At 43.8% G+C, this 144,179-nt stretch overlaps 6 protein-coding genes across 6 annotated transcripts in view; 1 reads left to right on the top strand and 5 right to left on the bottom strand.

The window, feature by feature from the left end:
* Nucleotides 1-18,440: 18,440 nt before the first annotated feature.
* On the bottom strand, nucleotides 18,441-20,402 carry LOC131272453 (galactosylgalactosylxylosylprotein 3-beta-glucuronosyltransferase I). The gene is made up of 3 exons (XM_058274183.1): nucleotides 19,846-20,402; nucleotides 19,303-19,666; nucleotides 18,441-19,224 (listed from the first exon to the last, which is right to left on the bottom strand). The coding sequence occupies exons 1-3, from the start codon at nucleotides 20,091-20,093 to the stop codon at nucleotides 18,850-18,852; spliced, it is 987 nt and encodes a 328-aa protein (XP_058130166.1). The 5' UTR covers nucleotides 20,094-20,402; the 3' UTR covers nucleotides 18,441-18,849.
* A 155-nt stretch (nucleotides 20,403-20,557) lies between these two features.
* LOC131272348 (molybdenum cofactor synthesis protein cinnamon) lies at nucleotides 20,558-23,187 on the bottom strand. Its single transcript, XM_058274055.1, has 5 exons — nucleotides 23,052-23,187; nucleotides 22,754-22,884; nucleotides 21,554-22,668; nucleotides 21,110-21,449; nucleotides 20,558-21,035 (listed from the first exon to the last, which is right to left on the bottom strand). The coding sequence occupies exons 1-5, from the start codon at nucleotides 23,068-23,070 to the stop codon at nucleotides 20,790-20,792; spliced, it is 1,851 nt and encodes a 616-aa protein (XP_058130038.1). The 5' UTR covers nucleotides 23,071-23,187; the 3' UTR covers nucleotides 20,558-20,789.
* Nucleotides 23,188-25,613: 2,426 nt separating this feature from the next.
* Nucleotides 25,614-29,287, top strand: LOC131258949 (uncharacterized). Its single transcript, XM_058260357.1, has 5 exons — nucleotides 25,614-25,826; nucleotides 25,892-26,836; nucleotides 27,879-28,181; nucleotides 28,255-28,409; nucleotides 28,495-29,287. The coding sequence occupies exons 1-5, from the start codon at nucleotides 25,614-25,616 to the stop codon at nucleotides 29,285-29,287; spliced, it is 2,409 nt and encodes an 802-aa protein (XP_058116340.1).
* Nucleotides 28,500-30,486, bottom strand: LOC131259986 (uncharacterized). The gene is made up of 3 exons (XM_058261606.1): nucleotides 30,348-30,486; nucleotides 30,102-30,158; nucleotides 28,500-30,028 (listed from the first exon to the last, which is right to left on the bottom strand). The coding sequence occupies exons 1-3, from the start codon at nucleotides 30,419-30,421 to the stop codon at nucleotides 29,374-29,376; spliced, it is 786 nt and encodes a 261-aa protein (XP_058117589.1). The 5' UTR covers nucleotides 30,422-30,486; the 3' UTR covers nucleotides 28,500-29,373.
* A 6,039-nt stretch (nucleotides 30,487-36,525) lies between these two features.
* LOC131258939 (protein slit) lies at nucleotides 36,526-137,515 on the bottom strand. Its single transcript, XM_058260346.1, has 20 exons — nucleotides 137,361-137,515; nucleotides 50,531-50,602; nucleotides 48,133-48,204; nucleotides 46,105-46,176; nucleotides 45,122-45,265; nucleotides 44,725-44,960; nucleotides 41,762-41,903; nucleotides 41,531-41,674; nucleotides 41,008-41,223; nucleotides 40,630-40,787; nucleotides 40,381-40,534; nucleotides 40,063-40,281; nucleotides 39,928-39,999; nucleotides 39,496-39,864; nucleotides 39,341-39,412; nucleotides 39,124-39,267; nucleotides 37,532-39,050; nucleotides 37,290-37,461; nucleotides 36,680-36,822; nucleotides 36,526-36,612 (listed from the first exon to the last, which is right to left on the bottom strand). Exons 1-20 carry the CDS (start codon nucleotides 137,513-137,515, stop codon nucleotides 36,526-36,528), a joined length of 4,362 nt encoding a protein of 1,453 aa, XP_058116329.1.
* Nucleotides 137,516-139,059: 1,544 nt separating this feature from the next.
* Nucleotides 139,060-144,179, bottom strand: part of LOC131258930 (protein slit-like) — an 18,800-nt gene continuing 13,680 nt past the window's right edge. The window contains exon 2 of the mRNA XM_058260334.1: nucleotides 139,060-139,063. Within this exon, the coding sequence (XP_058116317.1) occupies nucleotides 139,060-139,063 (4 nt within the window). The remainder of the gene's footprint in view (nucleotides 139,064-144,179) is intronic.

Raw genomic sequence — 144,179 nt, 5'->3', positions numbered from 1 at the left:
TATTTCGTGTCTTGATTAAATCTTCCCCTAAATGAAGAGCGGGTGAAGTAATGGTACAAGAATCAGCGAGTGATAGGAAGAAAGCTTTAGCAAACATGGCTTGAAAATTGAACAAGAGCAACAAGAGTATGTGTAGAAGAAAATAACATTTTAAAGAAATGAAACAAAATAAATAAATATATCTTCAAGTCAACATAAAAATGCGTGAATAACGCCATATACCTGTTTCTGTTTCTTTATATGATTCTATGCAAAATAACAACTTTCTATGGAGTAAGAGCTCCTTAAAGTAAAGGAGAGGAAACCTCATCATCGACCTTTTTTTGCTTATTTTTCCCATCAACACTGCCTCCATTTTACCGCCTGTTGTCACAATTTACTTCCAACGACAAGTAAATGCACTCGCCACCTATATTCCGACGGCATGACACGAGGGAAGAGGGAACAAACCCGACCAAGACACTCTTGTTGACATACCATGAAAAATTGTTACTCCCTAAAAATTTTACTCAAAAAAAAAACAACCCAGACGTGAATTCATGTTTACTACGTACACATGCTGAGCAGTCAACCGGGGCGAAAGCAAAATTTATGGTTTTAGATTTAAATTCATCACATGCGCTCCTTCCGGTTCCGGTGGTTTCGGGTGGGCCTGTTTTCACCACGGGCTATATTTGGACTGAATTTCACACATCGAAGCTTGCTGCTGGTGATGGTGGTGTTTTTCACCCACCAGAGAGCGGGGGCAATGTATGACAGACGCATTTTTCTCCTATTGGCGAGCGGATCTAGTTGAGCGATGAGTAGATCCAGCGCCACCGGGACTATCGAGCCCGCAACACAAACAGGGCCCGTTGTGCCTTTGAACCGTTTGTTAACTGACAATGAATAATACATATCCTCCTACAAACAACGGCGACTACGCGAATTTTACCCGGCCCCACGGCCGCATGTCGGCCCCGTTTCGGGGAGTCTGCCAAAACATGCGTGCAAAATAGACGGCTTAAATTATGGTTAAGCATCGGGAGGGGAAGGAAAGAGCTGTCGGAAGGTGAGGGATTTTGCGAAAGGGAGGATGAATTTTAAAATACTTTCATGTTATTGTTCCAATGATGGATGGTTTCGACATTATAAGGACTTTTCCAGGAACCATTGAATATGTAAAAATAGTTATAGCTTTTATAAGAAGCATTCCAATGGGTTCACAAAAAGCCATGTAAAATAAAAGTCAATATTACTTCTGTAAAATTTTAATTACAAACTCGGAAAGAACAACAGTTGTATTTACCTACCTTCACCTGCTCCAGTCATCCTCCCCGATATGACCGTGGGGCATTCATTTGCGCTTGAAGTGTGATGGAAAACTGGAAAATAAATTATTTTTCACATCCACCGAGCCCATAGAACCATATGGCCGGCACCTACGCTTGAAGTGAAACCCGCCCAAAGAGTAAACCATCAAAAAAAAGGCATCATGCCAGAACTGAACGCCCGTGGCAAATGTGGTTCTCAAATTGATCGGTAAACATGGCCGGTGCACAAGCCCGTTTCAAGGTAAACTCACAGTGTAAACGGTTTAATCTTTCCGAGCACTACACTGAAAAAAGACGGAAAGGATCTGCTGGAACCCGTGGGCAGTTGAGAAACAAAAACCAGTTGACGGAACAATCAGAAACTGGTGTGCATATCAATTTTATTGGAAATGAAAACAGTAACTCAATAATGTAGTACGTAATGAATAAAAGCCATTTACAATTATGCTTGTAGCTTGTGGCGTAAGGTACGAACGTCAATCAATACAATACTCTTTATTTTTATTGTGCAAAGATGAAATATAATATTCTGATTGTGGCAACACATTTAATCAATTTTAATGAGCACAAATATCAAATGAATGTGTTAACACACAACTGAATGCAATTGAAAACAATTCCAAAATGAACAAAACGGAAAACAAATTACAGCTGTATAAAGACACAGCATATTGAAATTAAATCATCTTTACATCAATCAAATCAATGCCCATGTTATCCTATCGCAAAAGATTATAGTATTTCGAAAATAAATGACTTCAAACCGCACGCTTCAGCTTCGGTGTGATGTGACGCCCACCCACGAGTCATCCTGAACAAAACCGATGACTCCTGCTGTCGAACACTAATTAGGCTCAGGTGTCCCATTAGCAAAAAAGGGTTTTTCACTTCCCCCCCACACTAACGCTGGTGAAAGTGTGAGTCAATACATTAGGACTTTTTCGGGGCCGAACCGAAACGAACGAACGAAGGGAAGGGTCACAATCACCGGGCATCAACCGAGCCGGAGGCATCATACTTCCGGACCGGCAGCCACAACAAATGGCCACATTAAGCCCGGCCTGCAGATGTGCATCGTGGAAGCCTCGCGGTCTGTCAAGATCGATCGCTGTTCATCTATTTCGCTCGGAATTAATGCAAGTAATGGCGAGGCGTCGTGTCGGATTCTGGCCGTTGTATTTTCCCCGAAAGGGGTGAATATAAATGAGATTTTAATGATTTGCCCTTGGGTTGAGCGTGTGGGCTTTAGTTTTCAATGGCTGGTGGACTTTCCAGTCGTATGTACAAGTCAATTTTAATTTCGGTCCATCAAACGAAGAACATGTCTTTCGCATTGTTGCTTCCGGTAATTGATTTTCAACGTGGCGTGAAAGGTAAATTCTGCAGAAATATTATATTAAACTCGATAAATTTTTTATTTAATAAAATTTATTTCTACATTCCCAGGATTTCTTTATTGCAGACTCTTTTTCTTGATTATAAATTGTTTAAAAACATGTTTCTGAGATTTATTCAAATGCTGTTTTCGATGTTGACTCTTCATCCTTAAAGAAATCTAAACGAAAATAAAATATACTTGCACACTACATCACGCCGTTCAAAACACTTCGAATGCTTTCCTCGAATTGCAAACACCTCCTGAAGCAAGCCTCCTCGACGGAAACGATGCATTGTGTGTAGCCCGATATCCTAATCCTCAAACGACGGATCGACTGCCACTCACGGTTAAGACGAATCGAGCCGCATAAATCACGTTTTTCTATTATCGTGTCATGTTTGCCTTCCGGCTTCCGCTCGATTGCATTTAAAATCACCTGTCACATCGGGAAAGGTTTTCGCCCGGAAGCAGGCGAACGCAGGGATCAATATTCGTTTGCATCTGGGAAATCGGGCATGGAAATAAAAACTAGGCCTATCTTTAATGGAGAAAAAAAAGGAGGCAAATGCTTCCGACTGGGAAGCCTCCGGGGAATTGAATCGCAGGCTTCGGTGATGCATTAACGTGACATTTTCGGGAAGCGTCTTTGTCCACAAAGGGCTCGAAGTTTCGTTGGCCTATGCAGTAATTTTTTTCCACCCACCCGAGATCGAGTGTCGAACCCGATTTTCCGGTGACAAAAGATTCCCGTTTCGACTGTTTGTTTGTTTTCCCGAGTTTCCCTGTTCCCTCAATTTAAAGTCAACAAGATGCAAATGTTAATTTAATATGTAAACGACAGAATGATGATGGATTAGGAAAGTCTTGGGCATAAATCCGCTTTGCTGCGTGAAGGATATCACAAACAAAACCAAAACAAAATGAAATCATCCAAGAAGGACGTTGATGTTCAACAACTGGAAGAAAGCGGACGAGCCTTGTTGTAAGTTGGATTAAATGCTCGAAAGGAAAACACACTAAACGCCTTGTACCGCTCTAGTGCGAGCTCGCTCTGGGAAAGTCTGGGGAGCGTTCAGTCATTTGGAAGGGCAGTTCCATGCGACCGGCAGCTGAAGCCGGAGCCCACAACTAGAACAAGATAACGAGCAACGCATAACGTCGTAACCGCAACCAGTGCCAGGAGAATGGTCGAAATGGCCGGCCGAGCATCGGAAGGAAATCCGATAAACGACAGCGAATCTTATTAAAGTTTTCACTAGATAGAACACGCCCGGAACCAGAGAGGACGGGGGGCTGCGGGGTTCTAGCTCTGGATGTATAAATTCAACCACGACGCGTGCGGGAAGGCCGACACGAGGTTGGCTAAAACAAATGAGGTTGCATAAATATTTTGCTTCTTCGGTTGGCTTCCGGTGTTGTGGTTTCGCAAAGACGGGGAGTAAAGGAAACGAAGATGCTTGCGAAGTCCTTCTCACCACAAAAGGGAAAACCGAACCACCAACAAAAAACGGAAGACAAGTAGAACAAAAAAAAGACTCTTGTTACAAACGACCACCACGACTCTCCCCGCCAGTCGGTCACACCAATTTCCGGTTTCGTGTCGAAGGAATTCATTGGCATGAGATAGCTAAGATGGTTGCGGGAATTTAATTACACGCCAGAGTGCCGGGAAACCGCATTCCTATCGCATCATCAAAATGGAGTTTTTGGTCACCGAAAGAGAAAAACGGAGTCGAACGGAAAACGGGAAACTGGGACAGCCGACAGAGGGCTACAAAAGTGAACAAAGTTTAAGGTGGAATATCTCATCTCATTAAATAAAAATCTTACGGTTCAAAGGCACGCCGCAATGGCGAGTGTCAGTGTCAATGATGCGGAATTTCCCAAAAGCATAACGGACGGCGGCATAATAAAGCGATTTATAGGACATCTTGTTTTAACAGTGATATTTACATTTACTTTTTTTGAATCTGTCTGTTTGTTTCACACGACTGAAAAGGCTCGAGAGTTTTGTAACGGATGTTCGAAATAATTAAGTTTTCTTTGAGTAACTTAATGCAAACAGCGGAAATTTACCATTTAAAATTGTTTATTTATATTCTACTCGGCCAGGCTTTGCTAGGGCCAGCAGATGGCACCATTATACTTTCAAAATAAATCGAGAAATCGTGACAAATATTGCATATTTTTGCTCGCCAGCTTTCCTTCACTGGAAATTAAACGAAGAGTACGTTAATACATGAGTTCACTTGGAGATGGGAAAATGTGTCACCCTTTGAAACGCGGCCACGTGACAAGTGACCGTATTTTCCTTCGCAGCACCGAGAGGACGAAACAAGATTCAAAATTCGAACAAAAATGCAATGCCAAAGACACGATTGAAAAGCGATTTGTCATTTCCACGAAAACAATCCAAATAATGCAAAACTTCTGCCGAAAGGTCGCCTGATCCCGTTTCACCGTTTCGTTCATCCCGGGCACGTCAAACCGGGCGTAATTCATTTAAAATTAAATTTAAAATTCTTTCAATAATCAAATCCTGCACCCGTTCCTCAAGGCGCTCAAGCGATTCCTCCAGCACAGGAACGGAGACAACAAGACAAAGGAAAACACACACACAATACGCGCAGCATCCGATAATATTTCCGGCACGAGCGACCGACCCAGCGCTTTCGGGACGAAAATTTTCCGGGGACAATTTCTTTTCAACTCGTTCCGGGGGGCACGGGGCCAGCGGAGATGCGGCGCTCGAAGGTTTCTGGTTCGGGCAGCGTTGAATTGGACATCAAATCGACGTTTAATTGAATCTCTCCACTTGGCGCCTTCCCACTGTTGCGTGGACGAGTGGAATTGTAGAAGAAGCCAGTTTTAATACCAGTTTTTAAAATTCACAACAAATTAATTGTGCCTTCTGTTTGGTTTTCCGGCTCCTTTCGGGGCTTCTCCAACCCCCTCCCATGGGCTGACTGAACGGATCCGTTAGCTTTCACGCTGTGTTGGAGTTAGAAATAATAAAGGACAACGACGGAGTGGAGTGAGTGAACCGATGCCGATGCTTGCCAAGATAAAGAGGAGGGCGACTGAAAGGAGAATGTTTGTTCCATCCAGAGATTATGAGGTGAATACTAATTTTTAGCAATGACAGGCACGTAATTAACCTACTTTACTGCCTTCTTTACTGTGTTGCCGCCATTAAAGAGCGTACCCCGGACGGAAGGACCATTCGCCATCCGCCGAGAGCTGCTCCGGCAGTTCTGGAGTAATGTTTTTCAATTGAAAGCACGTGCCGCTCCAGCAGCTGGTCTGGGGAGGAGTTTTCTTTGCCATTGCACGTCGTACTCGTTGTCGTCGGCAAGCATTACCAATGAGGTTGTTACTCCATTTTAGTTCGCGGAGGTTGAGTTGGGATTTCCATGGAGGAGGAAAATATTATTTTAAGCAGCGTGGAAGCAGTTGATCTTTATTTACCTGCAGTAAGTCATTCTCGTTATTTAGAAAGGAAAATTTCAAAGCATATGTTCTAAAAACATAAGTTCCCATTGAAGTTACATTTTGGCTTTAAGATGCATAACAAACTGAATTGATTTTTTGCGAGAAGATTATTCATTTTGTAACATATGAAACAAGTTCATGGTTTTCATTTCGAATATTTTAAACAATTTACTACTCGACAGCAAGACCTGGTACCTTGACAATAAATCAATTTGTGGCACGTGTTTGCTTTTTTGATCACTTCCTCCTGACGACACCATTTATGCTCACCGGAGCACAGCATTTGTTTATTCCAAACCCTGCAATCGAACCCGAGTGCAGCAAAATAGTAACATCAGCAAGCACTCTGCACGCTGATTGCAACCAATTGAGCGTAATCAAGCATTACAGCTGTGTAATAAAAGTGTTTAGGATTTGATTTGCATACCACCGGCACGCTACGACACTGACTGTATGTTTTCCCCAATTGAAAAACCTCCCATTCGAAGGGCGAGGATGAAAAGTCAGCTCAAAATTTGCGAGTGCAACGTTTTCCGTCCAATCGATTGGCAAATGGTAGAGTTCGTATTGTTCGAAAATGGGCGAAATGGAAGGGGGTTCGCCGGGGGAACCATTTCACGGTTGGAATAAATCATACAAATGGTGCACTAAAGCGCGTCCGTGGGAATTACGCTTATTACTATGATTATGTACACCGTAACAGCACGCTCGGAGGTGGTATAATTTTGCAGCATTTCATCATTGCGGTTTAATTTATTGGCCGCCAACTTGTGAATCAATTTGCGACACGCCAGTTTGTTGTTAGAGCGCACCGGTTGGACATTTGTTTGCTCTAAAGTCTCTAATAAAAAGCGGAGTATTTATTTGTCAAATATACGATTCCCTTTGTGCCCGTTTTATTCTCTCTCGGGTTGGGTGAAGATGACGTTTGGTCTTGAGTGAATTATTTTGAGTGTATTTTCCATCATAATCTAAAGGAAGGTTACCCGGAAACGTCAAGATGTCATCGTTCGCGGGGTTTTCCTACGCTGGGAAATACCGACCGTGCCATTGCTGACGGTCGGAGCGTGTCGGACAAGATTATTTACTCGGCGACCTCTCTCCGGTGGGTTCCGGTGGGTTACCGTTCTGCAGATGATGTTTACAGATCTAATCAACCACGCGGCGGAACGGCGAATCTATGGAGAGAATTTTCCCCGGTAGGGCTTCAATTCAAGAATTTGGCCTCGCCTTAGCCCCATCCCATCTCTATCATCCAGTCTTAACAGGAATGATCTGGTTCGGAAAGCCTGAAAAGGACCTGATTCAACCCCTGGCGAAAAATCTCACACCCAATACGACGAGGTTCACTAATTAGAACGTCCGGTAGGGAAATTTGTCACCCCAGCGTGTTTTCGCGACCATCACGTGCATGACGAAGGGTGCCGGGTTAATTTCCAACGTATTTTTGGACTCGTCAAAAGCAACACGATACCCACATCCATTCTAGCACACACCTACAGCATCGAACAGGCGGTATGTAAATATATCTCTACACTTTCCAGCGAAAACTCTTTCCATCCGGGAAGGGAGAAAACCCGCACCCGGAACGGATTTCATTCGATTTGTTTACACTGAACCGCGTTTTCAAAAGTTTGCGTCGCAGAGATTATAGGGTTTTTGTTTGTTCTGTGACTCGGGGACGGCAGCAGACGACGAACCGCTCCCCAACTCCTACGTTTTGCAGGTGAATAAGATTGCAGGGGACAATTATCGTTGCCTTAGAATGGAACTCACTCGCGGGTGCTTAGTTTTCGGGTTGGTTGTGGAAATGACTGATTCCGGGCACGTACGTCACAGGGTTGAGGTGAAGGAAAATCCCAATTGCGGGATGCGGGATGGTTTTTGGTATGCAAAATTCGTACATTGCAATGATGATCACAATGATGAGAAAATGAGATCGTTACCTGCAAGCAAATAATGCTAATGATTAGATTTATACCCCCTCCGGTTGGGAGCTATTCCATATTTCAACATGTTTTGGTAAAATTAACGAATTAACCAAAGTTTATCCTTGCGAAAATTACGGTATTGCTCGGGACTGGGTTTGGCAAGACGAAACAGGAATTGTTTCACGATTTGTCAACGATTCCTGCATCTCATTCGAGAACCACCAGTTCTAATATGTTTCCTAAGCGTCTTATCTGTACTCCCTTTTTGACGTGATTTATCTCAAGCTGTATTTTGTTTTCTAGCACATTATAAAATAATGGCTCCTTCAGCCGAAAGCTATTGTACGATGTCGCAAATTTTGCTTCCACATTTGTTTCTCATTCGATAAGCATTTATCTCTCCGCGGGGTAATTTGTGTTCGCAAAGGCAATTTAAATGCACCCTCTCCGTTACCTTCCTTCTAGTACTTCCCTGGACCCATGGACAGGTGTTGAAAGCGGTGACGTCGTTGCAAGGATGGTGCAGTATTAGATACTTTCGATAATGATACTTCACTCGGTGTGCGTTCCTATTTGTTGTCCTATCAGCGATCAAAATTATGATAATTGCATTATTATCCTTCCGCCAGCTACCGTTGGACCGTTCACAAAAGGACGTCCTGTAAGCCACCCTTTTTCCATTCTTCCATTGTAGACATTGGAACGGGCGACCGGGGAGAACGAAACTGCCTCCCCTTCAAAACTTTGGCACTTGATTGATTCCAGCAGAAGCGCATCTGACACTCTTTGTTTCGCTTTCACGCAAAATGTTCCACGGTACAAGACATAAAATTTAATTACCTTAAAGCAGCTCGATAGATTCATCCTACCCGGTACGAAACCACTTTCGATTAACTTTTGAGCTTGTGTTCCGTGAACCAAAAAGGTACAAGCGGCCCGAGTGAGTGGAGCAAACTTTTCCGGTCCATAAAACATGGACGTTTAATGGTGCGTCAAATTTTAGGATCTTCTCCGGGGCCAAATGGGAACAATACGCCGAACACGGCAGCCTCCGGAAAAGCATTGGACGCTGCTGGAAGCGGACAATACGCTCTGCGATAGAGGCATCAATATCATGAGGACATCAGGTGCGTTCACTGCACGGTCGCCACAAATGGCAGACACACACACCCACCCGGGCCCGGCCTGTGAATCGATTTCCGGGCCTAAAATTCTCCAGATTCAATGGATCGTCCTTTGGAATGGTTTTAAATGCGCCCGCTTTTCCCGGTCCTAGCGGGAGTTTGATGGGGATCAGTTGCGTTTTGCTGAGTAGATGGTGAGCTCATCAAATAAAATCGGTTTTACGGTAAACTCGACGATAGAGTGCCTTCAATTAATAAGCCATCAAAAAACGATCCCACCGATGACCAATTAGCTGTTTGAACCCAACACTCTGGGTTGGAAATTATGTTACGTGCGCTAATTCTTCATTATGGCCTATCAAGCAGGCCAATCAACTAATCAGCCAGCTCGTGTAACAATCCACCACGTCACATGCGCTTATGAGTCCCTTTTCCCCAACGCTAATTAACTCGATTTACTCGGAAGCTTCGGTGGAACATGGTAATTGTAGTTTGGCGGCGAAAAAATAATTCTCATTACGGACAAATGTTACCGCACCGGAAATGGAGATCAGCATATACCGACCGGTCGGGCAGATGTGCTTTTGGGTTGTAAACCCATTTTTTTACGGTGGCGAGATTGAGGTTAATGCCGTTGACCGGGAGTGCATCGTTGCACCGGAAGCGTGGGCTGGTAACGAAATTGGATATTTTTCGACAGTTTTGCTGTCATATCCGGCAGCATTTTCCGGATCGTTTGCCACCGTTTTGACGATAACGATCGGTGGCATTTGCAAGTGAGAGATTTTGCTGGAAAAACAGAATGGAAAATTTCCTATGGATTTATTCTTCTTTTGTTTCTATTATCTATTGTGCTTTTATCAAACCGAATATGATAGAACTATTTTTGTTACATCATCGAATTACAGCTTGAAATAGGAATCTTTTTGAATAAAATCCGTATGGATCTATTCTCCTTTTGTTTCCATTTTCTATTGTGCTTTTATCAAACCGAATGTGATAGAATTATTTTTGTAATATCATCGAATTACAGCTTCAAATAGGAATCGGTTTGAAATAAAATCCTTAAACAGAAAACAATAGGAATTATATCGATTGACTTCATAAAAACATTCTGAGTAGATTGTTTAAATGTTGGGCATTCAAGTTGTTCCTCTCACTTTTAAAATCCTTCTAAGTAACATGTTCAACCGTGCTCAATCCGACAAAGTAGTAGAAAATGTACCATCGAAACGGGAAAGGATCATCGCAGTCAATTGAAACCGAGTTGCAACAGTTTTGCTCCGTCGAGCTGTGGGGCAAACATTTATCACGTCCACTGGGTTTTCGTCCCGGCTTTTTCCCTGCCTCAACCACACCCACACACACCCGCCCCATGCAGAAGCCACTGATAAACATCCCCACAGCTGGCAAAGTGGTTGATTGTTTTCGGTTGCAAACTCCTTTTCTGGGTCGGGACACAAAGATAGCAAGCGAGATGTCCACCGGGACGATAGACGTTCGCTGTCGACGGCGCTGTGTGACAATTTCCCCAGCACACAAACATCCACCGACTAGCAGGAAAAGTCATTGCACAATCGAACCGATTCGAGCACGAGCTTTCGAACGAACGACGGGAAAGTCAAGGATAAAATAAAAGCGACACATCCACTGGCAGGCCGTCGAAGCGAATTTCGCAAACCACCGTGGGCAATAAGTCAAGTGAATTTATGTGCAATTGCAGCCGCACTGTCGGTGCAACCACCCACGCACACACACACACATACACGCTATCCCGTTATACACCGCGCAAGGTGTCATGTTGCGTTCTCTGCGCTGGGAGGCTTCTGTTTTGGTGCGGTCGCTCGATTTGCCGGCTTCCGGGTTACCAATTTTCCTCCCGCTGGGCGGTTTTCCGTGGTCCGGCGTGGTGGTGGCCGGTGGGGAGTACATTGATTGTGTGTGACCGAGCGTTGACAGTGGTGTACGTGCCTGAAAACGGCCGGCCCGAACAATGTTGGAACTGTCGTAAGGATTTCTGTGCACCTCATCTTGTTTCATTTTTTTTATTTCGTGCTCTAAAATGGATCGAACGGCGAACAGGATGGAGAGTTCGTTTTCTTACGCCGTCGGCCGGAGTTGAGTTTTATGATCGTTCCAATTTCGTATTCGCCGAACGACAGCTTAAAGCTGTCTCGCCTCGCAGACGGAAGTAGAATGAACGAGTCGTTCCAACGTTGAATATAGCTTGGCGTACAGGACCTATTTATATCCACCCAAAAAAAAACACTTCAAACCACTGCCCCCGTATGTGTTTCACTGGAACGTGGTAAATCGAGCAAGAAACCTTTTTATTTACTTTACCAAGACCCACCTCCTGCCAGGTCTGCTCTCAACTTTTGATGCCGAATGGGATAAAAATCAACAGAAAAGTCTGGCTAAAGAGAAAATTTTGGAAAGCATACATACAGAACAATGAACGTCAAGGGCTTCGGGGAAGTGAGTACAAATATGTACCGTTCAGCTTTACCAATAAATCATCTCATCGACACAGGACGGCCAAGTTGCTCATGGGGGGATATATTTCAAACGCTATAAATTTGTTGGTTTGAAGCTCGTATCAGCTTTAAGGTATGAATAAAAACGGGAAAAAAATTTTGAAACTGATTTTTTGGCTGAAATTAATTTTTTGTTTCAAATACAAAAACTACGCACGTGGTTTATTATGAAACACCAGGCGACTCCATCACATTAGCGAAAAACTGTACAACTGGGTAAATGCATATCTTTAAATTTGTTTTGGTTTGACATTTTTATCTTCATAGTGTTTGCTGAGTTTAGATATCCTCTGTAGTAAGTTACGAACATTCCCAAAAAGTCATATGAAATTAAACAGTTAATTCACATTGCGCCCTTGACAATTTTACATTCAACACATTTCTCTTGGCAAGTGTTTGTTTTGCTACTTAAAGCTGCTTGCAATATACAATGGATCACCGAACTGGAAACTGAAAAAAAATCCGTTTGAGATTTTGAAGACTGTGTTGAGTTCAAAAAAATGTACGCAGTGTATAAAATTACATTTTTATGACTGATATACTAAAAGTGTGCTAAATAATGAATGTATTAACTCAGAGTTGGTATAGAGTTTTTGAAAAATCTATTGTTTACGTGAATCTATTTCTTTCTCTTGGCCACGGTTGACCCTCATTGTAACTGGTTTCCACAAAGGTACTCACAAACCCCTACGTACCTGCTTCCTTTCCCACGTTGGCAGTGGTTTGAGGAGAAGTTTTAGTGCCCGGTAAAATTAATAGTACCTTGCGGTCTTTGCTAAGTGTCCCCCGTAAATACATGTAGATCTGCAGCGGAGGAAGAATAGCGTGCACACAACGGCGTACCCATATATTGTAGCGAACGTGTGGGCAAAGTTGCTACTCTGTAGTATCTCTATTAAAGTACGCTCTCACGTTGTAGCACGTACCGCAAACATATGCATCGTAATGGTATGCATAGTTCCAGCGTTTGTATGACACTTTTCCTACGTTTCCAACTTGCCTCCGAGCGGTCGAAGGTTTCGCGAAAGTTGTTTGCACCGCCGTTAAGGAAAATGGCATTTTCCCCATGACTGTGACCGGAAGATTGCTCGGTTCACGGTGGAAGGATACGATGTAGACGGTGCCAACTTTCGCATTAACATTGTTGACCGACCCCCTCAGGAGACGGAAAGCTCTCCAGGAAGGGTTGAGATTAAGTAAAATGATAATGCATTACGTATATAAACAATCCAAAAAGTAGGGTTCGAATTACTTCCCCACGCTCAACTTTAAATAAACTGTTACTAGTGCATCAGACAATTGTATTTAAACTGTATAATCGCTATTTTCCATCTACAAAACCACAATCTAATTTTGCAAATGTATAATGGAGTAAAGTTACGGCAAAATTGCAACTAAATCGGTAATATTGACAAATTTAATGAAAAATAAATTTCTTGTACATTTTCTCGAGTTTGTTTTACAAAATGAATAACTTTAAAAGCAAGAATGTTGTACGTGATATTTACACAATTATAATTTGTTATTTATATTAATTTTCAACAAGTGGCAAGAATGAAATTAAAATTTAATTCATGAAACCATGCCACGATTGCAATGAACCAGTGAATGCCAGCTCTGCTCGTGACGCATCGTAATGACCAAACCAAAAAGTTATGATGAGTATTTGAAGTAAGGAAACACAACTCATAAAATCCCCTGTCAAGACGGATTACCAACAAAGCGACGCATCATGTCCGGAACGACCAGGTATAGACACTGATAAAAAACGAAATAAATTCTCTAAACATCGTTTAGATGACAACTCAACTTTTTTTTTCCTTTGCTCTTTACCCAGCTCATGATGGCACCCTACTCAAGAAAAACTCACCACGGGCCGCCAAAACGCATCGGGCAAAGAGGATTCAGTTCGCTGTTGGGAAAAAGTGAGGGAAAATTTAATTACCTATTGTCGGAAGCGACATGTGTCATGAAGCCAGAAATGGGATAAATTTTTTGACCAGACGAGTGCTTTCAGTCAACATACATTTTTTTTTGCTTTTCCTGCAATTTATGAATATTCATTTAACTGGAAATTGAATTCTCTTTTCCTTTTATGAAGTACGGCTTCATTCGCATCCGTTTGAACGTATGATGAAAGTGCACATTTTGCATCAAACATGCTCTCCGTTTCGGTGGAAATCATGACCACGACATTTTCCCAGAAACGAACCTCTATGTGGGTCTATCTCCCTCCTGAACCGGATCCTAAAGGAGATATTCGTCCACAGAGACACGTGCGAAGGCGATCTTCAAAATCTAATAAATATCGTCACCTTCCTGCGCTTACCGCTCCAAAATGGACCGGAACATCCCTGCCAACCACACGGGCACAATGTTTACGACTTCAATTATGTGCAGCGCCATCGGAGTGTGAAAATGATTATCTTTGTACCGCTTTTGCCTTTGTGAGGACGTGAGTTTGTTGGAAACGAATATTTTTAATATACATTTTGGCCTCTTGTGCTGTTCTTAGATCAGTTTTAATTTAAATATAATAAAAACAATTCCAAGAATCAATTAACTTACAAATTTGTGTTTCATCTATGTAGTTGTAAACGCAAGTAAGTAAAAAAGTAGAACAAATCTTAACGTGTAAAAAGTTTAATTAGAAATAATTTATTCCTTAAATTCTCACTCCTGACATATCTTTTCTCGGATCCTTCGGTAGACGCTACGTTGAAACAACAACAAGAAAGCCAAGCCCTCGAAGAAAGTGTCGCATTCTGTGGGCATTGCGTCTAATCATTCTAATTAAATGGTGCTCAAACTTTGGTCAAACTGCCCGGACGCTCCTCCTCTGCAGTTGTTTTTACCCGCTGTCGCAACTGTCTTCCCGCGGGACGTGTTTTTCCTATCCTATTTGTAGAAAGTTCTGTTTAGCACGGCCCGGAAACCAGTCGATTTCCGTTTGCCTCCATCGTAGGAACGGGATTCTAGCATCTCATGTTTCTTACAACAACAACGCTGGGGACGACGCAGAACGAACCAAAAAAAAAGTCTAGCAAACAGACTACTGTTTACGCGAACCAGAGCCACCCCAAGAGCAGTCGGGGAGACGGTGAAATCGTCTGGATGGGGACTGGAAAAATGAAGCACCAAGATGTCACCTTCCTTCCCGAACGTTTCCGCACAATCCAGCACGACGCAGGCTAAACTTTTCGTCTGGATCGAATCCGCCAGCCCCGGAAAAGCCGGAAAACGTTCAACAAGACACAACAAGCACCTCATGTCCGATGGGATTGAAACAACAAACGGATATGGATGCGCTGACTAAATTTTCCACCGTGCGGATCCACTTCACGAAAACATTCGAAACCCAAAGGAAGCGTGTTGGCATGTTTCTCCCGTTTCTGCTTTTCTCCATGTTTTTTTTTCTTTTCCACCCCCGGCTCGGATTCGTCTTCTTTCGATTCGATTTGGTGGCGTGAAGAGCCGAGTCTCTGTTTTCCCTTTTTTTTGTTTTCCCTCTCCGCTCGGCACCCGCGCGGTTTCGGAAGGGGTAACGAGATTACTCAGTCAGTCTTTTTGTTCGGGTAATGGAGAGGAAGTTTTATCCCTAATTGGATTTCTTATTCAATGTGCAGTCACCCTGTGTGCGTCGCATGCCCTGGGACGCCAAGGCCCGGCCACTGCAAGCACTGGGTGGTGAGAGTGCGGTTTGAGTCTCAACTTCCAGCACGGGCCCCCTGGGGAATGGAAGGAAGTCAGCAAGACAAGCAACGAATGCGTCGCAGTGTAGAGTGTCCTAGTGAAGGGATACGCTTAGATGGATGGCTTCAACTGAATTCCTTGCTGCGTCGGGAAGCTCCCGATGGAATGGGAAGCTCTTTGCAAAGCCTACCCTGCACTCTGCGACACTTCGTTGCTAACGAAGTAGGCCATGTTAACTACTCGTACTCGTTTCTTTCAATAATGAACCCGTTTGAAGTGAACGTTTCGAGCAAAGCCGAATCCGAAAGTTTAACGATGCCTGTGTGATCGTTTCTTCTTCCAACGATATCCGGAAGCTTTTGGAAACTTTACCAATAACGGCTTTTTGCCAAAACAAATCCTCTGATTGGAAATGGGTTGAGAGACGTATCACAAAAATCATAAACTTTTAAACCACCTTCGTGCTGGGGAGATTTTGAACCCGCGACATTTCGAACCTACGAACCTGTTCAGATGATCACTAGTAGCTGAATCAATCTAGACAGTATTCGGACAGGATTAGGTACGTCCAGATCAAGCCCTGTCCTGACGGAACGCTGCCGAATCGCCTGTTAGTCTTCGTTTGTACCGAATCAGGCTTTCCAGTCACGTCCACCGGGAGCTGCAGCGTTACGCACCGGGATAAACCGGTCCAACTTCGGGGCAGGATGGACTGGTTGGCCCTTCCTTGTCCGGTCCGGCCAGACTAGCGAAACAACCCGTGTGTATCATTTTCAACGCAGCCCTTAAAGCAAGAACCGGACACATTTTTCACCCATCGGGTGGGCTGTATTATTCCTGGGGATGGAATAAATGAATACAAATGACAATTTTATTTCCATCCATCAGGAACCTTCTCCAGAGGTAAAAAAGATAAATCAGATTTTGGGGTAATGTTGCGTACAAGATGATTTAAAGAAAATACCAAAATACCAAGCCACATGGTAGAAGTAATAGTATGTTCTAGGCCACAGTTGGGTCATGTTGTGGGCGAAAATAAAAAATATCCTCTATGCTCGGAAACACGTTTGTTTTCCAAAATTTCATCCGTGTCATCGTGTGCTTATTAAAAGTTCTTTTAAATCTCTATTCTTCCGTTGGTCACGGGTGTCCGATGCGGAAAAACTTTGATTTTTAAGTGCGATTTTACACGCACCATCGAGGGAGGGCGTGATTAGAAAATGTTTCGCCCAATCACGGAGATGACATTCTCGAAATACTTTCACACTCCCAAGCAAAAACCTTGTCACCGTCGACGATCTGACGACCCCTCGATCAACTTTCCAGCGGAGGCAGGAAGAAAATCGATAAACCCATCTCCAGCTCCAAAACTTCGAACTCCCCAAAAACCAATCCGGCAGAAATGTAATTAAGACAATGACTTTTCCATGGCGGGGGGCAGACGTTCCAGCAGAAGGCTCATCACCCAATTTTGGCATCGGATCGGATGCTACAAAACAAATCACGTAGGCAGCACACAACACATTTCGCCACTGTTGTTGGCCGTGTCGATAATGAAACAATTTTCTTCCGGCGAAACTTCGTCGGCCCGCGCGGGGACCGTTCTTCGCGGCAACGAGGGAGGGCTATTACAATAAACACACCAGAACAAATGCGGTCAGGGGGCGCCAGAATCCCCAACGAGCATGGAACACAATCTTTTGCAGGAAGGAGCACGATTTGCGTCAGTGGACGTCATGTTATTGGTCAGCTGGGAAGTGACCAACACTTTGGGCAATATTCGACGTTCACGTGTCGCAACAGATGTGTCTCAGGGCGTGACTTAAGGCCAAGATGGGATAACAAATCCAAAATTATCCACAGTATCGTCCGGAAAATTGATGACAAAAAATTGGTTCCAGGCATGCGGTTGAAAGTAAATATAAGTTGAATCGTTTTATAACAACCTAATAAATAATGTGTGTGCATGTGGAAAACTATAGCTACAGTTTTTTTCATTTATAATTAAGTGGATGGTAAAATAAAAACCTAGTTTAACAACTCAAAAGCATCTTTTCCAGGGAAAACTTTTTCCCCAGAACAAATAATTAATTAGCCGAAAAGGAATCGGCTGGAATCAATAGATGAAAATGAACTGAATTTAACAACCGAAGGCAATGATGCATCCAAAATCAGTTCGATTGCAAATCAACAATTACTATTTATTTATGCCAGAGCTTTTTTCCCCACTTTCCGTACGGTACTCTGAGCGAAAGAAAATAAAGCCGTTAGCGAATGGAAATGGATCGGAAAAGCACAACAACAGTCATTCATATGGTGATCGAAAAGAATGAAAATTAATTCTTTCATCTGTTGTTGTGTTTGATTAACTAGCGACGCGTTGCAAAACGGGTAAGGTGCAGTATGAATATTTATGCACAGGAAAGTCGAACACATTGCCAGCTGGTGTAGAATATATGCCGCAGGCACTTGAAATCAGGTATTTTTTTTTTTTTGAATACCTTTTCGAAAAGCTCATAAACAATGTTGTTTAAGTTTTAAGGAAATTAAAAAATGTATCAGAAAGAAAAGACATAAATGGCTCACACGCCGAAACTCCAGAAGAAGCGGTTTTTTGGATGTTTAAAATAATTTTAGAAAGTTTTGCTAAATTCGTTTGACTCTTGATACCGTTTTCTTTGCGTCCTGACTCTTTAAGACAAGCTCAAAACTATCCTTCAAGGTTGAGAAAATGTACTAGCATGTATCAAATTCAAGTAACTAAAAGTAGCAATGAGGAATTTCAAATTAAAACTTGAGACAGATAGTTCACAAAATCGGTTTTATTTCGAGAAATTATTTGAAAGAGTTGAGACCTTGGGTTTGAACAAATTTTGGTTTACATTGGCGAATCCATGAAAATTATAATTTGCCATCATATAGATAACCTTCATATGAACTAAAATTTTACAAAACATCATATAATTCCTATCCAATTTAATTGTGTCATCACATAAACCCATACACTGTAACGTTTTTCGTTTTGTTTTGTATTTTTAATTATTTAAAATGCATCTCGTACGCTAAACCTTAGTCGCAATCAATATCACCGATAGCGAATGATGTAATAGGAACAGGTAATTTGGGTTTTAAAAGACGTCCGCCCGATGATTTGCGATCGAATGTAAATGTAGGATCGTTTGATGAAGATTAAATAAGATCGAAGATGATTCAACAGGTTTCCTAAACGCTAAAATGCATCCACCAACATGCGCCGTGCTCGTGGTCCACTGAGTTGTTCCTGTACAGCGAGTGTTTTCTTAGTCTAACTTAAGCACTACCATCACCGGGGCAGCTCTCAAGGTGTAGCTGCCTCTTCCGTATTCCTGCCCGCGACGGTGCTTACACCTCCATACCGTCGTTCGATTTCTTCCCACCTTTTTGCAGCAACTTTTCCGCATCGAGTTTCGGCGCTTCGGTGCGGGTGTGCCAAACCAGCACATCCTTGCACTGGTTGGCCAGCGGTTGCATATCATGTGCGATCGTTAGATGGCGTAGAATCTCGCTCTCCTGGTAGCCTCGTTCGACTTCGTAACTAAACTGCGCCTGAGGATTCTCGAGCAGCAGATCCGAGCTGATCGCAAAACCCGCCATATCGAGGGGGAACGGCCGCTCCGGTTTCCAGGCACTGTTGAACCCGAGCACCAGACCGTCCCGGTTTAGCACCGGTTTTTCTACCATCAAACCGCCCACTAGCCCGACTGGCCAAACACCAACCTGAGAAAATAAACAAATAATTGGGCCGTTAAAGTAATCAAACAAGGAATAACAAATTTCTCCCAACGGGTTACCTACCTTGCCCGGTTCAATTTTCGATATTTCATCGAACAGCTCCGTGCTGTACGTATTGTCGTCGTCCATGAAGTACACGATGGAATTGCTTGCAGTATTTCCCCCGCCGTTTGCACGTTGCTCCCGATTTAGATGGTCCCGGATCCACTTGAGCGCCGTGTTGCGCTGCTCAACTCCGCGCGGTTTCAACCAGTTCGGATCTTTGCCCTGAAGCTTAAAATTAGTCGGAGTTTTGGCAAACAGTTGCACGCTGCGGGACTGTAGGCCGCTGCGTTTTAATAGGTTCGTTACTAGCGGTGACGTCTTCGGGGCATCCTCTACTACAACCCAGAATATGTTTGGCACCAGGCGAATCACATGTGACAGACTAAAAGGGCATTAGAAAATAAAACGATTACATCGTTGATAGAGAAACATTGATTTCAAAACCATTCAAAATGCCACAGGTCAAAGAGCACCGTAATCTTTGGCATTGAACTGTGGAATTTTTCTCGCCGTTCTTCTTTACATTTACATTCGCATCTTGAGAATACGACGATGACGTACCGCGTTAATTCGGCCTTCTGCACTGGCCTGGCATAGGTCGGGGTGACGGCAAAGATGGTTGGCCCTTTTCGATTCGGCAGGAAAGCATCACGGTCACCATCCGCAGCCCACCGTCCGCTCCCAGCTTCCACCGGTGATTCCCCACCATCACAGCTCTGGCCCGAACCGAGCGAGTAAAAGAACAAAAATCCCACAATCGATACAAGCACCAGCACGTGCTTCAACCGAAGACGTATCTCCTGATTCATGGTCCACGGGGTTGGCAAGATGTCGACGTGGTTCGTGATCTAGTACTGCCGGGTGTGAATGTACTTTATATCCAACAACTTCTTCTCTCGGACGGATTCTGGAGGGGGAATTGCTCCATTAAATTGGCTGCCCCTTGGTATTATTATACTGATGTGCTACTTCATTCACTTCACGGCTCGTCAGGCACTGCGCAACGAAGACAACAACAGAAGGAAAACTATCCCCGCTTGATTATCACTCATTTTTAACCAAATTAGGTCCGTTTAAATCACAAACAGGGACAGTCAAAACCACAACGGTATGCCACACGATCGTTGTTTACTTTGGTTGTGTTTTTCCTTCTTTTTTTCTACGAGATTTGACAGATGCTAACTTCAAACATCTCCGATGCTGTCAGTAAGCTGACAGTGCTGTCGGTTTAAAAATAAAATTAATTAAATAAAAATTCGTTAACAGATTTTCAAACCATAATATAATTTGCATATTTGCGGTCATTCAAGGAAACTGATGAGAAGTAGGATAAGAACATTTTTCCCGAACTCAGAGCTTAAACACGGAAACTAATGAAACCCTAAACTTTTGAAAAGCACTTCATGGTAATGTGTAAACTACTAACGTTACAACCGTCATTGGAAGAAATGGAAAGATTACAAATGCCACCACATCTGGTTTGCTTACAACAGACCAACATAAGCTCACTCATAACTTGAAATAAAATCGAAACGCAAGATATGCGCCTTCAATATTGTTCCTGCTTTAATGCTAGGTCTATCGTCACTTCTTGCAGGTAGTTCAAGTAGAGCATCAGCTTCGATTGTACTCTTCAGTCGACTGCTGATTTGTCCACCAGTGATGCTGGCCATCAATTTTCCATTTCGAGACACGATGGATGCTCTAGCGTATTCTGGTCTAGGGTCAAGGTCGTACTTTTCATCCAAGAGCTTAAAAGAGATGAAATAGAAAATGTCGTTTAATGCATGCAGTTTTAAACATAACACAGCACATCCTTACATACCTCTACGTTAATAATGGGCAGAGTACGCTTGGCACTTTGGGTAGGTGTTTGATTGATCGTGCCCAGATACTGTCTCAACGCGGGAAGAGCAAATAAGTGGAACGTTACAAACGCTGAAACGGGGTTTCCGGGCAATCCGAAAAATTGTGTCTTACAGCTGCTCGCAAAGACACAAGGTTTGCCAGGCTTTATGTTTACCCGACCAAATACAAGCTTATAGTCGAGTTTCTGCAGGGCAGGTTTAACGAAATCTTTATCGCCCATCGAAACGCCACCCGTGCAGATGATAATATGCATCTCTCCGGTCAGTGACTGAATGACCTCCACAAGCGAATCGAAGCTGAAAATATCGAGCGGAACGGGATGAACAAAGAGAGCAAGTAATTACACAATGCTTGTTATAAAAACGCCCTTGTGGTGCAAATTAGTAGACAAACTACTTACTCATCCTTCACGACTCTCTGCTGTATTTCACACTGATCGTCCGAGAAACCGAATTTGCGAATCAGCTCCACCAACATGGTAGTGTTGGAATCGTAGATTTTCCCTTCCTGATTCGCCTGCTCTACCGTTGCATCTGTATCGTATGGATGCAGCAGCTCGTCCCCCGTTGAAAGAATGGCCACTTTCAGCTTCTCCACTGATGGCTTTTCCCCGACGGCCGCAAGAAGTGCGCGCTGAGTTGCCTCGAGTGGAAAGCGGTACTGAAACACTTCCTCCGCTATCCGCAAATCACTTCCAATCGGGCGGATATCCAGGTTCGGTGAAGGCTCGGAAAGGATTTCAACCAATTTTTCATAATCACCCTCACGTGACACAAGCTTGGTATCTTCTATCTGTACCACGGCATCGGCAAATGAAGGAAGTGGTCCACCGGTGTTGATCTTGTAGCACTCATCGATCGTGAAGTTGCTCGTGATGATGCTGTCACCAGCTGAAACGTATCCAATTACTTTTTTCACTCCCTTCCCTCCGTTTGCCTTCACCGCGTAACCGTCTTTTATCGACGCTCGGAACGGTGGAATATTGATGCGACTGAGTTGCTTTTTTGGGGGGTTTGTCGAAGCGGGAGTGTGCTGTAGAATCTTTTTCAACGCTTCGCTTGCCGCGATCATCGGGTACGGCGAGTTGCGATCGTCACCCCCCTTCCCGGTGGCATGTGGACATACGTGATGTCCCGAGGATGCACGAACTTCCCCGTCCTTTTGCACCTTCCGGTGTGTCTCACGGACCGCCTCGATTTCTCCTTCGTTAAGCAGATTAAAGACGTGCGGCAACACGTCCACGATCGATTCGAAGCATTCCGATACGGCTTTTTTGCTCCCAGGGAAGTTCACGATCAACGTCCGGTCACGAACCCCACATACGGCTCGCGAAAGGACGGCAAACTTGGTCTTCTCCAAGCTCCGCAAGGTCATGGCCAACGACAGTTGGGGTGCTTCTTTAGTCAAGACGGCTCGTGTGGCCTCGGGTGTAACATCGCGAGGTGCGAACCCCGTTCCACCGGTAGTGAAGATCGCACGAACTTTCAGCACATCGCATGCATAGATAAGTGATTTCTAGAATAAGATAAAAATAAAACACCATTGACAATCGCCTCATAGATTGGGAAAATATTGCAACCAGTTGTGTAATCTAGCCTACTTTGATTAGTTCCTCCTCGTCCGCAATCAACAGGTAGTTTACGGTTTCGGTATCAAACGCCTGTTTGATTAAAGTCGTCAGATGCGGTCCGCTAGTATCAGTTGCCGTACCAGCAGCACAAGTATCGCTAACTAAAAAAGATATTTTTTACTTCATACTCTGGCCTTCAAACAATTGCCAAGCAATTGTATGCACGAGGAAGTTATATTTCATTATCAAAAAACACACCATTTGTCTATTGGCAGAATGGTGTCCAATACGAGGAAGCAAACAATTTTAATGCAAACGTATCACTTACTTGTTATGACGGAGTACATGTTCAGTAAAGTTGCTAAATGCTGTCGAAGGTTCGAGACAACTGTGTAGAATTTCTTACTTAATTAAGCAGAGCTAAATTATCACGTAAACCCACCACAAACGCCGGTCGAGGAACGACTGGCGGTTTGTTTTGATAAAGCTTGACCAAGGTGGATGCTTATAGAGGTGAGCTCAAAAGCCTCGTCGTGGCAGCCATTGATTTTTGACAATCGTTCTTAGTTTTGTTTACCAAAAAGGCCTGGTCACAACTTTACTTGTCCTTGTTTTCTGTCCCTAATTATACCTTAAGTTTTAAAGGTAAAAGAGTAAATGAGGCCCCGGGCTAGATTCTCCTCTTCCTACTGGTTCACATTTAGCGCCTGAAGCTATGCAAAGCGCGACACATGCATTCGTTTCGAATTTTTGAACGCTAACGGTTCGCTTAAAAGACCATAACGGTTTAAACTAATCACGCAGTGGAGGTTGAATGCGGGTTAATATACTTTTACATGTTAAGTTACTAGTAAGTAAACTATACCACACATGATGGACAGCATGAAACAATGAGTTTAGCCGAAGAAATGATTTGGAAACGGCGGCGCGCCCGCAAGCGAGCGGACTGCGCTAGGTCTACCGAAAAAGAGAGTTTGTTATAGTTTTGAGAAATAAGGGGGGCCCGTGGGCCCCCCTCATACCGCACCCCTAGGTTGATTGCGTAGCCGAAATTAACGGTACACACTACGGTTCAAATACTCGTAGGTTGAATTTAACGAATTAATGTATCACCAATTGCATACATTCAGTTTAAACGTCCACAAGAGGTGTAGCCACGATCGAAAACATGGCGGCCGGGGCCTCATTTACTCTTTTACCGTTTTAAATTTCCCAATTATATAAGTATACGGTAAAATCCCAAATGAGGCCCCCGGTAAAATCCCAAATGAAGCCCCCTAGTCGCCGCATCGTCATGATTTTTTCCACGTTTGCGCCTGAAAGTTATGCAATAGGTGGCACATCAATTCAGTTTGAATATTTGAACCGTTGATTTTCCGTTAGAAGCTGTAATTATTTGAACTAATCGGTTAAACTGAGCAAGATGGACATCATAAACCAATGAGTTGGACTGAAGAAATGAGTTTGAAACGGCGGCGCGCCCGCAGCGAGCGCAGCGAGCGGACTGCGCTAGGTCTACCGAAAAAGGGAGTTTGTTATAAATTTGTGAAATAAGGGGGGCCCATGGGCCCCCCTCATACCACACCCCTAGGTTGATTGCGTAGCCGAATTTTCATCATGCAAGTAATGCATGAGGGAGTTCATGTCGTATATCCTTTCCAGTATAACCATAATCTTTCATTTAACGAGACATTCAATTCTAACGGTTCACACAACGGCATTTGTTTCGACCATTGCATACCTTTTAGGTACATCCGTTCACAAATGGTGTAGCCACGACAGCGATTTCGGCAGGGGGGGCTTCATTTGGGATTTTACCAGGCCCCCTACTCGACGCATCGTCGCCATTTTTTCCACGTTTGCGCCTGAAAGTTATGCAATAGGTGACACATCAATTCAATTTGAATATTTGAACCGTTGAATTGCCGTTAGAAGCTATATGGTTTGAACTAATCGGTTAAACTAGACAAGATGGACACCATTAGCATGGCAGAATGAAAGCATCCATCGTGAAAATAGAAGGAGTACAATTGTTTCCTTTAAATTAAAGTAATTTGGCCAAATAATTTATTACAATTAAGTAGGCCCATTGTTCAGGGAAATCGGGCCTACTGTGGGCTCCACAAATTCCTGACTCCTGGGAGATGGTTTCTCCCACGCACGAAGTGTGCCATATTATGCACGCTAATAAGACCGTGGTCTTTCTCTATGGGCCTCACTCAGTAATCTCTTTGGATGGACCAAGTGGAGCAAAGCCTACGGGACATCTGATGCGACCGGAGGTGGAGAACTGATGCCATGGCCCAAGCTACCTGAAGAAGGATTGGCACCAGGCCATGTTAGCACAACGTGCTCAACTGTGAACGGACCAGAAAAGAAAAGAAGAAGAAGAATCTATTACGATTAACATGACCAATAATTTATGATATTTACTTCAATCAAAGTAAAAAAAATCAAGCAACCAATTGATGAGCAACCATATTTACGCGGTGCATACTCAAGCAAAATTGGTTCCGATAACGATAACCCCCCGTGCAAGAGAAAAATGAACATAACCCGATAACTGGTCCATCACGCGAGGCCTTGTGGATGGAACTAGAATGCTCTACCAGACTTATTGCAGCACGGTATTCGTACGGTTTAATCCACAAAATCCATAACCCCCGCGTGGAGTCTCCGGGCCAATAAAAGTCAAAGTTCGATCGATAAGATCCTCCGCTCGTGCAGGATGATCGATATCGAATGTCGGTGGATTAATGCCGACAGTTTTGCTTGTTCGAGGCTGGTCTATAAAATCGCTCCAAGGCGAGGTCGGTGGCTTAAAAAGTATCTGACCGCCGCCCGAGGTTGGTGTTCTTCTTGTAGTGAAGCAGTGTCGGAACGGTGAGAAATGAATATAGTTGCTCTATTAGGCGTGGTGCTACTTGCCACGGTATCGTTGGCTGAGAAGAAGAATCAAAGGTGTACTGTTTCTGTGACCACTGCCAGTGGCACTAGGGCTCGAGCGGGGCCATACTGTACGGGAGAGTTGATTTTTGAGGACAACTTTAACACTCTCGACTTCGAAACGTGGGAACATGAGAATACCCTCAGCGGTGGTGGAGTAAGTACATCGTCGATATTACTACCTAGATACTCACTAATAAACAATTTGTCCATGCCTCACAGAACTGGGAGTTTCAATGGTATCTGAATCATCGATCGAACTCTTACTGTGAAAATGGTATCTTCTACATTCGTCCCACTCTGCTTTCGGACGACACTGGAGAGGCGTTCCTGAGCAGCGGCACGTTGAACATCCACGGTGGCCAACCGGCCGATCAGTGCACGAATCCTCAAAATTGGGGCTGCGAACGCACCGGTTCCCCAACGAACATCATCAATCCGATCAAGAGTGCTCGCGTTAGGACGGTCGACTCGTTCAATTTCAAGTACGGAACGATGGAAGTCCGTGCCCGCATGCCAACCGGCGACTGGCTGTGGCCTGCCGTGTGGTTGCTTCCCAAACGACAGGTCTACGGAACGTGGCCCGCTTCGGGAGAGATCGATCTGCTGGAGTCACGTGGTAATTTGGAGTACGTTTCGAACGGAGTCAATATCGGTGCGGAACAGTTCGGCTCCACGCTACACTTTGGACCATCTCCGACCCTCAACGGGTGGGAAACGACCGTGGCATACAGAAACACTCCCGCTGGGCAGGGCTGGAACACGGGATTCCACAACTACCAGATGACCTGGACACCGGACTACATTCGATTCTCGGTCGACAACCAGCTGGTGCGTCAAATCGACGCCGGAACGGGCTTCTGGAACCGTGGAAACTTCGGTAACATCTCTCCCGGCACGGAAAACCCCTGGATTCACGGTACGCGCATGGCACCGTTCGATCAGGAGTTCTACATTATCATGAATCTAGCCGTCGGTGGCACGAACGGATACTTCCCGGATGTCCCTCCGGCAAGCAACGGCCCGCGGGGAAAACCATGGACGAATAACTCACCGACGGCAGCCCGAGATTTCTGGAACGCACGCAACTCCTGGCTTCCGATCTGGCGAATGACCGAAAATCGGGGCAAGCAATCTTCACTGCAGATCGATTACGTTCGCGTCTGGGCCCTTTGATACTACACCCGAATGGCTTTATCATACTGATAACGATGGGTTGGTGGACATATCTCGTGGTGTTGATATTGATAGTACGTACCGCTTGTTATCGCTGAAATAAATATAAAATTGCACCCAAACAAATATATGCAGCCTTTCTACAAGACTTTGGACATCGGCTAAGGACATCAGATAGTGAAAGAAAGGTTTTATAAGGCGCTAGAGATATGACTCTATACAAATAGCGGTCAGTATCTTATCACTTGTCTACTAGTAAATGTTAGCTCTTTTGTCTAACACTTTCGAAATTGTTCAATTATGTTATCACCAACTTCCTGTCGTGATTTCACCACTCACAAGACGATAATTGTTATGATCTTCTAAGCATACTCTTATTTTTCGACCTGTCCTATCGTTCAAATAAGAAAAAAATATCTCAATAGAAATTTCTAGGACACGCGAGCCTCGTTAACAACCATTCAATTTCGAACGCTTAATGTCGTTTGCACCGAAATCGTGGGAATGGATGCTTTTGATAACGTGAGATCGATCACAATCGGACATTTAACTTTCCTCGTCGGCTTCGGGCAAGGGAGACTTGTAATCCACGGCGCAAGCGATTAACACACGCTAGAAAAAAACATGGGAACCGACAATAAAGCGACCCCATCGATGCATTGTTCACTTTTGGATCCCACCGTGGTGGTCCCGATGTGCAATTTCCGATTATTTGTTGTTGTACATATCGCACGCGCCTCAACCGTGACGCTAAAAACGGTAATGACCATTGACGCGTCAGATATCGGTTGGTGAAATCGGTCCCGATAAGATACGGATTATTCGGCTATCGAATTGACCACCGGGGACGATCTAGACTGGAGCAAACCGGGTATATGACCAGTAGATGTGAGCATAAAGTGATATCGATTGCCGATACAGCGTAATCGATGGCCCCGGTGACGCCAGGGGAACTGTATAAAAACTGTCCCACCCGTGGCTCAACGTTTCCAGTTACGAGTGGGCGTGATTTACGGAAGGTTCACGCAGTGAGTGGAGTGACAAAATGGGATTCTTCGATCGTAGAACGATCCCGCTGTTGCTGATCATAGTGGGACTGTCGGCGGCCCTGATTGCCGTGTGCATCGATGCGTACGCCGGGGACGACGATGAGCCAAGGCCGGCGGTTCCGGACGATGAGCGGCCGTTGGATTGTGAGCGTGCGTCGGTTACGACGGCCAGTGGGAAGCTGGTGAAGCGAAGTGCATACTGTCCCGGTGAGCTGATCTTCGAGGACAATTTCGATCGGTTGGATCTGGAGAAATGGGAACACGAGCATACGCTCGGTGGTGGCGGTGTAAGTGAACCTTGCTTGGTGAAGTGCGTAAGAATCGAGAGACTAACCTCCAGCCTTACTTTCTTTTACGTAGAACTGGGAGTTTCAATATTACCTCAACAGTCGGCGGAATTCGTTTGTCAAGGAAGGAATCTTCCACATTCGCCCAACGCTGCTCGCTGATGAAACTGGCGAAGGATTTCTTTCAAGTGGCTTGTTGAAAATTCACGGCGGAACCCCTTACGATTAGTAGGTGGAAGCTTTTCTAATTGTGTTGTTGGACAATTAGTATATTTTTCTCATTTTCCTCAATTTTTCACCCTTTCATTCTCAGCTGCACCAATCCAGCTGACTTTGGCTGCGAACGTCAGGGAAATCCGGAGAACTACATCAACCCCATCAAGAGTGCCCGCGTGCGAACGGTCAATTCGTTCAACTTCAAGTATGGCAAGGTGGAGATCCGCGCAAAACTCCCCACAGGTGACTGGCTGTGGCCGGCACTGTGGCTTATGCCGAAGCTCAATCAGTACGGCACATGGCCCGCTTCGGGAGAGATCGATCTGATGGAAAGTCGCGGCAATCTGGACTACAGCATCAACGGGGACAAGCTCGGTGTGGAGCACACCGGTTCGACGCTTCACTTCGGTCCCTACGCGGGCCTGAATGGGTACGAAATGGCTACCGCGTCGAAGGTAACACCGCCCGGGCAGGGCTACAATAAGGATTTCCATCGGTACCAGCTGGAGTGGACACCGGAGTTCCTGAAGTTCAGCGTGGACGATGAGCAGGTGCTCATGGTGAACGGTAACTTCTGGGAGCTAGGTCAGTTCCAGCAGCGCGACCCGAATGCATCGAATCCGTGGGTTTCCGGCGGAAAGATGGCACCGTTCGATCAGGAGTTTTACATCCTCATGAATCTGGCCGTCGGTGGTACGAACGGTTACTTCCCCGATACCCCGCCGGCCGTGAATGCGAACGGTAACAAACCGTGGATCAATAACTCGCCGACGGCAGCGCGTGATTTCTGGAACGCACGCTCCAACTGGTTGCCGACGTGGAAGCTGGAGGAGAACGAAAGCGTCGAGGCGTCCCTACTGGTTGACTATGTGCGTGTTTGGGCGTTGTAGGTTCGGAGGACGTGGTCATTGGATCATAGTAATGAGAAAAACGGGGGTTCGATTCGATCCGGAGGGAGAACAGCGGGCAGAGTGTTTTATTGTGAAGTTAGTTTCTTTTTCTTCTTCTTCGTCTTCATCTGCTCCTGTCGGTTGGGATTACCCTGTACCACATTAACTGTAAGCGGTATGTAGGACTTCTTGCCCGCCTTCCGATCGATCAGCTGCTGATTCGGTCGGGTTTTGGTTGGCTTACTCTTGATGGTGATGAGTTTGTCGGTATCGGAGAATGAAATAAAATCGGCCGACTTGAACGGATCCTCGCGTTTTCTTTTCCCAGCGCCATTTCCCGATACCGGTTCCAAGATGTACAGTTTGCTCACCTCTTCCTCCGTCATAGGTTCGTCGATTTTCTTTACTCTCGTTGCCGCTTCCGGCATGGAAACGTTGTGCTGTTCCTCACACCAACCTTGTTCCAGCAATAAATCCTTCAGGCGGAGTAGGAAACCATTCAGGGCGGGCGATTGTACTTCCTCGTTTGGGCAGGTCAGTGCCATCATATGGTTCGGGTGTTTAAATGTGTTTTCCCAAGACACTACTGCTACGAGGATGGATGGATTTCGTTGGCGGGCCATGCTGATGAGGATTTGTGCAAATTCCTTTGGATGGTACGTGCTGGGTATAAGAAGGGCGACAGCTTGGCTATTTTCCAAGAGCTTAACGACACTATTGGTTCCGGTTACGATGTACTTCCTGAGAACGGATTGAGAAACGGATGTCGTCGTAAACAAGGTGTAAATTCTTATCACGAACGCAGTGTGCTTACCTCTCCACCGGTTCCAGTAACGAGTACAGCTCGGCGCTTTCATCGTATAGTTTCGGTCTGGAAGGACGGAAGTAATCAACTATTTAGATAGTACCTAGACTGTTTGTAATCTATCTAGTCTAGGTTAACGTACCACTGCCTAGCGAGTGAATACAATAGGGCATTTGTAATCACCACAAACACAAAATCAGCTCGCGGCGGATAGATTATCAGCGATTGATTTCAACGCTGGGAATTAATACTTACAATTTTATTCTTAAAGGTTGAACCAGTACATTCTTTCTGGTTTTGTTGGCACTCTTTTTATCGGACGTTTTCATCGTGAACAACTTTTTCCAAAGGTTTATGATGGAATGAAATCATGTAAACATTCCGCAACCGAACCACCTCGCCGGTTTCAATGTTTTGATTAGTGTTGGCAAAATCGGGATCATTCAAAGACTCGATGGTTTCGAATCAGATCTGATTCTTTTAGGACTCGATTTGATTCGATTGCGATTTCATTTGATGAATTCAATTAAAATTATAATACCATCAAATTTGTTCCAAAACCAGACGAATCATGCAAAAATGTTTTAAATGTTAGAAAAAATTCGCACGTTCTAGGTGCAGGTTTGAAAAGATTAGGATTTGGATTCAGAAGTTCAGATCTTAGTCCGGAGTTGATTCGAAAGGTTCACATTTTCCCCCACTAGTTTTGAGTAGTCGAGACCAAGATATATACACACTTTATATATTCAGTATTTAATCATCTTGGTTGAGACGGAAATTTTTTTAAATAACCGGTAGTAATTTTAATTACATAAAAAATCTTTCGCCAGTTTAGTTAGATTTCGTCCTTCGACCCTTATGCCCTTATGATGGAGAAGGTGTTCCTCGCTTTCGGTTTCCGGAAGTTGAATAGTTACCAGATATAGAAGACTCAGTAAGAAGCTTTATTTTTTGTAGGCTTTTGTTTTTGAGGATAATAATAATATAAGGGAGGATCATTTTTTGTAATAGTTACGGGCTGGTGCAATAAATTAGCTCGGGTATTAATCACAAACCTATCGATATTTACTTCTTATTTGCTACGATCGAAGTGAATGGTTGGATAATCTGATTAGGTTTCTCCCAGCGATCTCTAAGCGTCAAGTGGTATATCCGAGCGATCCTGCACCCCTGGTATCAGCGAAGCCAGAATCAAGTAATTCGGAGTGTGTTTTGAGCACTGTGAATTGTGTGTTTTGAGCATTGGTGTTTCGCGAAAAGTCTCTTACTATCTTACCACTTGGAATCAACATTTCTTTCGTCTCTGGTATAACAAAATTTTGATCATTGATAGACAAGAAAGACACAGCTCGATTCTTTTTGTAAAAAGACAATATATTTAGCTGCTATTCCTATAATACACAATTATATACTTTTCTGTGGATTTTTTAAATAAAAGTTTAGCTTACTTCATTATAACTTTGTAACAATGCAGGTTAACATAAATTTTAATTTCCTCTCGCGTGTACCATCATAAATGCTGAATACGAAGCAGAATTTCGAGTATGGTGTTAAATGAAAAGTCAAAGATAAAAGAAAGTACCCGGACAGACGAAAGTACAGTGTATATAAGGTAATTTGGAAAAGCAATACGAAAAAAAGAAAATCCTTCGCATCTTCACGGAACTCAATACAATAAAATATGCAAGCTCGAGTCACACGAAAGATAAAGCTATTACGCGTTGCAGAAGAAGTAAAGAAAGTGTCGTCAGTAGTGTGCTGCTCACGGAACAGCTTGAAATGATCGATAATACCGGTGTCGGACACTAGTAGGGAGTATACACGGTTTGAGTACACAGGATAGATAGAGATTACACATGTCTAAGTTCTCGACCATTTCGACTACAAAAATAACCCGTACAGAATAATTTTGTGGAGGCTTTTCGCTTGTTTTGCTCCAGGTTTTTGTTTCTATGTTTAGGAGGAAGGAGACGATCGTTCCCGCGGAAAGCATCATTCGGTTCTTATCGGCTATCGTAGAAGAACGTAGAGCTTCCATTTTGCTTTCTAAAAGTGTGCGGGAAAAGGGTTCTTACGAAGAAAAACAACAAACACATTGTGTGGTAGTGAAAAAGGGTGGCAAGTTTGTAAAGGAAAAGAAATAGTTTTTAAGGGCAAAATGAGGAATTAAACAAGTTCAATCAGTTAATAAATACTCTCTGTGCCAAAACTAATCAACATTTAAATATCCTTTAGCTACACGCCGTCCGTTTAATGTTTTGTAATTGGTTTTTATAGCGATCCATGAAAGTATTATTTCGTTTGAAAATCATTAAACATTCACCATTTGGCAGGCCGGCAGCTTCCCTAGAGTATTGTATGTATCTGGCAATGGATTTGAGGGGAGGGAAAAGTCGTTTAGCTCAGAAAATTCTTATTAGCTTATTGATTTCATGGTTTTGCTGGTTTCAGCAATCCCGTTACCATTCGTTAGATTTAGCTGACATAAAAAACTGCGATCCTGATCGACATTTGCCCGTTCCCTTTTTTCTGCTGTGTGGTCGTATCCTTCCTTATCTCGCGCACCGTGCATTTATTAGTTTACTTCTTTGTTTTGTATGTTTATGTGTTTGTGTGTTTTTGTTTTTCTCGTACTAAAAAGGCATTTTCCATTTCTCCATTTTTTTCTTCTTCTCGTTTCCTTATTCCTATACCGATTTGCGTTTGCGTTTGCATTTGCGTGTTTGTTATCTTCATTCTCTCGTCTTCTTCGATGGCCATTTATGGGGGGAAAATTTCCTCGCTGAGCTTTCCAACTTCTACAACTAATTTTATTACTGTAACAATATAATGGTGCACCGATGTTGTTTTTTGTATATCCATTTCCATTGCTACTCGCAAACTAAACCAGTCAGTTTTTTTTGTCGTTTGTTTGGATACAGTTTGCGTAGTTTCCGTTTGGTTTTAAATTGTTTCTGTTTATCCTTAACCCTCCCCCCCGCGTGAGATTGCGTAACGCTATTTGTTAGTTTCGAACGAACCGATTTGCCGTTGTGTAACTTTCAGTAAAGTGTTTTTTGTAATTGCGCGACTACCCATTATTATTATCATTATTATTTTGTTCGTTTATTCCGTTCGTCTTGGAGTTCGGTGTTCTTTTCTCCGTTCCGTTTCCGTTCGCATTCCGCGGGGGTAATGGTTTGAAAAGTTTGCAAAACCTTACCGTCTATGTATAGCCTAATCAGCCTATGATCTAGGACCAAAGAGTGAGTTTTGTTTATCGTTCTGGTTTCAATGATTGATTCGTTTCCTTTTTTTTACAACTCGTCTTCTTGCCCAAAAAGCATTCCCGAAGACTTTCACCACGAATCAAAGGTTTGCCTCTGAGGTGGCGAATAAAAGAAAAGGTGTAATAGCTTCCTACGGTTATTGCATATCCGCCGTCCGTAAATGGATTCTGCTATTGTTAGTGGCCATTAAAGAGAATCAAAGAATTGCATTTTACATTCTAAGCTCAAAAAACAAAAAACATATGATACAGTTATGGCGTTGCTTCTTCCACGTGCCGTTTTAACATCGAAACGATCATACGATGACATCCTTGATACGACGACACAGTGTATGGTACTAGTTGTGATTGTTACGGCGTAGCGTCCTACCTACATCCTGACAAAACCCGACCCTTCTTTGGGTTGTGCCTTCAAGTGCACGAGAGGGAAGGGACAATGGTTGGTTTTGCTGCAATTCAGACACATTCACATCACATGAAGGGACACATCGCTACTAGGGATAACAACACTTGTGGGTTCGAGCTACTAATGTTCCGCAATCATTGGCTTACATCGTGTTACTGTACTCCAGTGCGGAGTCCTCTCTTGCTCCACCTGCATCTTCTGCTTGTGTCAGTTCTTCCAATCCTAAGCTCGTAGGTTCGTAGAAAAAAAAAAATAATGGCGTGGACTTTTAAGCGTGGCTATAAACGTTGTCATGGAGTGCGCCGAGAAGCCCCCTCCGATGGACTTCCTGGCGGCGCGGCTTGAGAAATCTTTACAGGTCAGAATAGTAACTCTCCGTATGAAGTGGCGCACTGAACTGGCGCAAGGTATTCGATCGACTCCCACCAGCTATTTGAGCCGTCCTCTCGCTCCCTCCGAGGGGGAGCGTGTTATCGTACCTCCACTATCAACTTCCGGTGTAACCGGTAGTGGTAGTTCGATCGAATACCGCACGAATCCTACCAGTACAGCACCCGAATGTGGTCAACCACGCGCGACCTAAAGTAGGTTCCGATAATACCGAAGAAGGTGGCCATTACGGCGCAGGCGACGAGGGCCTGCATGGCACAGTGTACCGCCGGCTGGCCCGGGGCCACATTGTACTGGTGCCGGTGGCGCCGATGGAAGTCCCCACCATAGCCGGATCGGATGTACTTTTCGTCGATCTCGTGCTCGAACGCCGGTATGATCGCAAGATTGACCACCTCCGGCAGGGCGTTGTCATCTTCGGGCCCGGTTACGATCGTTTCTTCTTCACTTTCCTCCTCCTTGATCACGCGAGGCGGTAAGGCCGGGGTCGTCCGTCGGTTGATGTAGAACCGCGATCGACTGAACCCGTTCACGCTGTACCCGGCACGGCGCTGTTCTTCCTCCGCATGGGCCCGATGGCCAGCGAGCCGGTCGTGTGGATGATGATTGTGGTGGTGCTGCGGTCCCCCCGCGGCCCCTTCCGTACCATTGGTGGCCGCTCCGTGGTACAGATTGTGCAGCAGCGACGACAGCAGATTGTTGTTGTTCGTGATGCGCATTTTGTTGGTCGATGTTTCGATATTTGGTATCTTGATCGTGTTCGTCTCCAAGTACTGGTTCTTCCGAATGCCCAGCACCTCCGACAGGGGACGATTGATGAGGAGAGAGTTTTCCTGCCGATCCGACGGGCCGGACACGCCACCATCCAGCGGAACTTCCCGGGCCGGGTCTTCGACGGCACCGTAGAAGTGATTGGTTGGCGTGGTACTGCTCGGCGCGGACGTTGTTGGGGTGCGTACAATACCACCACCCCTCGACATGGGTGTTGTGGAGGTCGCCCAAGGGTACGGTACCACCGTCGGAACACCACCACCACCACCACCACCAACGACCCCGATGGCGGCATTGTTCTCCCGCGAGTCATCTCCTCCCGCCTCCGGCCGGGCCGAGTCGACGATCACATTGTTCTTGATGTTTCTATTAAAACTATCGTAACTATTATCGTAATGTTTATGACTATTATAAATAGTATTATTGGTAATATTTTTAATACTGTTGTTAGTGTTACTGCCACTGCTGCCACCACCGATCGCCCCATCGGTGGTCGCGCTGCCGTTACTATTGTTATTATTGTCGATCAGTTGTAGGATGTCCTTGGCCGTAATGGGCTCGTACTTGTTGCGGAACGTGTCCCCATTGTCGGAGGCACCACGGTACAGCAGGGCCACCTTTCCGTCGGCCGTAATGACCGGGGTGATTTTGTTCTGCCTCTGCTCGACCCCTGCCGTAGCTCCCGCACCCGCCGACGTTCCCTCGCCCGTCTTCGCACCCTTGGCATCTTCGGGCGCTTTCGGTTCCACCTTGTACACGATGCCGACCTTCCCGTTCGGCGTGGAGATGATCTTGATCGAGTCGTTCTTGCGCAGCTTCCGGTTGGTGCCGCCCGCCAGCAACTCTCCCCCCTCGCCCCCGCCGTCATCGTCAAAGTCGTCGAACTTCGACTTGAACCGATGCGGTGCCGACTTGCTCTTGATGTTACTCAGGTAGTCCTGCATCACACTGTCGTCTCCTTCCGGCCGGACTGGCAGGCCTTCCCCCTGGGTCTGTTTCGCCTGCGTTCGCTTTTTCTCCTGCTCGTCCCCGTCCTGCTCGGCACTGTAATCGTCGTAGTAGTCATCATCGTCATCGTCGACGAATCCCGCCTGCCGACGTTTCTCCTCCAGCTCCTCAATGTACCGACGAATGTACTCATTCTGATTGTAGTCTTCGTCCTCGACCAGGTCGTCCTCTTCGGTCGCCTCTTCCAGCTCGTCCTCGCTGAAGAGCGGTTTCTCCTTCATCTCCTCGAGCTGACTCATCAGCTTCCGGAAGTCGTCCGCGTTGGCGGTGGTGCCGTTCAATTCCACCGCCGCCGGTCGACCACCGATCGGGACAACGGTTAGCGATGGCGCCGGGGCGGGCGCATCGTTCTGCATCATCTCGCCGTCGTCTGCGTCGTCGTATGCGATCGCAAAGTTGATCCACTTATTGCTAGGGCTACTGTTGGGAGTAGTGTTTAAATTAGTTTCACTTAACCTAGATGCTCGTAATTCTACGGGGCCACTTTGCTGGCCGTCGGTGCCACTGTTGCCCGTGGCCGTCGTTTCTGCTACTTTCTGCACAGATATTATTAATGGTGGTGTTGTTGGGTGGGTAGTCGCGTCTTGCAGTCAGTAGCATTTCTTCGTACAGTGGCACTTTCGTACAATATCGAGCTGCTTTACATACTTGTTGTTGTTGCTGCACACCATGCGTACCTGAAACAATTCGAAACCATATAAACATAAACTCCCTAGCCTAGTTCCCCTCTCACATCGCGCTTACCTTCCTTCGGCGTACGACTTTGGCTGCGCAGCACTGATTGCCGCAGCCGCCGACGCACTTGGCGTACTTGAGCGGTTGCCTCGAGCGGCAATCGTTTTCGGTGTAATACTCGCGCACCTGCTCCTTGCGGCAGGTGGAGGCGGCTAGAGGGCATGATGAAAGACACGATATAGTATGAGATATTGATGGACACGGTGTGGTTTAGAAAATTATCCGACCAAACCTACAAAAGCATGCAATTTCAAAAACCTACTCTTCCGTTGTATCGGAATTTTGAAATGTTTTAATATGGCAACCAAATAAAAACTTCAAAAAAGCATTGCCGCTTAACATGCATTATGATAAATTAAAAACTGTTTGTAAGTGTTTGTTTTTTTCTACAAAATGTGACAAAATTAAACGAAAACCAGTTTTTACGGAAAGAGTAAATTACAATTTTTTTTAAAAAACACACAATTTGTATTAAACAATAGTTTGCATTTAAAATTAACTGGTTTTCTTGTTGTTTGAAAAACAAAATAAACAAGGCACAAACATTAGTTGGTCTGATTAGTTTGCGAAGAAAAAACAAATCGATTGGTAAAAGTATATCAAAAAATTGTTGCTATACCGGAAGAGGAAGTTTTGAACGGGTCCTCGTCGATCACTAGCGATACGGATCCCTCACCTTGGTCACAGAACTTGCCCTTGGTGCCCTTCTTGCACTTGCAGGTGTAGCCACCCTTACCGTTGGGCACGCACTTGCCTCCCCGCTTGCACTGATGGTTCTCGCAAGGATTCACCTTAAAAGAGGATTGAGATTGATGTTAGCGATGCTCTACGAATTTCCAATCGTTACCAGTTCATACTTACTTCTTTTAGAATCACGGGACTCTCTCGGATAAAATCGTCATCCATTTCGCTTTCATTGTCCTGATCGAGTATGGCACAGCCGGGCGTGATCTTCTGCTGCCGGGCGGCGTTCAAAAAGTCCACCTGCTTGTGGTTGATCCAAACCTCCTTCATGCAGCCCTTGAAGCTGGTCAAGTTACGTAGGTGCCACTGCTTGTACGCCTGCTGACCCGGTTCCGCCGGCAAACCGCCCAAGTACATCGGACTCGTTAGCTTCAGATAGTCCTTCGAGCCCTCGTTGATGATCGACCGCGCGAGTCCGCGATCGACCCGAAGGGTGAAGTTTTTCTTGATGGCTAGCAGCTCCACCGAATGGTACTTGCCGTCAGCAACCATCTCGAAGCTGTACATTGTGGACACGGGATCATTACCGACGTCGTAGCTAACCCGAATGCGCCCGTTGAACAGTTCCACGGCAAGATGCTCGTTGTGTCCATCGTACATCAGTACCCCGTTCTGTTGCGTACTGCTGAACACGATCGTCACGTTCGCTTCCGGTTTGGTGCGCAGCGGTTCTAGCTCGACGAACGAATTGTTGTGCAAGAACGTAAGGCTCGTTAGATACTCGCACCGTTTGCCCGAATACCCCGGGCTACACTTGCACACATAGTCCGCACTGGATGGGTCCGGTTGGAAGCAAACGCCGAACTTACACTCGTGCTGCTGGCACGGTGAAGTTTGCGGGTACATCATGGCCACCATCGGTGCACCTTCGCAGAACTTGCCGGTAAACTCGTTCGGGCACTCGCACGTGTAATCGTTAATACCATCCACACACGTACCACCGTTCTGGCACATGTGGTTCACACAATCGTCGATATTGTCCGAACAGTTGACACCTCGGTAGCCTGGCAAACACTCGCAGCTGTAGTGCGTCGTGTGATCAACGCACTTGGCCCCATTCTGGCACGGGTTAAAGTCTTTGCCGCAGAACTCAATCTTGCTCTCGCAGTACTCCCCGGTGAAGCTCGGTGCGCACGAGCAGCTGTACGAGTTGACCCCGTCCACGCAGGTTCCATTGTTCTGGCACTTGTGGCCGGCGCAATCGTCGTTGTTCACCTCGCACCGCGAACCGGAGTATCCGCTCAGGCACTGGCAGCTGAATCGTCCCTCCTCCAGCACCGTGCAGGTTCCGTTATTGCGGCACGGGTTTCCGTAGCACGCGTCGATCATAAACTCGCAGTGCGCCCCGTGGTAGCCCGGTTTGCATTTGCATTCGTACTGCCGCTCCGGGAGCGCACTGCATACGGCATCGTTTTTGCACGGGAACGTGTAGCAAGCGTCGCACTTGGAGAGGATCTCGTTGCTGACCTTACCCGAGCACACAAACTGACTGGCGGGCGTGGAGAGGATCAGCTTATCTTTCATCGGGTCCGGTTCGGCGCAACGGGCAATACCCGGCTCGACGTAGTCCCGCTTGACCCACTCCGAGAGCCACCGCAGGGAACAGTCGCAATAGAGGGGATTACTTCCAAGGGCACTGCAACGAAAACCACAATTGCGCCATTGAATAAATGCTTTCTTTGGTAATAGCAACGTTATGCCAAGCTTACATGTGCGTGATGGACTGTAGGTCGTTGAATGTGCCCTCCGGAATCATCGAAATTTGGTTGCCGTGCAGGGAAAGGACTTTGAGATTCGTCAGCCCGGACAGGGCGTGCTGTTGAACACACTGGAGATTGTTGTAGCTTATGATCCTGCAATGCGTAAATCAAAAAGTTTGATTAAAATCCATCGTTTCTTCGTGACCCTTCCCATGAAGGTACTTACAGCGTGGAAAGTTTGCTCAAATTAGCAAAGGTGTGGTTAGAAAGGATACCAATTTTATTGTTACTCAAATCCCTGCGGAAAACAAGATATGTTTGGTTGGTTGAAATGAAACTCAGAATCCGTCAAGCAAACGTGCCGTGTATCGTTAAACTTACAGCCTGGTCAAAGCCTTCAGATGATTGATCCGATTCGAGTGTATCATTGAGATTTCGTTCGACTCCAGGTACAGTTCGGTCGTTTCGGCCGGGATGGATTTAGGGATTTCCTTCAGCTTGTTGCGGGAGCATCGTACGACCGTGCCGGTGCAGGTGCAGGACGGTGGGCAGTAGCCTTCCCCGAGGCAGCCCTGATCCATGTCCGATGAACATTTGAAATCGAAGTGTGGTAAATCTTTGATCGGAACATCGCGCACCTTTGAGGGAAATGTGCAGCGAGCCGGTGGTCCGTTCAGTTGCTTTTTGCGCAACCAATCCGAGAACCAGGCCAGATGGCAGTTACACCGGAAGGGATTCGAGGCGAGATTGCTGTAACGGAAAGGGATGTGTTCATTATTTTTCATTCCTTAAAATCATCTCCTTCCTACGTACAGCTGTGTCAGTGAGGTCAAAAAGTCAAACGATCCGGGCATCACGCAGCTAATGATGTTATCGTACAGCGATCTGAAGAGGAAAGAACAATTATAAAGCACTCCACCCCTAGACATACCAGTCCACCCAACTTACAAAGTCTTCAAGTGGTGCAGCCCCAGGAACATCTTGTTGTGCACTTCGGCGATTTTGTTCTCGCTCAGGAACAACTCCTGAATTTTCGTTGCCCCCTCGAACGCGTTCGGTTCGATGCCGGATATTTGATTCCGCCGAAGGTCCAGCTTGGCCAGGTTCGGCAACCGACCGAACAGACCGTCCGACTTAATGCGATTAAGCTCATTATCGTTCAGCAACCTGGAAGCGATGTTCGGTGATCGGTTTCGTTAGAAAAGGATTTTGGAGAAAAACGAGACGAGTAAGACAGCCTCCCGTTACGTTTGGCTTCACACTTACAGTTCCGTTGTGTAGAGTGGAATATCCCGTGGAATTTCCTTCAAACCGCGCGCCGAACAGTCCACCGTCGTCCGATCGCAATGGCAGGCCGCCGGGCACTCCTGGTCCATGCGGCACTCGCCGGCATTTTTCATCTTACTAAAGTCCTCCGTGCCTATGGGAGTGTTTTTGCAGGGAGAGATTTAAAGTATTTTAATCCGATTTAGCACTTGCAGCATTTAAGGCATACACCGTTCTAATGGAACCTACATTTAAACTTTTCATCCTTCAACGCATCGATCCGGCGCCGTTGCATCCGCTTGGGCGCATCGCACTTGGCCCCGCTGGTTTCGATCGGGTTCTTGTGCAAATAGTCGCCCAGCCAGCGGAGATTGCAATCGCAGATGAACGGGTTGCGTGCCAAGTGTCTGTAAAAAAACGAATCAATTGGGGTTAGTGCATGTTAAACGGTGCCGACTTGAGACGGTTTAATCCTTAAGCGGGGAAGCAGTAAATTAAGACGACAAACAACAATGGTCTCTTGGGTTTTGCTTTGCCGAATCCGCCGCACAAGGAACCGTACTGGCCGCACTATAGCTATTTTTTGTCGCTCGGTGCCATTACTTTTACGTGCATAAAAATACTTACAGCGTTTGGATGCTCCGCAAGTAGTCGAACGTGCCGTTGGCCAGCGTCTGAATGTTGTTATCGTACAGCGACAACAGGCTCAGACTATGCAAATCCTTAAAAGCGTCCCTTCGCACGCAGCTGATTTCGTTCGCGTTCAGCAGCAGCAGCTGGAGTGAGGTTAATCCTTTGAAAACGCTCGCCGGTAAATCCTTGATTTTATTACCATAAAGAACGCTGTAACGGCAAACCCACAAGAAAGTGCGCAATGGGTGAGTCAAACGGCTAAGATAGCGGGTTACAATTTCTTGGGAGCGACCAAAAAACGGTCCCACACTGTCATTTGCCTACGAATGGCTTTGTGCCACGGGGTTTTCTTATATATTGCGGGCAGCTTAGGCGTTGGAGCCCTTACTGCTTACTTATGATAAGAATTTTTCCAGTCCCCCTTTTTTTCGGTTCGGTCGGTTTGGGCTAAATATTTTAATACCCTCCTCCGCCGGCAAGAAATACGGTCCGAGGATAGTCCCCACAGCATACTTACAGTGACGTGAGGGACTTCAGTCCACTGAAGGCGTCGTAGGCTACCCGCGAAATGTTATTGTTCGACAAGTCGATCCGCTTAAGGCGCCGGTGGTTGGCGAACGCCTTCGGTGGAATCTCGGTGATGTAGTTCTGCTCGAGCCGGCTGTAAAAATATTTGGATTACATATTAATGTTTTTCGGGCTCTCTCGAGGCGCTCGCGCACCTCCGTGGCCGATAAAGTATACGTACAGCTCCGTGGTGTCTTCCGGCAGCATCGACGGGACGGTGGTGAGACTTTTCTCCCGGCAGTCCACGATGCCGTCGGCGCAGCGGCACGGATGCGGGCAAAGGCTGCGGCCACCGCATTCCATCGGCGCGTTTTCCGTCAGTCCTGCGGATGGGATTTGGAGGAGGAGGTAAAAACGACATTACAATAATGTTGTTACAAAAGGAGAGAGCAATTTAATGGATTGCATTATTTTTTAATGCGCCTTAAAGAAAGACAAATTTCAAGTCGCTGTAGGAGGAAAACATTCTTTGAAATAATCTTCCCGGTTTTCAAATGTGTTTGGTTGGTTGTGTGCTCTACTGGATTAAAAGAAAAGGATATTTTATATTTGACGACATTTGTTTTCTTATACATTTCCCAAATGTTTTAAATCTCTCGATTTAACTCGTTGTTGATGCTATATGTGATTGAGTAGCAACACAGATTTTTCCGTTTTCTTTTCTCGTATATTAAAATCATGAAAAAACGGCACATAAAACCAAAAGAAGCGACCGGGACATTATACATCAAGCCACATACAAATGTTATGTATTTTCCTTGGCTGGGTAAAATACCAAACGCAATAAGAATCAATATAAAAACGAATGAGCTACGTGTTCTACAAGTTGTTGAGAATAAAATTGAACGGATTGAAACCAATGATGTAAAACATGTTTCCCATAACCATCCTATCCACAAGACATACAGCCAGCTTCTTCCATGTGTAACCGACAGTATGCGTCTAGACAAGAGTGCTAGAACAAGTCGGTCGTAGCGTTCGACGGATTCGGTTGAATGGGCGATTATTTTTCCAGTAATTTGATTTTATTGATCCAAACGCACATGTATCTGTGTGAAAATAGAAATAAAAATCAAGTTCTAGTCCCACTCCAGGAACATGGCACGAACGGGGCCGCTCCTTTCATCTCTGCACGCTGCACAAAGTGTGAAAATGCAAACCCACCCACCAGAGTGTGTCGAAAATGGACGCGTTAACAAAAGTTCTGCCTCGGGACGTTGTTGGACGCCTAGGTGGCATAAATTAACATTTACATATTCATGAGTGTCACGTACGTAGGAAGTGTTTCCAATCGTGCGATGGTACGTTACCCGGCCACGTAATGCCCACCCACCTCGAACACCAGCATGGGTGAGGCTCGGAAAATGAGTCCTGCTCCGTCTGCGAGGTGTGATGGTCAGCGGGAGGTAGACGACCGGACAGTCCGCTTGAAGCCGAGATTGCGTTCCGGTGTCGGAGCCCGAAATTTCACCGGAGGGATGAAGAGACGGCCGGGAGGGATGGCCACGTTTCCGCGGTTTTTACAAGCGGCGTTGGTGTGCCGTTGATGATAGCTACCGATGGTGGTGAGCACATGAGGTTTATGAGTTTTCCTTCCGGAGGTGGGATGATGGTTTTCCCGGAAACACGTCGACGCGTACGAGGAAAATTGATGTACACCGCATCGGGTCGGACGCTCGGGAGCCTATTTTCCCGAGCCAAAAATCTACGTGTGTGACCTGCTTTTAAAGGCGCACCGTTTGAAACGTCCATTGCAGAGTGAGCCATGCCATTTTGTGGCAGATTTGATTGGGCAATCCACCGGAGGATTTTTATTTCCTTTTCCAGGTCATTTATGTCGCAAACGCGGGAGGTGAACGGTTTTTTATTCGTGCCATGTTAGTGCTACTACTTTTGAATGCAATTTTCAACTCCGTGTGACACGATGCACAAAAGCGACAGAAAAAAACAACTCGACAACTTCATTAGAATGCGGGTGCAAAATAAATTACTGTCCCAGCACGTTTGATATGGTTTTGCGCCAACTGCGGACGTGTTAGGAAAATTCGTTGCAGCACAACACGGCATTATAATTATGAGCATGCAGTGGAAAAAAACCTAGCACTTAATGAGTGCCAGATTTTGTGTCCACTCACAGTTCAAACATGGCAATTTGCCAAGAGGCGTACGGAAAATTAGCTCAGGGTATTTAAAATTGCTCACGCATCTGAAAACTGCCCTATGCTACGTGAAATTTTGTATTCATATCCAGCACCACGTCAGGCACATGCTCGCTGACCGTGACACCGAGCTCACGGCCCCGAAGGAACGTGAGTTGACCTCCGGAGGGATCACATTTCTTCCCGAGAAGGAAGTGTGTTCACCAAACCACAATTCATGTCGAAAATTTATTGGAGTGTGTATGAGATAATGGAAGAAGAAATGAAGGAATAAATTCCATCACGATGCGCTTCATTGCACGACGGTGAGCTCCGAGTACGACTCATTTCACAAAACCACCGAAATGCCATGTATGTTTGTGGCCACTCGAGCGAAGATCTTTCGTGTTTGTTCCCGTGGAGACAATCGATACATCGAAGGAGCAATTTAACAAATATGCAAATCACTTGCAATTCACAATCGTGGGATTTGTAATGAAAGCTACATGGTGTTTCTGACTCTTCTCCTATCACTGCTTCATTGATTGGTTTCGGATGGAGTATTGGGATGCGATGGAAAAGACAAAAGGTTGAAGGAGAATGTCGTATCGGAAGCTTCGGGGAGCATGAAGCAGGAAAATAGTTAATGGGAATGTCGTTCGCATCACTGAGGAAGGGCTTTGTTGCTGCTCCAAGGCCGCTCCCAGATTGTCCCATTCTTGACGGACCGAAGGCACGAATTTGATGTTTTTGCCCTACCTTGCCATTCCCATAGACGGTACCAAGCAAAGCTCTTCGCGTGCATCAAAAAGGGAGTTCCGGCATGTTACAGTGAAGTTTGTGATATTGGTCGATACTTGTTCCGCGGGGAAAATAATCGAGTTACATCGTGCAAACACACTCGGTGGATTGTTTATCCATTGGAACATTTCACGTACAACACTGTACCAAAGAACACGGCCTCTGTCCAACGTCGACTTCTACCGGGAGGGTGCATCCAACTTACCGGAACATTTGAACTCCTGCTCGTGCAGGTCCGCCACGTTCTGGCCCTTGAGCTGGCTGGGCGAGTGGCACCGGGTGTACGGGGCCAGGCGGGATGCATTCTTCAGGTAGCGGGCCAGCCAGGAAAGATGACAATCGCACGCAAATGGGTTCTCCGAAAGGCGCAACGCTCGAAGGCGCGGCATTCCGGCGAACATGTCGCGCGGAAGCGTGGTAATGTTGTTGTTGTTCAGTGTCCTGCCGAAGGGGAAAAAGGGGAGACGTCCATCGTGGTTGGACGGTGGAAAAAGTCAGGTGTGAGAGTTAATTTATTTCGTTGAAATTAAGTCCTGGTGGTCGCTGCCCGCACGTCGGAAACAATGTTCATCGCACGGTGGACTTTTCCCGGTGGTACTTACAGAATTTCTAGCTCGGTCAGCCCTTTCACGGCACCTTCGTCCAGGCAGGTGATTTGATTGTTGTCCAGTTGTAGGCTGCGAAGGGCCGGTGCTCCTTTGAACGCACGCTTCGGTACGGCGGAGATGGCATTGTGTGAAAGGTCCCTGAAAAACGTCAAGTCATCGTTAATTTCATTTCGTTCGGTTTGAGGACAAATATAATACTGTTTTTCTAGTAGACATTTGAGTAGTATGCAATAGACATCAATTTCATTCATATGACGATTCTCAATGGATTATTTTTTTAACTTTCCAATTATGGTTTATTGTTTAGTGTTTCGTTTTTGTGTTTTCAATGGCTGCATTCATGTAGTGGCTAAGGAAAACTAATAATATAATATTTATTTTGAAACCACATCGGGGAAAAATATACTCTATAAATTGCTTTTTCAAAAACTTATAAAAATGAAGATGCTAGAACTAACATTCATTAACACACAACTCAACCAAAAGTAAACCATGTTCAAAGCATTCGTGAGCATGGATGAAAGCTATAATAAAATGTAAAAATCTATAAACAGAAAACGAACAAATGATGATAATTAGTAAAACATTCATTGCCATGTAGGAAACGTAAATCATGCAAAGCCTAAACGAATCGCCGTTCTAATGGTGGAAGTGGGAGCGATCAGAAGATCTCTAAAACAGAAACGGTTCGAAAGCAAAACAAACCGATAAATCTTTAACGACAGTGAACGTGCATGGAGAAATCAACAAATTTGCCGTCTTTGAAGCAGAGTAAGAAAACAAAACATCTGTTTATAGTTTTTTTTGGGCCATTAGGCACACTCTTGGAATTGAAAGCTTATAAGAATGGGTATTGGACGGTTAGACAACGCCTCATGGGGAAGGTTTTTGTGCAAAACAACACAAAATCGAACAACGAAACGTAAACGATTCAACACATCTGAAACGAAAACAAATCACTACATTCTACTACTTACAATCGTAATAAATTAGCGGCACTGGATAAAAAATTATCAGGTATTGATTTTAAGCGATTGCTATTAAGTCGTCTGAAAATAAAGGAAACAAACATAAGATAACAATAATTATAATAATGATGAAATAACCATAACACAAAATAGTGTGTGGGGTGAGTAGATTTTAATCTTGGAATGTTGCCGTGAAGCTGTGTTGTGTCTAAAGGCAGGATAAGCTGCGAAAATGAATCGAAGCGGAATTGAGGGTGAGCATATCGAAACTTAATTAAAAATGTGTCGCATTTCGAAACACGCCTTCTGTTGACTGTTCGCATGCTCGATAATGTTCGGTCCGGAGGGTTTTTGTCTTATGCTGACACAGCAACGATTATTTCCGTGTCAGAATCGAAGCCTACGAGGACGAAGGCAAATGTTGTTGGGGAGCGAGACTTCAAGCCGGACTTGGCAGAAACGTTGTTCCAGCTACACCAGCCCAAGAATGAAGGAAGGCGTGATCAATTACGTCAAGTCGATCGGTTCGATGTAGGATAACGAGAGTCATCGGATAATTAACGGAAATCGATTTCCAATCGAGATGCAAACCCGCTGCCTTCCGAGGGGTTCTCGCGGATCGGATCAGGAGGGTTCGAAAGTGAGGGGAAATGACAGAAACTGGCCACCAGCGTTGCCTCCAAAGGGGGCCTTTTAACGAGCGACCGGACGTAAGCCAACCTTCCCTCGCTATTTTGTGTCTAGAGGGAGGAAAAATGGAGAAAATCTTCTTCCGTTCTGCAAGCTGTTTATTTTTCTGTTGTAAAAGATTTTGGTTTTTGTTTGATTCTGTATTTTACGTCGTTTTTATGACACAATCAAGTGGCACTCAAAACGTGGCTCCGGTTAGTAATGATTAAAATTTCATTATACTGAACCACACCTACAGGAGCTGGAGAATCTTTGAACACATGCAACCTACTAAAAACATCATTTAGGAACATAAACAGTAAATCTTTTCGGTCATATGACCCAAGGCAATATTACATGATATTTACACCACATTGTGTGCATAAATTATTGCTTTCCATCGGCATCTTAGAAGAGGATATATTTGAATGGCTTACGCAAAAAGCAGCAGACAAATAAAAATCACTTCATCAAACGGGTTGAAAATATAAAAGCTTTACAAATTAGCCATTGGTCGACGTGTGGGCAATAATAACTCAATCGATTTTATTCTCGATTGCAAAACCCTTGACGTAAAACAGTTGTAAATTATCCTCCATTTGGTGAATTGCGCATAAATTAATACTAAGAAGGGTGCCGTCGGTTTGGGAATGAAATGAGATTGGAATAGCATGTTTTGGACGATTTTTTAAATTTTGCTGAAGGCCTTGTCAATGGAATGTCAAGATAGTGACAAATAACAAACATACAAAAAAGGGGATTCGAAAAAAAACTCACTCGTTCGCGGATCTAGCGGATGCAAAAAAGAAAAAGCTTCCCGATTTCTGTCAAAACAGATGATAGCTTCTCCCGCTGCGATCTTGTAGGAGTGAAATGTAGCTAAACGAGCTGAGTGATAAATAACAACAAAATTTGCATACGGAACACCGAAGTATCGGAACCGCCATAAAGCAACCTGATTGACTGCGACAGGGAGCGTTAGCATTGCGACAGGTGATTTGATGCCGCCTGTCAGTTAACACATGTTGTGGGACTTCTTTTTGCGGTTCCTTTTAAAATGTTGACTCGCGCGCTCGTGCGATTTGCGCGTGGCAAAAGATTTGGTTGTCATGTGAGTGTCAAAAGCAGTTCCTTTTCATTTTGGTTTACTTTCTAACACACGTCAGAAGTTACCCTAACGTACGGTTTTGTTTGTAGACGAGTGGTGTGATTTTGATGGTAATTTGCATAAGACGAGGGGGCGAGATTCCTTTCTCAAAGTTCCGTGTTAGGTTAGGGAGGCTTCCAATCGAAAATATTGAATGGGCCCAAGGGGAACTAATTTGTCACGAGATTTCAAAGAAACAAAAACGAAAACTGTTTACTTACAATCGCTCCAGTGATATCAGATCGTGCAGGGCATCCTTCTCGATGTTGTAGATATGGTTGTCTGTTAACTGCCTGCAGATTTATAAAATCAAGAAAAGAAAGAGAAAAATGTTTAAAGTTAGACGAGCGTCTTGAACAATATTCCTAATGCTTCTCGAAGTCAATTAAGAGATAAAATAAATAAGATAAAATGAGATAAATAAGGAATGAGTGATACTCATGAGTAAAAGATAAAGTTACACAATACGGATAAAACTTCAAATACATCTTCTAGAGTTTATCTTTGGAAAAATCGTGATAAGAACTTAAACTGGAGTGTATTTTATATCAGTGACATTGAATTGTCAGTAAACATGTTTTTAATACGATATGAAAAAAGAAACTATATATTGGTTGATGAATTATCGAAACATAAAATCCAAAAATATTTCAAAACAAAAAACACACGAACCGTTTTTGAATGGCGAAAGCGGTGGCTAATTAAATTCGTCGCCAGAAAGATATCGATTCCCTATGGAAGCAAGCGCGAATGGTAGCCGTATCGTATTTGAATAATAAATTAATTGAAATTTAATCCACCGCAACCGTCGGTCGATGGTTGTGATCATTCCGTGCGATATCGATCGTTCGATTGGGGCGTGAGATAGTCCAGGCACCGGAAGAGGTTATCTGTTAAGTGACCGTTTCATTTTTGATATATGCGGTTTTCGCTTCGCTTCAGCGTGGTGTGAAACGGATTATTCATTTCCGGCGACGGGGGAAAAAAATACTCGCTACTCTAGAGATAGAAATGAACCAGTTCCATTTTAGCAGTTGATTACGGAGGTGTCACGCGGTTATCACCACATGCTGTGCAGGTTGGTGATGAACTCTCATTAAAGCGTCGACCGTCTACGGAATTGGCAGTAAACCTTTCTAGAGTATCACGTTATTCAGCCCAGCGGCTGTAAGGTGAGGTTTCGTAATTACTTAAAACCCTCCAAAAACCAAGAGGACAGGATCCAATCCCAACGGCCATTCGTATGCAGCATGTAACATGTTCGCTGGAGCGGTTTGAAATATCTCATATTCCACTTATGCAAATTAATGACCCAACCGACACAATGCATCGCCGGTTTCGGAGCAGCTCAGATGGGTAAGGGAAAGTGGGACAATTGTTTTATGGGGGATTTGTAAGCATTTTGACTAAAGTCCAGCATTGGTTGTTTATGCGGTCCCGATGAGGGATCGTCCGTCTCCCGCTGGGAGATGAACTAGTAAAATGCATCACACCATCTACACGGCTTCACGATGAACTGACGTTGCCGGACCGCGCGATCGTCTGTTTAAATCGATGAAAGTTAGGAAATGATTGGGAATCGATTTAAATGATAAACAAATGGGAAGGACATGCTCGGGACAGATCGCTTGAGCTTGGGGTTGAATCTTTAAACCGTTCCCCCAGGGGCTTCGATTTGAATAATGTTATGCTTTAGGGCTCTGTAAACAGGTAAGAGCGTGCCTGTATGCATAAATCACTAGGGACGAGGCAACACAGTGCTGCGAGGCGATTTTATGGTGACACTAAACAGTGTCATTCGAACACGTTGGTCCCCGGAGCGTCATAGACTGGCCGCCTGTTTAGGATTGATTAACACAAGTTGCTAATGATTTAACCACCTCGACTATAGGCTCGGAGTTGCATATTTCCACACCGGATGTCTTTAAACCTTTATTTCTAGCAGGTAGACAACCCAAATCAACCATGAATATTTAAGGTTCAGCGCAATTTGGTTTAGTTTAATGGCTTCCATTTCACCTCATCAGCAGCGCATTGTAGTGCTCCTTGGGCGGTATAGCAAGTATAATAAAATTACAAAAAAAAACCCCAGACCCCTAACTCGGTTAGACTGGTTTAACTGCATGGTGTAACTTCATTTCCGCGAACCGGAGGTCGCTGTTGATCACAACTTCAGATGGCGCCTCTTTGCCATCAGGACCATCATAGCCTATTAAGCAAGCACTTCGCGTAACACTATTAAAAGCCACCGCTTCCGGAAGTGGCGAAAAAGAGCAAGAAGGACATTCTATTAGTGTGTTTTCTCCGCGCGCTCACTTTGCATGCGGGTAAAACTGGCGATGTTCCCGGTTGTGTAGTAATTAGTTTAAAAAAGTGTCGTTCCTCTGTGCATTCTTCACCCTTCGTGAGTGGGAAAGTAAAACACTACGCCAACACTCATCTAGTTTAGTTGATAGTTCGTGTCGTTTGAAGGGGGGAAATTTTGGGGTTTTATTTAATTACCGCAAGACGCAACCGGGAGAGGCAACCGACACTGGTAAAAGGCGTTTGTGCATCTTCGGTGTTGGCTTCGGCGAGAAACTTACGTATGGAGTATGTTAAAGGGGAAACGTTACTTACAGTATTCGCAGTTTCGCCAATCCTTGCAAGTCCGACTCGTAGATGACACTTATGTTGTTGCCTTGCAGATCCCTGGAAAGGAGAAAACAAGACAAGAAAAAGTAATTAGTAGAGTTTCAAATGGGAATCGGTTACACTTTGATCTATGATCATGCGAGAACCGGTAATTAGATTGATTTGTTTGATTCAATCATGGTGACATTTTAAAGCAATGATGAACTTTGAACAGAGCACTTCTTAAAGTCTATTCCTTTGAAGATAGTTAGCGATGGATTTGATGATGATTTTATGATGCGTCAGAAGATAAAACTGAGACAAATATTTCCTTTAAAATGAACGTCAACGCATTATGTTTAAAGTATCTTTAATTTGAAACCATAAAAATTCCAACAAAACAGTTAAGTATAGGATGTACTCCGGTAGAATGAGAATACTAATAATTACATGAAAACATAATTGCACGATCTGGCAATTACCCCAATGTAAATATATGTTCATTCCGGCACAATTTAGAGAAACAAAAAAGCCCGAGAAACGATGTATCTTAAGATCCTGACAGGCCTTCACTACGGAGTACAGCCAACGCCATAGGTTTATTATTATGAATTTGCTTGAAGTGTCTTATCCAATCCGGTGCTGAAGACAGCCTCTTGCCTTAAACGACAAAAAGCTAGTCATGCTTGAAAGTGACAAAATCATATTAGGCGAAGTGGAAGGAACATTCTTTTAAATTAAATTGAAGATGAAGTGGACCTGAGCGCCAAGGGACAAGCATTTAAATGTTTACATAGGTCGAACCGTAGAGCCTGAACCTTTCGCCTGAAAGCTTCATCTTCGCTTTCATCTGCAGTGGAATGGCCCGAAGCCGTCGACACAGACGACGCGCGGAGATGAGTGGCTCGGACTAGTTTTGTCGGGCGAAGCCATTTACGAACACGGCTGATTGGCTCCGACATCGTCCCGAGGAGTGAAAGTAGGCAGCGTAATCACAGACACAACATTTTCCGTCGTCCTGTCGACCGGTCGGAACGGTCGATTAAAGTCGGACGGAGCCGAGTGTTGGGAGCTGGAAGTTGACCGTCTGCTCTTGGAATGGCTACCGGCAATGGAAAATGTGCCATAGTGTGTTTAAAATCAAACAAAACCACTCTAAAGTGAGTGTCAGGGAAAGCAGCCTTCTCGATTATCGTCATTATGTTATCTCCAAACCGAAGGATACACGGGTACGTAATGATGATTGTGATGTTTCCATTCCAGGAAATGTTGAGAACAAACGACGAACATCAATAGCATTGTTTTGACGTACTTTAACATGTGTGACATTATGTGGAACGAAAAAAATGTTAGCTTGAAATATATTTCAAATGCGCGATGCGCAAATACCACAAATGGTTTTATGGAGGTCAAGCACCCTGGAGTGTATTCGAGTTCGCTGCAATTAACATTTTTCGGAAGTCCATCCAACTATGGAGAGGTTCTAAACGCCACCCATGGAGAATGGAGAATGTCACCCGTATCTAATTATTGAACAGCGTGAACAACTTGTTCAGCTTGTATCAAAATTATTTTGATGATACTCCATGCAGGTTTTCCTCTTCACCACTGGGGGGGGGTCCTGTTCCGATATTCGTTTATGGTAACCTATCAGGCCAGTAGATATTCTATAATATTTTATATGACCACTCGTACTTCTGTCCATTTTTGCGGTTTAGACCGATTGGTTGCCGATGTTGTTTGATGTTTTATGAGTTGATTTGTATTAACCAAAAAATAACCCAACGGGATATCCTGAGGGAGCTATTCGTCTCGAACGTCACAAGCAGAGGAAATAGAATCCCATAGATGCGCAGCGGAGAGTGCGATTCCTAAATGGCGACATTTCTATCTAGTGACAACAAACAAAAAAAGGTGGACGTCAAATGTAAAGTAAAATGTAAATTCTGCTTTGCATCGTCGCACACGTCTTCCGCCAGCTGTTAATATTCATGACACATTCTGCCAGAATTTATGCTCCATCCCAGATTCGGCATGCGAACGAATGTTTACACAACGGATTTACGAGTGTTTGCACTTTTAGGAAAGAGAGAAAGAGAAGTAAAGTGAAAGTGTACCGAGCTGGCCAGAGGCAAGGTGGTGGGTATTCTGGATAGACTGGCTGATGTATGGAACACGGTTGAATTCACCCGGGTTTGGATTGATGCGAAGGTGAGACGACGACGTGGTAAATCTTCCTTTTGGCCCGATATTTCAGCAGCTGCATTTTGTGGATACAATGGCACAGAAGCATCCTCTTGCCAAGTACACCAACGCGTTGCTCTGAATAGGTGGCAAGGAAAATAAATAAAATGTTGCACCCGACCCTCGACATCAACGCATGGCCTAAAGTGCAACCTGCATCGGATGGGAATATTTGATAGAAAGGAAATAAAAATACGGGTCTTTTAGAGGCAGAGAGGATGTGAACGGTAAAGCTGGGAGTTCGAGGCACACATCGTGCCTGGCGTGGGCTACGATGCAGGAGAAGTGAATACACTAAAATGCAAACGAATCTGCAATCAACTGCAGTCTTCATAACTTCAAGCGGGTTCGTATTATGATAGTGGTAGGTTTTACTTTTATAACATCTAGCACTAGCACCATATGAGCAAGAGTCGGTTGAGTATGTGACGAAGCGAGCAAAATAGAGCAGAAGACCCAAGGGCACCGAAACCCAAATTGTGTGAGAAAAATGGCACCATGCATCCCAAAAACCGGGTGATTGAATTCTCAAGTGCCCTCGACATGTGTGGAGGGGAAGGGTTTGAAATGCCAACCACTTCATGAGTGACCGAAAAACGGCCATGACATGCCAACGCCACTCGGCTATAAAGGGGGCTGGGCACTAAAAGGATAATGCGAATGTCATGTATGGACTACGCACATTACCGGAGAGTAAGCAGATTTTCGTGTCGGATCGAAAATTATAAAACCCAATGAAGCACTAGCGAGGCAGTTCTCCACTGCCGACTCAGCAACATTTGCTGCCATTGATAATGATGAGCTCCATGACATCATGAGCCACGAACAGCTGACGCACCTTTTAGCGTTCGAGTTTCACCGGTTTTTCTCCCCCATTTTCGGGAAAAAGCGTTCACTTCATGCCACGGGCGATTGGTTGGGGTGAGTGTTTGTGACGCATTAAATTTTCCTGCCTCCGTTTAAAAGCTTTTGGTGGATTAACCTTTTTGACTGGCGAGTGATTGAAATGGTTAATTTTTAATGCAAAGCTCACACAATACCCTGCCACGATTTAAGGATTAACGGGACATTAAGCCGGAACACGTATTTGGTTGCACAATCTTTATCGCTTCATTTCAAGGGAACAATTTTATACAGACATTATTATCATGTTTAGACATTATTTCACTACAGAGACCATTGATCTTTGACCAATGCAACCTGCATAATTTTCCTTATTTATACATAATTAAAAGCATTGTTTTTTTTATTCTTTCTTTTAAATATATTTTCATATATATTAGCAATATTAATCGTATATGAGAATTTATGATCCGAATTTTGATTACGATAACGATTGTTTTAGCATCGAAATGTGTCAAAGCTGTGATATGCAAATGATTACTAACATTTTTTTTTCTTATTCATTGGCAAATTTCCGTCAATTCAGATCAATCGGAATGGACGGTTGGATGGAGCATGGATTCGACATCTTATTATAAACCTGTCAACATTGACGTGTGATGCTGCTAATACATTGGAAAGAGGGTTTTCAAGCAGAACCAATTCCTGAAACAGTATTCACCTTACATCCACATGTTTTTAGATTCGTTTTTTAGATTTCAAACCGACTCGAGGAGTGGCGCTCAGCATGACAAACCGGTGTGGGGGCCATTGGCCACATGTTCATGTTCTACGAGGAAACCCTGCAGGGTAGAAATCGATGGCGTAAAATTTGCATATCCATCCCATGGTGTTTGCGTCCCGTCCCGACTGTTGATGGAATGCAATTTTTCGCATCCGTGTGTCAAACACAACGAGCGCGACAAATCGATGGTGACATGTGAGCGCGCGTTTGCATGTTTGATGCATATTAGATTCACAGTCGAGACGATGATCATCTAATCTACTATCAAGCCCCTTCCCCCGGTCAGTTCCGTCCCGCATCGACAGCGACATCTAGCGATGAGGCAACAAAATAACAATGAAGTTGGGTTTGAATAGGTTCATAAATTAACTGAGAATGGAATTTGATGAGCTGATAACGCGACTCCACCGACACGTCGCGGTTTCGGGCGTGTATTTGCATGCATTTATGTGTTCCTGTCGAGGCGGTGGTGGACACATACAGTGCGCCATGACACGCAATGGGGCTTGGAACACCCGGAGATCCTGCCGAGCCCGTCTGATGTTCGATGCTAATGGCGGGTAATAAATGGGTCTCGACGAAATGAGGCCACCCGGTGTTACCGTTTTCGTGTCACCGCAAGTGCCGTCGAATTTAATCCATCAGTCTGCAGATACTGCGACACACACGAGCACGCTGTCGACAATATAACCGTGTTATGTTCGTAAAGAGCATACATCCTGCTCCTTTCAGCGGTCATCCAGATTCTCTGTCTCATCCGATGCGCAATGATGCGAGAATGGCAGCTTTCCCGAGCTATCGAACTCATCAACACCGTGGCCATGCTAGCAACATCCTGATTAGAATTTATAATCATCACCTCTTTGCACACCAGGATGTCCTCCGATTCCTCTGATCACATTTTGGTCCGTTGGAGTGAGAAGATGCTCAAACAGGTTGATGTTTAGATTCGGCGAAGGACGCGGGATAAATTTAAACATTGTTTCTCTACCTTTCGCTGGATTTGATGAGGGTTATCAGGGACCAAAATAGTTTTCGAGTAAATTACAAATATTTGTAACGTCAGTCAATCTCGACAGGTTGTATTTTAGATCCTTAGTTTCATCCAATCTCAAGAAATAAAAATACGGATTTGTGCATATCCCTGGTGTTGACATGTTTCCTCTAACTCATCACGCAAGATAAGCTTCCCGTGTGGGTGTTGTTTACTTAAGTGATAAAGAAACACCGATTCGTTTGTAATAACAGATTGGTTTACCAGCAATCCTTTCCAGCTCGGCTTCGCCTACCGCAGAAACCGGAGAGCCGGAAGATACTCCCTAGGATCTGAGCATCAGTATAACAAAAGTCGAGCAATTTATTGGCTGCGTTGGAGGACGGGCAAACATGGGTCTACCCACCACAACCCCCAGGTTTCATCTTGTTGGTACCAGCCCCCTTTGACGGTCTTCTAGTAAACGTTCTTCCGACGCCAACGGGCGAGAGTTGCGCCATTCCTAGAGCACTTCTTGAGCGCTGGGACAGATTTGACTTACAAATCTACGGAGAACCGGTTAGTACGGGCGGGGTTGTGGCTAGGATGCAAACGGGAAAATACATCCATTTCCAGGCTCTAGTGGTTGCGAGTGTAAGTGAAGGCTGAGCTAAGGAGGCAGTCTTCATCCGTTTGGGGGGATATGCTTTCGGGGGATGTGGAAAGAAGGCGCACATACAACCATTGGAAACGAAATATCCTTGCGGGTTTGGTCTCGGTTCAGCCAGATATACTACGGATGCTGGTGTAGATGAGCATGTAATTATGTATGTTTACAGATATCATAAGGCATGTGCAAGTCAAAATGGTAGGTGTGTATGTCGCTAGGGAACTAGCAATTTGCGGAGCTAGCAATATTGTGGCGGCGCCGAAGTTGGTGGTAACCGGAGACGTTGGAATGGATACGTTGTTCTTGGTATAGCCGCACTACCGAACGGAATGTTCAAGAAAACACCGGTGACCAAAATTGGTAATTTAGCCGACGTTGAAGAATATTTCGAGCGTTTAATTAAACCGCAGTCGTGCGATGGATTGATGATGTCCCGGAGATTGTTGGTACGTGATGATGAAGTTATGCCAACCCATCCCGGGTCAAGGGACACCCGACTAATAAGTAGTCCTAGCTTGCAAGAATTTACTTTCGTTGATTTTATGGTACGCAGTTAATAGAATACCCTGATCAAGTCGTGTTGCACTTTTGATAATTAGAAACATAGGTTTCATTACGCAGTATTTTGTGTACATTGTTGTAGAATGAGAAACATATTTTCTAAAATGTATCTCCTTCACCAACTTCAACCCCTTTTTATTTTTAGTATGTTGAAATTTAAAAAAATGGAAGAAAACTGAAAGCGTGACAATCACCAAAGAACTGTCTATTTGTTCAGTAAATTTAGATAATTTTACTCTAGTTAAGATGATGACAATAGTGAGCAGTGAAATGAGGATAAGAAAAAAAGTCTCTTTTTGTACTCAGTCTGACAGCCGAGAGCCATATTCCGCTCCAATAAACTGAAGGGTGAACCGGATTGTTGTCTGGAACGCATCTCTATGCAACATAATCCACATTGGTATTTCCAAGCATAGTAACGTGAATACGGCCTAGAACAGAAATAGACCTCAAATCTCGGTAGAAAAAAAAAACTAGCTCTATTCTCAAGTCCTGTCTCGCATGACAGACGCATATAATCATAAGCTGACAGTGCCCATGTCGTTCGGCTTAGCGACTGAGGAGCAGGTTCAGGGATGCATTTATGTTATGCCATTACTTTTGTGCGGTTTTGTGTATCTACTGACAGAATGGAGTCGTTGATACCGACCGCTGAAGAGGCGTTCCTAAACATTGCAACACGGTCGGTTTTGGGTTGTCCGTCTCCCCGAAGCGGTCCCGAAGGGTTCTAGAGCGCCTGTTAATTATTTCGTTCTACAACCTGCTGCCTGTTGGTTTCAAAATTATGTTGACAGATGTGTTAAAGCGGCCCCGTGGTACCCCTTTCCGTGTGACATGAATGGCACGGCCCTGATGTTATGGTATTTGGTCGTCACGGTGACGGAGGGAAAAAGAACACAACCGAATAACCAAGAAAAGGTGGATGTGGTTCGAAAACGCCGTCGACCAAAGGGAAACTTGCCACACAAACGTCACGCCTTGGTAAACACCCGACGCCTATCGGTGAAGATCAGTAAAAAAACTCCGAATAACCGGACCAATGGATTTACGGAAGCTCAACCAATGTGACAGATTTGACAAACAATGACGCGGCGTTTCCCTGACTGTCCCGGGAAAGAAATAAGGTGAATGACGGGGCCTCTAAATGATTCCATCGGGCATTGGACCAACAAAGCCGAAAGCCACATGTTCGTGGGTTGGGGATTACTTTCTTCCCCACAAAGTTTTGATCGGATCGTTTACGACACGAGTGCATTCGATGTGCATTGATTGACTGGAGGCAGAGAGACTTATCTGATGAGTGATCGAATCGCCTTGATTGTGGCCAAACGAAATCGCGATGTCATCGAACCTAAAAAGAAAACATTTCTTTGCTCCCACGTTTTTAAAAAGGCCCCGACTCATAATCGTGAGCCTTTGGTGAAGTGTGTTGGTTTTGGGAAGTGGTTATTGTGACAGCTGAAACGCCATTGGGTAATCGAAATGTTGAATCGACAGTTCGTATGATTTTTGGAATGACAAAAAAATCTATATCAATGGATCACCATAACGGATAAGCAAACACATTCCATTTAACAAACAACAAATTGTGGGAGTTGTCCTTTTCCTTTCAAAGTAATCTCCAGTTTTTAACTTGTTGCTGAATATATAATTATAAATTCAAAGTGCAAACATGTCTACAGAGTATGTCTACGTCTATGTTTAAAAAATTATGTGTTTATGATGCAAGATCCTTCACGCCCGAGACACTCCTTAAATATTGACTACCTTCTAGCATTCCTCAGCTAGTCAGGCTTGGCAAAAACAAAACCAAAACGTTCGATAAGTAGTCACAAAAAACACAGTTTATGACTTCATCCCTTCTTTGGGTCGAACGCCTTTGACAATTTAAGGCGGTGTGGGCTCACCACAATGGTCAATGAGTGGCAAGTTTGAGGTTTGAAGACCTTTTATACCGCGCAAGTCCGAAGGTGCGAAGGCAAACTCGATAACAAAAACCGTTGGTCGAGTAAATTTCAAGCCAAATTGATTTTCCACTTCCACCAAAGAGGTTAAATACTTAATCTGATTTATGCTTTCAGATAAAATCATCCTGTTTTCGTTTCCCGGCAAGCGCATACATGCAGGGCACGTTTCGTACACCGCTACTACACTGTGGCCACCTTTCTTCACTTTCCGGTGTTACGGGGTTTGGGATGCATTCCGGTGGTTTCCGCTCCATCGGTCCTGTTATTCTTCTTCGCTTATCAGTTTTCCAACACCAACGCGTTGAATTTGATCATCCTTTTTACCGTTCTTTAACCAGTGTTAGTGGCAAGAAATTGCACTCTGGCGGTGTGCTGAAGTGCCTCGCGGCTGTTGGAGGACGCTAAGGGATCGCTTTACCGACTGGAGAATGTGGAAGTGCTTACCTGGAAAAAAAGAGGGGAAAAGAAAGAAAAAAGGAACAGTTAATTGACTGATTAATTATTACCGGTCGGATAAGGGTGAAGAAAGGGATAAAAGATAAAGGCATACCCGAGGTAGCCGAAGTTTTTGGTTTTAAAAAAAGGTCCAGCTACGTTGGAGAAGTAGGTACTCGAGACTAATTAAGATGTTGTACGGTTCGGAAGAGTACAATTGATTCGTCGGGAGCAACACATTCGAAAAAAAACTCGATCGATATATTCAGTTGGCCAGAGGGGGAAATTATATCGATTGGCAAGAAAAAAAACTCAAAATTTTACAAACAGACAGAAGAACAAATTTTCAAATCACGCTGTTTTTTAAATAAAGAGGCAAACCAGGCGCTTTTTACAGCTCTATCAATCTCAGAAAATTCGATGACTCCCCATTGAACACGTGTTTAAGATTATGTTCAAACTCGCGCGTAGACATTCTCCATGGAACTTCGACAGTAGGATAATGCCTTCTACAACATAACACGATAAGAAACCAAAATGCAACAGTTCCAGGGTCAAGGGGGATCAACAATATATCACTCCATTGGATGAATACGTACGCCTCCAATCAGCGCGGCATATCTCGGATGTACCATAAATCTTTCACATACCCAATGTTTCCCTACCACCCTCTTAGGCGGGTGTTTTTTGTTGGGGGATCTTAGCTTTTTTTCGGATTTGGCATTTTTCCGAGAACACCTTCCCGCTAACAGGCCGCAAGCCACCCAATCTGATTATAAGAGATTCTCCTGAAGAAGCGACTGGAAAATGCGCATTTGTAAGCCTATTAGAGTGTCGAGATTGAAAGCCAACGACAAAGTGATACGTTTATGTTTCCATCTTCAAAAAGCATTACGCGTTACCTTACTTGCATTTTTTGCTTCCCATAAGTACAGTTTAATGAATAAGAGTGGTGAGATAGATGGCGGTTGTCATTTTGTTGTGAAGCCGAGGCTGATATCGCGGGGGATTTGATTCGATATAATTTTTAGACTAAGTTGAATGTGATTGGTTGCTTTCTTAGCTGTTCACATTGCCGTGCCACCTTAGGAAGGAAGTCGGAAAGCTTAACTAATGGTACAGACAGGGCATACATAGGAAGAGGGAGTTTGTCTCCATCCATTGCTCCGGACTAAAAAAAATCTCAACCACAATACGGACGAACGACGGTCGTAAATTGTGACTGGAGCGAATTTAATTTGACCGCTGCGTGCGATGTGTCGGCGGCTTTTCTCCATGGTTGGTGAGGTGCGTGGTTTGAGCTGGCAAAATGTGGTTTTTCTTCCCCCTCTTAATACCAACACGGTGATTAATGGGTCTTCCATTTTGGGTGGGATCAGCCTTCTTACCGGCAGTGATGCATCGGAATCGATCTGAATCGTCAATATATTACCGGTGGAAGGTGAAGTCTAGCCGTCTGGACGCGCGTGTGACTTGTACCTCCGTTGGGGGTTTGCTTTCTTGGGCAGGTCCTCGAGGACAGCGGCACCGAAAGAGACGGGAAAGCTTTCACCCTGACTGTCCGCTAAACACAGGCAAAAATCATCATCCAACGTTAATTGCCCCGACGGTCGTAAATTTCGTCGCATCCCGAACGCTTTCCCGGTCGGAACGTGGATACGTGCGTTGCGTTGGTGTTTTGGGTGACGTTTCGTTTTCCCTTCAAGTCCCAAAGTACAGGTATAAGACTTAAAGAATTATGAATACTTTTGTTTATACAGCGAACCGTCTGGACCGGGGCAGCGCCATAAATGTTTTATTTCACTCCATTTACTCGGCATTTGACCAAGGCACCTTCGCAATAAAAAGAAATCCACGGCTCGTAGTGTGCGATGCATAAAGGCGGGCCGGGGCGGGTCGAAACAATATGTCAAATTAATGGCTCCTGACAAGATGATTTGATTATGCAAAATAGCAGCAACCGCGTGATGAACCGTGCATTTTGCTTCGTTCTGTTCTGTGCATGCGTCTTGCCTTATAATTGGAATTATTCTTTACAATAAATTAACTCACTTGTACGGTAACGGACAATACATTTATCTTATGTATAAGTAATAATCAAGAATGAAATCCTAATGTTTGACATTTGTCAACGTTAATGTAATTTGCTACTGAGAAAATCAGAAAATAGCCAAATAAAACCTTAACTTTGAACACTGGCATGCTGTCAATATACTTTTGTGGAGTTATAAAAATAATGATTAAACAAATTTTGAATATCTCAGGATCAAATATGTCATATTCGAATTCATATGGATGATTTATTGGATCGCGTGTTACGGAATATATTTTTGATAAATGCTTAAAGTATGTCTTCCATGTCAAATCTGATCCGATTACACCTACGAACCTGCCAGAAACGGTTGAGATGTGGAACATGGACGTTCGCCTGAAACAACAACCCTTTCCGTAAGAACATCTTTCGGCTCATCTTACGGTTCGCTTCTTTGCACGCCGGTGCTATCAGCGATAAATCTTCAATTTGTGCACCCTTCAGCTTTCATCACGTCATGTCTCGGATTACGTGTTTGCAGGGGATCGTCTTTTTTTTACGTTGTTGAACATACCAAAAACGAGTGTAGGACGCTGGGAAGATCGGTAGCGAAAAATGGGATGCAAGGAACGAGCGAAAAACAAATAATACTTCGTATAAATTACTCATTAGTTTGCCGGTCATATCAGAGATCTTGCTGAGATGGTTGGGGCGTTTTTGTTTTTTAGCTTTAAAATTTCAACCATGCCCGTGATGTCCGCTTCGTCCTTGAACAAATGATCGTGGGACGTCGGGGTTATACATCATCCCTGGCGTTGGCAGAACAACTTGCTTCATTTTTCATAATTTGATATTTCAATAAATCTCCGCAAGGCAAACATCTGACCAAATCAGAGACAGACTATCTCGCTTTACGGGATGTTTCACTCAAGAGCGAACACACCCTTCGCTGCCGAACGAAGGCTGCATTATTCCTGAAATTGTCGACTGTCGAGAACTCTAGAACTTTTAATGTTCAATCGAACCCACCGTGCAGCATCGTCGGAGGGAACATTTCTTACTGCAGCAAAAGATATATAGAGAGCCCAGTGCATCTGCCATGTCCGATTTATGATAAAGACGTTAAGGACTCTTCGGTTCGCTGGCGTCTCTGTGATTTTCATTCTGTTCCCATTCCATAAACACTTAAAAAAGGCAAAAATAATATCCAGAAGCTTCGAATTGTTGGAAGAAGCCGGAAAAGACCGTGAGCGAAGCAGTACACCCTTCTTAAGGCATGAAAAAAGGATGATAAAGGACATACAGTGAGAAACAGACAGAAAGGTTAAAAAACGAACTCTATGTTCGGCCAACGGGATGAAAAAAATAAAAAGAAAACTACACCATTGCTCATCCCTTTCGAAGTTGATGAATATTTTAAGACGGTGCTCCGATCCAGAATGTGGCCCGAACGTTCAGAAGGAATCGAAGGAAACACCTCCCAACCCAATCCGGCTCCGCAAGCGCTGGTCGAGGATGACTTTATAAAAATAAAAATATTTATAATTTATGTGCTCGAAAAATTCAGTTGGATGGTAAAACTATCGCCTGGGAATCGTGTTGTGGTTGGGATGATTTCAAGATCTTGCCTTGCCGGTCGAATTGCGGAGACATTCTTGGTATCGTGCTGTGTTTTACCACGAAAGAAGGCGCACCGTGTGGCTCCGGTGGGGCGCACTTTTCCAAGAAACATTAGTGGCAGACATTTTCCCTATTGGTTGGTGGTGATTTTATTTCATTTTATGGTTTCTTCTTTTTCTCCATCGAAACTGGACCATGACGCTTTGGGGGTGGGCATTAAGACTCGTTTTTTAAAAGAAAACAATCCGTTTTGCTAAATCAAACACCGCTTGGGAAGGTTTTCGATTGCGCAAATGCTTTGTGTGGACGGTAGAGTTTGCCAGATTTTTATTGTTATATTGTCAATATTTTCCTCCCTTTGCCGGGTGGTCTAAGGCGATATCATTTCGATTTTATTTTTCAAAAGATTTATTTTTGCTTTCACCGTGGTTGTTGTGCATCATCGTTTGAAGGATACTCTCTTATTCAGTAAACCATTTGCAGGCGGGGACATTCGACTTTCCCGGTTCATTTCCGATTCAAAATATATTTGTCAAAATAAAATAAATGTAGGTGCTACGCAGCAAAATGGGTGGCCTCAGGGGATCGCAACGTCCGTTAGGAGATATTATTCGATGGAAAGGATAAATGCTATTTATTATGAATAGATTTTCTTCCGATGAATTATTGTGGCATCTCACTCTTTTTTTTTTCTAAAAATACACTCAGATTCGTAACAGATATCACACTAAAAGATGTCTGTAAACATTAGCGGGACTATTTATCCATTTCATGGAGTGGACTTCGGGGAGTCCCGCTGTGCTGTTCCAAGGCTTCCAAACGGAAAACATCAATCCACAAACCCGTGAGGACGGTTGTCCATCACATTACCCGATTTCAACGTGGCGTTGGTGGTAAGATGCAACGCCACCGACAGTGTGATGTTTATGTTTGTGTTACCGAATCGTAATTGCTAAGCAAACATGGAATCACTTTCTTCAGCCGATCGATGCAGCTCGTGGCGGTAGAAAATGGGGAGCTCGGATTAAGTTCATCTCCCATTATCACGTCTGCCCGGGACTGGTTTCTTCGCATCGTTTAGCCTGAAGCGCAGGGAAAACCTTGTTTACATACAGTGCCGACACTCTAATGCTTTTCGCACCAGGAGGTTGAACATCTTCCGACGCTTCCGGTAGTTAATTAATTCATATCAAAACAACATCGGAAGCCGAAGAGAGTAAGTGATGGTGAAAAAGTTTGTGAAAAAAGTATCATGTCTTCAAAAACGATGAAAAATGTTTGCTTGAGTCTCGCATTCCAAATCAAAAGTCTTCACTTCGTAGGGGCGTTTTTTTCTCCGCGACAGACTAAACAACTAGTGACCGACCGACACATGTGCACATCCACCACCCTCCCACAGCAAGGAAAGTTGTCCCACAGCCGGTAATAAACTCCGGAGCGACGTCTTCCGCACCGATACTGGGCGGAAAGAAAAATCCCGACGTTCGTCATAAATTCCAGACGATCCGAAAATAGTTTCCACAAAGTTTTCTGTCTACCGAGCTCCGGTTGTGGGCGGGGTGGCATTGATGGCGGAGTTCCAATATCCATCCTGCAGTTCGTTATTTTGCCCGCACTTTATTCAATTGTACCACCGCCGTAATGGAAAAAGGAAATCACATCACTGTAGTTTTCAAATGAACGGTTCTGAAATCATCCGACCTGAATAGGAGTGCAAACTTTCCGATCAAGTTTTTATTTTTATTCTATTGCATCAGCGCTTAGAGTGCATCGGATGCGAATGGTTGCAATCGTGTAGGAAAAAGTGTACGCCAAGGACAGTTTGATGAAGTGCAACGGGGAGCTCATTTATCTTTCTTTGCACTTTCCTAACGATGAGCGATCAGCGATCGAGTGCATTAGATGCGAATGTAGCGGAAAAGCATCATTTTCCTGGTGGTGTTGATTTCGCTCCTTCCGTGGAAAAGATGATTTATAGAGTTGTTTACGATGGAATAGTTGGAGAAAGTTTCAAGCAAAGAACCAAGAAAAAGTAAATCTCTTTTTCGTCGTCATCAAAAGTTTTTCTTTGCAATTATACTCATCCAACCATTCAATAAATTGATTTTAGATTTTGGATCGGAACATGAAAGACTCTGTTCAAAAGACATTACTGATCAAACAAATAAAAAAAGAGAAAGAAGTTGTTTTTCACAGCGTGGTGGAGTGGAAAAATTTAAAACATCAAACGTGACTGATAAGTTGTTACGTCTTCATTTTCACTTCCTTGAAGTGTACATAAACCAACCGTGACACGAAAGTGAATTCAAATTTTCTATTTTCGCCCTCGCCATTCCTCCACCCCACTCTTTTTTCCCCCGCTGGTAATAGAACTCCAACCCCCACACAGCTTCCACTATGGTGGCATTTTTATTCGTCTTGATTCGGACATAAATTTCACTGCAACATTTTTCTTCGTCGGAGGATCGGCTTTCGTTCTGCTGCTGCGGCTGTCGTATGTGATTCTCGTTCGTTCGGTTCATATCTTCGTACCAGTGTGCCCACCACTTTTGTTCCAACTTTTCTGCGTTCAATTTCAATCACCATCACTTTTTTCCCCCCATTACCATTGTGAGCGCTGGCCGTACAGAAAGTCATCGCACGACCGAAAGCCGGGACGTGAAATATTGTTATGGGAAGAAAAGCCCGACACGGAGAACGTGTCAATGGTTCGCTTTTCTATTTTCCCGGCCGCCGTTCGCCGCCTCCAGCGTCCGACATTCGACCGGAGTTACATTTTCCTGCCGGTGCCGGAGGAAAAGTGTTTGCCCACGTGTGGTTGCTGCGGTTGGTTTTCGGTGTGCGGTTTCCATCATTTGAATCTTACGTACAAATCTTTTTTCTCTCTAGTTGAATTCGTTCGTACTCCTCCTCACTTTGCTTTTTTTCCTGCCGGTTCCAGTTTTCTTGGGAGTTTCGAAAGAATGTTTCCTTCATGTTTGGGGTTTTCTTAACAATTTTATTCCCTCATGTGAGTGGCGAGGATAAAGTATGTTGGAAAAATGCTAAGGATGCCGCGACGGTGGCCACTCGGGGAGGGGAAGGAAGGGAATGAAACAAAGCGAGGTTGGGTTGGGATATGCAAATCCGGGGGCAAACGTGCTATGCTTTACTTGCCCGTAAAAGCATACTTCGGCAGGAGTATTTGCCATGGTCGCCAGACAAAGAGGCGGCGCATGCATGTTTTATTCTTATTGAGTTTTGTCCCGGATTTGCGTTGGTAGTGAGAAGAGCAAATTGAAATCGCAACCCGGTAATGGATTTTTAAGTCCCCTCGTGAGCTCGGAGGGCCTTATAAGTAGTAAAAGAGAATAATTTCATACCCACGCGCTACATTCGATTACGATTCATGTGTGTGATAAGCGGGAAAACGGGTCGCTTTTATTTCACCTTAATTGCGCAAATGTAACATTGTTGCACGTACGACCCAAGGCACATCCATTTGCACGGTGATTGTTTTATTTAATTTGACAAATTTATCAAACTCCCCTGAGTTAAGCGCTTATGAAGTGGCACCGGTCGCGCTGCTAAATCAACAATCCGTGCACAAATGATCGGGAAAAACTGTCAGTTTCGAAAAACCAATAAAATCCAATCGAACGTAAAAGTGTTGTGGAAACAAAAGGGTAAGCCGGGAAACCAGGATTTTATCCCCCACTCGCTTGCTGGATATCTTTGGCGCGATGGAAATCGAGTGGAAATTTATTGACAAAAGATTAAATTGGAATCCAATAATTTAACTTAATTAACGTCCATTCCACGCGCGTCCCCAACATTCGGTCAACAAATTATACGTGTTATTTTTCCCACCCGCGATATATTTATGGCTCGCGCGCCCGGGTCCTCGAGTGCATTGTGTGTTGGTAGTGTGGCGCGTAACGCGCAGCTTTTGTTTTCGTCCTTATCCGGACACAGCTCGTCGCGATCGCGAGGCGACAATCCGCGGGAGATAATTTATCTGTCGCCTGTCACCATCGATTATGCATTATGACGAAGCGCGCGATACGCACTGGGCAGGACAATCCCAATTGTCATCGTTGCGTGTGTGTCAAAGTCAGAGAGCTGTGAGTGTTTTATTTTATATTGTGTTTGCCGATGGCAAAAGCTTTTCCGGGAAAATCAGTGCCATAGTGGCCGATTGACGATCAATTGTTGAGTCCTTTTTATAAGTGGAAAGTTTATTGTCAGGCTGGTTTTGACACTGATTGAATATTGGAATTGTGAGATGATTGATTTTATTAGTGTCATGTAAAGTGGAGCCGAGTTTGATGGGGGTTTTTGCGCCATCGGCAATCATGTCGCATCAATATTTCAAAAAGGAAAATACTTTTCGATTCTCTATTCAGCACTTTGAGTCTCTCAAAAGTCGTCGAAAATCAATTAAATCGATGACATTCAATAATTTCAAAGAGTTTTATGGGTGAAACATTTGTAAACCATTACAGTTTGATTCGATAGCTTGCATAAGAGTATCGTTTAATAACTCCATTCAACGAAAGTTTGAACAACGATTGTAGCGTTGAAACGAGTTCAAGATACTCTTGAGTTCCCAGCACGAGGTTAGGATTTTAGCACTTCTCCCATTGCGAGCGTTTTGTCAAACCAAATTGGACGCAATTGTGAATGAACGGTAACACTCCCCACTCGTTTGTAGAGTTGAAACTTATCACAGTTTCAATGTGCATTCAAAAAGGTTCTTAGCCGCCATCGAAATGGTGACCTCTCGCTCACCCTGCCTGTTTCCCCACTGCGGCGATAAACTCTGAAGGATATCACCCATTACTTCTCCACCATTAGGTACATGACTCACATCGATTTGAAAGGAACCATCAACGGGATGGCTGCAGGATACTTCCACCGCGTCGTCTACTTCCGGCACTGCAGTGGATCTCAACCCAAAAGCCGGCGGCTCAGGCATGACTCACGTAGGATAAAGTTTGGCCCCCCGGTACGAAGCGGTACACTTTTACCATGGCGTCTACAAGCGTCGCGACGGTATTATTAAATCAGTACAACCATTCAATCCCGGGACCCGACATTCCGGAAAGAATGGATTTGATTCGGAGGATAATGGAAAAGAGGAGGATGGGCAAACACCCGAGACTGAGCAGCACACAGTGCGGTGCAATTGACCGGCAACAGGGAAAAGGATGAGTGGTGGTTAAAACCCTGTTGCTTCTACGTGAGATTTTAGGGCTCAATGGACTACTCCAGGGTACCGCCGGGAACGTCGGAGTCGGTGTCGGCAACTAATGGACAATTTTTATGATCCGTTGTGGCTCATCCTTCATCAGACCGGGCTCGGCCGTGTACCCTCGCAGCCCGGTTCTTTTGTGCTCATTTCCGGAAGCAATGTTTTTCAGCAGACCTTTTATTGGAAAAAGGCTGTTTAGTGCCGTCCGTCTGTGGAGAATACAAGGACCAACGTGAGCCAAGAGAGTTTGCCAGAATGTCGCCCGGCACGGCATCACCCCGCTGGCCCCGACGACCTGTTTATGATCCGTCGCCATAGCAGAACGCCAACGTGGGCGCGTGGGGAGTTATGGATGGTTAACCTGCAAGCGTAGGGAGCATCAACGCCGAGGCTTACATGGAGCTACTGCTACCAGGGGAGTCGTAACTTTTTATTAGGCGACTATTTGCTGCTGTTTTTCTAACGAATATGTATTGCGCATTGCCTCCCGTACCTTGGCTTCCGGTAAGGGTCCGGTAAAGGTTCGTTAGTTTAGGTTGGATCGACTTCGCAGGTTACTAAGAACAAACAAACTCATATGAGACGTCAAATAATCCAGGAACCTTTAAATTAGGCAGGATCTCCATCATCGCACACCAGTAAAAAAGTGCCAGCACGGAGACGGATCGAAGGAACCCAGTTCGACGGCGAAGTCAAAAGACCGCCGTTACTGCGGCCGACGGAATACTGCATCCAATTTGTGATAGTTTGTTTTTGGCAGCTCGAACCTTCGCCGGGGGGGCTGAGAAAACTAATTGAACCTTTTTCGTTATTCACCGTTGCGTTGCCCCGGTGCAGTAATAAATTTCAATTTTCCCAAACCCGTCATGGCCATTCCCGGTCGGCTGGGAAGTCGCAGGCCGGGTCCGCCCCGTAAAAGGTGCTTTCCAGCTTCTTTGCCGCGTTCGAAGCCTGCCTGACTTGTATAACGTCGGCGCCGGAGAGGATGTGGTGTTTGTTTTGTTTATTACCTTTCCTGTCCCGGAATGGCGCGATGGTCGATAGTGTCAGCGGGTCTAGGATTCAATAAAATCTTCGAAACAAGGCTTGTGGCGAACTTTGGTGACATTTGTTTGACGTGAGACGTGAACAATTCCCGGCGGAATTCCCACAGTGGTGGAGGAATCGAACAGCGCGCACCGGAGTAAATTAACCAATAAAGACATTGCTGACAATAAACATATTTCTTGGGGTTTATATTGGCGGTCGTTAGGAGAACGCGAGAAAAAAGCAATTCATTGGTGATGAAAATAAATTGTTGGTACATGAAAGATCGCTAAAAACGAGCGTGATGTATTTGAATTTGAATTTCGAAAAAGATATAAGTTTCGCTAAGTTATTTCCTAGAAAAGCTAAATAATGTAATATAATGTAATATAGCAAATTAATATAACCCTTTTTTGGATTTTTGGATTTTTGGATGGATTTTTTTAATTCTCTAAAATGAAACCATGACAAACAAGAAAAGTCAGGCCACAACTCAATTACGGTGTGATGCAAAAAACGGCTTCAAACGATTATAACTCAATTGCTAACCGTTTCCATGGACCGAATCGGTACAATTAATATTTTCAATTTTTTATTCGATCCAAGGCAAAAAGCTAGGTTTCATATTAAAAAGCATCTTAAATGAAACCGAGCTAAATGCGTTAACGACAAAAACAAAAAGCATGCAACAAGGGTTTGAAAAACCTGTCGAAAAGCGTAAAAAACGAAGACCCAACGAAAGCACCGCCAGCACCATGATTAATTACACTTTTATGAAATTTTGACATCATTATATGATTTATGGTGCCACCTTTCTACCGAGCTGCGTTTTGCCTTTTGTGTGTGTGTGTGTGTGTATTCGCGGGCCATGTCGTTCCATTAAGGAAAGGATCGAAAGGTTGCCACGGCTCTGTAGGTACCTGCGCCTGCGGGATGTACGAATGTTTCCCGGTGGAATCTCCATTTCGTTGCAAATTATGGCAAACAAGTTCAACGCAAGGCAACCCTCGTGGCTTTTCTCTTCCATTTTACGACCCTCGGAGCGGGTTGATTCCCCGAAGGCAGGGTTGTTCAGCTTTCCCTTCCCGTCCGCCTCCCCCTCTCGCTGCAAACGAAACACATTTCTCATCTCGCAGTAATCTCCCAACCCGGGTGCAGTGAATTAGCGGCTGACCGGAAGAGATGATTTTTCATCCCGTGCCAAGCGCCAAAAGCCAATCGTTGTAGCCAGTGGGAAGTTTGTCAAAATTATGCAACTCCTTGGGAAGCAAGTTAAACAACCGATCCGCGTGCGCTGAACCAATATGACCGTAAACAGATTATTCTGTTCCGTTTTGGTGCATCCTTTCCACTGGCGCAAGTCGCTATTATATTGTTTGGTCAGTTTTTTGTTGTTGTCCACTTTTGACCATCGGATCATCAATTTTCGATCGCACAAAAATACAATTTGTCTTTACTCTTGATTTAGCAATTTCATTGCGACTCCAGGGCATATAGCATGAACGTCGAACAGTTCATGTGTTTTATCGATTTCGAAAACCGCGAAACGAAGAGAAAAAAAGTACGTGAATTGGGGGAAAAACCTTCTTGCTTCCCTGAGGACACAATCAATCAGGAAAGAAATTGATCATAAATGGAACGGCAAACAGTGGATATAGTGTCGGGTTGAGAAGATACAATAAATTTTAAAATCATAAACCTTATCGATAAAAAAACTAAAACAATATCGCGATGGACGCATTGTTTTTATCTACCGGTTGCCAGAGGCTGTGTTCGTGTCACGGGTTCAAGTGGGTGGAAAATGGCCGCAGCATGCCGACGCATAAGTCTGCCTAAAGCATAGAAAGAATTCGGCATCGATGATGCAGCGTGATGCAGCGACAACTGCATCAGGCAAACGGTTCGCAAATGTTTTCGCCCCCGGAGGCAAAAATTGCGTGAACCGTCATGACTGTGACTCGCACAATTTGGCAATTTATCGGTTTTCGGTTGTGGCATTTCGCGTAACCAACGACCCAAATCCCTGACCCTACGAAGCGATCAGTGTTAATTTATGCAAACCATAAACCACGTGCATTCGTCGAACATGGATTGCAGACTGAGGTGTTTGCCGGAGGACCCAAACGATGTGGCGTTTGTTTGCGTTCGCAAGTATGTGTTATTGGTTTCAACCGCACGAAAGCAACATGGTGAAACATTGCTGCAACACAACTTATTTGTCGACAGGAAAGTGGCATTGCGTGTTTTTTCAGGACATGAGGAAACGATAAAGAGCAATAAATTTTGAGATTTTATGTTTGATTCTATTCGTGAACACTGCAGTGGCTTTAGTGTTTTTCTAATCAAACGAGTTTCGGTTCTTGTTTAAAATGAGTGTGAATGTTTGAAGGTTGCTGTGACTTCGATCTTTTATGCTCTATCCTTGCGCTAATTGGTTTTGTTCTAATTGGCTTTTTAATTTGTTTCTTCTATTAGTCATCTCCTATAATATACCAATTTTGTGAAGGTGATTATTATTGATTGCTAGTTTTTTTGGCTTCTTTCTGTCGAATTTTTTGTTATGTATTTATGCTGCCTTACGGTTTTTTCGTTTATTCAGGATAATAATGATGAGTTTTCAATATTAAAACTCTTATTTCGGTTCATACATAAATGTCCCTTTCAGAATATATTAGGAAATATTGTATACAAGTCGTGAATGAATGTTTTCAAAACTATTATCGTACGACTTACGTACTTAAAGGTGAGAATCGTTAATTGTAATTGAATCAACGATTATTAACCTAAATTCGAAAATCATATTCCCAAGATTTGGTCTTCTCAGGAGATATCTCGCCGCAATGAACTGATGCATGGTTCGTTCAACTCGAAACCATTTGTGACCAGAGTCATGGGAACTGTTCGCCAAAGAAATCGTTCACGACTTCTACGGCTATCGATTGTGCCATTCCCGTTAGGCAGACATCCACCAAGCATCGACTCCAGTCCCGGTGGTCACGTCGAATAGGCAGAATGTGATCAGCTATGCTTGATTGGTGCTTGGGCCCAACAGCAAATTATATGCTCCCGGCACCATTCGACTATGTCTCGAATTACCCGTGAAAATTCGATTCGACATCAACAGAGAAGCGCTTCCCAAGTAGCGCTGCTTCACGACTGAGGGGCTTTCGTTTGTTCGGCTTTTCGGGCACCATCTTTTGCTGAAGAAGGAAGAAAGCGTACGATAGCGAAACGTAACGTAACGCCGGTAGGATCTATTGCGCCGCTGGAGTCTCAGAGCAGAGCCAGAGGAAGTAGACAGTTATCGGGGTGCTCCATAATAGCCGAGACCCGCGAACACCATTATGGGCCATTTTGCGACGCCAGGATGTTCACTGCCAGCGCTACTCCGGGGGTCTCTGCTTCGCCCCGTCGATCTCCCGTCGCTCCAATAATGTTTTGTGTTATTTTATAATTTGATTTGACTCTGGTTTGCGCCCTGTCTGGCAGTAACTTTTGCTGTACACCGAAGACGTTGTTCGGTCGATTCTAACGTTTCATGCTTCTCGCGTTTATCGAGAAACTCCCGGTGTGCTTCCCGTTCATGTATTCGTGATTCGATCTTCTGATCTTCGCGTTTCCAGCCCCTTCTGGTGCTCCACATCTAGATCTGACTCGTTCATGTCGCCGTTGTTCGATCGGAAACCGAACCAAAACAAAACAGGAGTCCGTTGTTAACCGTCTTACTTTTCGTTTTGTTCCATCGTGTGGTAGAAGTTTGCCGTTTGGCATAGCTGTGAAACGGTGGCATAAGAGGACGGTTGAAGTTCTGGTTTCGTTCGTGAGATGCCACCGTTCAGGTTTGTCAGAATTGTGCCTTCTTACAGAATTTTCTTTTTCGTCCCACTTCCGAACCATTGACTCGCTCATATCACTGGACAGCATCGATGTCGCTTCGATTCCGGCTTGTTTTTCGTTCACCGGTGTCTGGGCTTGTTCAAGCAGACCAGCGAAATATATTCTCAGTAACATTCCATCGATGGCAGAAAACTTGAACCAACTTCAAAGACTTGTACCATCCTACAAGAAATCTGTTGAACAGAAGGTTCATAAGAAAGGACACACTGTGGAAGTCTTACAATTCAACCAAATTAAACGACCCAATTGTGGAGAACACGTAGCCCCGCAAACGTGTGGGAAGATGACATAAAATAACTTGAAACTACCAACCGAAATAAAACCGAAAGAAAATACAACATCCTGCTCGCCTGTAAAAAAACGGTTCCTTATGTGTATAAGAACCAGCCAACGGTAGCGAACCGAGGAAGAACAAAAAAAGAAAGATACACGCTATACACTTAAATCATGAATAACAAAAATAGAACCCCCACAGAACCTGTCATCATTAATTTAGGAACCTATAATTTTGGTGGTTTCTAAACACTCAGCTACAATTATATGGTTGCGCAAAGTGTGCGCGCGTGTGTGTGTGTGTGAGAGGTCCAGCAAGGGTGTGGATCCGACAGACCGATAGTGGGGAGTTAATTAAATTTGTCCCTAATATGAACTGACCGGGGTTCGGACCGAGTAAAATATCGGCAAGAACGGGGACGTACGGATGTTCCAAAAAAGGGGATATTTTTTGTCCCTGGGTTTAGTCGAAACTGTGAAAACCGGTAGCACGGCATGGAACAAGGATAGCCGTTATATGATTATGATTTAATCGATACGAAACAGAGCCGTGAGTTGTACCATTCTTAACAGCATAATATTCCAAGTCATTTTCTGGACGGTTGTCATTGTTAAAGTACGTTACCAGTTATAAAAAGACAAGTGCTATGAGAACCCTCTCATAACTAATATAACTGCTCGTGTAGTGTTTTATAAACACATAACAAGTGAATGTATTATTAAAGAATAAAGAGCATGTTTAGTACCATTTAGCAAAATTATTATAGCACGACAAAAAAAAACTGTTTTTTCGCAGAAAGTTCGCGGGAGAAATTCATTAACGTCACTGACAGGAACGAATCATTATCCTCTATCTAGCATCGAAGACAACGAAAGGCGCTTCTCGGCTCCACTACATCATTTGTGTCGTAAAACAAATCACATAAACATCAACCACCCTTACCTGCGGAGCGGGGGTAACAGAAAAGATCCGCACAAGATTCATGGTAGCAAATTTGTTAAGTTCATCTCTAACAAACGACTGTCCTCCTCGAGGGTTCGTCCGGCGCGATAACGGACCGGCGCTCGGTGCTGAAGCTGAGCCATAAAAATTGCTACAGCATTAATTAGGCACATCCATGTTGCCCGAGTCGCTATAAGAGGGCGACGAAGACGATGAAAAATCTTTGGACATCGAGAACAACGCGGATCCTGTTCAGCTTCGCCGTATATGGCGAAGCGGGTTTCAACCGATGTCGAATCCGGGGCGACAGTTGAGACGCTGCCGGGAATTCCAGTAGCATTTTGGTGTGTCCGCTTCGATTGCGTGTTATGTTGGTATGTCTCGTCCGGCTGTGATTCTCTCTGCCAATATTGCCCTTTGACGAGAATTGGATCGTTTCACGTGCAGATGGTGGACAACGGAATGGGTTGGTTTTACCGTTGCAAAAATGAACCAGCTAAAATCGAAACCCAGGAAAAAACACAGGAAGTACCAAATGAACGATAAAAAAATATTCCTGAGCATAAACAGTATCATTAAATTACGCCGAGGCGATCTGAGCAAACTTTCTATCAGTAAAAAAAAAAGTCCAGATACCGAACGCAATTCGGCAGCTATAATTTGACGCTATCCGTACCTGGCGATCGGTGGCCGCCCAACGACAAAGTCAAACCAAATGATCCTCTTTATGATCTGCCGACGCTTATGAAAGGTAAGACGCACCTCGAGCACTTCAAAGGTACGCCGTGAGGGTAACGTAAACAGTAGCACCTTAATTACCCGCCTTAAGCACCGCCTCGAAGCCACTCCCAAGCGCGTCTTTTGATCGCAGCCGAAGAGTGACGCACCCGAAGGACCCCAATGGCACAAGAGGTAACTCCAGTTTCTTCCATTCCTGCGTGCCGTGAATGGAAGTGTGTGGTACGAAAATTTGGAGTATGCAGAAAGGCATCGAATCGAAAGCATGTAATTTTCTCGTGCGCCGAACTTTGTGATTAGAAAGTCTTGGGGGAGCATTTGACCGAGATAAGCTAACGGTATCCGGGATTGCGAATGCTAATGATTATTACTTTGAAGTTTTCGCCCATCTGGCAGAGAGGTTCGCATATGAACATTGTTCTATCGGATATCACATAAATTACACACTTTCAGATGAGTGTTATACGTTATGTGACGTGTTATCTAGTGTCAGAATTATCCATGTAAGACGATTACCAACATTCGGTTGCGAGAAAAGTTCACTTGTGGCAATAACAATACATTGGATTATAAAAACCAACCATCGTTAAAATGCGTGAATCGTCATCACTGGAAATCACCTCCAAAAAATCTCAGTCAACCGTCATTTTCTCATCTGTGAATCGAATGAAAAACAAAAGTTTGAAAAGCCATTCTCACCCGAACGACAATGATAATGACAATTCCGTAAACAATTGCCTCGGCATTTGCCGCAAATCGCGTACTTCCGATAAGAGGGAGAGAGAGAGAGAGAGAGAGGGAGAGATGAATAAAAAACAATGAAATCCAGGAAAAGGCCAAACGCACCTTTCACAGCAAAAAGAAGTTAGCCACTTCCTGCTGGCGCCCTTCCCAAGGGCACGACACGACGTACAAGTGTAGACTGAGTAGCGTCGTTTACTTTAACGACTCAATTATTCTGTTTTTGCAAGCCTCATCATCATCATCATCGTTGCCAACGCCCCCGCCGAACCCCCGCACAGTCTCCTGGCTGGTGCGTACTTCGGAAATGGAAATCTTCAAAACGGCTCGCGCGAGTTCAGCCCGCGGGTGAGCTTCAATTATTCGCAGTCTTTCACAATAAGAGAAACATGAACGTGGCCCTTAGGGTGGAACAATTGGTGGGAAATTTGCATTTCTCAGATCCTTTTGCGCCGTCCGAGTACGCACGGTGAGAGTGTTAAGATCACTTACGCTAAATATACACACGTTTTAGCACTTGAGTCCGCAAGTGGGCACTCCTGGTATGGCATCGTGTGCGGAAAAAACGAGCATCTTATGCGTAAACTAAGGGCCAACAAAATATATTTTAAATTAATAACTTGATTAGTCTAGTCAGGATGAACTATTTGTATGGAATAAAATACAAGTTATCGATTGGGAATACAATTCTCCGAACTCGGATGATATTTTTGCAATTGTAAGTACATAACAAACACATTCAGCTCGTACAACAACCAGGTTCCGTTTCGAAGGCAATTGTAAAAGACAGCCAAACATTGTGAGCAATCCATCGGCTTGGACCCGGTCAGGTTTTGCGTTGACGGTTTCAAAAGTTTGACCTGAGAAATGGGTAAATATTAAGCACCAATTTTGACGGCTAATGGGCACCCATTTGTCGGCCACGACCGGCTCTCGATCAAATCACGAACCCGAACACGGTTCTCTCCAGGGCACCAACAGGGAGGTGGGGGGTCGAACATAATGATGATTAGTTTTAACGCTTTAGAGTTTATCCGTTGATCCGGTGGATAAATGGCAGGCCGGTTTTGGTACCATCGACTGCTTTGCTCATTGAAGCTGGGACCCCCCTTTCTGCAGGGTGAGGGAGATGATTGGGGGTGGTGGGGTTTTTCAATTTCATGATTAGCTCCGGTTGTTTCGGTTTTCCGGTTCTTTTTTTCCACAATCCTCTCTTTCTCTCGCTTGCTCCTCTCGATTCATTTTTAATCCATTCGACGAAGTGGCACAAATCGTACCGTGAAAATAAGCGTGACCATCGTGAGAGAACGAGCGTTGGAGGATGTGTGAATGGTGTGCCTTCTTCTGTACCTCCTGCAAAAGCCTCCACAACGCCGGGAAGAATCCTACATTTCCAGCTACTGCCTCTCGTGCAGTGTACCTTATCTCGTACCATCTTGAACCGAGGCTCATTTTAGGGGGAAAAAAATGATTGATGGCTAATCATCTTACCCACGGAGCGAACCGAAAGTGGATGATAAACCGACCGTGTGGTCGAAGATGGATGTGCCCTGAATGGTTACGTTTTTTTCCATCCGGGCGTCAACAGCATTCGGGGTTTCGAACGAAGTTGAAGAAATTCTTCGTTGGCGTAGGCTTTGGAGAAAGACCGTCTTCATCCCGTTGAACGGCTGCAAACACTTGCAACACAGCGCCAAAGTGTTTCATTATCGCCAGCCAGGCCAACCAGTTTCACAAACGGCACGGCCGGATCGCAAAATTATTATGGTGATTTATGCAAAGCGAAAGCGTCAAGCTGCGATGAGCTGCTGGCAATAAACACCGGAAAATTATTTCTAGATCTACAAACCGGTGGAGCTCGTTGGTTGCTGACGCCGACTGGCCAACGCAAGTCCATCGTAGAGCAAGATTAATTGAATGCTACAAAATATTCATACCCGACATTTAAATTAACCTGTTGACTGTTGATGCATTTAGCGTGGCATTTCTTGGCTCTCTCTCTTTCTCTCTCTCTCTCTATGGTGTTGCGAAAGATACGATTCTTCTTCTGCCCGAGGAAAACGCAATGACAACCGCGAAGCTATGCACTTTCACTAACCGATGCTGTTGATGATTCTGACTATACAGAGCGTTCGAGCTGAAATGTTAAGTGCAGATAAGAAAGCAAAACGCAAACGCCTGCTCTGATTCGGTGGAATGGTGATGAAAGTGCATTAAACGACTGACGTGAACTGACACCAACATCACGCCTACTGCGCCGTCCGGAACTCACAACGATGGTGTGGTCTTCCCGTGAAGCCTGGAGGCCCAAATGTCACCTACCATCCGTTCCTCAATGTTCTCTCTCGAATGGGTGGAAAATTAATTAACCATCTCTGGTGGGACAGACAGTACAGTGTGATTTTCAACACCTTCAGCATTCAAACGCAACGGACCGCCGATTTTGCAACTCCGGGCGGGAAATTTAATCGCAGCTTATCAAACTTCACTTATGTTTGATAATAATGTACATTTAGCGAGACGGCACGGATTTCTGCATGACCGCATGAAGTTCATGTGTTCCACACGGGGTTAGATGAATGTTGTCCGCCCACTTCACGCTTTTAATTGTTTCGCGTAATTGTAATTTATTGCACCGAGAGTGATGCATCATGTGCGCTCGCGATATGTTGAAATTTATGTCTACGCACACCCCACGACACCCGGCGACGACGACGACGACGACGACAAGCGACCAACGGTCTACAGAATGAAGCTTGGAAGATACAGCGACCCAGCAGGGTATGTACAAGGTGTTCGTGTGAAAGGTATTAATCAGGGTAGAATAAATCATATCACGAGCGAACGGTTCGCGCAACGTGAGGCCGATGCATTTATTTTATACGCTGATAAGCCAATATTTTAGTGTCATAGCTAATTAAATGGTGAGTGAAAGAATTAATGAATTTGATTTTGTTGAAAAACGTAAAAACTACTTTGTGCAGAGTACAAATTTTACGCTATCTTACAGGGAAAACAACCATTCTTTGTTTTTTTATGTGGCCAACATCCCCTAGTGGGACAAGGCCTCTCTCCGAAGAGAGTTTGTGTGACCGAAAGACGGTATATTATAGATCGGTGGTCAGCCGTTCGTAATACCGGAGGGTGCCAGACTCGAGATTCGATCCCACACCTGTGGCGTGGTGTTTCCTCGCGCTACCGCTGCGCCATGGGCACCCCCAAACAACAAACAACAATTCTGCAACTAATAATCTCTTCCACTGAATACTGTAACGTTGGAACATTTTTCTTGGCGACTCTAAAAGCAAATAACCATAAAAAAAAACCTCCAGATTGTCTACAGATGGCGCATTGTTTCACACCGCATGGCGCCATCGCAGGGGTCATCGGTTTCCCAGCGAATGATAGTATTCTTTTGGTCGGATGAAGAAAATTGTACTAATTGAGCAGAGAGTTGCTCCGGGCAAAGGAAAGGGTAACTGATTTGCGTTTGACCTGTTCCCTGGGCCATTGGGGAAAGGGATTTTCTTGTTCATCCAAAGGGCGGTTGCCTATCGGACTGCGTAGCGAAGAGCAGAAGAAGACGAAGGCACTCCACGGTTAAATCGTAAGCCAACCGAAATGCATCCCCGAGCTGCACAATGTACGACGACGGATTGGCGATGCTCGCCAAACGCGGCTCAATTTCCTATAAATTATTTATCTCTGCTTCTACCCTCCTTTCCTCCAAACAGAACAATCGGTGGGGGTGGTAATAATAGTAATAACAATCACCCATGCTCTCTCGTTGAGAAAATAATAATAATACACCCAATGGTGGTAATAATAACAGTTCTAATAGCGCATGGATTGCAGCAATCGAACAATGGCCATTTCCTGGTTTCCAGACCTGGCGGTCGGCTGTGCCTGGGTTCAGGTCCAGGTTGGTAAGGGCTGTTCAAATAAAATAACTTAACTTTCCACTTCACCGATTCCGGTCGCGCGATTATTTGCATGACACGCGTCGGTCCGTTCCAAGACCTGGGGTGGCACGACCGCACGGACACTTATCTAGAGCCTGGAGTTGGATGGGGCACACTTCTGGGATGTCTGGAGCTGGACACAGCCGAGACTAGACGACACAGCGGACGGCGGCTGAGACTGGTCAATAAATTTGAGAAATGGCTAACAACATCACCACCAACTCCTTTCCGCGCTAGGGTCCCTTCGGAACCACCCGATTTGGGGTCGCCTAACGCGACTGAATCACGAGTCACGAATTGTGGCTTCGATCGTTGCGGAGTACGTCGAGAGTTGGAACCGAACTGGGAACCGATGTGCAGTTGGACACGGCTCTCTTTCGCATCCAGAGGGTTGGGTTGTGTCTTTGTTCCAATTCCAGTTGAACTGTTGCCTTCCCTAGAGAAAAAATACATTGACCAAACACCAAACCAAAGATCGAGCGATCGCTTTACACTCCATCGTGCGCCGATGGCGATCCCGGGAAGCGATGATATCACATTAGCCATAGCGTTCGGTTGGTTCTCTCTCCTTTGCCACCTTTTGGGTAAGGCCTCCCTGGGCGACGTCCGGTTTTGTAAGGAGATCGCCAGCGTCGTTTTGTCCAAGTGGTTTTCGTTGCACTCGAGATTGTTGTGCCCGACAGTATGCGGTAAGTACTGACCCTTTTTAACACCCGGTGTGGTCGTCTGTGGTCAACTCCACATTTCTTGTCCCTCTCCGCATATCGGATCTGCACCAATGGTTGAACAATAAACAATTGAATACTCGTCACAATGGCACCTAGGGAGAACATAGGCTTTGGATCTGGGGCGGGATAGGCGGGATCTGAGCTCAATCTGTGTTGTGTGGCTTGCCGGGGGATAATGTTGTGGGGTGAAAAATAGACACCACCAACCAGACTGAGTCTTTAGACCTCGATGAGGTGAAAGTTTATACAAATTGCTTGACACGAGCCCAGCTTCGTGTTAGAAGTAGCTACCGCGTATATTACAACGCCTATAACTCGGGGGATAATGAGTCATATCTTGCTCAATTTAACACACTATTTTCTTTAAGCTTAAAGCAAACTTAACTTTGTTTTAAAACTTCACTGACATCGTTGCCATAAATCTTCAGCCTTATTCGGCAACCGTAACAATGGATTAGAAAGGATGATAAGAAAACTGAATTTCCCATCGATTCCCTAGGAAGCTCCAGGCGTTCGTTTACATAATGCTTCTAGGGTCATATCAACTCACATATGAAATGAAGCTTGGTTTAGCATCGGACGAAGCTTCCTCTTTAGAAACACAATACCGATCAAACGGGATCGTATTACTAGCCTCTGACTGGGAAGGAATTCACGTTGGAACGAAAGGAAAAAAAAGGTTCAACCTGACCTACCGGGAAGATCACACCGGCGGGAAATCTGGGGGCTAATCTCATTTCAGTCCATTTGGACCTCGTAAAAATCTGATTATATGCACTCAAATCGAATTCAACTGGAAAGGCTTGGTGACGGCCGTAAAGTTTATCATCGCAGTGCATGACGGCAGTAACCTATATGATCTTGATCGTGATCTCGGACCCGCATCCGAATCTGATGGGACAGATGAGATTAGATGACCTGAGGCAACTCTTGAGAATATGTGACTTGGACCAAAACGGTGACAAAAATACGTTCGAACCTTGTCCTGCACGGAATTGGAATGATTTTGATCGGATTTAACGGTATCTGTGACAGAATGCCATGGAATGGATAAAGGTCGTTTCTAGGCAATCATCTCATATAGCGAGCTGAAGAATTGGAAAGAATTTCCTCTGAACAGCCGACAAGCTGGTCAACCGAACCGGGCGAAAGGAATTGTCGGGAACGAATGAGTAATTGTCGAGACCTTCGCAAGCACCAATTACTTCCAGCACCAGCCACATCGATGTTATTGGTGGATCAGCATCACAGCACAAGTTCATCCGCTGGAACTGCTGAGGTCAAGAACGTTCGGTCGGCAATTTGGCGGTTCGCTCGATACCGGTCGAAATATTGGCTCAATTTTCTTGCACCGTTCCATCCCGTTCGCGGCTGACCTTCTGGCGTTGCTGCAGCCGTTATTCGCCTTGCCTGCATCACTTTGGGCCAATCTGCGCTCAACTGATTGCTGAATTTTTCATTGCTTCTCCCACGATCCGCGGTGATAGAAAGCAGGGAGAGGCTTTGCCGGGTTGTTTCTGCAACGTTTTTATTTTATGTTTTGTGCTCCAACCGATGCGCAGGAATGCGCGCATCGATCGCCCGGTGTATTCGAAGAAGCGGTCGTGACTTGCTAGCCCATGGCCAACAAGTGCTGTATGGTTGATGGCTGGGCCCATTGCGGTCGTAATACACCAGCACTGCCATAGGAATTCAACAGCGTGTTCGCTCAAAAATGCTCAATGCACTTGCCCGAGGGTGAATATTTTGCGATCTTCGGTGCACGATGTTGAGTTGGGACATCCGTTTCTATTTCCCTCAAGGTTGATGCAATTATGCTGATTTTATGTGTACTTTTATTGGATGAACAACAATCACAAAACAAGTTTATTTAACAAATTGCTTTAGAAATTATCTATTTGTAGAAACTGGTTTACAAATAAATGAAACAAGATTTTAGTAAACATAAATGTGAACCATTGAAATGGTTCAGTATATTCAAAAAGCTCTTAAGATGAAATAATACAACAAAAACAAACGGTTACCCCATAAAAAAGGTACCACATTTATGTTGTTACACAAACTGATGATAAATAGGACGAAGCTGAATAATAAACACACAATCATAAAAAGAGGTGACCAGCAACTCCCTTTAGTGCATGAATTTCTTTATCCTCCGCACACACTTAACCACCTGAAGAGACACCCTTAACGCAAACATCTTCATAAAATTCAAACGAAAAAGACGACGAAAATGTCTCAAACACACCCATCAAAAACATGCCCTTCACCATCCAACCAAGGGGACAAATGAGACGAAAAAGTTACACTGGCTAGAATGGCAAAATAGTGTCAGTGTTTCCTCGGCATTATTGCAGCACCAAAGACGGGAGCGCATAAAAGCAGCATAACGACGTAAAAGTCGGGAAAATAACGAGGGTTTTCCGGTATCTTTTTTTGCACCAACTACGCAAACGGAACGCGTGACAGGGTCGATTTGGCGTCGACGGGAAGATATTCTGACTTCACGTTTATCCCTAACGGTTCCACCAGAGCGGGCACCATTGGATTGGGGTTGTATTCTTCCATTGGGAATTTCCCACCCTTGCAGCGTTTCCATTCCACTCTTCGGTGAAATACGGGACGGACCTAGCTTTATACATTTCGTACGCCTTCAAAGCAACTTTTAGCGAACAGTAGCCCGACGGTGGTGGGGGTGGCTTATGCAATAATCAAAATAAGTTTGGAAGGTAGCCATGGCCGGAGCAGTACCGGAATACGACGTGAATAATGCGGTGTGTAATGTATCCCAAATTAAAAGGAACAGCATGTGCGAACGATGTAACAAAACTGTTCGCCTTTTCTGCGGAAAACGCAAAACCTAAGCAAAGCATGACGATTTTCCCTGCCAAAAAGAAGAGGGTAAGGGCAGCGGGCACCCGCGCCCAACGGCAGGAGGGGGAAAATAAAGAAACACTGAGTGTGCGAAGTAAATGCCTGGCCCGAAGGGATAAGGAAAAAGTGACAGGATGCTGATGTTCCATTTGCTTCAAGGAAACGTGTTCCTCTGATATTGCGTTTTCGTGCCATTTTATCTCCTGCCAACATCTCTTCCACTGCTAATGTGCTGTCAACGGCCAAATCTTAGGCCACTGATACGGCACTTGCGAGCCTGTACACACATATTACGTCTGAGTCACATCTTGGGTCATGCGTACTTTGTTTTTGTGCTTCGTTACCCACAAGAACAAACGTGTACATCGACAGATGGTGAGAGATTATTAGGTGCGTTGGTGGACTAATTTTTAATAAGCACGAAAGAAACTGATGCTGAGTGGAAGCAAATTATAACTAGCGCTACCTTCAGCAATGTCTGAAGTTGAGAAACATACAAACAGTCCCATCTGGATCATACTATAGAGAATTTGAGGGTGAAATTCTCTTAACCTCTTTCCCCTGGTGAGTGGAAGCACGGTTTGTATAATCGTTGATATGGTACAGTTCGTGGTTCATAATTCTGTGTAGCATTCATTCCTCCATCCGAGCCTGTTCTGATCCGTTCTGCCATAGCGCCATCCCGTCGGTGGAATCTGTCAAATGACAGCTATGATTATTATGCTACGTTCCGGCCGACCGACCGAGCAGTGTTCCGTCTTTCCTTTCGTCTTCATCAGTGTCATCCGGCACGCGACAACTGTGTACACACCGACACACCGTGATTGTGAAGCCCTGAAGTGGCGGACAAAAGGGGTCCATTTTTTCCGGAGGGGAGAGTTTGTCTGCTACAGGATGAGTTGATGAAGCGCATGCTGGAAATAAAATGCTATAACCCAGCGAAAAACATCAACGCAATCGTAACCTTGCTCGGGTTTATTTCAAGATGTTACCAACGGAAGGATAATTCAGTGGGCGAAATATGCTAATAAAATTATGAACTTTGACAGCGAACGTGGGGCATGGGGGGAGGGTGGCGCGCAGAGTTTAATTTATATTTGATGAGCTCGAGATTTTCCTCGAGTCGTTGATTCTGGGAGCAATTATTCAGGATCGAAGCGCCGGTGCGAACTTCTGGTGAGAGTTTTATTACTCCTGGGAATCGAACGGTCTTGCACGGGAGAGTGTTCTAATTTAAATATTAAACAAGTCATGTCGAGCTGACGTAGATGTTGGTTCAGTGACTAAATATTTTACGAACACATTCTGTTCAATGTCAGTTTAGTTGATTTTTAAACAATTAGCATGAGTCAATTTTTGGACAAGAAAAATAAATTTGTATTGAAGGAACAAAACAAAGATGATCATCGAGATAGACAATTTCGTAAGCCTGGAGAATACTTATTTTCCTATATATTCGGAAAAATGATCTCTAACAATCTTAATTCGTTTTCAGCTCGCATACTTTCTACCCCGAATTTTCAAACTCAACAAAATCAGATCGTAAGCGACCTTCACCAAACAGAGCGTATATGAAATTCCGATTGGACAAATGGGGACGTGTGGACATAATTTCTCCCCTCACATGGCGTCACGTTGAAACGAATTCGGAACGGATGGCGTCTGTAACGAAATTCACGGTTGAACGGTATTCCTAAACCCTCCCGAATGCAACTCCTCGCCGGAAAAAAGAAACGCATCGTTGCAAATACATGGTCAAACCCTGGTTCGAGTGGCCTTGCATATATATAAAAGAAAAAAACAGGAAAAATATGTCTGCCATAGTAAAACAAACCCCCTCAGTCGAAATTAAAAGAAGGAGACACCACGCCCGATCCACTTGCCACCGGACAAACTATGTCTTAGGCGGAGTTGTCGACCAACTGGATGGTTAGGGAAAATAACCGTACTGTAACTAATTAATACCTTCCGGTCTGCGCAAACGAAGAACATCCGCATGCAGGGGTCGGTTATTTTGTGGACGTCACGTACCTCCATGCACCAGATACCTAAATATAAATTTGTCGAAATTCGACATAAATACTCGTAACATACCGTCTTCAACAGGGCCGTGTATGCAATCGCTCCCCAATCTCAGGCATTCAGCCAAGACAAATAGACCTACTGACTCTTTTGGGGCTATAGAGTCAATTTGAATATATTAGAGATACAACAACCAACAACATCCATGTCCAACAACACATTAAACGATGTTGGACCTCGTTTGTAGGTTTCCTGTCGAGCAAAAGACAAAACAAAAACTGTCACATCACCGCGGGTAGGACTCGCTTGCCGGTTGTGTGGTGCATCTCTGCAACGCTTTTTCTGAATCGGTAGTATAAATTATCTATCGAGATCATTAATCTTATCGCATAAATGTCAAAACAGACAGGATACGGCAGAGAAAATGTAATTTGTTTGAAATGTAATTTACATAATGGCCGAAGAGGCGGAGGTACATAAGACGGAGCCTCGTGCTCACTGTTGTCAGTGCTACCAAATGAACCAAGAAAGTTGTGGGAAGTCTGCTCTAAATAGATCGAACAGATAATGATGAATGATACCGATTCAAAGTATAGTTTTCTCCACTACTTCTCCTGTTTTACTAAAATTAACCTTTCCACTAGCAAAACATCAAAATTCAGTCGCTTCGTGAAGTTATCTCTAATGGCAACAGAGACGAGTCATAAATTAAGCAACCGCGTCAAAAATTGCCTATTCTAGATCACTTTTCCATAAAGTACGCCGCTTCCTGCGTGTCAACTCAAAGCTCATGGGTGAAACGTACGTGTATTATCCACCCTCTTGGATACGAGTGTTTAGCATTTCTTCTTCCCGTTACCGACAGTCTTCTCGCGGTTGTCAAAATCCCTAGTGTGACAGCGATCCGATAACTTCCACATTCCCTAATTAGACTCCCAAACCACCGTGCCACACAAGCGTGTGCTCATATTAGATGCCACATCGCATGCAACTACGGCACGAGTTCTCCTTCGCAAGCGTTAGTACGCGAGACACAACTGTCGGAATCACCATTTGTCTCCCGGGGGTCTATGCCGGAATCTCTTCGTAATCGGGGCAATAAACATAAATCGATCCAGGCGCATCAAATTAGGGTAAAGTGGAAGGAAATTGCATTAGGTTTGTACGGGAACCACTCGTTCGTTCGTTCACTCGGCGGGTTGTTAGTAACGGCACGGTTTCGAGCACTGGGAGCTTCATTAGTACGAGCGCTCCGAGCAATGGATCCGTGGAGACAATGTCGATACACGAAAACGAACCAATGAACCAGTGTAGGTACTGTCGATTAGTCAGCCATAAACTTTCGCGACCTCATGTGGAGTAGAACTTTGCAGAACTGAACGAGCAAACTCGCTTGCTACTGCTTGAGCTCTCGTTGTGATTCTAAAATATACTAGGTTGCAAAATTGTTGATCCACAAGAAGTTTACTTGAGTAACAGAACTTTAAGGTTATTTAAGAGTTAATGGTGGAGACACATGTCGTTCTTCCTATGACGACTCCATTTTGTACACTGTACCTTTAAGGGCTTCTCCCTTATGACTGATGGAGCACGACCATTGGGAAATCATTATCGCTGCCTATGCGCTGTTATTGTGCAATACAGAAGCCTGTAAGTGGCTCGCTGCCAGCTAATCGATTTACAATCACCTACGGCACCGATTTATTGGCTCGGCGTCGTTGGTGTAAGCATAAGGCGGGCATCTGATGACACGTCGGCCTTACGAATCGCCTCGAGTAAAATCGATCCAAAATGGACTACAACGGTGCTGCGTCAAAATTGGATGCAACTGTATAGTGCGTAGCTCAATAAAAACCGCTCTAAGCGACACGTCATGCCGTGTTGGAATCGGCGTTCCTTCAGATTGTTTGATGGTCAAGCATCGGGGGATTTCCTGTCGAGGCGATGGCTAAACCTTTCCACCGAACGGCGAATGTCAGTAAAAGTGATCGATCGCGATAGTGCCACACACCCGGCGGATTCATAGCGCGAGGGAGTGAGTATCATCATCCCCTCTCATCACCCCCATTCCCTCTCACCACGATGGCAAACCCGATGGTCGCGAATGGTCGACATTTTACGCCTGCTCGCACCGCAACGAGACTGCATCGGAATTGAGTCCAGCTCAGGGGAGGATCTCTGTATCCCGGTGGGATCTTCGATAATGTTTATAGCTTTTCGAGTCTGTGTTGTTGTTTTATTTTCCCGCCAGATCCGATGGAGGCCCGGTGACGCTGTTCCCGTGCTCAAACGTGGCCTTCGGGCATCGGACCGAAGCGAGAGACCATGGTACGATGTATGATTAATTGAGTTGCTTTGCTGCATTATTGCAAACGACTCAACGACGAGGAGTTTGGTTCGGTTATTACTTTTCCGTTCGATTGTTCGGGAGGTACGTGCAAAAGAAACATGCCGGCATGCTTTACAGTTCATTGCGCACCATTGGGTTGGATAATTCACGTTACAATCAGAACCGGGCTTGGTTAACAACTTTGAAATAGCACATTTATCAAAGTGTTTCATTTGTTTCACTACTAGAAAGCATGAAGAATGGTGTCAACTTTTTCTATTTAATGCATTCACGAGCTCCAATTTACTCATCTTGTTTTAGGCAAAAGGTTGTTCGATAGGATTATTTTTTCTTTAAGAAGCCCGTAAATGATTTTTATTGTGCGATGAAACTAATTATATACGTCCACTATTCCCATAATTCTGAATCTGAATTTAAAGCAAGCGATATCCCAGGAGCAAATTGGTGTTAAAATCAAATTCCACAGAACCTATCAACCGTAAACTGTCAGTCATTCTATGAGTCTGCGTATTTTGTGAGGTTCCTCAAAACTTCCCCACGTTTAAGATTGAATTTTACAAGAGGAATGCAAGAGGGTGAAGCAAACGATTTGTTTATTTATAGGAAATTCAAAACGCACGAAGAATGCACGACTCTAAGTGATGTAGATAAAAAGAAACGCGTAGCGCATCTATAAACGAAATTGTTGCTGCTACACCCCTGCCAAATCTACAAAGAACTGAAGAGTGTCTGATTGAGAGAAACAGAAGACCAGAAGCCACCCTCCACGCACTCCCACGATGCACCGTAACATTCTTTCCTCTTGCAGTCTCAACTAAAAAAAGGTCAAAATAATCCGAAAGGGGGGGGATACCGTAGAGGAGTTTGAGGAGTGGTGGAGAATTTATGTGAAATAAACATAATATTCATTGCGCACTTCAAAACACGTGACGATAGCTCCCGTTGCGGCATGTGGTTTTCCACACGGTGTCTCCGGTCCGTCCCTCTAATTTATTGTGCTAATTAAAATTTATGAATGAAATATATTTCCCCGATAATTAACTGACTCGTGTGACCGCATCGGCTCAACAACCTCAGAGCTCTGACCACTGTTTTCCACGCTGACGGACTCGCCGTCGCCGGATGGACGGTTTATTCTACCGTCTCCTAAGACTCTACAGATGCTCAGAGATGCAGTTGAGGCTTGTCTCCAAGTGAAAGGGGTTCCCATGTGGGGCAAGATATCTGCCCTAGGGTGTTAGGCCTAAGACGCATAACTGTCGACTGAGCGCATTTTATGTTGCTCTTGGATCAACACGATGAGCGATAGTTTGAAAGATGGATCCTGAACCGGCTCCGATTCGTCTCCTAGAGGTGCAATGGCTCTTTGGATGACCCAGTTTGAGTACGAAGATCGTAGATCGTATGCAAATTATGCAAGATAGTGATCGCATTAAACTATGTAAGAAAGTTGATCGTTTGCTAGTAGGATATTTTTATCCACAATCGTGAACCTAGCCCAGACAACCTGTAACAACAACATTGTTACTAAAACCCATTCTTTTGTCGTCTAATTTCATTTGGAAAACCTTTTTCATCTGCTAACAACGTTGAAGCTAAGCTGAAGTTCAATTGTACGATCCATTTGCTCCAGTCAACAGCAAACATTGATTTATGATGGTTCAAATTAATTACAACCATTGAATCCACGCCTTTGTGTGCGGTCACACGTACGAACAGACCCAATAACCGAGGTACACACGGTGTATGATGTTTATGAGCTGATAAAATGTAGTCTCCTATTAAATATCAATAAACCCAGCAGTGCGCGCAACACGTGCACCCAACTGCACGTTTGTTTGTAAACGGGGAGCTGATCTTTCGCTTCTGTTTTGGGGCGAGTTTTAATTATGGTCTCCCCAAAATAAACAGGGTGGGTCACGAATACGAACGGGACTAGCCACTTTATGGGTTCGGTGTTTGATTGCATTATGGCCAACCGAATGGGTCTGCAACAAATATCCAAAGTCTCTAGAGAATACACACACACGCATAAAAAAACGGACGCAACAGACAAAAACGGCCCCACCGAAAGATGACCTCCCACTGTGGCGACTTGGTGGAGGAATGGACATGGCCAACATTTTTTACGCCGTTTCTCAACGAACACTATGCTACGGAGAGAAAGTCGTTCGGGCTCGATCCATATGGTCAGTTCGGGACGCAAGGTTCGTCATAAATATTTTTAAACGTCGTCGTCGCCGATGTTGTGGTCGCTGTAGACATCACATAACCGTGGACTACAATGTAAGGGCTAGATGGATGGAGAAATCATGCAGACAAACTCAACGCAGAATCAAGTCTGGTCCATCTTTGCGTAAGGAAGAGAAAGAAGATAACGAAAGGTTAAAGACAAACCGACCCTAGGCTGGCCTGTTGCGTCGTCTAAAGTAGACCGGAAGTTGACCATTCATCAGTTCGATGTGGAAAGTAATTAGTCTTTCGTGCTCATCAACACACGCTATGGGCTGTTGGACTTTGAAAACGCTCAAGAAAAACGCAACAGGCTACTGGTTCTTGTCCCAATTTGCTTTCAAAAAGGAAACTACGACCGTAGCATAAAATTTTATGCTTGAGTTAATTCGGTTAGTTTAATCATAGTTCCTGGTTTATATGATATTTTATAAAGAAATTATAAACATTACTTAATAACTTAGGATTACTGTCCAGACTTATCCTTTGACATTCAAAGTATTATTTTTCATTCTATTGAACATGACAACAAAAAAGTACATTGGCTTCACATGTGATACCATCTGTAAACATACCGTAAAACAGTAGCCCTTTTACTGAACCTCTTTTTGAATCCCTACATCACACACTTGACAGTGAAAAGCCTTTTTTTTCGCACAAATGGTAGTGAGCTCCTCCGGTACCGAGACGAACCAATTGAAAGCCGTCGGAGCGAAACCATCTTGATGGGCCACTTATCACCCTGCGAAAACGGGGTGCGGTAAATGGGGATGGGTGAAGTTTCATTGATCCCAGCTTTTCCCGGGAAGTTGCAGCGGTGTGGAAAGTGGGCCGTAAGCTGATTAAACATTATCGTGAACTCATTGCACGCTGGGAAATGCCCGGCGATGTCTGGGCCGGGAACGAGCTCTTGAGCGCATTTAAGCGGGCAGATGACAAACCCGACTCGATTTCTACGCCATCAAGATAAGTGACATTTACGAGACATCGCCAACAATGCGGTGGTCCACCGTCGAGAGCAGGCGTTATATTGTGTTGGTAGTGTGTGCACATCTGATGTAATTTTCCACACTCCAATTCCTGTTCCAGTGTTGAGTTTGCCTCTTACTGCGAGGACGCATTACATATCCTCGTGACAAGCAAACAGGGTGAGTTCAATTGAAATTGAAAAGTGGTAGCCTGAAAGGAGGGTTGGTTCTTTTCTTTTTAGATGTTCTGCAAATCGTTCGATTATTCGAATGGAAATCGTCAAACAAACCGTGTTAGAGGCGTGACACACCCTTGGTGGATACCGAAAAAGCCAAAGGGTTCCCTCGAGAGTAGACCAGAATGCCGAAACAGAAGTACTCTCCATCGTCATAATCGACACCGATATCGAATTTCCGTAGTGGAATGAACTTGCCGAGTTTCCTTTTATGCGATCAAAAAGTGCGTGTGACTGTCGTCAACAATTTACTGAATGCAAATTTTTCTATCGCTCCCCGGAGTCATCAAGCATGCAGAGTAAACAACAGCCTCCCAACCCGTGTGCAAAGCTGTTTCGTTACAAATGGCCGCACAGCAAGAAGTCCGCACCAGATCGATAAAGTGGGATGAAGTCATTTGCTACCATTTGAATGGCTAGTGGTGAGTTTGTCATTGGATACCTCTTCCACCTGACGGCGTGGAGTTTGCCATTTTTCTTTAAGGTATTCAAGAACCGAACAACGAAGAAGAACAACAACATAAGAGAAGCAAGCAAACATCTCGAGCATCTACGCTAGAGCATTAGGCATGAATGAAAAAAAACAACACAAACGGCAATTTATTCTGATGCGATGCTACACACCTTCACATGGAACCATGCGGCCAAAGACAAGCAGGGACATTCATTTTTTTCCGATGGACCTGCTGTTACTAGCAGGAGGTTCTACAAGCAACCTACATCAGAAACACTTCTCAGAAATAAAATATTAGTTCATCTATCATTCTGCGCCTTTCAACCGTCTCTTCGTCAGTTGGAAAAAAGAAAATCCACAGGAACGCCCGCAATTTCCGCACCTTCGTTCTATTCCACCGGCCGCCAAACGGATGAGTTTGCGTGAGGCGAATACTTAACCGACTAAATGCTCACTCGAGATAGGTGCCGAGAGGCTCGTGCCGTGCGAGCGATCTTTTCCCATCGTACCGCCCAAATTGGAATGTATGAATATTACTTCCCAAGGATCCGACGCAGGCTAGGGACGTTCTGAAAAATGATACAATTTGCGTACGGGAACTAGTTCAACCGTTCGTGAAGACTAAGTTAGAGGTTTGTCGCTGCTGGGTATCGTTCAATCATGCAATTGCCATCAATGTAATCGCAACGCTATTCAAAGTGGTTTTTTCTCCTCTCCCTCCTGTCGTGAGCTATCAGAGGAGGAACATGAAATTGATCCACTTTATCTAAACTGCATCCAGCTGTTAGACAAAGCGTAGCTGGTGGTTTTCCAAGACGATGTTTAAAAGTATCACCGTGCTCGCTAAAGAATGTGATGTTGGCCGTGGTTCGGATGCTATCGCCATGTCGAATCTTTATCGATTGTCCTCTCCACAGCGACGGTCGTCGTCGGATGTCGGTTGAAAGGATTTTCCCGACACGGCGACGAACAGGACCAAAAGGATAATACTACCACCAGGCAGGCAGGGGCAATAACACCATGATAGGACTTTTGAATGGCTTTGGTGTTATCGTAAATCTGATACCTTCTCTTCCCTACTCCCTCTACTACGGGCATCGCTTAAAGGTTTTTATCCATTTAGCGTGTCCCAATTTGCATTGGAGAGGTCAGACGTAAGGAGGGCACGCCGGGAGGCCGATTGCATACTCTAGCTACACGTTCAGACGTTGAGCGCAAAGTTAGATGGGAGTCCTTCGTCATTCTGTTCCAATGATACTTGCGCCTCTCTTCGCCATTCGTTTTAAGGTTGATGTCCTCGGGCTTCACCCTGTCGGATGGTAACGCCGAAGCGAGGGAAGCAGAAAGTAAGAGCTCAAGCGTAAGCCCATTAACTGTCTATCTCGGGTGTTTGCACGCAAAACGCTTCGGGAATATTGCGTTTTCCAAATACTTGAAGAAACTATGTTAATTTTTCAGCAATCAGTCGACCAGCAGAATGTGCTGCCATTTCACTTTATTTAGAACCGGATCAACAACCGAAGCCGAAGACAAAAGTGCGGCAGTGGTCTCAAGGCGTTGAATAGAGCCATCGGCAATTTGTATGCAAATGTACGGAATGATAGTCCGATGAAAGGCAGCTGAAGAAGAAGTTTTCAATGGTTATGGTGTAATCCTTCCGGAGTAAAAGGGCGTTAAATAAATTGCACGTCGCAATGAGATATCTCGATGTTAAGCTGAAGTGCAGGTATTAAAATTGATACTTACAAAATGGAAGTAAATTTAAGTATTCATCACAGTAAATTGATTCCAATCCACTTACCTGAAAGAAAGAAAAAAGAATGGGAAAATATAATTACAAAATGTGTTTTAATTAATGGTGTCCTGATGGATGGTAGCCAGTGGAAATCAGAAAAACAAATTGACTAGTTACAAGTTGATCATATGCATGATTTTAATCGATCAGATACGCATAACCGCAATCGTTTGGTGTGTTTACGGCAATTACCCCCGTCTGGTTGGATGATCAATCGCTATGCAGTATTTTAAATACATTCCAAATGCTCAGCACCAACTGCATTACGTGGTTTCCATCAACCGGAATCGATAAGCAAATATTGAAAACCATAATATAAATGAACAGCACGGGATGACTGTGTGGCCGAGTTCTGCCCACAGACGCATCCCTCCCAATGCGCAATAGCTTTCTAATGTGTGACCGTGCGGTTCGATGCGGTATTTATCGGGGCACACAAATGCGCCATCATATTTGCGGCCAAGGTGTTTGTATGCAGGGTCGACAAACAACCGAAATGTGCTTATTGTAGATGCTGGTGCATAACGTTCATTCCTAATCAGTGCATAATTATCATTTGGTGCGGTGAACAATCAAGAGCACTGGGATGACAAGATTAACAGGTCCACTCGGACAAAGGAGGTAGAGTATATTCGTAAAATGTTGCGGAATAGGAAACCTGTAGTCTTCCAATCGATCGATTTTCTTTCGCGCTAGGACATTAAGAAGGAGTCTTTTGCCACTGGACTTTGTCTTATCTCATTCCCTGCTCGATAAAGTTCATAAATTTCGTCTGACCTGTGGTTGGTAAACATGAAAAGCATCGCTATCCACTAGTGCGGCTTTGTCATCAAAATATCGACTAGGCCGTGAATAGAGAGCCAGTGCCAACAATGACCCAGTATAAACCGATCGGGAACGAAAACAACCACCACAACCGTCAAAAGATGATATGGAGCGCCGTGATCTGTACACGCTACGATAGCTACATTGCCGGTGCAAATAGGTGCACATACAAATTTTCACAGCAGTATGCAAATATTGAAATATGAAAACCCATTGTTTCATCCCGCATACAAATACCGACGTAAAGTGGAGCTTTGTCCCACCAGCAGTTCGTCCTTCTGCATTGGATATAGTGGGATGCGTCGTCGTCGAACAATAATATGTTATTGGGACGCTGTGCAACTGTTGTGACAAACTTGATGTCACTGTTCTGCACACGTGCATGCCTTGAGTACGATAGCACGCAGCGATGGTAGGCGATATTTTAGTCATTCGATAAGGCATCCGCTATGCGTATGAACTGGTTCAGTAGCGCAGGGATAGTGGTCCTGTTTTATGCATCGTTTGCTGTCATTGCTTAGGCATTGTCGAATGCGTTTGGCGGAAGATGGGAAGTGCCCTTAATTGTTCTCCGGAATGAAAGTTGGCCTGGTGCAGGTCCGGTTATGGTGTACGGATACGGAATATCAATGTGTACCCTTCCGTTTCATGGTGGAGCTTTCGCTGATTGCACTCTGAATACATTGAGTAATTTCCGTTTATGCACTACGATTAATATGAGTATTCACATTCCATCGTTATGATGACTTATTATTTGTGTATTAAATTCAGCTGCGAATAATACTATTCTCTGTTCTCTGGTTCACTGCCTGATTAACTTTACTCAAATGTTGTATCAATGTTATTATTACCGCACTTTAATAGATTCTCATATCATAAGTACCACACTAAAACTGCTGATTTAAGCAATAAATGTTTAAACACTAGAGCAAAAATAGGTAGCAAAAATAGGCCTTTTTGTTCTCTCTTAATTATGCTGCCCTTTAAGTTATTCTTCGAAAGATGAAAACTTCATCGTTTTTTCGCAAAATAAAATTTCTAAACATTGAAGATGGCATCAAGTGACAGGAAGCAGGAAAGATTATACTTAGATTATAATGATTAAAGGATAAGCAAATCATCGCATCGTTTGACTAAACGCCAATGAAAATTAGTTGAAAGCAGTAGCGGATAGTCTTCTTAAACTATAGAGAACGTCCTCCTACAAAATAAACCTAATAACTAATGCATATTTTCGTATCGTCACATGCTTTCAACATTCCAGCTAGACGAATTATGTATTCAAGAACTGGACGGCTGTCGAGGTTTTCTATTTTAATTTATATATGGGTCTTTTCTTTCCCTTGAAGAGGTTCAAACATTCCTTTGCTGCTAAGATTAAGAGTGGTTCAAAAAAAAAAAAATCTAAGCAAAAGAAAAACCACAACCCGCAGAAGAATTCCATAGTCTCCAGCCAGTATCAACGTAAGTATAATCCACGGGTAGAGTTTGTTTCTCTCACACCCATTGCTAACTCAATACGGATGTTGATCTCTTTAAAAAAGCACCGTAGCTCGGCGATGGCTGACAATTTGGGGCTGGATTGGAACGATAGTTCCATACATTAAATTATGTTGCAGTTAAATAATAGCCAGACTCACTTAGATTAATTAATCTAAATTGAAAAGCAAATGATGTGACCAGCTGCGAACGAGCTAAAGAAAATGTGATTTGGAAAACAACCATACAGAACCAAGATAAATTTGTAAATAAACTAATAAATGAAAAATACTTTCCCCAGAACTGTTCGTTACTAACAGTCATATTATAATTTATCAGATACAATATATCATATAACCCAAAGAAATACTATTATTTCTAGCATCAAACGTAATATCACGGCTATAAAAACATTTGTCAAAGGCTCGACGAAAAGTGCTGAAATTGTTCGCCCAATCTAGTTATAAAAACACCAATCAAATGTGTGACGATACGTCATACCGAGCGGTACGTAAAAAATCCAATTCAAACAATTTACCCAATAATGTGACAGGGGCCACTTTTACGGTCCCTCCTCAAATCGATCATCGTTTCACGCCCAACCATCGTCAAATATTGATCTTCGTCTGCCAGTTTTTTTTTTTCGGGTACAACCATGATTCGCTCACGAGAAATTCTTATACTTTACGACACTATCGGACACCAACGCAAACACTAGACACCTTCCATCGCTATCATCCATCTCCTCGCTGAAACCGACCGGAAGTAATCGATGTCCATACTAAAGTCGGGATAAAAATCAAGGGATCCTCGTTCCGGAGGAGAGGAAAAGCTTTCGGGATTTTCCCGAAAAAGAACACCAAAAAGAGGAAGATACAGAAGAATAAAAAAAATAAATAAAACAACATCACTTTACCCCACAAAACCAAACCTGAAGGGCACACACAAATGGGATACGGAGGTAAGGATGAAAAGTTGCAGCAAACCAATCCGACAAAGATTGCCTGCGAAGGCGTCAGGAGAGCAATCACGGAACTCGATTGGCGAATTAGGAGTTCCATTGATGTCGGATCAATAATACTTCTGCCCACGAGGGTTGCCCGCCTTGCGAAAGGTTGCACTGGAAGACGATTTAGTTCGACGGCGGTGGAAAGAGCTACAGTGAAGTGGACGGTCCTGTCTTCCGAAGCATTTAACTGCGGGCATCCATCGATTGCCGACCGAGTACGCGGCTAAATAAGCTGATGTAATTTGATTGCCTCCACTTTTTCTCCGGAATTCCGGATGGAAGTTGGCTGAAAGGGACCGAAAACATCTTTTCCTCTTCCTTTATCAGATGAAAAGCGGCATCGGAACTTCTCGGTAGGATTTTATTTGATGTAAGGGAACAGCACGGCATTGAACAAAATCGCAGCAAGAAATGCCGAAGCTTGTTTGAGGTCAAACAAGATGTCTTTACGAAGGAAAAAAGGATCACTTTCTCAATGAAAGGGTTTGATTTTGTGGACGGCTTCAAGATTCGCGTTGGCCGTACGATTTCGAAGGCAATTCTTAAAGTGAAAAAAAGGTGAAACAAGCCCCGACGGATTACCAATAACCAGAATGTGCGTAGCTGGAAGTGAAATAAGGTGGCTTTAAGTCGATTGCAAACCTTTTCCGCTCTAAGCTCCAGCTTTTCCAATTCCGAACCGCCTCGTTGTGTGAACCAATTTTCTTTGAAAAAGTTTTCAACCTTTCTTCCTGCTAGTGAGCTTATAACACAACGATCCGTCTAACCGCACACACCGGTTCATGGCTTTAGGCAGGATAGGTGTGCTGAGTGCTAGTGAAACTTATAGAAAAGCACATACACACAAAAACTCCAAGTGGAAGATAACCATCCCGACCACGGTAGCACGTTTGCTCAGGTATAACAAATTCATAAAGCTACTTTCGTCTTTAAGGCTTCCGCTGGAAGCGGGAAATAGACCCATCGAACGTTGGGCTTCCGGAGAGAACCGAGCTTCCGTGAAAGGAGAACCAAACTCATGTTAGATTGCCCCGTAGAAAGTAGACCATCCTCGGTGGGTCGTCCTTCTGCTAGGGAAGAATAAAACAGATAGTAGTTCAAAATGGCGCAAGACCATGCAGGAGGACCGTAGATGGGAAGAAACTTAGGAATGAAAGAATCTTGCAACACTTCACAGTTTGTCTCCCTGGAGGATTCCGTAAGCCCTGTCCGTATCCTTCGCAAGCCAGCGCACAAAAGACTATTGAGAAAGATACTCCTCGCTCGTCCACTATGGGTTAGTTAAGACTGAGAAGTAAGCAAAGTGTAGAAAAAGCAACTCTGAATGAAAACTCTTCATCGCTGGATAAAAAAAAAAATTTTATGAATGCAAAGGACCTTTTTCTCTGCATTTTAGTAAAAAAGGGTAGTGGCATGATACTTCCGACTGTAGCCTTTGAACCGAAGTTTTAGGGAGATTGAAGTAAGCACAATAAGGTGAGGCTAGTAAAAAACGAAAAAACTGGTCTAGGTGCTACATTTTGCATCTTCCTGGAAAATGTGTTTCTATTTCTAGGGCAATTGACTCAGAACAGGTTTTTGGGGTTAAAATGTCTGCAGTAATCAATTCACTTTCTTCATTTGTTGCCTTTTTCGACAGAACATATTTATTGTAGGATAAGGATGAAAAATATAGTACTTGTGTTTACTTCTTTACGGTTTCATTTACTTCTGAAATAATAAATAAGCATGCTAATTAACGAGAAAAGAATACGCAGAACAAATTGTACTAAGTGAACACATAAAAATATACATGCAGAAAAGGTTTACCACTTCGCTTGTTACAAGTGTTGAGCATAATTTAATAGTCATCCATCAAATAGATATAAAACAAATTTAAATTTAATATCCATCTTCGTTTAAATCATGAGGAGAGACTACAAGTGACGAACAAAGTTGTTACAAAACAAATTAGCATATTTGAAAAAGAAGGTAATCAATCTCGTTACTGTGACAATCAATGGCTGTTTGATTAGGCCATTTATTGGGAACAAACAGCAGCGAGACTAACCGTCGAACGTTCGTGAAGTGTAAAATTAACAAAAAATGATTTATTGTCGGTGGCAGGGTTTCCACCTGCAATCTTTTCCTCGTGTTTTTTTTTTTTTTTGTTGAAAACTCGTTTAACTCGCAAAAGGCTCCCACAAACAACAGGTCCAATGAAAAATGTATCACAATCTACTCACACCCCATGCGCCAATTCCCGCGTCTGCATGAAATTGGAATCGTTTGAAGCATTCAATATATCATCATAAGCTTTATCGATTTCGAATCCTTTCACCCCCTCTCAACGGGTTCCGTACACTCGTCGACAAGCGGGAGTGTAGCGGAATGTTACCGAATCCTTGCCGTGTCATATCACCGCCTTGTCAGAAATATCGCAGCCAGAGCCATCGGAGCCACGAAGACACAGGAAAACACTGAAAAAGCATCTCATTTTCATGCACTAACAAGCTGTCTCTGCTACCCGGTACCAATTTGGATCAATATTTTTCCGATTTATTAGCATTCATTGCTATGATTTATGCGTACGGAAAATTCCAACGAGCCACCGGTGCCTGCCTTTCCATTGCGATTTTCTGCAGAAAAACATGGTTCGTCTATTATTACACATTTTTCCGTTCGTTCGCTTCATTTTTTCGTTCCGTCACCAACAGAAAACTACACAGCCAAGCATGGACGGCAGAGGGAGTCAAATTTAGATAGCTGCAAATGAGAAAGCACTAGAACGAACACCAGCGCGCGAGAGGATACCTTGTCGGAAATAACGCAAGGGAAAAACGATTTGCAAAAGGAATGAAAATGAACGAATAATGAGCATGAAATGGAATGCCGCGGGCAGGCGAAAGCGTAAGAAAAAATCCTAGCAGAATCACTTTCTTGGCCACCTTCATTCGAGACCCGGGCAACCGGAAACGCCGACACCAACCCACGCTGTTATATCATGAAAAATCTTGGCACGATTTTTCTTCGTTGATTGCACACAAGCGCGCGCTCGCCGACTGAAAGCCACACACAAAAACACACACTCACAAACCGGAGAAATCTCCCCGAAGAGAAGAAATGGGATGGAATGCTACGCTATCGGTTATCAGATAGCAAAAATTAATTGAATTAAAATATATGACTCGCGGGATGGGGGAAGCCCGATGGTTTGCGTTGATGATAGAAGGTGTGGAGGAAACCATAACCACCGCACCTGAAGGGAAAAACGGTTCAGAGAAACCTGAGTCCTGCTATCATCATCGCCTCGGATACCGGTAAAATATTGGAGCAAACCGGAACGTGGTTGGTTTTGGAGGTGACTTGTTGGAGCGGTGGAGACGGGAAGTGCCGGTAGCTTGGGTGAAGATTTGAACGATTTATTACACTCCCAATCTTGGGCCATCTATTCTAGGCAGCACCAATCTGACGCCGGAACGTTGATTGGGCTTACGTGAAATGAAATTATTAGACATAATTTTATTGATCTGTTTAGCACCTTGCTTAATATTTTTGGAAGTGGAGCGCGACAAACAACTTCCAGCGGATGGCGCCCAAGATAGGTAGCAATGAATTATGGGAGGGTCCGTTTTTGGAGACCGTTTCACCAGCCTTCCTACCCGTCGTTTGTTTGTACAGCCGGCCATTTGCTGCGCCTACGAATGGCGTTGTTATCTGGCGCTTGTTCGAAATGAAATGGCAATAACAATAAAATTTTCCGGCTACCTTTCGGAAACCGCCCTACGGTGGTGTATAGGTTATTCGCTCTTCCACACCTAGGTTTTCATGCTGCACGCAATACCGTTCGTTTATAGTTTTCTTCTGTTCTGCCGGACCGTTCCAGGCCTATGTCACCAAACTGTACGGATCTATGGTTCTACAAAAAACTTCCTATTGCTCGATAGACTGCACACCACGTACACCAGCGAAACACAAAAATGAACCAAGGTGGAAGGAGTGAAAAAACGCCTCCCCACAGCCTGCGGGAAAATTCACCAACAACGATGGTGGAACGCCGTGACTCCCTATTAATTATATGATATATATCTGACACCCCGCCAATGGTTGTCGTTTCCATAAATTTATACACTCGCCTTGTCCCACCTTATCGCCAGTAGGGTCGCGGAGTCGGTTGTTATGGCGAGCCGACCAGCAGCTGAGCTCCACAAGGTGAAGCTGTAGACTGGATTACCGTAAAGGCTCTTTAGTTTCTATCGAAGCCACAACGACGGAGGAAGAGCTAGACCGATGGAGTCGTACTCTTGGGACACAGGCTGTAATAGGCCACCGACTCGTGTCTATCGCTGCAATCGCTCGTTGGAGATTGCGATTGTTGTTTTAGCAGCATTATTTATTCCCTTGAATAGGTACATTCTTTGCCAGTGCTCGGTTATGTCGCTTAAATTGCTTTTTCCTATGCCTATGGACAAGGTGTATGTTAGTTTAATAATATGTCACCAGTAGACATGGTTATATAGTTTCGTATAATTAAGAGAGTAGTTATTGGAATCAGAATCGGAGAAGTAAGAATAGATAGAAAACTATTCTTGCATAAAAGAATGTTTTTTTTTTAATTTGGAATGTTAATGAGAGTCACTACAAGGAGCAGTCTGGTTCCATTGGCGTTTTTGTGAAGAATCTTTTATGATAGGCTTTAAGACACTGGAGATAAAACATGACAGAAAAAATAAGGAAACATTGTCCATCCAATTACTCGTAATTGTTAAATGTACCAGACGAAATAAATTAACACATTTTTATCGGTTGCCTTATTTTTATCAAAAACGGGTAAATACGATACTACCTTTAAGCCAACACTTCGAGAAAAAAGGGTAAAAAATCAACTTAATGCAGTGTCTTTCGCCATCCGCACGGTTTCCGCTATGTTTTCATTTATTTTTGTTTTCTCGAAGGCTTTGCGAAGAAGGCAGTCCAGACCAGTGTCGGGGAAATTGGGCGAAAGATGAAACTAATTTTCCCGGCCACTTCTAGTCTCTGCATTAGACTGGCAATGCAAATATTTTCCACCCCATTCAACCTGCTTTCGCCAAGAAGCCCGAACGGAATGGCGGGGAGCAAAACACCTCGTTTTTTTACTTGCATTTTTAAAAAGGACTTTTTTCTTGATCCTAAACGTGCCCCATTTTGACCCCGCGTGGATGAGGGAGGCGTTCTTTTTCATTACAGTTTAAAATAGGGTCGGATCCAAAGAAACAACGGAAGGCTCTAATTATGGTAATGGTATACTTTGGCTTTTCCTACCATGACTTTGTGCTGCGCCAAAAGACAAAGAAATAATAAAAAAAAACTTGATATTGCATATAATTTACGCAAGCAGGAAACTAATAAAAGACAAGTAATTTGATGTGATACTGAAATTTAATTTTCAAAATTCATGCAAAGGAAAGAAAGAGCATTTACAAATGGGGTTAACAAAAACCTAGTTTATAGCTTGAGAAGTTTTGCAAAACATTTCCTATCAACCATTGAAATTCACAAATTTGAAATTTGTATGAAAATGAATTAAATAAAACGATCTAATATCACTAGATCAAATGGACTTTTCTCTTGAGCTTAATATATCAACTTGGATACTACAACTCCTAATTTATGTTCTTGGGTCACTCGGTGGCAAAAGCAACTTTCTACTTAGCCCACACTATTAAATTCTAAACAAAACTTTGCTATGCCAACCGAGTGGTACTCGAGGCAAATTTCGAAACTCGTGGTGTGCCGCACCGCACCTTCGACCCGAGATTGCTTGAGGTTGCATCCAGACCCACCGTACAATCCTTTATGGAAACTATTTTTCCTACTGTCAACAAGCCTAAACGTGCACAAACTTTTCCATTCACCGCCGAAGACCAAGTGACCAAGAGGGGGCGGTTCGGGCTTCGGGCAGAAACAAAACCCATCCACCGGAAACCTTTCATCGAGCAAAGGAAAGGCATCTTCCTGTGGAAAACTTTCAACGCACCCATACATGCAGGAGACTCTATAAACTGACCGCAGCACAGTGTTGCTATCGAAAGGGGAAGGGTTTTGCGGTGGAAATAATGCAAATATTTTGCAACGCTTTACGAAACGGGCAGTATTTCCATGTAACACGCTTTCACCGTTCTTTTCCCGTTGTTTCCATTCTATAGAATAGTTCCTTTCAGGGATGCATGGAAAAGGGAAAGTTGGTTAAAAAAATAATAAATAAACAGGAAGGAAATAGCTTAGCCAAGACTGTAGGAAGTGGAAGTCGCTGGCGAGAAGCCAACGTTCGGTCCGTAAATATTTATGGCATCAGATACGCAATCTTTCCTGTGGCGGTCCTTTTCGGCCAGTCTGCCGCGTAAGAAGACCCGAACGCTTGGATCCTACTGCTGATCAGGTCCTTATTTAAGTGTCGTTGGGGGGAAAATAAAACTTTTCCTCTTCGGGTCGTTGCCAAAACGGCTTTATTTTGTCGTTCGTGCGTGTTTCAATTCAGTGGATCGAGGGACGAAGGAATCGAAGGGGGAAAGCGTTGCCCGGAGAAAGAAAAAACTCCCCTGATACTTCGGACCAAGCCGCTAGTGGAACTTATATAAAAGATTCGTCGAGTCGCTCACCCTCCCCAAACGGGTCAGCACGTATGGGAAAAGTCATTTTCAATTTTCCTCTCACACATCGTTCCCAAGGCGTCGGTTTTCCAATGTTTTACAATTTGTTCTACTCCCCGAAGCGCAACTTTTGCCAAATTTACACACAATTCGAACCCCAACTGGCGGAAAGTCGATGAAAGGAAACCGTCGAAATCTTCGGCCGAGGAATGGGGTTTTATGTTCGGTTTGGATAGGTTTCCACTTTCTACATCAAACGTTTTCGATTTTTGCGCTTAACCAGACAAAGAAGAAAAGGTTTTGAAAAGTCACAAAATTGCTTCGTAGGCAAATTTAGTTTTTTTTATGTGTGTGATACTTGTTATGCCAGCCAATGAAGAAAAGGGTGCAGGTAGTAATTCTTTGTCTTGAGGAAGATCGAAACCCATTCTTTAAATTGGATGCAGATTGCTTTACAGCAAGCTGTTCCTTTTAAACAATCGACCTAAAAGAAGGAAACAGTCTTGCAAATGAAACGCTTTGCATATTTTTTTTCTGGGTTTTGCAAAGTATAAAATTTGACAAAGGAAATAAAAACACCAATAGCTATTTTAAATAAACTTCCATAGAAACGGTAGTTTATCACGTTGTGGGTGTATGGTTCCAGTTGATTATACGCCCGTTTAATTGTACACCCAGTCTGTTTTACTTTACTAATACTGCTACATTCCTGCAAGTTAAAAACTTTAAATGGAATGTAATTTATTTCACCATTAAGAAAGAAATTACACCCACGATACCAGAAACACCACTAACCGCCTTGGCCTCGACTCTGATTTCTTAGACTTTCTTATTTCTATCCGAAGCCGCACAGCAAGGGGGAGAAAAGCCATCATCCACCATTTATGATGCAACCTGAAGGCAAACGTAAACTTTTCGGGCGCCACGTGAAAAAGATGGTGTGAAAACACAAACGAAAATCGACCGATAAACGCGCACAGCATCTGACGACCGTTTATTACTGGCTCACTCTCGCACAAACGTAGGAAAAAGGGCAGGAAAATCGAAAATTTAATTTACGTTTATGAATATTTTGTCTGGGCGTCTGCCAGCGCCAATCATCGCTTGGGCACCCGGTTTTTTCTTAGCGAGACAAACTTTACGACAGAAGGTGTGGAAAGAAATTGCTAAAGCGAAACAAGAAGTTGGAAATAAAAACGATTGAAAGCAACGCAAGGAGCGTAGATCAACAGCTCGCGAGATGACCTAAACTGTTGAAGCCAAGAGAATGATATTTCTTTAATATTCAATATTCAATGTTTATCAAAAGCTTCAGCTCATCGAAACTTCTTCACACTGATTCATTTCAACGAGTAATGATTAGAAAAACGATAGAATTGTCCTGTTGAAGATGATTTTTCTACATGACAACATTTTTGAAAGGTTTACATAGTATTTGTGTGTAAACGGCTTTAAGCAAGTAGCATAATAAAACGCACTACTCAAGGACACTTTTTATGTCGCTTTCTCCAGGGACGCCATTTGCGCGAACATTTACGACCCTCTTGTTTTTCGCTAACTGAATGTCCTTCCTAACTATAAAAACCTGTTCCTGTTGGTTTCTATTTTCCTTTTTCCACGTACGCAGTTGGGGCGCTTTTCATCACAGGACAACAGTTGGTCACACAGAAACACCAACATGCACAGATACATTTCGCTAGTCCGAATGTAAAAATTTCTCCCAAAATCGAGCCAGGACACCGTTGTCAATTCGTTGCGGGCATGCTATCGGGCAGTAAAAAGTAATTAACCAACGAAATAAATTCCCAAAACACACGAAGTCAATAATCGTAAACATACCGGCAGCGGTGGGTTGGCTTCCATTTGTCGGATTCTTTCGGGTGAGTGTGTCGGTGCGAATCCGGCCGAGTGAGTTTATTATGTACGATTAAGTCCCAGCAGGGTTTCCTTGCCTGCGACTGTGTCCTTTAACTGAGTGAGGGAAGGACCAAAACTCATGAACTGAAGGATAACATGTTCCACCGAGTATGTTTGGGGAGCCACCGGGCGGTTTTACTCGCTTGTGGTCGTGTTCCTGCATTCGAGGCTCATATCTGTCCTGCCCTCCAGGGAATTGGAGGCTCGTTTCAGGGCGGTAGAAAGGAAACAAATGGAGCTTCCGGCTCAGTTCGTGGCTTCCGTCGAAAGATAAAAGCGTTAACAGTGCAAACGAGTGACAAATTTTCATTGCGTGCGCCACAACTCACGGCACAGTGGGACTAGCGAAACCCACTGAGAGGATGGTTAATCACCGAACGCAAAGAAAAACTGCTGAGCGTAAAAGCAAGCAGTAAGCTGAAACATGCGGGAAACATTTTCAGCAGTTTATTATTCAAGAGGCGTTGTATTCCACATCCTTTCCTTCCACGATGAAGATGGTATAACGTTCCATGTGTTTGTTTAAAAAGAAGTTAATGGTTTGATGATGAAAGTGTCATAAACCTTGCTTAAGTGAAAGTGATAAAGTGATCTTGCCGTAGATTAATTGTGTCTTTGAGGATAAATTGAAACATTGGAATTGTGACAGTTATGAATAATGCTATTAGGTACGTCTTATTATCTAGCTAACGGTTACTGATCTGTCTCGGATAATTATGACTGACTTGCAGTAAATATTCCAATCATTCTCACTCGCAAGAATGCAATTAAAATAAGACATGTTTTGGCACTTCTTTGCAGCACGAGACCACAATCTCTCCTATGAAAATATTCGTGATAATGGAACGTGATCAACAGAGAAAAACAACTATGGGTAAAACCGGAACAGCCTTTTTAACTTAAATAAAAGCCGTTGGTAATGGATAACCGAGTGAATATTATGCAAAGCCTAATAATGCTTTTAGAGGAGGTTTTCTGTGCCCATCAAGCGATACAATCCTTCCTTTTAATTTGCTACCTGCTTATAGGTAGACACCAAAAATCTACATTATGCAGAAGGCATACCGGGAAGCCGAATAAGGATAGGTTAATTATGTGAATATTTAAATTTAAATGTCACCCCAACATGGAAAGTAATGCTTAATATACACCTTTATCCATCGAAGCTCGATGTGGCGTTTGTCTTTTCACTTCTAGAACGCGCGGGACCCATGGAAAGTTTGATCCTTTTTCCGCCCATCGTGGCTTGCGATGGTGAGGATAAATCGGAACCGGAGTGGCGCCGGGCGTTAGACCGTCTTGGCCTCGAGTATCGCCAAGTGGAGAGTAATTAGCATTAATTGGAATAAATTACTTCACCGGGCGCATCGAAAGGACGCGAGTGCGAAAAAGGCCGTAATTAATATCGCCTTGGCAAAGATGGGCGGGGCGGAAGGCTGACTAGTCTGGAACTCTAGATATAAGACTAGACAAACAGTATCTCTAGCCCAGCCTAGCTCGGAGCTTCTTCTCTCGCACACTTTAGTGATTCATGCTGGCACTTGAAAGATAATGGGATAAAGAATAGTACGACCAGATACGATAAGCGTTGAAATTAGCAAAGAAAAACAGTATCACTAAACATGTTTGTTAATAGTCGAAGCAGAATATCAAAACGAAGAACAACACGAGCTTCGCTTTCAGAAGAGCTAAGAGCTGAAAAGAAATATATAAATGGCAAATTTGAGAACAAAACATTTAAATACTTCAAGTAGCTATTTTTCTGTTTTACATTTTATGTGCTTTTCTCTTTTTCTTTAAGCAAGAGAAGCCTTGCCACGCTCTACCAAAGAAAACGTTCAGTGAATAATTAATCAGGATCAGTTAAACTGTTTTTCTCTTCCTCCCATCGATGTCACAGGCGTCCTTCTTTATCGCGGTCACAGGACACAGGAGTTCGGTTAAAACAAAATGACATACAATTAAAGCAACCGATGGAGAAAGGTAGCGCAAAATTGAATCAACCCTCGCCGACGCGTCTTTCGTCTTGGGCCTGAAGACTTACGATTCTTAAAGGCAAAGCAAGGAAGGAAAAGTAGAACCCATCGCCCCGTTCTGCTTCATTTTATTCTATTTACTTTCCTCCTTGCCCCAAACAGCCGCCATTTCCGGCTGGTTCCGTCCGAGCAAGACTCAAAATGAGGGTGTGAAAATGTACCAGTCCCACCTTTTATATCATGCTTCGTTTTCCCTCTAGTTTTTTCAAGTTTCCCTGTTTCTTTTGGCGAAAAGGTGGCAAGTGGGTCGGCTGGAGTTTGCGTGCGGGGTTCGACAATGGTTACGTTTCATTTACCATCATCCATTTGCCTTCAGACGTCTCCGACGGAAGCGTTGCAACGCTCCAGTGGTTCCTGCGGGCTCCAGACTGAGTACCCGAGTGTGATGGACAAAACAACATCCTGAGCCGGAAGCGTAGTACATGAAGTGAAGCATGGCACGTCGGGAGGTGTGGGAGAAAATAAACTGGCTGCTGCATGTTTCCCGAACGAGTGATGCACATTCCAGTCACGTAGCATTCTTTTTCAAACAATAATTTGTGCATTTCCAGGTTGGCCCGGTTCGTCCCGGTTCGTCCCGGTTCGTCCCGGTTCGTCGTCTTACGGATCCATCCTTTTGGTCTCCGGTTTGCTTCGCTTATTTGACGACGACACCCCTTTTCACCCCCCTTCAAAGTAGCCGAACGGATGCCCGCTTCCGGAAAACCTTCCCGAACAGCGTTTACGTTCGAAGGATTCTGCAAAAGCGCTGGAAGGCAAACGGCCCCACACATAGTAGCGTCAAACTGGCAGTTTGAAAAATTGAGCATCCCTAGTAGACACACACGTACACACTCAAACCCTTGCCGAAACCTTTTAGGAAGCAATTTTTTCCCCATTTGCACCGCCAGGCGGCCAACGCCGTCGTTGCAGTGGAGCAAATTGCGATTTCCGAAGCCGAAGCAAAACAACATCCCAACGCACGCATGTTACGTGCTGGTCAGGGACTCGTTTCGCTGCTCCCCCTTTCATCCTCAGTCCTGCTTCGAACGTGTAGGAAAGGAGAAATATTTTATTGACGTTTCTGTTCATCAAAAATTTAACTAAATTCGTTCCCGTCTGCTCCATCGACCCGTGGTTCCGGAAAAGGTGTGAGTGAGACGATGCGGATGTTTCCACGGTGGCGGCAGTTGCTTTTGCAAACATGCACGTGAAGGAATTATTACAGCACACTTGGGAGTAAACCTTTGAGAAGCAGGCTTTCACGGGACTATTCCGACATTCTGTATAGGAATTCATTTTTTGTAGCTCAGTTTTCTTTTTCATTTTTATTGAAAGATATGAATTGGCATTTCAATTTTGGAGCAATCATGGATGATGCTTCAATTTGAACGGTCGAAAATAAAATAAATTCCAAGTCTGCAAGGAATGTCGAAGAATTACTCGTATCGTTAAGGTACCAAGAACTCAACCTACATCGGGTGAAATTTCTTCGACTTCCCCAACCTTAGCAGAACCCAAACGCGAATCGAATTACGACTCCCTATAGTTGTTCCATTAGTTGGCTGAAGCAAATTGAATTAGAAAATGCAGCATTTCTGCGACAGCCCGGGAGAAAGTATGGAATGTAAATGAGCATTGAAGGCCAGCTGGTAGCCGGAAGGAATCACCTACAACGGAAAGAGTTGTATTTCACGCCACCGGATAACCCGGATCACGTAAAAGACAGCTGTTGCTGGCAAGGAATGTTAATAAATTACCGAACGTGTACCAAATTAGTTCGGTGCGATTGGATCGCCAGCCACGGATTGTTAAACAAAGTCGTTGACGGGTTTACTCGAGCGTCGAGGAGATTGGAAATTAAATTACGCTTGTTGAGTTGCTGCGTTTCGAGGTGAAAGGAAATGCTTCCGACCTTTTGGGGAACCTCGTTTGGGTACGTAATTAGAATGACATCTAGAAAACTTCGTCACGGAAGAAAGTTAGAGCAACAATGTTTCGCTGGTCTGTGATTATGGAACCGTAGTATTTTCCCTCTTCCGACGCGACCCTTTTCACAGCTCGTTGACAACATCTCCTACTCCGAATAAATTCGCACTTACTGGTCGGCATTGCGTGATATCGTAGCTGAGGCAGCACAGTTTTTATGAAATATTTTAGCGTAGTAGTGAGTAGTGGAAAAGTTCATCGCTCAGATTTTCTTTTTACAAATTGTGCAAGATAGTAAAGTTCACAACACGGAAGCAACAGGAATACCTTTTCAAGTTCTACATTCCATTTCCATCTCCAATCTGTGCTCAAGCAAACTAGTCCACTCGACAAAGTTCCGCTGTTTACTGGCTGGTGTGCTCGACTGGAAAGTTTCACACCTTACCCAGCCTCACCATGGTATCTACCAGAGGTGACCTTCCCACTCACTATGACCCCCCTTTTCAACGTAGAATCCAACGAGACCGCGAAGCAGGCTGTATAACACGAGTCTGTTCTCTGCTACTCAACAACCTTTTGCACATCTTTTTTTTTTGTGCGTGCCATTTCGTTGCGAGAAAATCCACTCGACACAAAACTGGAAAGCTCTCCGACCAACCATCCTCCTCGAGGAAAGAAGGTCCGCACCGGATGTTTACTATTTAAGCGATTGTTACCTGTTGTTCAGGCACGTGTGAGGAGTCGGATGGAGGGTGTGGCGAATTTAATTAAAATATATTGCACGCCATTTATCAATCTTTCGCCTAGATGTTGGTATTCTGTAGCATCCTAGTATGTATACGATGAAGCAGGGTCTCTTTTACCTTCTCCGTACACCTATGTTAGGCAGCAGATTTCAAATAGGTCTTGGTTGTATAATGCAAAACAAAAATACCAAAAGTGATACTCGAAACGAACCATTACCGGAATGATGTTCCTGTAGAGCCACATTAATCCACTGTGGTCTTCATGGCAACTTTTCATGATTAACATTCAGTTCGCGGATGAAAACACAGTACCCGTGTAAGGTTTCTAATCGGATAACGGGTACACTAACATATACGGTTTGGAAACGAGTTTCAAAAGGACACCCCGAAACAAACAGCATAATCCATTTAATCCACCTGTAATATGCTCGTCGTACAGGAATAACCTTCGATCCTGGAAAGGGGATGCGTGTTTGTTATGAACATAATTCACAACAGGTTACGCCATCTTCCAGCGACCGCTTACACGACTCTGTGGTGTGAAATCGATACGTTAACCAGTGCATAAATTCATAAATCCCGGCCCGCATTGAGAGTGGAGGAAGAGGCACGGAAGCAACGTACAAAGCTTTTTTTTCAATGGTAAAGTTGGGAGTGAAAAATAGTCTTCCAATTAACTCGACGATCGTTTCGTTTACCGTTCGATTGTACCAATTAAAAACCCGTATCTGATGCAGACAATTTATTATAAAGTGAGGGACTGAGGTTTCGATAAAATCAGCATTTACTGGGGGAAACAACTGAGGGACAATTAAGGTCGATCAAAAGGTAGGATGGGGAAGTAGTAGGAAGCATACTATACTGCCCATTGGCCCTGGAATACGAGTCATGTTGGATTATTGAGGGAGAGGCCAGTTCAAATAATTCAATATGAATTGGTCACCGAATCGACCAGCATATGATACGGAGAAGCAAATGGATCAAAAGGTGCATATTTCAGGCACAACCCGTATTTAAAAGGACGTATTGGACAATTCATGCCAAAACTGGAACCAATTGTAAAAACGATCAATCTAAACGATCATCACGGTGAGTACGACGCGATTGTCATTCATTCTATCAATTAGAGCCCTTGGATTCACCCAAGCATCCCTTAGGAATATTACTGTGGACAAACGTAACTTTCACCCTCGGATGCAGACAATCAAATTCCTTGTTACGCATTCAAAATTAAAACTGTTTACTGTCTGGTGCTAGGTTGCTGGCCTGAAAGTCGTTATGCCCGGTTTGAACCCAATACTGTTTGCACACGTGATTGAATTGAATTAGTAATGGTTCGTATGCATGTTTGGAAACGCTTCACTCTCGCCTAAATTCACTATCGTTGAACGGAGTTCCAGATAAAAACTATTGGATATACTGCCGTCTCGTGCAATGGTTTGACTCCAATGTGTAACCATTTTATCGATAGTATAAGGCTCCATAAAATACAGTTATAATGGAAAATACATAAAAATGAAAATAATTGGTTTAACTATCTTAACCACTGAGGATTGGACCGAAAAAAGTAAATCCATTCAACAACATAACACATTTTAAAAGCTTATTTTTAAAGCAGATGAATAAAGTCTACGTTGAATATTAAACAGTAGTTTAAAGCAGAAAAAAAGGAAAACATATAACTGACAACAAGACAACAACAAACCAACCAATCATTGCATGTTTCGCGAAATATGCTCTTTGTGCAAATAAGATAAATGAATTGCAACAAACTTTGTTGATTCTTCTCTGATTGAAGGTTCGTCAGTACTCTAAAATGTATGTATAAAAAAGATGCCTTTAGAGACATATTTTCCCTGCTTATAAGTGTTCTGGAACAATTAGTTATCAGAAAGATGAAATCGATTTTTGGATGACTAACCCGGAAAACGTCAGAATATCAAACGATTCTCTGGAGAAAAATTTTGATAACGCTCAAGAAGAGTAAAATCGAAAGGACTCCCAGTAGTAGTCGACTGTAGTTCCACCATGATCAGCCTATGCCTCTATTACGTCTGTGCACAATCAACCAGCTGAAATGATTTCCAAAGAGATTTGTTTCAGGAAGTCCTTATCATTCACTCGCAAAATAATAAAAGAAGCTGAAAATTTGACAGAAACATGAAAAGTTAAAGGCATAATGAATCTTGTGAGAGAACAAAACCAAACACAAAACCTTGCAAAGGTTGAAAAGATGGTGGTTTTTAGGAGCGAGCCAAGGCAAGAAAAGAAGAAAGTCTAACAATGCGATAGGATAAATCCATCATCTTACAACAAACGTCCTCATCGCAAATTGATGGAACATCTACCGAAACACTCAACTGTAGGAAGTCGCTGGGGAAAGCAAAACGGAGGATGGAAGTAGGGCAGGAGTAATGAAATAAATTTCCCGTATCGGGGATCACTTTGTCGCGGTGGAAAATGGGCTGAAAGTAAAACCGCAAACATCACAACCACTCCCGAACGATCCGATACGGCGATGGCATCTCGCCGGAAAATCGACTACAAATCGAACGCTTGTCGAGAACAATACCTTCGACGTGGGAGGGAAAATCCCACCCACCAGCATCCAGTCATGGGGGGTGAGAGTCGGGTGAAATGAAAAACCATTCAACCCTTTCACCGGCAACGGTTCGCTGGTTTGTAAACATTCCCGTCGGGCTCACATTTTTCGTAGCGTGATGGCGTTGGAGCCTTGTTGGCATTTCCCTTCTTCCTCTTTCTCTTTCCTCCTCAACCAACCCAACGGTGGCTGTCACCTTCGCCACACAACAACATATTCTCGTCAACAATCGATTGACATTGTGACTGCCATCGAGCTTCCGTGTTCCATGGTTTGTATGTACTTTTTGTTTGGCTAGCATTCGGAAAACCAACGTTTTCTATCGCTGAAAATACCAAAAGTCAGCGACTCATGAAAAAGCCATGTGTTGATGTTACTCACACATATGCGCCGAATCATTGATGAAAGATTGAGCCGACCGAGCATAATACGTTCTCAATGAAACGAACGCTCCACCGTGTCCTGTGCGTCATGATGAGGATTATCTATTTACTTTAGTCTTTTCAGCCTTTTCCCTTCTGTTGCTTTATCATACGCTTGCCCGGGAGTTTCTCTCTTCACCTTATAAGCTACCGAATTATAGCCAGACCCTGCCTTGAGAGCTATCGACGTACCTTTGCTCCAGCAGTCTCCACAAGGTACAAAACTCCGACTTGCGTTGTTGATGATGATGATGAAGCGGATTATTCAAATCATGTTTTCCTTACGACTTCTGAAACCAACCTACCCATGGTTCTCCGGTTCTGATCCGGTTGCCTATGTTTCGGGGATAAACATGAAAGGAAGGAGAAAAATGTGCATCCCACAGTGGGTGGAAACGCCTTTGGATTGCATTAGCATCAGATCGGCATGAATCAACAACGGTGGCGAGAAGCGTGCCAGAATCAAAAACGGAAAAAATAAATGGCTTATAACTCTCAGTCTGAAAGAGGATGATTTTTTCTTCAGGAGATCTCCCGCAAAGAATCGGAAGGTGCTGATGGGTTTTTTATTTTCGCCTGACAAATGACGTGCGGAGAAGTGATTGTTCAGAACCGTATCAACTATTTTCATAACAATAGCGGAAAAAAGAAATATTGTCGATCCAGTTTATACCAGAGAGTTAAAGAGGATTATATGCATACATCATACAGCTTAAGCATTCTTGCTCAGCTTACAAAACGATTCTGTTAGAACGCTACAGTTGCACCCATTTTTAAAGAAAGACTTGTCAGTTTCTTAAACTTCCACCACCGTTTCAATTTATTACCTTTCGAAATCTGTCAGCAGAATCAAGAATCAAGCAAGGAGTGCAGTATTTAAGCGTATTCAACAAGACTAAAATTGAATCAGTGCCCTCAAAACATCCTGTAAAATCCTGTAACAGCAAAAGTGATGGGTAAAGTCGCATCGATGCTTAAGTAGATTTTCTCGATTATCAATGTTTATGCTGAACGAAAAATGTAGCTCAAAACATGAGTTTTTCCTTAAACCTGCTGCCACCGATCATGCGGATAAAAAATCATACGTCGGTAAGTTACTTCCGTAGTTCGAAAAGGATGATGGAAAAAAGGGAAGTGGCAAACCGTTCTAGGGAAATTCCGGATATTCAAACATGTGTCTCAGTTCCGGACAACTTTTTCTATTTTTTTTTTTTTTGAGAAGCCCCATTCAGCTGAGCACGAACGAATCAACCAGACCGGAGAGAATGTGTACATGTTTTGCAAATACCGGGAGCTACCAGGTTTGATCTTTTTTTCCTTTCTTCAGCTCAAAAACATATGGCAGGACATGCCTCGTCTTTGGCGCATACTACCGTGTGTAGGTAAATGTTGCCAGTAATATTCACCAGGTAGCTTTGCTGTACGTTACATCCAGTCCAGACGAGTACGGTGGCGCCAGCAGAGCACAGCAAAGCAAGTGATGGAAAAGCAATTCCGCATCACATGTCATCAATTCATAACACAGCAGAGAAAGAGTACATGACCAGATCAGATCTCTCCATCCCGACTTTTTACACGTGAAGCCTCTCCTGCCAATAGCTAAATTGCCGCTTTTTGCAGAAGCGGTTATCCTACGACAACCCCATGCACCAGCATCACTTTGCGATTTTCTCATTCCGTTTGGCCTTCCTTAGCGGAGCTCGCACTTGCACACGACACCAAACCTGGGCAATATCAGCTTCTAAAAACTTCCCCTGCACCGGAAGGCCTATCATCATATCTCCCCAGGTCGGGCTGCCGGCCAAATGCTTGAGCCAATCTACATTGTCAAGGTATCTCCATTCGACCGGCTTCGTTCACTTTACCTCTGCATGTATCGCCGCCCGAAGCGTGTCGATACACGGTCGATCGTGTCGCACTGATATTGGTCCCTAGGAAATTGAAAAATGTACAAATATACACAGTTTCGGAGATTGGACCGACCTGCTTTCCTCGTTCCACCCGACAATCTTTTCAGACAGCATATTTCCGGACTGCAGACTACAAAGAACAAACTTCGTTCAGCACCCGACATGGAAGGGAGTTGGTTGGATGGGGAGGAAGGAATAGAATGTTTCAACAATTGATTGAAAAAGGACTTTACCTTTCAAAAACCAGGAACAAGAAAAAAAGGTTTCCTTCCAAATGTCACCGGTTTGGACTTCTTCCAGATGCTGCTAATAAACATATTTTTCTCAAATATGAAAGACATGTGAACCGGAGCGGTAGCAAACCATTTTCAACGAATTTTTGAAGTTATTCAACAATATAAAAGTTCTACTAACGCTCGTCTGCATCTTGCCGAAAAATTGAGGTAAAATCAGAGGAGTGAGAGAATGGTGAAAACCCAACCATTTAGCCGAGGTTTAATTTTCCAGCACGAGTGTAAAAGCGAATGAGGCAAGTACGGAAAACTATAAAATAAGCTTCATGTCGCAGGGGAGCGGGGAACGCCTTGTTTCCAAGAGGAAATGCAGTAAAAACAGTGAATGTATCGGACCCTATGATAAATTACCTCTGAACACGCTTATTAAATTATCATTACCTAAAATGTAAATTCGGTAGTTGCTCACCGTCACTTTCGTCCACATTCGATTTAGCTCGACTTTGTCAATGGAATGATGATTCATCGGACGTAGAAAATCTCTCAACTATCATGTGCCGTGTGAAGATATTTAATCCTTTGCACCGGTTGAAGATAGGTACATGTTTTAAAACATGGACACGCTTGTTCATGGTTCTTCTAGGGTCTTTTATGGCATGCCTTCGGCAAAATCTTCATACAAGTTCGAACGCTTGTGTAAACGATACCCAAAGGCGTCTACGCCCCGAAGGCGCGCATCTTAAAGTCCTTGAACATGGTAATGCAATCTTCTTAATACCTCTTAGTGAAGATTTACGCAGTGGTTCTCCTTGCCGACGGCTTCATGTCGAATAGGGCGTAAATATGACTAGGAAGCTTCGTGTTTCGAAAGAAACAAAACGAACAGCAAAAACGGCGCTAAAAGTAGCACTTCTCTCATCTTCTTCTCGCATTCTTTTAATAATAGCAGAGCATGATCAACGATTAGCGTAACACACGTAAAGCAACTTGTTTTGTAGAACGCATCATTTTATAGTTGGAGCCTACAATCATTACATTACATAGTGCATAATAAAATTAACCAAACCCATGTTTTACACTACGTTCTACATCACATTGGTTGCCCTTGCAAAACTGGAAGCAAAAGTTAAGATATATGATATGAGTTAAATAATATATAAATATTTTATATATTCAATCATTCGTACCAGTCGATGTTCGAAATAGTTGAAAAGGGAAGTTCTTTTACTCTTTTTTTGCGATGTTCCAATCAAGCTGCCCTACTTCCGGTGGCTTATCGTTTAACTGCAGTGCAATGCACAACAAAGCATCTGCATTCATCCTGCCATTCTCTCGCCGTGCAGCCATTCAAACACTTCCATTCATGTTGGTCAGTGTGAACCAAACCGGAAGCACAAAATCAATGGCAACGGAAGATAGTTCACTCGTTGCTAACAATTATCGGTCACAGCACCGGAGACTCAACCAGGGCACGAGGTTGCTGGAATACTTGCCCAGCAAATTGAAAACCGCCTTCGGGCAGAACATGACGGTAAGGGCTTTGATTAAAAAAGGAGTAGCAAAATCAATGCAGACACGGTCAAAAGAAACAACTTTTTGTTCAAACGAAGTAAACATAAAATCCTTTTCTATAGAGTGCCCACTGCAAGGTTCTCGGTGAATAACACTTTCGATCATTTGGATTTTCCATTTAAAAGGACTTATTTTGCAAAGTTCGCTGTCCGCGCATCTGTTGGATTGGATCACACGGACACCGCTTTCATTCCGCGGTAGCATTTTCCTCCTATTTGCCGGAAGTGACAACCGGATCCAGCGATGACCGTGTGCCGCACACTGACGCACGGTTCAGTATTTTTATGCAACAAAACTTATCCGGGAAATATGAAAAAAACGAGAAACGTTCGTGCTTGAAAAATAGAGTTTGCAATCGACTAGCGATTACCCCCAAACCCCTTGGGAAAGGGAAGAAAACAAGAGCAAATGGTACACAAAGAACTTTTGGAGCATGGCGGAGAAAATAGAAATGAAGCGGGATGGAGGATGGCGTGATTGTCGCCTGAGTTTGACAGTTCTGTGATTTGAGGTTATGATGCTCGAGTTTCCATTTTTTACTCTCCTGCCCGTCGCAAAATTGTCTTCGGAATAACGGTGGGAAGTACTGGTACGTTTTATGCAAAAATTGGAAAAGTTCTAATGAAAAGCACGACGGTTTGAACCGTGAAGTGATAAAAGAGATGGTAAACAGGGATTCATTTTACAACCCTGAAACAAATAACATAGCTTTGCTTTATTGCTATCCTGAAGTGGGTTTCATCCCCAGCAGTCGAAGGTGCAAACCCATTTGACAAATAAATGGAGTTTTTAACTACCAAGGGCTGTCTGGCAAATGGAAGATTACAATTATTTACGAATGGATGAAAAAGCTCACGGAAAGCTACAATGTTTTCAAACGAATCACATTAAGCAAGAAATCCTATGAGAAAAGCGTTAATGAATGCGGAAAGTTTTAGCTTTGGATATTAATTGTGCTACTCAAAAGTAGCACCTGTAGTCAACAAATACATTGTACAAACTTTTGTTGTATTGGATTATTCACTCTTCGCACATCAGTAATATATAAGTTTATTTTTATATAATAGTTTATATTTATATAATATAAGTTTAATTAACTTTGGTATTTTTTTTTACTGCTTGATTCTAATTTCATTACAAGTGGCAATTTAAAGTTCTTCTGATGCTTTTATAATCCAGTGTACCTATTAACCCGCTTGGAATGAATTACAGCCACGTGAAGCTATGGTAGAGGTAGAGCTATGGTGCTTATGGTTAGGACACAGCAAAACTCCTAAAGCATTCACGGTCTCCTACCGAAAAGAGACACCTCGGAGACAACGTCCTGTTAGTAACAAGAAGTTATCGTATGCAAAAGAGAGAGGGAAAGAGGTAGTATATTCAGAGTTGATGGAAAACTTTGAAAGCGAACTTTGTAAGAATGATCAAAACCCAGTTATCAAAATTAAAGAAGGGATGTGGGCAAGCGGAGCATAAATTGTAATAAGCTCAGATTTACTGGGATATAAACTCAGATACACTAGAAGAGAGTCTGCAAACACATCATCATCTAGCAAAACTTTCGTGACGACGTTTTATTGATGGTTTATGACTTGTTATTTGAGCACCAGTACTATCGAATGGTCATGACATTAATTTTCATCAATTTCTCGAGTTTCCAGGCACCAATGTTGTTGAGTCAAAAGTATGAAACAGTTATAGTGTACTGCAGGATCCGGTTATCCATTTCCAGTTCCATAAAACTCATCGTTATTGCCAAAGATATCAGCATCATGAGCTTTATCTGACGCACCCAAGAGGTCAATCCATGCGGTTCGAACTATGGTAGAAAGTTGGAGTGGAGGATGGTGTCTCCGGTCAAGAAATGAACAGTTGGTGTTCCGAAACCATTCTGGTTCGTTTCTTAGGACAGGCGTTTCCTCAATGTGCGAGTTGGGGTGGAGCTTTCGAGAAAAGTTTTGAATAAAATTGCTTTATAATCACTACCTTTACTGACACTCGACATCCGAGCATCGACATCAGAAAGGCTGGTTGCGGTTAAACACGATGGCACAGAGTGTAAGGAGGATTGTTTCGTAAAGGGAAAGTGGAGCTGTGGCTAGCAAATTATTATATCATTTGAGGTACGGTTTTCATTTTTCGATTTTGTTTTTTCCCCCGGCATAAACTCTTTCTTTTGAAGTTGACGACCAACCGTCTCCCGGATCCCCCAAAATGCTTTGATTTCAGCACCGGTTCCTGTACGGAAAGTGGTAAAAGAATATTCTTGCCGTTGCCACCCACAACCGGATGACACGCTATCGTGGCGTTGGGGAGGAACCGGTCCCCAGCTGACGAACCGAACCACATCAACGAAGACGACGACGTGCAAACGATGGCAGGAAGCAGAACTAATTAGACTTTTAATATTTTCGACAACCCGGAGAATAATTTGCATTTGATGGAAAACTCGAAAGCAAATATCCGCCTGCTGGGAGATTCTCGCTTCGACGATTACAGCGGTTGCCGGCCGGAAGGAACTTCAAGAACAGGGACAGAAAGGCTGTCGTTCACCCGAACATTGCCATTGGCTAGCATTGTTATAAAGGTCGAACCTAGAAAAGGCAACGACTGAGTTTAGTTTACCAGCAGCCCAGAATCTATCGGAAATGACAGCAAAATTGATAAACTTTGTCGATGGTTTTGAATTAAAAACTTTACCTTCTGTTCGACGTCCGTGCAGATCATCGGATGGAGTTTGTGTGCGTTCGTTCGAAAACAGCTCGTTTGGGTACGTGTGCTAGTAGTCGCGAAGCTTACAGGGTTACGCTGTCGTTGGTTCGGGCGAAGTATAAATTGATTTTCCTTATTTAAAAAGCGTTTACTGAGAACCAGACCTGAAGGTTCACAGGTGGGTGAAGCCAAAGGCATAATCACTTAAACCGACCTCATTATAATTCATTTTTAAAGGACTCTGGTATTGTAAATGTACTCTGACCATGAATCCTGTGTGTTTAGAGAACCGAAGAACACGATTCATAGAAAATGATTCAAATCATGTAAGTGACCGTATGTGTCCTAAGTTGGGTTATGGAGAATTTGAATATTAAGTCTTACCGACCGTTTTATACCCAATACAGAAAGGACACCTACCTAATGTCGATTTAGACTTTCAGGCACTAGATACAGGGAAGTTGTGAAAAGGATTGTGCAATCATTAGCACAATCGTATATTAATCGCGTTTCGATGAATGTTATTCTTACTGTTATGCCGTCTCACGATGCTGAATTATGCGAATAATTTCAATTCATTTGAGGAACGTTGAAACTTACCTGGAAGGAAAGAAGAAGAAAGGAATATCATTAGTTAATACTCAATATTTTTTGGATAAAGTTCATACCTCTATAGCCCAATAACAAATTAAACTTAATAAGAATAAAATGAATGAATGTATAAAAATCCACAAATACGTTTTAAATATAAGATGAAATATAAATCAAAATAAAATAGAATATCACTAAACTAAATCTCATTCCTTGATGATGCTGGATAAATATACAAATCTAACGTCAACCTACAAGCACAAAATGTCACAAATCGCATTTCGATGACGCGGCGAAAAGAAGATAAAAACCGCACAATGATTGAAAGTGATCGATCACGAAACTCACGACTTCGTCAAGAGTCATAAAAATAGCAACCGGCTTGTGCACATGATTATTATCTACATTTGTCGATCAGTCAGTGAACGATGTAGGAACGAACTTACGGATCAGAAACCTCTTGAGATCTCGCTTTCATCGTTAGTTTTGAAGAGCAAATGAGAAAAGTGTGTCGTTTAGCATAAAACATGCTGCAGCTTGCTGTTAGCAGGAGTTGGCGGTAGCGGAACTAGGTATTGGCAGGGGAAAGGATAAACGATTCATTTCTCCGCATCGAACATGTTTGCAATCGTTTTCTCTGTTGAACGATTCTGGTGGAACCGTTTCATTTCTGCACTCAAGTGCACATGCGGTGTCAAAGCCAGGTTGTCCTTCTAAATGGTCACGGATCGTTAGGGATGCAATTAGGTGGACTTGGGGACCATTTATCACCGCTTCGGAATGATGGCGTGAACCTTTTTGAAGTATCATTTCGAAACATACCCTTTCGAAATCCGACTCATTCTACACACCTAGCCGGGGAAGAGTGGAGACAGTTCATTGACAAACAGTTTTTGATGGTTCACTTCTGCCGTCAGAGTGTGCATCGTTCGCATAATCAAAAATACACAGCCCGCATTCTGCCCGACATGAAGTGCGACACATTTCGATCCGCTGATAAATGATGGCGCCAACAAAGGCTCACGGATAAGTGACGCTCTTTCTGACGATTCAACGGCGTTTCCTTTCGAAATACTAGAGAATCGAATCGGGCTTACCTTCAGAGACAAACTTCGACTGTGAAATGATTGCGCGACTTTGCAACACCTGGTCGAACAGAGTGAAGGACCGTACCTCGTATGTACACAAGTTCCTAAACTCAAGCTACACAACCACGAAGCGACGGTGGTCTCTATCAGATCTCCATCCGCCTCTCCGCTCAGCTCAAGAAGGTGAGATGCCACGCGGCTGTCCGAAGTAATTATAAAAACCATTTCTTGACAACTCCCGCCCACTCGAAGAGGTCGTTCCGGCCGTGACTGTGCTGATGTCGATAATTAAGCTACATATCCTCGGCTTCCCGAGAAGCGCTGCAACGGACATCGGCCGGTCGTTTGGTGTCTGCTCGATGCAGATGCGAATCGATTTTTGCCCTGTTCAACACCTACAATTGCCACAGCGAAAAACCAGCCACTCGATTTTGCTGGCAGCCACCAACTATCTGCTCCGTGTGTCGTGTTGACCGGTAATTAAATGCAATCTGCTCCGTGAGCCACCCTTCGGGTGGTTTGCAATCCGGTAAGCTCTTCGTGGTGGTCGGTACGGTTGGTGTAGTGTGCATTTAAATGATGCCGGTATAATCCCGGTTTACGAATTTGTGTGAAAATAGGTTCACTATCTGATTTCGTAGCTTTTGTTTGCGTTCTGTCTTAAGTGATTAAATTAATTACGCCAACAAGCAAGAGTCGGTTAAGTGCCAGCACCAAGTTTGATCGACAAAATGATTGCAACCATTTCGGTTCGATGAAATGGAGTAGGGTTGATCGCAATCGCATACATTTGAAATTTCAAATTAGTGTTCAAGAAAACTTAAATGAACAATTATTTTGGATAAAAGATAAACACTCAACGATCAAATCTTTTGTATGTTATTTATGTGAAGAATATCAGTTTTATAGTAAATATCGATGTAATAACAGTGGTATCATAAAAACCAGGCAGTGCCTTAAATAAAACCTTCATTTTGTTCGATTCGGATGTTCCTTCAGCACCTTTATCAGCCCCTAAACGATGTCGACACACTGACCAGACGTGTGATTCAACATATTTCTGGGTCAATGCTACTAACACAGTCATCAATCAGTCATAGATCATTAAGGCGGCTACGGCAAAACTTTTCAACCGATCAATCTCCTCTCAATATCATCGATTGGGACGCGTGGATACCAGAAAAGTAAAAAAAACTAATCAGTCGACATGTGTATGACAAAGAGAAGAATGGATAAGGAGCGGCTGAAAGAGAAGAAAACTGGCTTAAGGAAATCTCTCGACGTCATTAACCACCTCATCGCCCGTTTGGATTACAGTGGGCGGGAAAGTCGTAACGAGCATGAACCACGAACGAATCCAATCAAACTGATCGGGCCATGGAAAGGTATCCGAAAAAGTAGACGCAAAGTAAACAAAACCAGATCGCAAGAGACAATTTTCGCCAACCAACAAACAAATGAAGCAAAACCAAACAGAAGCGACAAAAACAACAAACGCACACGGTCTCCCGCGGCTGGCACGTACGGAATCCGTTTAATGGACAGTAAAAGAACGATAATGATGCTGATTATCATTTTCCGAGCAACCGGAACACGTCGTTCTCGGCAGTTCAATCAGGATTCCCCAACTCCAGCTCCGCCGCAGAAGAAAATATCTCCTCCAGAACTGCCACCGGTTTGGCGTTCACCAGCGTTGGGAGTTTTCGTGGAGAAGGTTGATCCATTTGTTTACCGGCATGACTTTCAGAACCAGCACCGAGCTCCGTTGCCGGGAGTTGGATGTATATTTCGAAGTTGTCGTTTTAGATTACTTTTCTCCCCGATGGGAGCCACTTCTTGCCCGTCCGGCTTGTGAGTGAAATCGTTCGAACAAATAGTCCGCGTCGCGTAATGACTCTTTGAATGGTAAAGTGGCTAAGGTAAGGCAACGAGGCCGGCGATCTTATGCCTCCGATATTATACCGTTTTTCTCCATACGACACCAGCGAGAGCAATGGAATGGAAAACGTAACATAAAACTACACAACTGACACCAAACGTGCTCCTGTATGGTCGAGTTTGGATTAACTTCGGCACTCGGCGGAGCCCCAATTGGTTATGGTTGGCGCAATGAGGGTTTGCCATTGACTCTGGCATTCCGGTGGGGACTAAAGCAGAAGGTTACACACCATCGGATGCCTGCAGTGGACTACACGTTTCTCTGTCATTGTCATGGCGTAGCATGAATTGCAAGCCTCTGATCTCACACCATCCTTCGATATGTCCGGATCCCACGTGAGATCTGGAAGCAGAATCGTTTACAAGACCTCAGAGGTAGGAAGGAAAATGGAGGGAAGTGATGGCTGCGTCGGTGGAAACCCTTTTCGAGACTAATCGAGCAGCAGTGGAAGCAGAAATACCATCACAAACGGTCGTGCCAGTTGATGGTTGGCGATGATAAATGGATTTTCTCCCTCTCTCAAACCACCTTCCGTGACGCATTCCTCCACCCACAAAAGCTACAGCTTTCATAGAGCTCCAATCGATTCTCCTCCGTACGATGCCTGATTCTAGCCACTGGCGATGAGATGGCTGCTTTTATTCGATCTCATTTAAATTGCCCACCATCGGTGGAGGCTTCAAGGGAGCCTAATAGGCCTACAATAACAACACGTCCGAGGTTCGCTGAAGCTCCGTTTGCCAGCTTTGCTGACCTCCTCCCTATACAGAATACACATTCAGATACTCCGGGAGCAATCCGGAGTCGGAAACGGCGTTAAAGCGCTGTGGCTGGAAGGGACAGTGGTTCGATATTAGTTTTACGATGCATCTAATTGCGGGATTGAAATTCCGGCATTTCCAGCCTCCGATCGCCGATTGTGTTACTGTGACGACAAATGGGACTGCTCTGCCGATCACTTCCACTACATGTTCGTTGCCGCGTAGCAGTTGTCTCGGAAATCACCTAAGCTCCTAAGCAGCTTTTAGCAGACAAGCTGTCGGAATCGGGCCGTGAATCATCGGTGCTGATGCTATTGGAAGGCTTTAAGAGCAGTGTTTAGAAGCAATAAAGCTTATTAGCTTAGAAGGAGTAGAGGTTTCATGCGTTTTGGCTTATGAACCTCGATTTTCGATTTGGAATGCCGAGTTCATGTAGTGTTAAGAATACATTATATTTTCATCAAATCGTTAACATGAGATGTATCAACAAATTTAGGAACCTAAAACTAAAATAAAATGTCTTTTGTAATGCTTCTTATCATACATCTTAACTCCAATGCTGAATGAAAAAAATACTTTTTTTCAATCAGTTACTAACAATCCTTTCCAACGAAGCATAACATTATCACTGTTTCCGCTTGGATAATTTTTACGAATCTTATAATTGTACAAGCTTTTCCTGTCAGGATTCTGTGCTTCGAGGGGATAATAATTGAAAGGTAGCATGATTTTTCCCAGTACGCATGGAGTTATCAAAAGCACACTTCCCGAATATCTGCCTATAATTTCGAATGATTTATTGGAGAGGCACTTCCAGTCAAGCACGTGACCAAATTTCAGATTGCTCCGTGACCATACTTGAGAACAGCGCAAAAGAACTTGAGTTGATTGGCTTAGATCGTTGATGGTTGTGAAACATACGTTTCAGGAATTTATTACAAAAATCCAGAACAAAATGTTTCACAGAATCGAACCAAGCAACCTGTAACCGAGTTCTCAGGCAGCTTCGAAAATCGATAACATCCCACTTGCTGCCCATCCTGCCACGATGGCCCACTTTTTCGTCGTAGCAGCAGTTTCAAGTGCCATTGAGTGGTGAAGCAGTTGCCTAAATCGCTCGGGGCACCATGAATGCTTGCTTCGAAACATTGTAAGAGAAAACGATGGGGGGAAAATCTGAACTTTTCGGAACTGATCCAGCGAACGGGACCAAGGTAAACGTATCGATCCTTTTGCGGAAATCTTTCCCACTCGAAAGATTTTTCCGCAGAGAGCGGTATTTTTTCCTAGCGGGAGGAAAGAAACGATTGTCATCGTGGTTGTGGATGCAATGGGTGGTTTTAAAGCTTGCCCGAAGTTGAAAACAATTTAGGGATTGTTTACCAGAGCGTGCGGGAAAGAGAGAAAAGTACAAAAAAGAGGAAATCGTGAACATTACAACGCAGGACGATAAAGTGCGCCCGGGGCATTGTGAGAGCTGGAGTGTTGTTGCTTCCATGATAAGGGATCCTAGGGGTAAATTGTTGTCCTTCTGGCTTACCACGACCAGCTCGGCAGCACGGAACGATGAAAGGAATGCAACCGTACCACGCTCCGGGGCAAAGGTAGATGGGCGGGTGAAAAGTTTTCCCTCAAGAATTGAGCCAAACTTTTCGTCCAGCTAGCTCTACGTTGGAGAACGGGCAGGGTCGAAACGTAGCTTTGTTTCCTTCTTGCCCCAACATAATGACGATGGAAGGTTGGCCAACGATTCGTTCCTCCCGCTGGGAAAACGAATGGGAGTTGGATGTTTAGACAAACTGTGGGCTATTTAGATCAGGATAGGGGCACAAAACAGGACTATCCTTGCATAGAACTCTCGACCCATCTGGGAGAATTCGAACAATGCCAACAGACCCAGCACAAAGTCAACAGAAAGACCCTGTTTCAGTAGCGACAGGGCAGTCTGCTGGATAAAAGATGTTTTAATAATGTCCCTGAACCATAGTTACCCAAAGAAACGGCCAGATGATAGTAAAGGTAGTGGTAGTTCGAAGCATTTCATACAAGAGGTAAAATTCTAGAACCCAGAATTCTCCAAATATTCCCGTTTCGGTTGGCATGCCATATACTCGAAGTTCCTTTGTTGTAATTATGCTGTAGATTACCAAAAATTAGAGAAGAATGTATCTATTAAGGAAAATAAAAATAAGCACTATACAACTGCACTCGGAACGAGAAAGGCAACGTAAACAACAACCAGTAAATACATCGAACAAACAACCTTACACAAGCAGCAGCAATATTCAAATATTTAAAAAAAAATGTATAATTAAAAAGGCAATCATTAGAAGATATGGTATTTTTTACAAACTTATGAAAAATTATTTAAAATTCTCTGACGTACAACTATAGACACTTTTGAAGAGAAAACCCGAAACACAACAAAATGGATAAACAAATGAAATTCGTGGGATTGCTGGTTTTTACTGTTAGAGATGACATAAATCTTTTTCGAGTACGCAAAACTCTACGGTTGAAACTAAAACAACATACACAATACAATTGCCATAATGGAAGGTGTCAAAATTGGGATCCGCATCAGCACTGGCTCGTTAAGGGAGGCAATAAATCTCCTTCATCGCTGCGGCAAACCTGCTACACGCAAAGCCGTAGCCGTCATTCGCAGAGCAGAGATGATGGAAAGATTTGTAAAACCTGCGCGAGTGGGCAAAACGGCCGAGGAGAAGAATCGCAGCGGTTCCGTAATTGTAAATCATTTTCGCCTCATCTACTCCCGATCCATCTGGAATCTCCATCTCTCTGGTTTGGATCTCGGGTTTCTCTAACCAGCCCTCTACCTGCCAGAAAATGTGCCAAAGTGCCAAAGTTTATTATTTACTTTGCATTTAACGAGACGCAAACGGTCGATCGCTGTCTCTGGCTGCCTTCTGTGAGACTATAGCTCGGTTCCTTCGCCCAAACGATGTGTGTCTCTGCCGACTTCTGACCGTCGAAACCGGTTGAAGATCATCACAAGAAGCCGGTGTGGAGGGCAGCCGGGGATTGGAGCTGACGGATGAACCACCCAACAACTCCGTCCGTCAATTATGGACATGCAGCTGGAGTGCGGCAGCGAACGTGCGACGGAAAGATGTATGGACGTGTTTTATGACTTCTCCTTTTTACATTCATTTCATTCAGCTGTTTTAATGTAGCCCATTCCTCATCGTGTCATTTGCCATTCGCAAGGTTTCATGCGGGATGGTTACTTTCGCACCGTGGCGTACTTTGTTTGACGCAGCGGTTCCTTCTCTTCTCTGGGTCAGAATCAGCGTATTTGGTGAGCCGACGAAGGGCCCTACTGGCGTATCGTACTGTCTCGTTAATGAAATTAATACTGCGCGAAATGGAAATGTATGTGGCGGAAAGTGCAGCAAATGGTCTGTGTCAGGTCCTCTACCAGGTCGGTCTGGTGTGGCACTGGCGCTAGCGCTTTCTACCGTTTGTTACCGTTGAAAAGGGATTGAAGGAGGACTCCCCAGGCTGCTTGGTACTGGTTTGATGTACGCCGATCAAGAGGCACAGATCAAACGATCCACACCTTTGATCACGGCAAACTATAATTGCATTTCACGGCAAGTTCGAAAAATGCAGAAATAATTACTGTGAGCTGCATCGACAACATTATGGAGAGAAACTATTTCTTTTAGATTACAGTTTGATTGAACGTTGCCCTTCGTTTGTTAAATCCCATGAACGAGAAGCTTCTACACTTATAGACCATGATTTGGCCATGATTGCACGGCCAGTGAAATTGGAAAATTCCCAGCGAGCAGTGAGCTGTGTGATCGCAACCCAAAACCGAGCAATGTCCGGAATTACAATCAACATAAATTGCCAAAGTTGCCTACGGAGCCTCCAGTGTTTCGCGGAAGGCAATTTTCGTCCAGCGTCCGCATCGATCCGAAGGTTGTAGGGGTTTTCTGGTTTCCTGGGAATGCTTTATAGCGTCCGTTCGGACAAGCGGCTCCTGGTCGTCGTGCTCCAGTAATCGCCGCGTTTGAAGGAAAAGAGTGATGGTAGCCGGGCAACCTGTATTGTTTCGCCACACTGCCGAAACCGGAGTTCTTCTATCGGTAATGCCTACAATGTCAAACTGAACATTTGGCCGAACGCTTGCTCCATTGCAAAACGAACGAGGACAAATTGGTATTGTCCTTCCGGGAGCCTGAAGGAACGAGTACCTTTTGGTTAATTTGTGCTGTAACGTCTAACTAGAAAATGCTTGTTCTTGCTATATTTTCCTTCTCTGTGCCTACGACCAGACAAGGTGTCTGCCAAAACGGGAAGCGTTCAATCGTAATGTTGTTCCTGTCCCCTGCACCGTCCGAACACGATTAAGATTCGTATGGATAGCCTTTGGGACGAAAACGACTTTATTCGGGACATGCTATCGCAAACTATCCGGTTCCAGATATATCCGTTCCACGTAATATGAAGATATTGCACACAATCGCCCTACATCGGTTGGGCGGTATCGAAAATGGTGCGGGCGTGATGGTTCGGAAATTTGTACTACCGGAAGCTCTCGTTACTAACAACGCAAGCTATTCATTGCCTTTCCAACCTACCCGAATTTGTTTCTGCTGAACGATTCACTCGTTCTGGCGTGCTGCTGAAGACCTCACTCCATTCTAAAAAATCTGTATTGATTTTAAAGTCACTGGTTCCATGATACCTTGAAGAAGTGAACTTCGGATTTGTAATACAGTATCTTAGTGTCCTACGTTAGTTTTCTTACAAAAGTCAATTTACAGGAGAAGAAGTAACTTCAACATGTTCTGTTTACCCAAGAAGGTTTTATTGTCAGTACCATTAGTACAAGAAAAAAGTATTAGAAGCTCGATTATTGACACCATCAGTTTGATTGCGAGAAGAAAGTGCAATAATACGTTTGCTTAAGCTGCGATATTTTCTGCCAAACATGCAGTTCACGATTGATCCATGACACCGCTGTGCAACCCGGGGGCCAAAACGGATGAAGAGAAGCATCCGCTGTAATGCACCGTCTGGAACAGTCAACAGATTGAACACGATGCCAAACTTCCCCCGCTAGTTGAAGTACCCCGTCTGGTACTGCGGCGCTTCGATGGCTTCACTGGGACTAAAAAGCGCACTCAACGCATCTCGTTTGACTTCAAACCCCGAAAGGGCACGTTCGAACGAACTTGCCTCCGATTTCTGCCAAAGTGTGAGAATAAAACGGAGGAAAATGTTAAAAAATAAAACGTTTCACAAAAAACCCGTGCCAAGCGCAGTCAGTCAGTCAGTCCGTCAGTTATTGACGTCTTGCAAGGGGCACCGGGTGGAGAGCAAACCGAGCAAGTAATGTGAAACGGGTGAAAGAAAAGTGGCCCACTAAGCACTTTTGCCATTCTCACGTCATAAACTTGCTCCCTGCGAACTTTGCGAACGGAACGGCGATGGTGTGACAGAAGAAGCGTGACGATGGGGCGGATCTGCTGTGAAAAAGCACCGTGGCGGAATCTGCACGCAACACTTTTCATGTTGACCCGCCGGCTAAGATGTGACAGCCGTGACGACGTTCGCTGCCAGCGCCGGAACCCTCTCGGTTTCGGTTGATGAAAGCGAGCATTCCGGTTTTGGGAGGGCTGATGATGGAAGAAGTAATCATAGCCCGAACCCTGTTGGCCACCCATTGAGGGTTTTTGCAGAGCACCTCCAACCAGTGACCAGTGAGCGGCTTCCGTTTCTGCTGGAAGGTGAGGTTTTTGTAGGTCATTGTTTGCAACGAACACAACGTGGTCGTTTGTCATCGTGTGCAAAATCGTTAATCGAGCCGTGCTCATTTTTTCTCTTCCCAATCCTTAATAGCCGTGTAATCATCGCCAGAAAACGCAGAATACCGGAAGAACCACAGCCAACGTGAAGGACCATGACGAAACGCGACCAGAAGCTGATGACATGGGTTTTCACGGACGTCACCAAACAAAGTCTCGACGATGGGTCGAGTTCGGTAGATCGTAACAGAATGCTGTCTCACGGCCAATTTAGGGTGGTCTTAGTTTGCAGTATCCCCTTCCTTTTCAGACTAATTGAGGTTACCACATGTAAGCTTCCACAGACTCTCGCAAACGTACATTTACGTGCGGAGACGTCGCACATTCATTTGTCTCTCGAAAGCCTTGAATGATAGTTATTCTTTTTCTTGGGGAAATTTTTCGAAAGTCAGCTCGGTTTGTGCGGCAGGCTCTAATACAAGTATTCACCCAACTAGTACGTCCGTTTCCAAAATAAAGTACTTTAAAATGATTGTTTGACATTTAATGGAACGATAACGTTTGCTTAATGTCAAAAAGAAATTGAAATTTGATATAATTTATTGTTTGCTACAGTTCCGCAATTCTGTGAATTTTAAAGCCTAGGTTAAGTGACGTTTTACCAGGTTTCAATTTTCCTTTTTAAGCATTAATACAAATAAATTCAGTGAGTTTCACAAGTAGTATTCATTTCTAAAATAAATTTTGAATGATGCTAAAAACAACTTGGTACAACGTATCCGGCTGAAACGGCTTCCAGGAGGAATTCGATCAGACCCCGGACGTCCAAAATAGTGCAACGTTAGTGAATGCACGTTGTCATCGAAATGTACGCGCCAGCTGCTGCCCTTAAAGAACGACGTCGAGCGGACTGGGAATACGGTGAAGAAAAACTTTTCAAATTCTCAGCTTGTTGCCACACTGTAGTGGATCTTCAGAAACTTCACCATAGAGATGGCACAAGGGGGGTGCGTTGAGGGGTATTGGTTGTAGTTTTATTTTGCGCAACTACTCTGTGGGAACGCTGCAGAACTTCATCCAAATTGAAGATACCGCACACCGTGGATAGGAGAGGGTTCTCTGGTAGGGTTCTTGAGAGGAAAGTTTGCGGAATCCACTTCCGCCATGTCCCAACTGGTCCTTCCGTGTAGAGGTAATCCCAACCGACCGTGGATGGGAAGCTCGAGCCAAAGTCGGCAAACAAGTTGGTGTAATTTAATATAAATTTATGAATGTCAAAGTGGATTTGTCCGAAGCGGAGGGTTCGTTTCGCGATGTTTTTCCTCCACTCTTCGTTTGCTACATGGCAACAACGCAGGTCGTGCTGGGATCGAATTAAGGATCTCCGTTTGGCTGGAGCTGCACAAATGCCACACGGAACGGTTGTGCATCAACTGATTGCTGAGAAATTGAGTTCGGAATTGCGGTTGGCTGCATTCGGTAACGCCATTGCCGGGTGAAGCGTTTCCACGGAATAAGTCAATGTGTTGTTCGTGCTGCTTCCGTTTGGGAGAAGCTTTAATTTTGTAGTGCTTTTTCTAACACACGACGCCAGTAAAATACCTTCTCAATGACGTAGAATATACGATGGAAGTAAGCGGATTTACTCAACAGTTTCTCGTATGGGAAGGATTTACCTGTCCATACATCTGTTCTTGGCTTCAGAATGTATTGAAACTCGCTTAGCTGTGAAATTCATACAATTTTCCGCTTTATAAAACTCTTTTTAAAAGTAATGAAAAGTTTGCGTTAATGCCAAAACAAACCAAAATAGTTTACCTTTGCTTGGTTGTGTGCGAATGAATTGGAATGGTGCAGCGTTGGCATCAACTGTCGCACTAAAATATTTGTGCCTCAAAGCCTCTACACAAAAAATGAAAGCTTTCACCAGGCATACCTATATTTTCCACTAAGAGGCGAGAAAATTCTTGACAAAATGCAACACCGTCACCCTGGGGGGAAAAAAAAGATAAGCGCACAAAATGTCTAAAATCTTCACCGTGCCATCCGGAAGCTACCAAAAGTTTCCCAGTCGTGGTTTAAAATGAGCGAAATAACGGAATCTCACCAAAGAGAATTCCGAAAAACGGAGGAAAAGCAAAAGGCAATAATGAGATTGCAGATTCTCTGCAGTTTTCCGCCCGACGCAGGAGTTGTTGCATCCGCCTCGCAACGTGAAATTCCCATCGCTACGGTGTCAAACGGGCTCATGCTGAGGTGAAGGTGAAACGCTAGCAATAAGGAATAGTGCAACGACAAATCTTTTTAACCCGTATTAGAGGCTGTCGGATGATTTTCCTGAGGGGATCCTAAGGTCGAATGGTTGAAGAAAAGGATTTCCGGACGATATTTTCCATCCCGTTGCTTGAGAGATTCCAGTTTCATTGCTGACGCAGCAGGTTTTCTAGCTTCGTTTGGTATCTCCGGAGCAAGTTAGAATCCGCTTGTGAAACACTTAGGAATGGATGTGTTGTTGGTGGAATGTTCGGACACATGTGTTGGCACCAAATCAGAAATCCTATTAATTCCCCCAAGTGTGACCCTCAGACGCGCTAGTAGGAAAGAAAATCTGCACGATGCCATCCGAAGAATTTCGAGCGAACCTTCATATCTTACTGCAGCAACAGACACGTCCAATTCGCAGCTCTGGTCAAGACAGTCACGAAACGGAATTTCCGCTCAAGGAATCCGAGAATCTGGACTCCAATACGGCTAGTTTCTAGACCACCACCAACATGTGACTGATCTTTTTCAGCTGCCAAAATATGGAAATAGTAGTAGGATAACCTTTCTGCAGTGTTTTTCACATTGTACTGCGCGTAGGCGACGAGGACTTGCCACAACAATGGGTTTACAGGATTCTTTAAAAAAAAGGATAGATACATTGTCCTTTGTTTCCGATGAGTTGGGACCACTCGTTACGTAGCGGCCCTTCCACTCACGATTTTGTTCATTGCCATTTATCACATCCAATTTTCGGAACTGCTTCTTTTTGAGGACATTGAAAGAAATGGTTCGCCCTGAGTAGGCATTTTATTTATGGCTAAAATATTCGACCTCTCACCGCAGCCCCATAAACGTGGAACAGAATGGCTGAAACATAGAAAAGCTCTGCCGAACAACAAAGAAAATCTGGTTTTTCTTGTTCCATTTCTAGACACAGAACATCTACGGCTAAGGACAACCATTATATTCCTTGCTTTACTTCTTTTCTTGTGGCTTTTACCATGTGTCACACAAGTTTATCGGTGAAGTTAGCGTTGTTTAGTGGTTGATAAAGTGCGAAAGCTGTCTTCAGGAGTTGGATCGTCCGCAAATCAGGCCACTAAGGAACACGCACAACTTGTAGAGCGGAAATATTGTGTTTCGTGATGGGGTGCGTGAAGTTATGATTGAAAATCCACACTCACATAAACAAGGCCTCCGTAACTTTGAACTCCCCGTAAAGTTTGACTGTGTATCTCTGTCTTTCTCGTCTGATTGTACCAACAGTGGCCAGGGCATGGAAGGATATTGAGTAGCATTTCTTCGCATGATGATATGGTCGATACTGTTGTGAAAGTTTGATTTCACTTTCATTGGCTTGTGAGAACGAGGAAAAGCGATATCGTAAAAAGCGATAAGGTCCTATCATCCTTTCAGCACCGAGTGGTGTGGAAAGGATACGAGTGAAACGAATGCTACACAGCCAAAACAGACCAAATATTTACGACCTGCCTAATGGACTTATGGAATGCGTGCCGTAGCGTTCTTCGTCGTGTTGACCTTTTCTTCGTTTCTCCATTCTCGGCAGGGCACCTTATCTACGGCTAGGAAAGTTTGCTTTTTGTTGGAGTGTTTGGTTTCACTTTCTCTTGTGTGCGTGGCTCGTTTTATGGCTTCGAGTGTCGGTTGTTTTTGGGATTTTATGTTCCAGCTTTATTGCTTTATCTAATGGAATGATGGAAAGCATTTTAGGCAGAACGCATTGCTAGGAGGTGGCAATGATAGCTTCTAGAACGCTGTCGATTTTGTGAAGACTGATGGCAAGAGCGAATTGTTTGATTTCCGATGAGTCATGTTTGTCACGCATCATCGGTTCACTGTGGACCACCGGGCGTCTCCATTAAGGGTGTTAATTAGTGGGCCATCAATGATGGCTGCCGTGGCAAAAGAGCCATAAAACAGGGATTTTTCCACTACATTTCACAATACATTTCCCATCAAAGAAATAAATTAGAGATATAAAAATGCGATTTGAAATCAAACACGATAAGTAAGCAGCCACAAAATAACTTTGATTGCACTTGGTCATAATATTTTTCTTATAGCTATAAATAAATGCACAACAATTTGTACAAAAAAGGAAAAGAATAATTTTTGTAATAAAAACAAATACTATACCAAAAAATTACTAGGCAGTATATACAATATGCACCACTTGAAAGAAAAAAATGAAACCATTTGAATAAAAACGTATTTGTATGTATTGTGGAATAATTGATAGGGAATACCTTATTGGATTAAAACCTCCTCAGTTCTATATTTCAGAATCCGTTTTCAATTTTCGTATCGGAACAGCAACAGATACCAACCATGAAATGCTCAATACGGCGTGCCGTTGGTGGTTCACGCTTGCTGCTCATTCTTGTCCCCTTCTTCGTGTTTTCAGACATGTGAGTTTTCTTCGACCTTTCCCTAGACTGGATATAAAATATCTAACAAGTCACCTTCGCAACACCTTCTCCAAGGTAGACTTGGAGTGGGATTCAACACTTGTGTAGCTTCCTTTATGGTCAAACTATTGCAACACGGAACCCTCAGTGTAAAAAACAAGCAGGAAAAGCATATATTTTCCTTCCTCGTTGACTTCTGGCGTATGTCGTGTGCCGTAAAGAACCTGCATATTCAGCTACTCGTTATTCTTTGAAAACGAAATGAAAGTTTCGCTGCTACGAGGGTTGCCACTCCGATGATTTATGATTGCGAAAAGATAATAAAAAAAACGTACACCACTCTTTGACGTTTTACACCGTACGATATGTTTGCTTTCAATTGCTTTCAATTATGTTAAACTGCTAACGAGCAGTTCTCCTTTCGATGAAGAAGGTGGGAAAAAACCGACGAAAGCATCATGTCGTTAGTGAGCTCTACACATGTAGCTAGAATTTTGTCAGCACAAGACATTCTTATCACGAAGGGGAGATATTTCAGGTTAATTTTAACTAAGTACATTGAAAGAAATAACATATGCGCCATACGTTTAAACAAAACTGTTCGTTGTTATACTCACGTAGTTGTACTACATTACTAAGTTATAACATTGCTGTTTCCATGATGGTTTACCATGAATTCACCTTTACCGTTCATTCAAATAATTTGTTATGCTTCCAAACAAAACTTTCCAACACACGCCCAACCTCAATGCTGTACAACATTGATTCCGAAAAAAAAGAAAGTAAAAAGGCCCATCAGTGTTCTATGCTCTTCACAGCTGTGTTCCGTACGGTCAAGTTTCAGCACTAATCGCCCAATTTACTCTCTAATCCATTTGTAATTCAACAAATCAACACACACCCCCGGACTGGGAAAACTTTGAGTAGCCTTAAAGGTTGCCAAAGGAATTAATTTACTCCTCGAACACCCTCACTTCCCAACCTTTGAAAACATCGCCAGCGGGGAATCAGGGAATCACAGCGGAGCATTTTGCGAATTGCTTTGTTTATCCTGCAATTACGTGAGTACCGCTGCATGAAAATGATTATCTGATCGATCTTCCCATTCCCCTAACATGCAAACAGTAGTATGCGGGCGTGAAGCAGCATGCAGTAGTTGATTCGGTTAGTTCTGAAATTGAGTTTCTCTCATACAGAGAACTTGTAACAGACGGGGCTTATAAACAAATGCACTGACCACAATATGTTCGAACGATAAACTTAGAAACCGCTCTATGGTCATGAATTTCAACATATCAAATTGAGGAATAGAAATGAAAATTGAATTTCGTTGTGTACTAGAAAAATCAATAGTAACGATCAACTAATAACATACATTTATTATAGGAAAATTAGGTATCTATATTACGAAAATCTAAAAAATCCAACTAAATAATTATCAATCCTTTTCAAACAAACCGGTTGTGGTCGTCACGCACCAAAAACTCACACAAACTATCTTCCCAATATGAAACGCATTCAAGTAAAGGCTCGAAATTACCCTTTAACGCTAATGCCCCCGCGTAATGGATTGAGTGGCGCCCAATAGTACATTTCATCATTATTTAAATGGCTCTCGAGTCTAGATGGGGAGCTGTTCTGCTGCAAGTACTAAACAACCGGTAGGCTCGCGTTGGACTGGTTGGCATTACACTTGATGTAGCTTCCAGACCGGCACCATTAGCCGGCGAAACTCGCTGTCATGAATAAACAATAATCCCGAAAAACAATCCCACTAACGACGGTACCGACAACACATATCTCATCGGCGTAATTCGCCAACACTAAAACACCCCCGGCTCAAACTCAACCCGGTTCGCTTTATCTGCGGTAGTGTTCCGGTTCGCTTACACGACTAAACATGTCATACATGTTCCCGTCTGTACTTCGATGGTGAAAACATGCCGCGACGAGGGCGAAGAAGACGGAGCACACCTTCCGCAAAACCCCATCAACGGGACAATCTTTCCATTTCGTTGATTTCTGCTTGACTCATGACCTGCCAATGTCTAACCCAACCCCGCACTCGATTTCAGATGGTAGGCAATGGATACGGGCGTCTTCGGGCGTGTGTGCTGCTTGTTTTTCCTGATTATAAATTTCCACTTCCATGCCACCGATCTAATTAATCTCGAAATAATTGACAACATGATAGAACGCAAATTTATGTTCCACATCCGGCGGCGCAGCGGAAAATTGTCTGCGTGGTGAAAGTTAATCGTAGCGTTTGCCACACGTTAGCACGGTGGATTGTAGTTTCGGGTAAGGCCTTGTGCTTTGTTGGTGGTTTCGCTAATGTTACCGTTGTTTGGTAGGATTTATGCCAAGTATACATGCTGTCGCAATTGAACCAAGCATCGGGGATGGGGGTGGTTAGAAACCAAACCGCAAATGTGACACCTCATGTTTAATCGTCCAATCATGAGTAAAACGGTAATACTTTAGGCACTGAAAGGTAAATACAACTGATAAAAGGGAACGACATTGAGTAAGTTTTTAAAGTTGAACAAAACCCTTCAAATTTGTTCAACTAGATTCATTTAAATGTGTAAGAAATACACGTCAATAGATTTACAAGAAATACAGCAAACAGAATCTTTCAAAGCATGCCTAGAAAGGTAATACTCAATTTATCTCAAATGCTACTACAGAAAGCTAGCAAAACCCAGCAACACTAATCTCCTCATAATGTAGCGAAAGTAGATCTCGCCTAGACAGAGAGTGATGTTTGAGAGAAAATCAATTTTTCATCAGTTAGAAAAATCAATCAAGCAATCACCATTATTGCCGCTGGAGCGATTTTTCGCAATGGGCCGGCAGGGAACCGAGTCAGACTTCCCCAACCGATCAACCCCCTAATCGAGGGATGCAAGTCGAACCGATAACTCCGTGCGATAATAATCGATTCTGTCCACACACGCGCGCCCGCCAACAACCATTATTCCATCTGCTCACGGACCGCTGTCAGCGCGAATGTCGGCCCGGAAACTTACCGCCACGTTCGAGCCGAGGAAGCGTTTGGCGCCAGGGCGCTACAGGCAAATACATATTTAATGAACTTTGTAATGGTTTGATATAATATGTAGCAACTCCGGTGGAAAGCGGTAACCCAACGAGGGGACGAGGTTGTTTCCTTGAGCGGATGGATGTACTATGTCGGTACAACCGCCATTACTTCTGCATCGTCCAACGTACACCAGACCGTTGTTTGCCCGTTGGCGAACGTTGGTCGCGCGATCGGGTAAATAGTGCGCCATATGAGCGCGACAAGAGGTCGTCGACGAGTGCAACACGTTCTGACTGGCTGCGTGGGTGTCTCACGATTGGCAGGGCACACACTCTAAATTTCAGTCCTCACCGTCTGGCCGATTTATCTATAACGTATGAGCCTAGATTGCCGTTCACCCTATCGCACCGTTCAGCAGATACGGCTCGTATGAAGGCCACGGTCACCTTTGAAACCTTCTCGTTTGCAAGTGAGATTTGAACTACGTTCTTGGTGCTGAAACACATTCTTTTAATGAATAAATAAAAACATTATAAATTAATCTACTGGAAATTGCAGCCCTTTAGTTTTAACTTTTATCAGACAGAGTCAGCAGTAATGAATATTCCCATTCTATTAAATTCAGCCTATTTAACATCAATAAGTCAATAACCAAGTCCAAACCAATATTACCTCTTGTTAATTTCCTTTGTTCGGAAAGAGTCTTGGAAGTGCCAATAATTTCCTTCGAAGCCAGAATAAAGGTGCGGTTTGCGCTGCAGACCGGTTGACATTCAAACTGTCTGCACGGCGCCATCGTAGCATTTGCTTGTGGCTATTTTGCACCCAAGAAAGCGTCTGTCATATCCCACAGCAGTATTCGAGTAGCTCTATGCTATCCCAGCCAATGTGGATCGTAATTGTGAAGTTTAACGAAACACTTTGTTAGTTTCTTCGTGCATCTTACTGAATCCGTGTTCCGGATCGATTCTATTCCTCGTCTTGGCTTTATTAGCGAGTTGGTAATAAATTGCTTATGTTATTGCAACCGATTCTGCATACATTTTTAAAGGGGCCGAGTCGAAACAATGGCAGAAAACGACATGGATAATACGTTCGACCGAAGGGTGAGTACTTTCGAAGGATAAGGAAACGGAAGCCCAAGTGTCGTATGGTGGCGTTTGGTACCTTGGTGACACTGACGATGACAGGATGACAGCACGATAATTAAGCGTTGAATAAATGATGACGTGACGCGAAAAGAAAGTTCCCGTAGGTAGAACGTAACCCATGGGAAGATATCCTTCGCATATCTTGGATGGAATGATGCCCTTGGGAAAAAAATGTAATGTAAAGGAAACGACTGTAAATATGCTCGAACGAAGAGCACTATCATAAAATTCCAACTACTATGTTGTATGTAAACTATGTTTTCCCGAGAAAGTATTGGGCGTTACATAAATTGCTATTTTTACTAAAATTTTGTTGAGTGAATTTTGGTTTATTCATTGCAGAATTGCAGAACAACTTCCAAAATGCATTACGTCCAAATGCTTGCGTAGAATCTGTTCCAAAATGTACAAAATCCACTTGAATTTGGCATTTGTGAACAACAACCACCAGCAAACTCATGAAAAATACGTGAAATAAGCACTGTTTCCAGTGCACTTGGGCACTTCGTTTCATCCACGGTGCTGCAATGGTTCGCTTGTAATTGAACAAGTGCGTTGAAGTGCGGGAACGAGCCAACAAACAAGAGTTTGTTGTGGTACGTTTGCTGAAAAAGTATAAAATAGGGTATACATAAAAGTAGCCTTAATGGTACTTGGCCACTCGTGATTTCAGTCAACGATATAATTGGAATCATAACGCATAACCACAAAGGGTTCGTTTTTCAAAACGGTTACGTTATGGAACGTACTACTGTATTTCCCTCAATTGTCAAAGTAGTCTAAAAAGTAAACTAATAAGGAATAAAAAGGAATTATTTAAGAATCAATAAAAAATGTGACAAATCGGCTTACGACTTACATATAACTTGTACATCAATATTATTAGTTCCGCAAACAACTTACCTAGAAAGAGAAAAGAAGACACATTTTTAGAGATTGTTTTCGATATTTCGTAAAATATATTGCTATAAGGTTGAGGAAAAAATCCCATCTATGTTGTTTAGAGGGTCTAACGAAAAACCTATGCATATTGTTTAGAGGGATTAATTGTAACAGGAAGGTAATCTTATTTTTACATAGTGTGTTTTTTTAAAGATTTGATTTAGAAAAACTTTTTCTTTTCTGTATTGGAATTCCTAAGACGTATCACTTAAAGTCTACGCAAAACACAAGAATATTTAGTACATGTTGATAACCATGTCTGCCTATCTCCGAAGTAAGACTATTAAAGTGACGCACCCACAGTCTCGAAACCTCTCCATTATCGTTTCGGAAGCGATCCGGAAATTGAATTTCACACACAAGACTTTACAACATACCAGTATTGCTTGGGAACTTTCTCATTTTTCAACCAATCCTATTCATAAGGACACATGCCACAGGAAGTACCAAACACGCAAACGCTCCATCGTAGTCTGGTTGTTATGGTACGCTATGGAGTTGCATACTCAATGAATATATTACGAGGGAAAATTGATTTATCTAATTTTAAAATGATTTCTTAACCTAATTGAGGGGATCGACAGGCTTAAGAGAGCTATCTACAGAGTCTTTCAACAAGAGCGAGTGATTAATATGATTATGTCTTCATCGGTCAGCATCTGGAACAGCGTTTTAACAGCGTGTTTCTGGTCGACAGCGTTTAAACATTTCTCCGAGAAACAGGAGTTTTTATTGTATTATAGTATTACAAGTTTTCTTGAAATCATGTAATAATTTTAAAAATTAAAAATATTTAAGTTTGAAATGCTGAAAAAATTATTTATGTTAAGTTTCAGTCCATTAGTAGTTGTTGTTCCTGCACCAAATATATGCCTATATCCAACATCCAGAAGAAAAAAACACCACTAGAAGTGTTTCCAGCATCAAAACCCGGTGCGGCGAGTGTTATTTATGGTTAATGGGCCTATTAATCTTCAGCTTCAGCTATGTGAGCAAAGGCACCCAAAACGCAGTGCCTTGCGCAAGCGGCTGAAACCAACATGTACCACGTGCGTTGATTGGATCGCTGAACACGAAGGAAAATAATAATCATTATTGGTAATCATTGCTTTACGTTGCCTCCCGCCCGCCTGTATGCAGTTGTGCAGTTTATCTTTTGCTTTTCTTGCGGGCTGCAAATAGTCTTTTGATCGCTGAATCGCTTGCGGTTTACCGACGCAGTAAGACGTCCACTTGGAGGAGGTTATGTATGTCCTAGTGCACACTGTTTCTTTCGCAGACAAAGTCATTGCAGGCGGAATATTTCTGCGTTTTCTTCCATCACACCATGCTCTTCACAGCGAGAGGTATCGCTTAAAGTTGGCGCACTCAAAAGTCAATTGTTTCAAGTGCGCTTCGGATGGTGCTTGTAAAGCTAGCTGTGAAAACAATACCAATGCATCACCATCTGACACCGTATCAACGAGTTTAAACTGGTTGGATTCTTAGATGACTCTCACAATCAAGTCATATATTTTCAATTCAATCAAACTGATATGCAAACTCCGAACTTGAACAGGACAACAGTGTAGTTGAACAGAACAACATTGATGAATGACGTTTCTCGAATGCTTGAGGATCATTCCAATTTCCCTTTCAAGCTGTCACTTAAGACTCTTTGACTATTTTTGATTATTTCCTTCAAATTAGCACATTTCTAGAATTGTTTATTGCTGCAAAATGTCAAATGTTTTGTTTTTACTAATTTGCATGCCTACTATTTGTGGGTAAAGCTATCGCACATATCAGATGACGCATGTTACTGAAGTAAAAAACCGATATCTCTTCTTCATCGATAGATTCCGTTCCATATACATTCTCTACGATTCAGAGGCATGCAAGCGTAAAACGTTATATACTGCCTAGACGAAACAGGCAGCGGTAGTGATTTTATGACCTTTGCAAAATTGAGTCCAAAAGCTATAAAAATTAATCATCGACGTGTGTTTCTTCTCCATAAATCTCCCTGACTGAAGGCACATATATTCATCATCCTCTTCTTCACTACGTTTCTTTGGTTCTTCGTTATTGGAAGAACAGGATAATATGTCAAAGCTAGGTATGCACAGATCCTATCGAAGCAAAACGAATAAAATCTTCCATTGACTGGCCGGGTACAACCGCAGCTCATCGGAATGTTCAATCTGCGTTTACGACTTGCTAAATATATCGATCAATATGCTCACAGTTTCTCCTGAAGCAGCTTATGGGCTGCTTAATATTCATCGCACTAATATACCCCTCTGCAACCATGCTGGGAGTTTGGTTACGTTTTAGCTCACACTTCAACGCTGTTGGAATCCGATTTATGATTATTTTCATTTTCATTCCGTTTCTCCGACCATGAACAGCATCACGGCGGATCATTTTTACGACCAAGATAATGACGAACGGAGGATTTTCCATACGGATTTTGCGTTGCGGATTCAGTTTTATCATCGATCGAAGATTGCGGAATGACGGACAGGTCGGGGTTGGCTGATGCTTGGAAAACGGAACTGTAATCTCTTGGTAACGGAAGAGATTGTGCGATAAAGCAAGTTTTATCTAATGCAAATAAAGTGAAATGAAGTGCTTGAAAGCTTGGAGAATGGAGGACGGCTAATAAATGATGTGCCCTTTCAACCTCAAACACATATACCAAAAGCCACTAATGTATGATCAAAAACAAGTTTTGAACAAACAGGATTATTTTAAGGCCGGTTAGGGGCAAAACTACCGCCATTTTAGTCACAAATAGAGCGAAGAAAAGTAATAAAAAGTCGTTTGTAACACCATACCACTGGCTCATCGTGGCACACAGAAAAAGCTTAAATAGATGGAGGAAAAAGTAGGAAACTTCCCCGTGTGTTTCCACTTCGCTAGAAATTAACGTCAACGAGTTTTGCAAAAGAAAAAAAAACCAGCAGTCGCAAGAAACAGGAACAGAGTCGACAGAGATACATCCACTGAAGCGAACGGCGAACAACGAACTTTGAGACTAGCGAACAAATTAAACAAAGCCGAAGCTCACCCTTGCCGTCAGAAGAACTTTAAACTTCCTCAGAGGAAGATGAGAAGCATAGCAACACAAACAAGCACATAAATGCAAAGGCTCCACTTTGCACTTTCTGAGACTAACCGTTGGTCTAGCGCTTCCGAAGATGAATGAGATCGAAAAGCAAGAAATGAAAGTAATGAGTTTTCTACGCTATACAGCCAACATAGTTTCCATTCCAGCTTTCTACCGGGAGGAGTCGGAAGGAGGTGAAAACTCGCGGTCAGCAAGTTGTCGTGAGCATGGCTGACGCGTTGCAATTTTCCGCGGCACAAGCTGCCATTTCGATGGTCAAACGTTTGAACAGCACTCGAGCGACGAGTGGCAATGGGGGGGGGGGGGGGGGTTTGCGCCTGCGAGGGGTCGTTCTTGAAGTCATAATTTTCAATCTTAGCCTGTTTTAATGAGATTGAATTTTAATTTGTTTCCTCGGCGTTGGTGCAAAAGCGTGCCGCGGGCGACAATTTCAATCACCATAAGTTACCCGCAGCTGGATAGATGGTGGCAAATGAAAACTCTAGTTGGCTAGCTTATGTTTCAGAAAGCTCCTTTAGTAAAATAATATTCAAAAATCTTAAATCCTAATACTAACATTAAACTAGAAAATGTCAAAAATAAACAAAAAATATAAACAAAATTGGAACATTATTTGTAAAAACTAAAAAGCCGTTCAGCGAAGCTGTTTCCGCTCGCTTATAAAGAGTAACACATCCATACAGACGGTGATGTTTGTTTGGTTTTGTTTATCTTACGAATGAAACTGTTAACGATGCAGCACATAATAAAACGGCATTACAGAAATGAATATGAGAAGATAGTTAAGCTACCCTCCGACCCATCGTTGCTAGGTGGCCGGTTGTCTGTAGATTCACCTGGATGCACACTTCTATCCGATGTCTTTTTTGTGCAGTTCAGAGAGCAACTGTGCAGCTTCTTTGTGCTTCATGAAGCAGAAGTTAAATACGCATATTCCTGCGAAAGCACAGCGACCATTTCACCGGTACATAGTTTCACATGTACGCAAACATGGCCATCTCTGGGATATATATTCATTCATTCCGTCATTCACTCATTCATACAATCACCGAAGGCGCCATCATCCGCAGCCAAACACATGCCCTTGCAGACAGGAGTTCGCTGGTTCGCGTTGATGTTGACACTTGGCACGAAGTTGGGGCAAAACATGCTGCTCCCGGTGCCAGGCTCTGTCGCTGGCAAACAAATTCGTCCCGTATTCTACCGCACGAACCTTCAAACCCCCAAAGAACACGACAGATGCATGCAGTTGTACGCTCCTCGTCCACCAGATCAACACTATCTCTCGTTCGGAGCAGCATGCAAATGCACATGGAATAAAAGCACCGTTCGGAAGAGGGCTTGGCCTTGGCCGCCGTGAAGAAACTAACCGTTGCAGCCAACCACCATTTGCCAGTGCGGTCGTTTGAACGGTTGTTTGCTGACATGCTGGCAGCTTTCGGCGTGGTTTCGTTGAAGGGAATACCAACCATTCCTCCCTGCCATCCCGGGGCCTCTACCCTTGGATGCGGCTAGTCTTGGCAAGCAGAGCCAGCTGTTTGCTTGCGATTACGATTGCAGAGACCAGAAGACAATACAAATGCATTGCCGCGAGCAACGACAACGCTCCGGTGGAACGGTGAATCGTTTGTCAGCTCAAGCTGGTTATCTACTGGCGCACGCTTCCCGACACATTTGTACATGTCTTGGCGGAGTTGAAAAGCATACATTTTCTAAGGTGCTTGAATCACTTGGAAAGGATTTTTCGAAAAAAGCCTTCAAGTGTAATTAGAGTGGCTTCTATGCCATCAAAAGGGTTTGTTGATGTCGTATTTCACCAGTTATCTCAAATGGTACCAAGTGTCTGAAACCGTAACGCTCTCAATGAAAAGGTTCACTAATCATTCGTTAAATATATTATCCGTAGAAGTAACATAAACAAAGTTACTAGATTTCAGAAACCAAAGTGATGCATTTCCCTAAACG

Source organism: Anopheles coustani, chromosome 3 (genome assembly GCF_943734705.1).
Source record: "Anopheles coustani chromosome 3, idAnoCousDA_361_x.2, whole genome shotgun sequence".
Classification (NCBI taxonomy): Eukaryota; Metazoa; Arthropoda; class Insecta; order Diptera; family Culicidae; genus Anopheles; species Anopheles coustani.
The sequence above is the reverse complement of the archived record's forward strand: the minus strand, read 5'-3'. Positions and strand labels throughout refer to the sequence as shown.

What these genes read in the sequence shown, in the direction of transcription:
- LOC131258939 (XM_058260346.1), bottom strand. Translation starts at nt 137,515, where the DNA reads ATGTGTTTCAGCACCAAGAACGTAGTTCAAATCTCACTTGCAAACGAG. An exon ending in TTGAGCAAACTTTCCACGCT is followed by an intron (nt 39,268 to 39,340) that starts GTAAGTACCTTC and finishes TACGCATTGCAG; the next exon opens with GATCATAAGCTACAACAATC. An exon ending in CTACAGTCCATCACGCACAT is followed by an intron (nt 39,051 to 39,123) that starts GTAAGCTTGGCA and finishes TTTTCGTTGCAG; the next exon opens with TGCCCTTGGAAGTAATCCCC.
- LOC131258949 (XM_058260357.1), top strand. Translation starts at nt 25,614, where the DNA reads ATGAATATAGTTGCTCTATTAGGCGTGGTGCTACTTGCCACGGTATCG. An exon ending in TCGATTACGTTCGCGTCTGG is followed by an intron (nt 26,837 to 27,878) that starts GCCCTTTGATAC and finishes TCACGCAGTGAG; the next exon opens with TGGAGTGACAAAATGGGATT. An exon ending in GGCGGAACCCCTTACGATTA is followed by an intron (nt 28,410 to 28,494) that starts GTAGGTGGAAGC and finishes TTTCATTCTCAG; the next exon opens with CTGCACCAATCCAGCTGACT.
- LOC131272453 (XM_058274183.1), bottom strand. Translation starts at nt 20,093, where the DNA reads ATGAATCAGGAGATACGTCTTCGGTTGAAGCACGTGCTGGTGCTTGTA. An exon ending in CAGAAGGCCGAATTAACGCG is followed by an intron (nt 19,667 to 19,845) that starts GTACGTCATCGT and finishes ATGCCCTTTTAG; the next exon opens with TCTGTCACATGTGATTCGCC. An exon ending in CGAAAATTGAACCGGGCAAG is followed by an intron (nt 19,225 to 19,302) that starts GTAGGTAACCCG and finishes TTATTTTCTCAG; the next exon opens with GTTGGTGTTTGGCCAGTCGG.
- LOC131259986 (XM_058261606.1), bottom strand. Translation starts at nt 30,421, where the DNA reads ATGAAAACGTCCGATAAAAAGAGTGCCAACAAAACCAGAAAGAATGTA. An exon ending in CAACCTTTAAGAATAAAATT is followed by an intron (nt 30,159 to 30,347) that starts GTAAGTATTAAT and finishes CCGTCCTTCCAG; the next exon opens with ACCGAAACTATACGATGAAA. An exon ending in TTACTGGAACCGGTGGAGAG is followed by an intron (nt 30,029 to 30,101) that starts GTAAGCACACTG and finishes ATCCGTTCTCAG; the next exon opens with GAAGTACATCGTAACCGGAA.
- LOC131272348 (XM_058274055.1), bottom strand. An exon ending in ACGAGGAGGAACTAATCAAA is followed by an intron (nt 22,669 to 22,753) that starts GTAGGCTAGATT and finishes ATCTTATTCTAG; the next exon opens with AAATCACTTATCTATGCATG. An exon ending in TGCCCATTATTAACGTAGAG is followed by an intron (nt 21,036 to 21,109) that starts GTATGTAAGGAT and finishes ATCTCTTTTAAG; the next exon opens with CTCTTGGATGAAAAGTACGA.